The sequence below is a fragment of the Xenopus tropicalis genome, chromosome 6 (genome assembly GCF_000004195.4).
Source record: "Xenopus tropicalis strain Nigerian chromosome 6, UCB_Xtro_10.0, whole genome shotgun sequence".
In the NCBI taxonomy this organism is placed as follows: Eukaryota; Metazoa; Chordata; class Amphibia; order Anura; family Pipidae; genus Xenopus; species Xenopus tropicalis.
The window spans coordinates 45010429-45154607 of record NC_030682.2 but is presented as its reverse complement, the minus strand read 5'-3'; the positions used below and the strand labels follow the sequence as shown (position 1 = coordinate 45154607).

Sequence of the window (144179 nt, the reverse complement as noted above, 5' to 3'; positions counted from 1 at the left end):
TTATTTTGAAGTAAGCAAGGATACTCCTAGAGGTGCACATTTGTACCAAGTATAATGTCTTCCATGATAATTTACCCATTGGATAGTACTGTTTCATTAGGCACGAAGGATGATGTTCCATATGCCCTTCTTGGAGCAAGCAGTTCTAATATGAATAAATACAAACAACTGCTTAAATAATATCAACTGAAATTGTGATTATAAATAGACATATAATTATATAATGTATTGTTCTTTATCAAAGGCATAAATAATTAACCATACCTTTAAATAGTCTTTAGTATCATAGGGTTTTTTTTTATCACCTTTTTGTAGTTATTCATGCAAAAATGACAAGATAATCAAAAGCTTCATCCTATGATTAGAACAAGGACATCTACTTATCTCAGTAAATTACTTGATTTTATTTTTATGACTAATTATAAGTTAAATAATCACAACAATTATTGTGTTTGAATCAAGAACACGGGGCCTTAAACGTTACAACAAATATGCTAATTGAATCTGTCCATAAAATTACAACCTTCTTTAATGGACTGGGCTTAATATTTGTGATTATCCATTATCCGGACAAAGAAATGAGCAAAATATTAGATTACATATAACAAACTTGACTTGAGTTCTTTCACACATATATCTATACTCAAAAGAAATTATTTTAAAGTGACCTGACTCATCGTAAGGGGATGCTCACGGTTTAAACATTAAAAATCAGTAAAGTTTATAAATATGAAGATGTACTTCATTAAAGGAATACTGTCATGTGAAAACATGTTTTTTTCAATACACGCCAGTTATTAGAGTTTCTCCAGCAGAATCCTGCATTGAAATCCGGTTTTCAAAAGTACAAACAGATTTTTTTTTTTATTTAATTTTGAAAAATCACATGGGGCTAGCCATATTCTTCATTGCCCAGAGTGCTACAGCCATGTGACCTGTGCTCTGATAAACTTCAGTCACACTTTACTGCTGCGCTGCAAGTTGGAGTGATTATCTCCCGCCCTCCCAGCAGCTGATCAGCAGAACAATGGGAGCAAGATAGCAGCTCCCAGTAGATATCAGAATAGAACTCAATAGTAAGAAATCCAAGTCCGGCTTGGGACTCCTCCAGTTACATGGGCGTAGGAGAAACAATAGGTTACCTGAAAGCAGTTCTAATGTGTAGCTCTGGCTCCTTCTAAAAGCTCAGACTTAGGCAAAATGCACTGAGATGGCTGGCAGGCACATCCGGATTGCCAAAAAAGTTCTTTACTTTTTTGGTAATCCAGATGTGCCTGCAGTATCATTTTCATGTGACATTCCACATTGACTCCTTAAGCTGAAGGTCTGGGGCATGAGCACCCAGACCCACCATAACTAAGGCTAAGATTTTTGCCTTAATTACTATAGCTGTGATCCTAAAGTAGAGTTGTAGAGTGGGAGAGTGAATTTGCTATGTAAACAGTTTAATTTAGAAATAAAAAGTACACCATAAAAATCATGACCATATCCCTTTAAGAACCTGGTGCAGCTGAAAAACTGTATGGATTTGTTGGTTTGTCACTGTAAATGTGGGGAGCCTTTTAGACAAGAGAAATCAGTGGCCCAAAGGAAAACCAAGGACAAACAAGAAAAGAGCTTAGAATAGGACAGACTGGCACAAGACAAAGTGGGCAAAAAATAGGACAGACGTGGGCAGGACTAAGCTAGCATAGAACAGGACAGAGTAGAGCAGGATACAAAAATACACTAGCAAGGTAGGACAAACTAGGATTCACAGTCATAGTAATATACTCATGGCAAGGCAAGGCTGAAAAGACAAGGCTTCTCAAGGCCAAATTCCACATACAGCTGCACAGCTTAGGCAAGGTAAGGTAAGGAAGAAAAAAAGAAAGAAAGCTAGGAACAAGTCATAAGCTACACAGAAATGGAGCTTGGGGTTGAGCATCATTGCTCTTTCCAGGAAGAGAGGAAAGGGAAGAGAAGGCAGCTGATAGGCCCAAATTCAATTGGAGCCTCCCAGTTGCCATATTGCTCTTTGTCAAAGAAAAAGCAGTCACAAGTTCCCGTTGCAAATCCCCATTGCACATCACCAGACTATGAAATATCTTCTAGTTTTTATATATTGGCACTTAGGCAGTCCTTTAGCAGACTTTCCCTATCACTGGATTTTAAAACAATTTATTTTATAGTTTTACTTCCTTTAGCACAACTTTCACACTAAGGAAAAGTATTACTGTATTTCAGGGTAAGTGTGATAGATTGATGCATTTCAAATGTTTGGTTTCCTGCTACATAAAGGAAATATTATCATAAATATCTTGCCTTTGTAGATAGATCAGAGATAAAATGCATTATCTTCTGTTGGTGGTATCTTCAAATCAATGGAGCTGTAATAATAATGTCCATTCCAAAACAGCTGTCTATCAGTATGATTTAATTGATCTTTAAAGATGACAGGTATTGGGTGCTGAAACCTTCCGATTTACACAAGCTAATGGCTCTTATACATAATCCCTGTTAATACTATCTGAAGTAGAACCTGTCTAGAAATAAAGCAGGATCAGAGAGCAGTATTATGTAGTGGCTCAAAAAGTAAGTAAAAAACAAAAATAAACCGTTGCCCAATGAAAGAAAATGTAATTCTCAGAATGGATCCTAAAAGATTATTGTCCAACATTTGCTTTTAGGCACGTTAATCTCATAATAAGGTTATTAATGTATGAATCTGTAGATAGGCTACTGGCACACAAAGCCAATCCAAAGGGGATTAGCCACTAACTTGCTATTATGCCAAAATATCACCTGATGAAAACGCTATGTGGTTTTGACATAACAAAACGTTAGGGGCTAGTACCCTATGGATCAAATTTGTGCACCAGTAGCCTTTCTTTTCATAAATATTTTGAAGATGTTACCTGGAATACTGAACACCAAGCCTTAAGTACAAAGGCCTGTGTGTTCAAGTGGTCTCCCTATCTGGGTATTAATCTATGAAGACATGTAGAATACCACACTGAATATTAAGGATACAAAAAAGTGTTCTCCATAACTGACCTTTATCTTGGTCTTTCTGTAAAATGTAGAAAACCAAATTAACATTTACCTAAAATCTTACCCTAAGTAACCCAGCATTCCACTGTTTTAAATCACTCCTGGGCAGAAGGCAACATAGCAAAAAAATCACAAAAAAATATTGGACCACTAATAAAGGCCACAAGTCCTATGGTGAAGAAATAAAATCAGAAAAACTGTCATGATGAGTGTACAAGAGACTTTAAAGCAGCGGTTCTCAACCTGTGGGTCGGGACCCCTTTGGGGCAGAACGACCCTTTCACAGGGGTTGCCTAAGACCATCGGAAAACACATGTTTCCGATGGTCTTAGAAATAATTTTATGGTTGGGGGTCACCACAACATGAGGAACTGTATTAAAGGGTCACGGAATTAGGAAGGTTGAGAACCACTGCTTTAAAGTAAGCAAAGCATGTAAAGAAGAGCAGGAATGGGTAATATGTATCCTATAGGTACCAAGAGCCATGGTGCATTGCACAAATGTATCCCCACCTGCATTAGCAAAGCCCAATGCACATCCCCCACCAATGCCTTTGATGTCATATATTTGATCTGATCTCTGCAGCTGTACTAAATGTTTCATAAGATTATACAAATGACATACACTAGAAATGCATAGTGTTTTAACTTATTTATGTGCTGACTAGATGAGCAGCTGTCCTCTAAAAGTAAATATATATCTTTTCAAGAGTTCTTGTACCTTTATAGTACCATCTTTATTGAGGTTAAAAGGATGGGAACCTGATTTATATAATAAAGTAGATTATATATTAATAAGTTACCATCTATAAATATCTTGTACCTGCAATTGACTTGGATTAAACGTAAAAAGTTAATGCAGGACCCATTCTGTTCATAACTTATACATGGGGGTATGTATGTTCTTTTATCAATCCCCATGCAAGACAGCCATCTATGGGTAAAAGTGCTACAACTAAATCTATATCTCTCTGTGCCCGTCAACAACAACATTTCCGTATTTAAATATATCATGGGTGTTTCCATATTGAAAAGTAGAGTAAAAAGTAGGTATTTAATTATACTCTTGACCCCATGAATCACAAAAAAGCACTGTGCAGTTTATTGGGCCTAAACTTATATAAAAAGTAAACCAGTATACTCTTTAAAATCAAGTTAATTTGTGTCTCAGTGCTATGCTGCAATAAGCATTAACTATGGGGATAATAATGCTTATTTGTGAATATACAGCTATGCCCGATGCAGCATAAAATCCAAGGCAAGTATGAAATTTATAAAAAAAAAAATGATACAGAACAGCAACAACCTAACGTATGTGCAGATTTTATTTATTAGAAATTTGGTTATACATGATCCAGCACAAAACTCACGGTATGTAATAATGCTATTTTTAATTAGTACGATTATAAATGATAAAGTTCAAAACACACACAGCATGTTAACATTTTATTTAGCTATAATTAAGTTATACAAGATGGAATATACAGCACAGCATAGAAAACTATTAGAGGAGGAGCAGAGTTGATAAAACAGAACACGCAGAGGGTGATTATATCTATTTAATGAAGTTATAATATATAGAGCATGCACTGTATACAATGCAGCAGATACATACCCCAAATAACACCAAGGTATGTTTATGAAAAGCAGCTTCTTTATGGACCCTGATATCTCCTTACCATATGCTTCATTCTTTAATTTTTCTGGTGCAAGGTACCAATTTTCCCTACCATTTCAGGTGGTTTAGCTCAGAATCTCTGACAACTGAATCCCCCCTGAACCATCAATGCATGCTGCATACCAAGCTCCCATTTGCTGTGTCCCTTGGGGCTAACCCACCTAAGGCTTTTGCTTTCTATACTCTTTAAGCAATGACGCCCTGCTTTAGAATTTAAATCTGCCTGACATTGTTCATACATTATATTTAATTCAAATGCTTCTAATATAAGAATACTATAAAGAAGTGTAAGCATTTTTGCCATTTTTCTTTTTTAAAGGCCTACGATGAATGTCTGAGCTCGTTCATACTGCTGCCTTTATAGTTTGTTCATAATAGGTCATAAAACACTCAATTCTGATGGAAAATATTGCTCTTTGAGTTCAGTATACCAGACTGTGACTATGACTGTGACAATGAAAACATTGCTCAGGGAGCAGCTGCAAATGAACTTACTTTTGACAGGAGAGGGTGGGTATTTTGTCCAAATGTAAATCATATAGTGAATGGTTACATCAAAGTGAAAAACAATCATTGCAGGGGAAATAAAGCTTTCACAAACTGTTCCCTGTACCTGCTAGCTCTCCCAAAATATACGTTCCAACCTTAGTTGTAGGTGCAAGAGGATGTGCAAGTGTAGAACCTACCACCCCTATATCAGTCATCCCAATATTATCTAATATAATGAGATTACCATGCATAGTGCAATTTAGGTGTTCAGAGGATTTGTTTAAGAGGGTGGTTCACCTACAGATAATGTATGTTATTGAACGACCTATTCTAAGCAAATTTTCAATTAATTGGTCTTCATTTTTTATTTTTTGTAGTTTTTTCTTTTAAAGGAATTATGTCAAGGTAAAACATGTTCTTTTCAAAACACATCAGCTAATAGAGCTTTTCCAGCAGAATCCTACATTGAAATCTATTTTTCAAAAACACTAGCCATATTCTTCATTGCCCAGGGTGCCACAGCCATGTGACCTGTGCGCTAATAAACTTCAGTCACACTTTACTGCTGAGCTGCAAGTTGGAGTTTTATCACCCCCTCCCAGCAGCCGATCAGCAGAACAATGGGAAGGTACAAGATAGCAGCTCCCAGTAGATATCAGAATAGCGCTCGATAGTAAGAAATCCAAGTCCGGCTGGGGATTCCTCCAGTTAAATAGGAGTAGGAGAAACAATAGGTTACCTGAAAGCAGTTCTAATGTGTAGCGCTGGCTCCCTCTGAAAGCTCCGACTCAGGCACAATGCACTGAGATGGCGCCTACACACCAATAGTACGGCTAAAACAAATTCACTTGTTGGTTAAAGAATAAAATTATAAACGACATAGTGAATTATTTGCTACGTAAACAGTTTAATTTAGAAATAAAAAGAACACCATAAATATCTAGAGATTATACCTTTAATTATATGCATTACTCTTCAGACTCTCTCCAGCTTTCAAATGCCTGGCGAAACCTTTTGCTCATCACTACTTCAAAGTAGCCACCCAAAACTTCATTACAGAAGGGGATTCTCCAGTAAAAAAAAATGGTTTATAGCCCATATTGCCTGCACTACTTCTGCTCTCCTTTTGGGGTGTGCACATTAGTGAGTTCTTATACTGTAGCGTCTCTCTAGCCGAGAACTGCAAGAATTTTATAAAATTACACTGCATAATGCATTATATTTAACTTGTACAGATGTCTGAAACAAAGAGAATAATAAACTGATGATTCTGATTGTCAGCAGTAGTAAAATCAATATGCAGAAAGAACAGAGACAGGCTTCTATCTTCAGGTTGGAAATATTAAAAGTGCTATAAAAGCAGAAAGGCTGTGACTGAACTAGGACTGTCCATGAACTTGCAATTTATTGTGCCCATTTTTATTTTAAAATACCTTGACTAACAGTTGTCCGACCCATAATTGTCTATATTTTTTAAGGTTGTGCTCCTTTAATTTTGTTTCCCAACAGTGATTAAGCAATAGAGTCTCAAACATAACCAACTGATGAGATGTGAATGAAATCAATTAAACTGTTAACTGAACTGTATAGTTGGATGTGTAGCTGACATACCCATGTGCCCATCATTAGCCAGCTGCCTGACACTTCGCCTCCGGTCCCCAGATTTTCCATAATTATTTTCTATATTTTGGTCAAAGTTAATGAACTGATTATATTACGGCCAAGTATAACTTTGTAGAAAAGAGTTTTTCTCTGTTGGTTGCAACTGTTTCATATGTGAATGTAACCCTCGATCAACCTTCATATCAGGGCCTTTATATTTTGAAGACCGACTTGCAGATGTTCAAAAGGATTATTTTACAACAGAATTATTAATGCTACCTCCCTTGGAATTCTGGGTATTTCTAATTTATTCTGAAGTTGCACTTCTGGCACATAAAGGTTTTTTTATTTACTAACCAAATTCCTGATGTCTTCTTTACATATGCACAGTACATGTTTTTATAGAACCTGAAAGTCTTGTACAGTATTATAAGGGAATGTTGCCAATCAGCCCGTCAATTGAAGTGATTTCTAGGTACATCAAAGAAAAAGCCATGGATGAGTATAGCAAGCAGTGTGCTCTGTAGAAGGTGAGAAGCACATCATGGTATAACCTGCTATATTTCCCGAAGTTTGAATAGTAGCTCAGTTTACAGCTTTAGCCTTGCCTAAGTAGTCACAGGGTCATTTACAAATACTGGGCAAATTTGCACCTGAGCAGTAACCCATGGCAACCAATCAGATGTTTACTTTCATTGATCTACCAGCACCTGGCTAGAAAAATCTAATCACAGATTGGTTGCTATGGGTTACTGCCCAGAGTTTATAAATAAGCCATACTCTCTCTTACAGGCTTCACTATCACCTCTCAAATATATAATTCCATTAGTAGCCAGATCTGGGGCAAGGGAGATGAAAGTTGATCGCTCGTTCGCTGCAACCCTGGTATGGTTTTCTCCTTACAGGAGCACCAACCTGGGGTATAAGGAAACCGATTACATAACTGGGGGGGGGGGGGGGGTAACATTTTGGCACCCCCCAGTGATTTTACCTTCCTTCTTCTTTAAAATGTCCTTAGCATGATTTCACAGAAAAATGTGAAGGCCCTTTAAAAAAAGGACATACTTTCCATATAGTAGACTGCGGTAATACTTTATATGGTTGCCAGGCTATTACACTGATTTGTAAGTCTAGATGTTACAAAGGAGATATTATCCAAAGGTTTCTGGAAGCAGAACGACAACATTAGACATAATTATGTCAGCTAAATGGATCGTTCCGTACAGTTCTTTGATGGCTTGCTTGCAAATGACTTTACATTCCAGTATTATTTCAGTATCCAAACTTATGAAGTTTAGGTTAGTGGTGTGCTACTTGTTAGAATTTGAGAGGGAAAAAGGAATTCATAGTAAATAAGTTTGGCCAGGAGCAGTAACCCATAACAACCAATAAGATGTTTGCTTTTAAACAGGTGATCAGTAAATTCTTCCTGCTGATTGGTTGCTATGGGTTACTGCTCCTGCTCAAACTTAGGGGTATAGTTATCATGCTGTGTAAAAAGTGGAGTGAAGCATTCCCAGTGATGTGGCTCAGGGCAACCAATCAGCATTTAGATTTCAACAGTTAGAAAACCAAAGCAAAGCATCTGATTGGCTGCTATGAGCAAAATCACCAGTAACGTTTTACTCAACTTTTTACACAGCATGATTAATATACTCCTTAGTGTCTTTTATTACATAACCCCATTAAAGTTTTCTATACTATGTGCATTTGTCTTTAACCTAAAATGATTCTCTGGTTCTCTATCTAACTTTATTATGCAACCAGAATATCATTTTCTCGATTTAAATAATGAGACATTTTTAACAATGACCTATTGTTGCAGCTCTCATTATTTTCCTAGCAATTTATTGTACTGATAAACAATCAGTTCCTAATTCTGGCTATATAAAGCATGTTAATCAAGAAACATCAGTGGGACAGTTTTGTTTTTTTTTTAATTTACACTAGAATTTTCTTTATTTCTAGTTTTGGTAACAATAACTAAAATGTTGTGTAATCATAACTCGAATGATTTTTTAGCGGTTTAACCTGCCCACAATAGATGCCTACACAGAATTTTTTAATTCAGCACAGATTTGAAATGCAATGCTCCAATTGTGTATATATTTAGATTAATTAGTGGGATCTCTCCACACAAAAACAGCTTATAATGCCAAATATCATAAAGCAAAATCCCAATGCAACAATGAATTCTTTAGCGATGATGGTTTATTGTGTACAGGTGCTTTTGCAGTTTGAAGTGTACAGCGCCCAACAGCGATACAATGGATAGCCGATAAGGTTGCTTAAAAACACGGCAATACTTGTATTCATGTTTTAAACGCTGTTTACCTTGATTAAATAAATATAGACTTACATTGTACTGTGTGAAATTCAAAATATCATATTTGTTTAAAGAAGCAATGTTGCTTTTCAAGTTCTTAATCAAAAGAATATTAATACTAAGCAATAGTTACAAGTCTTGTCTGGTAACAAAAAGCACTTTAGTGCTTGGCATACATGCCACAGTAGATAGATCCAAACAACATGTATATGGGCACAGTGCCATACACACAGATGGTCATATGAGCAAGCAGCCAAGACATCATGTTTGTGCATAAAGATCAAGGGTGGCTGCTGGGCGTATGACTTTGAGCAATGAAAACACTTCATGCCCACTCACTTGCAATACAAAATGTGCACCAATATACCCTTAAAATTATTTATAAATCAGGCATTTGTTATTTTCATGCATAAAATCAATTGGCTCTAAAGTTCTTAGGGCTTATTTACCTCAATAAGTACAGTTGCAGTTCCCACAATTTCCCCGCAGTCAGCTGCAAATAAAGACACTTTCATTAAAGGTACTTGCATCAAAATGTGCTTCTTGCACTTCCAGTGCTTTAGTTGAGTTTGGTGTCACTCAGTCCTTCCTCCTGTTTTGAATTGAGCGCTTCTGTGCCTAGTAATGTAGGAGAACCCTGGTGCTACCCCCACCTCTAGAGCAGGCGATATTTCCAGGGTTCCCTCCCACCTGCACCAATTGCTGCAGTTCAGGTGCAAAAGAATAGGGTGCACCTGTCACTAAACACAAAGAACACTGGAAATTATGCCAGAGAATAAAGCACCAGGCCTCGTCCCCAACATAAGTGCCAAACCTTACTAATGCTCTTTGTTGTATATAGATAAAAGCCAATCCCACCAGCAATTTTCCAACATATAGGGGCACATTTACTAATCCTCGAATCCGAATCCTGAATGGGAAAAAATCGGATTGGAAACGAACATTTGCGATTTTTCCGCGAATTGTTGCGATTGTTGCGACTTTTTCGTATTGAGCGCTCGTAAAAGGCGGGCAAACCTTTGTGACTTTGCATGATTTTGGAAGCCTCCCATAGGACTCAATGGCACTCTGCAGCTCCAACCTGGCCCAAGGAAAATCTCCCATAGGGCTCAATGGCACTCTGCAGCTCCAACCTGGCCCAAGGAAAGTCTCCCATAGGGCTCAATGGCACTCTGCAGCTCCAACCTGGCCCAAGGAAAGTCTCCCATAGGGCTCAATGGCACTCTGCAGCTCCAACCTGGCCCAAGGAAAGTCTCCCATAGGGCTCAATGGCACTCTGCAGCTCCAACCTGGCCCAAGGAAAGCCTCCCATAGGGCTCAATGGCACTCTGCAACTCCAACCTGGCCCAAGGAAAGTCTCCCATAGGGCTCAATGACACTCTGCAGCTCCAACCTGGCCCAAGGAAAGCCTCCCATAGGGCTCAATGGCACTCTGCAACTCCAACCTGGCCCAAGGAAAGTCTCCCATAGGGCTCAATGACACTCTGCAACTCCAACCTGGCCCAAGGAAAGTCTCCCATAGGGCTCAATGGCACTCTGCAGCTCCAACCCGGCCCAAGGAAAGTCTCCCATAGGGCTCAATGTCACTCTGCAGCTCCAACCTGGCCCAAGGAAAGCCTCCCATAGGGCTCAATGGCACTCTGCAGCTCCAACCTGGCCCAAGGAAAGTCTCCCATAGGGCTCAATGGCACTCTGCAGCTCCAACCTGGCCCAAGGAAAGTCTCCCATAGGGCTCAATGGCACTCTGCAGCTCCAACCCGGCCCAAGGAAAGTCTCCCATAGGGCTCAATGGCACTCTGCAGCTCCAACCCGGCCCAAGGAAAGTCTCCCATAGGACTCAATGGCACTCTGCAGCTCCAACCTGGCCCAAGGAAAGTCTCCCATAGGGCTCAATGTCACTCTGCAGCTCCAACCTGGCCCAAGGAAAGCCTCCCATAGGGCTCAATGGCACTCTGCAGCTCCAACCCGGCCCAAGGAAAGTCTCCCATAGGACTCAATGGCACTCTGCAGCTCCAACCTGGCCCAAGGAAAGTCTCCCATAGGAATCAATGGCGCTCTGCAGCTCCAACCTGGCCCAAGGAAAGTCACGATACTGAAGCTTGAATGAATCTGAAACTTTCGTACTCGGCGCGACAGTACGATTATTTTGCAACGGCAACGAAAAAGTCATGACGGCTGCATGACATTCGTGAAAAAGTCATGACGGCAACGAAAAAGTAGCAACAATTCGCGAAAAAGTCGCGATGGTGACGAAAAAAAATCACAAAATACCGATCATAACGAAAAAAACGCATTCGGACGCTTTTCGGACGTTCGTGGATTAGTAAATGTGCCCCATAGTGAACAGCTATTCCAGATGGGTAGAGGTTATTAAAGAATGAAAGGGGAACTATTATGAAAATCAAAATTTAAAATAAGAATTAAAATGGAAATAAGAAAATTTCTACTGTTATACTGTTTTTGAAATAATCAAGTCACTCTTCACTTTAATCCTCTCAGCAACCTGTCTTTCTTCATTGTCTCTTCATGCAGACGATTTTGTTTTGACATGTTGACCTAATACAACTTTTGGGGGCTCCTTTTCCTGGCAGGTGCATTAGAGCTAACTCAAATACTTGATTCTAGCACAAAAGAAATCAAACAAAATAACTGACTCCAGTACAAATCTTCCATGTTGAGAGAGAGTATTTTTTGTCAGATCCAGTTATTTTGAATAATACATCTTTTAGGCAAGGGTGTATTAGACTTAAGTGCTACAACTGTTTAGAACTTCAATTAACCCCCGTGCAAGGCAGTCTCCTATGAATACAATTACTGCATGGGTTTGTATCTCTCTGTGCCTCTGAACAACTATATTTACATATTTAAATATATCATGGGTGTTTACATATTTGAAATTAGAGGGAAAAGTGGGTGTTTGATTAGACCCCTGGCCCCATAAATCACAAACACGCACTGTGCAAGTCACAACGGCACTTTGTTTGGTCTAAACGTATATAAAAAGTAAACCAGTATATTATACACTTTAAACTCCAGTTAATTTGCATCTCAGTGCTATGCTGCACTAAGTATTAACAAGGGGGATAATAATGCTTATTTATGAATATACAGCTATGCCCGATGCAGCATAAAATCCAAGGCAAGTATAAACTTCATTTATCAAAAGAAAAATGATACAGAACAACAGCAAAATTCAGTATGTGCACATTTTATTTATTAGAAATTTGGTTATACATGATCCAGCACAAAACTCACAGTGTGTAATAATGTTATTTTTAATTAGTAAGATTATAAATGATACAGTTCAAAACACACACAGCATGTTAACATTTTATTTAGCTATAATTAAGTTATACAAGATGGAATATACAGGCACAGCATAGAAAACTATTAAAGGAGGAGCAGAGTTTATAAAACAGAGCACACAGGGGGTGATAAGTATTTCTATTTAATGAAGTTATAATATATACTGCATGCACTGTATACAATACAGCCGATACATACACTGTATAACACTAAGGCATGAAAAGCAGCTTCACTCTTTGTGCAAAAAGTCACGACTCATGCAGTTTTTGATTGACAGGTAGGTCCAATACACCTTTTGGCGGTTCCTTTTCCTAGCAGGTATATTAGAGCTAACTCAAATACCCGATTCCAGCACAAACAAAATAAATGACTCCAGTACAATTCCTGCATGTAGAGAGAAAGTATTTTCCTCAGATCTAGTTATTATGAAAGACTGAGCTCTAATACATCTTCTAGGCAAGGGTGTGTTAGACCTAACTGTCAATCAAATCTGACTTCAACTCCTGCATGAAGTGAGAATGAAGAGAGAGATGCTGTTCACAACTTCTACACAAACACTGAACTTATTGGAGGCATATAAGATTTTTTTAATAGATAGTAAAGAGTAACTTGATAAATTCAAGAACAGTACAGGATGTTTAATTGGTTATGTTCAGAAAGCTTCTTCTTTCAGTGAGCTGTAGCTTATATTACATTTTAATGTTCACAATAGTCCTCCTTTAAAGAGAGATTCATTTCATATTCATACGCTTGGTTTGGAATGAGATGTTATACAGTCAAGTTTCTACATTTAGCTTTATAGTGCAAATTACCATTCACTGAACAGTAGATGAGTTAGCAGCCTTTTCTGGTCTGGTGTCACTCCATAACCTGTACTCTTAACCCCATACCTTCTCACTACTTCAACCCCATTTGCAACAAACTTTGCCTTGCCTTTGTACTTTCCATCCCTATTCAAGTAACTCCCATTTTCAACCTAGCCTTAATTCAAGCTCTTCTACCAACTACTACCAGGTTTCTCTACTTCATTTATCCTCCAAAATGCTGTAAAGACTTATTAATAACCACATGGTCCAGTATCTAACCTACAACCCCATACTTGAGCTCCTACAATCTGGCTACAACTCAAAGCTAAAGAGAATCTTTCCTCCCAAAGTAAAGAAAGTGGGGTCGCTATTTCCTACCCATCCTTTTATATCTCTCTGTAACCTCTGACACAAATGATCCCTTTCTCCTAGATATTATGTGCTTGTGACAATGCTCTGTTAAGGTTTGAAAACTGTTTCTTTACAAATAAACTCTTATATGTACTAACCCATCTATCTCACCATTATATATCAGTTATTCCACTCTGCAAATCCTTTCTCTGGATCCTAATTTTCTCTCAAAGTATTAAAAATGATATTTAAGGACCTTTTAAATGATACCCCACCAAACATCAGCTTTTATATTTTACATACATTTCTTCACACACCCTGCATTCCGCTTCTAACATTTTCCTCTATTCACTTCTTATCACCTCAGCCCATTTCTGACCGTAAAATTTCTTCTGTACTTCTGCCTGTCTATGGGATTCTCAACCACAGCCCATCAGACTTTCTCATTTTCTTCAACTTTCAAAGATCCATATAAGTCTTGTGTGTTTATAATAAAGACTATCTGAAGAAACCTCAGTTATTAGAAGTAAATAACACATAGAAAACATCCCAAATTCTTTTTAATAACATTATAGACTTCATTTATTAATGTCCTGGATGCAATCCCTAGAGCACTATGGTGCACAAAGGCACACCCCTTACTGCTTATTCAGAAAGAAATTGGGACCTAGAGCTCCCTTGAATGCCATGGTCATGATTAAAAGAAGCCAAAAGCAAAGAATCGAGGGTAACCAAAACCCTTTGGAGGACTTTAAAATCTATCTCTTTGCTAAAGAGCATAGTTTATTTTTTTTAGCACATGCATATCTGCCCTATGGTTGTTCAAACAGTCATCCAAAAAAAACTGTGCATTAAATTCCCTATAATATATAACAGAAAGCTTCAATAATAGTAGATAAGATTCGCAATGGCTCTGCTCATGATTTTCTAATTAAAGAAAAGAGAGCCATATAAAAAGAGTTAAGGCAGGATTCTAATTTTAGGATACTCATGTATTAATTGGGGCTCCAGAAAATAAATTCTCAAGCACTGTTTACTCAAGAATCCAGACCAAATATTACTGGATTACAGCACTCAGCATGCTTTAACCCTTAACAATATGCTAAAGCATAGTGGTTGGTGGAATCCAGCAATACGTTTATTGTTGCTACACTGCTCTGAAAGATTTATATACAATAGACCCCAGTTTGCATCTAAATATGGGTCTGTGCTTGATTGGATATTATCCATTCCAGTCATACATTTAAATATCTATTGGCCAAGGTGACCAGTCATAACAATGCTCACTGTAATACTTTGTTTATATAGAGCTCCCTAAACACAACTAATTTACACAACTTATAGAATGTATTTAATTCTGATAACTTGACATAACTATTGATAAATAATTTTGCACACTAGATAGCTAAACATGCCAATATAAATAATGTGGTGGAACACAAATGTTCATTTTACCATGTTCTTATACAGCAGCCTCAGTTACTTACTTTACTAGTCTGATTCCACCCTCTGTTATACAATGGAACATAATGTGTTTAAACAAACAGACCCTAATTACAGTATGTAGAAAAAAGAGATTATACAGTTTCTTACTGTAAGGCAAGGAAATAAACTGTGTCCTACAAAATAAAACGAAAACCATAACCAGGTGCACAGGACTAAACAATAAAGAATTTCACCTGCATCCTGTCTGTACTGACTGACCCATTTACCTATATTTTAATTCTTTCCATTTCATTTATCCTTTTAATGTAGCAGGTACCACAACAGCATTAACCTGAAGCTGTTATATGACATCGGTGCTACCTTTACTTGAATTATTTATTATTTTTTTTTAGAGATAATCAGCAATTTTGAATTTGGTGAAAAATAGGGACCTACTGTATGTGCCACCTCCATTCTGCCCCAGGACTGCCGAATGCCAGCAATGCTGTGTTCACTGTGGGGAGAGGAGGTCATTGTGACCCCATCTAAAATGCCATGCATAATGCGGATAAGTGTGTAAAAAAACATTTATTTGTGCCCCTTTTCTGCAACTACACTACAAATGTTTTAGCGCCTTCAAACATAACACACTGGCTACTATTATGTGTTGTATAATCCAAGTAAATCAATCGTTATGAAACTGTAGGCTCATGTACACTTTAAGTGCAATTACCATGTTTTTTCTCACAATGAAGTCTTTGTTCCCATCATTGTGGTCGCAAAGGGGAAATGCAATTGATGCAGTTGTGCTGCGCCTACAGCGTGTCCAATTCATCAAAATTACTGCAACCATGCATTTTTGCCACAAATCAGGAGTAATATAACAGAAGTATTTCTGCCATGATTTCAGGTGTTCTGGTGTAAGTGACATCTGTAGCTGCCCCTATCAACACAGGGCATAAAATGAACTATGGAGCTACTGGCTGGTCAGGAGGTGGCAGTAGCTCTAGGGTTTCCCTGTGACAATAGCCACAGCAGTGCACAACTCTGAACGAGAGGCAGGAAGGACTGAGCGGCATAGAGCACAACTATACGGAAGTGCAAGGACCACATTGTTATGCTAGTACCTTTAACGAAAGTGGTGGTATGCACAACTGAGTGCAGGGAAATTGTGGCGACTGCAACTGCATTATGTTTAAGCTACACATTGTGAAAAGTTCAGAATAAATAAATATGCCTTTGTACACAAATGAACCAAACTATAACATTTGCTAAAAATGAATGTTCCCACAAACCAAGAACAGGTCAGTAGAGCAAGCAGGCTTCTCATTGTTTTTATTGTAGAATATCTTCTCTGTAATGTAACAGAAACGGTAAGTGGCCTTTTTCTACACATACACACACATTTACACACACATACATGCATTTACACATACACAATATACCTTTTACCTTAGCTTTTTTTTCTAGTTTTCCATCTTTTTTTCTTTTTTGCTTTTGCTCACTTTTGTACATATTTACACACTCACATACACATATGCACACATTCACACACTTTTAGAAGTGTACACACATCCATACACAAACACACACATAAATCAGTTATTTTGCTACTTCATTGATTTGGCTAGTTGTATTTGATTTTTGTGGCTTTATTGCATTTTTATGTTTGCGTTGTTGCTTGTTATGTTTTGTAGCGTAGCTTTTTTGTTTGGTAGTTTGGTGCAGAAAGATGGCTTTACCTATTTTTAATTTGTTAGAATGTGTATTTTCCAAAAATATATGGTTTTCAGGGGTCGCCTTACTTTTTTGCCACACATAAAACTGCCCGCGTGTTAATAACTGGTACAGTATATTTTGGGGTCTCTACGTGCCATATACTTTGATAACCCTAAGTACAGAGGGGCATCAAACTGTTCAGTGGACCCTTGGCATTCATATTTAGGGAGTTTTATCTTGGCACCTTATAGTATGTGGTAGATAAGATGCTGCAAAGTGGAAGCTTTGGTGATTTTCAATATCGCCAATTTTAGAAAAGCTTTGCGGCTTGGTACATTAGAGTAGAAAACATGGACTTAGGGAAACATGTACTTTCCGAAAATATATGGTTTTCTGGGATGAGCATACTTTTTTGTAGCTTTATTCCACATAAAATTATGTATGTGTTGATTTTGCAGGAGCTCAAGTAACAGAAATGATAGATCATATGGGGGTATGTTCACATTGGGGCCCCTACATGCCACATACTTAGGTAAACCTATACATATTGGGCATCAAACTGTTCAGTGGACCCCTGGCGTTCATATTTAGGGTGTTTTATCTGGTTACTTTATGACGTAGGAGAGAGGATGCTATAGACTGGAAGCTTTGAAGCGATTTTTCAAAATTTCAAGAATTTTTATAAAAACCGATAACTTTAGGAAAGCATTGCAACTTGGTAATTTAGAGTAGACAGACAGTTTTACCTGTTCTGGATTTGTCAGAATCTGTTCTTTCCAGAAATGTATAGTTTTCTAGTGTAAACCTTCTGTTAGTGGAATTTTTGGCCTTGAAATCTAAAGTATGCAGCTTTGTGAAGCAGTGCTTTGGAGATTTGGTAGTGTACTGCTGGGAGTTTTTGACCTATACAAGTGAGAAAGCTCCATAAAACTATATATATTTGGTATTGGTGCATTCAGGACACATGGAACTTTCCAAATCAGTTATATGTTTATATTATGGAATGTATCATTTTTTTCTCATTTTTTAGACATTTAGAAGCCTATATCTTGTTACAGAATTGGAATTACACAAAAATTCTACCATATTTTGAAAGCTTAGGTTGTCCTGAAAAAACAGTATATTGTTTCCCTGGGTAAACTAAAAGTGCCTCCAAGGAAAGGTCCCAGTGAAAGAGCGCAAAATGTTCAAAAACTGGCAATAAAAGTTCCAAAAGTGACAAATTGGCTGGCAATGAAAAGGTTAAGTGAGAAGTAAAAGCATGTCCTCTAAATCAACACATGCAACCTGGGGGAGACCAATTACTGGTGTTTATAAAAATGTTGAGAGAATATTGAATTCTGCAGCCATACTTTACTGCCCTCTACAACAGATCTGACATTCTATTTCAATACATTTAGCTTACATTATATCTGTATTCTTATAGAGAAAATACATTAAAAAACAAAAAATCTACAGCAAAAGGAAGGGGATTTATTTGAGGCAAGAGTTTAAAGAGAGGGGATAGCTAAACACTTATAAGCTCAAGCACTTGGATCTTGATGTGAAAGGAAAGAGTGGAGCTATGCTCTGCAGGAAGTATTTAAGTGAAGTAGAGAAAATATTATTATACATTAGTGGAAGCCAAGTAGATGTGGTATCAGGGGTGCATAAACAGCAGAAGTGTGAAGAGGTTTCATGCTGTGTTGCTCACATGTTCTCCTTCTGTTGAGGAAAATTAAAGCAATGTTGGTCTTTTTCTCTGTAAAAGTATTTATTCGTATGCCTAAGGTCTACTACTTTTTCTGTTCATACCCTAATTATCATATTTACAAGATTTAGATATATAAATAATTCATGAAAAAAATGCAGAGATCTGAATAAATAACAAAAATACTATCATACTTATACTATAAATTTACAAATAACACATAAATACAGCCAGATAAATGCATTTACAGTTATTAAACACTTACAGAAACATGTTTTATGACAAATCAGGTCACTCATGTGACACTTGAATTCTATACAACAGAAAGGCAGGTATTGCCATTAATGTGCACATAACTTGTACTTACTGGTTGTGATGTAGGCTTGGACAGGATGAAGAATTTTATTGTAAGCCACTTCCTGACCCTTCTGTTCCTGCAGGGCTACATTGCAAGTGTCTGCATTTTTGAGCAACCATGGTTGGAATGTTGAATATCTGAGCAGGAAGCATCCCTTTGTGATTCATAACTTATTTTTTCATTTCTTTACATGGGAAAAGCAGCAGCCACGCCATTATCTGCTTCAACAACTGCTTTACAGTACTATCTACCCACTTAAGTACAAATTGTACAGCAATCCCTACTGTAGTTTAGGTAGCAGCCAGCTGATTTATGCCAGTAGTAAGCAGAATTCTTAGTATCTGTAGGTAAGTTTGGGACACAAGTGTTTTCGCCAGTCAGTGGATTACATTGTCAATAGAATATATAATTATTCATGACTGTCTGTCCCACACATGGAATGGAAACCATTAGGGAGACACCATTTCCCTCTGAGACTGAGCTGGGAAACAGGTAAGTAGGCAGGCAGGTGCCTTGGATACAGGAAACACATTTATTAACACACCCAAGGTAGGCACTAGGATTGAATTAGCCAGTAAAACACCTGCCAAGGCCAGGGATAGTATTTTACCGGCAATGTAGTTACTGGTAAATTTGCAATACTCTTCATTTTAGCCCCTGGCCCACCATTAATCCCTCCAATCTTACCCTATTTGTTTTCCGATCTGCTCCATAACAAACCCTCTTTCCATCTACACATCATCACCTTCTCCCTTTTACATAATAACATTGCGCCTATTATGTTACAACCTGTCCTCTTTCCTGCAAGGGCAGTAAAAAATAGTGACCCAAAATGTACTGCCTTGACTTTATATTCTTTAAAGGGAACATAAGCTTTCCATTGCATTGTTGCTTGACCCAAATATTGCTGAATTGCAACATTATTATACCTATTATCTACAAAGCATAGTGAAAGCTGAAGGCCAGTAACACTGGGGCTGTATTTTTGTATGTTTAAAGCAACACTGTTCAATAATACATTCCCCTACTCTCCAGGACAAGAGTCACAATGAATGCAGGTAGATCCTATAGTAAAGACTCAGCCTCCTATATGGTCACCCACCTCCATGTTCTTTATACCTATGATCGCTGGAGCCATGAAATATATCTTCTATATCCTTCTATGCTATTTTCTTCTTCTGTCCTGTGTGACCCCGCTCTCATCCATGATTCTCCAAATCACTTGTGAGACCATGCTCAGTCAGTTCTGTGGCCCCAGCACACTTGCCTGTATTGTTTTTCTGTGCTTGACTTATCCCTGACTCTGTTCTCTGTTATGTTTTGTACACTGTACTGACCTGGTTACTGACCTCAGAACGTGTTTTATGACACTTCATCATTTTGTCAGGTCTGCTGCCTGACTGATTCTGAATCCTTCTGCTTTCATTTAAACCAACCATGTTTCGTGTAGTTAAAATAAAGCGCTTATTCCTACTGCAATACAATGCATGTCCAATACAGCACTAAGCATACAGTTGTAAATGGGCATGAATAAGGTAATATCTCCATTGCCAATCATGTCCCCTCGCAAGCGCCTTTTTCCACAGAAAACTACTGCAACTTTGACAGTCCAACCTCATAATTTATAGCATTTATTAACATTCATAAAAGACACAACTGTTAATATAAGCACCTGTTTTTTAAAGCTATGACACAAATGCACATCATTCCAGTTTTACAGTTATGATACATATGATTTATGTATCAGTAATTAGATGTGTAAAATAAATTGTCATAAATAGCAAAATGTATTAATCTCTGCTGTTGTCCTTACTTGTGAATTAATGCCAAAGCATTGAATGAAACAGCAATAGAAGTCTAATTTGTAGCGAGCTTTAAAAGCTAACATCTTTATTGTGACAGTATGTAACACTTTACACATTTGCAGATATTAATAACACAGCTTAATGAATAGGAGTGTATCTTACATGGCTTACCAATAATGGACCAGATTCAATTCAATGTGAAAAAGTTATCTCATGGTTTATCACTAAAACTCTCATGGACGAGATTCAATTCAATGAAAAAAAAAAACGTTTCCAGTTTTTTCCTATAGACGTCAATAGAGTTTTCACGTGATAAACCGTGAGATAGATTTTTCTGAATTTAATCTTGTCCATGGGTTTATAGTTGATAAACCTTTTCTTAACTGAACTAAATCTGAGCCCAATGTTTGTTGTATTTCATTCAGTATTGTTTCTTTACACACCTAAATATAAATATAGCTGTTAAAATACTTGAAGTTCCCTTGTAACATGCCTAATATAGTTTAATGCACCCCCTATATGTAATTAAAGGAACTATTTTGCCCAGGTGCAGTAACCATCAGCAACCAATAAGATGTTTGCTTTTAAATAGGTGACTAGAAAATACTACCTGCTGATTGGTTGCTATTGGTTTAAATACCTGGGAACGTTGTGGTGACTTTTGTTACATATTGCCTTTAATTGACGGGTTACAGAAAACTGAAAATCTAGTAAACCATAGCAACCAGTATCGTTTACTGGTCTGCTTCTTAAAAACAAACACTTGATTGGTTGCTATTAAAGGACATGGAAACCTTAAATTTTCCAATATGTACATAAGTTGGACACATCTCCGCCACCCTCACTGCATCATTTGTATTGCATATATCCCCTTTGTTTGCCATCATCATCACATTTTCCTAAAACAAATAACAGCTTTCACCAGGCGGCCATTTTCCCTCTGACAGCATCAGTGACATTTACATCTACAAATAGCATAAGTGTGCAAAGTGTAAAGTTTATGCAATGAAGAATGCAGGCTTACACAGGCAGAACTTACTTTGATTAAAAAGCCCTGCTTGGATTGTGTCCTGTATTGGTTAAGCTGAGCTCTGAAAAGGGTGTTAGGAGAAAAAACATGTTTCTCCTGCAAAGTGCATAGCTAGAGCAGAGTTTCTATGGAAACCATTGTTGCCATCTCTTCATTGGCTGCTGGACTGGAGGGCGTATTTAGTAACCTGGGTTGAGAAGAACTGAGCATGGTTAGCCAACAGCCACAGCAAATTCCTAAGGGAGGTGGTCAAGTGAGTTAGAGGAGGAAATAACCTAATAACCTTTGACCAACCAGAGAGGCAGGTATTTAAAGATTTCAAAGAGGCTGGTTACTGATCTTTCACTGACCTTTAAATGAGATTTAACCTGTTATTTCATTACCCTCTGACTTTGGGGTAAAAACAGCTGCACTTTCAAAGGCAATGGCACATGAAATCAGTCTGGGCTTTTGATGCTTGACTACTTTGTGGCTCTCCTGGAGACTTTCTCAGTGCTAATTGCCCTGATTTACAATTGCCACTAAAGTGAAGGGGAATAGATTCTGAGTGTTTTGCTGCCTGCAAATGGAGCATCAAAATGCTCAGAAGGCAAAACACCCAGAATTAGTGATGAGCAAAATGTTTCACCAGGCATGGATTTGTGGCAAATTTCCGCGTTTCGGATTATTTTTCGTGAAACGTGCGCAAAAAAAGCTGACACGCAGTTAACCCCAGGCTTAGGTCTTTAGGTGTTATACAAAAGCTTGGGAAGCTTGGGATGCAAAAATACTACTTTTATATATTCACCTATTAACATTTAGATAAATAAAATGTAACATTAAAGAAGTTGTTTTCTGGTTGTTTAACAATCCATTCTGATTTGTAGATCATTGATTATCTGTTAATTTAACATATTTTGCTTTGTAATTTCCCCAAAAGGGAAAAAGGAGATGGGAAGTGGGACTGAAAGTAACCAGATACGTAAATAAATAAATCATGCAGATTATTTCTTTATAATTTTAGACCCAAGGGGGCTGATTCACAAAAGGTTGTTAACACTTAACACATAGTTAAAAAGTGTTCTTTAATTAAGTAACGATTCATCAAAGTAATTTCACATATGTTACTACTCATATCACATGTGCAAAAATCCAGATAATCGCAAAGCATTATTTCCATCGCATTGCGATAATTATCTAATAGAAATAATACTAACGAATAATTCACAGACATATTTTACGCGTTGAAGCATGTCGTTTGCAGTCTAATTTTTTCTTGAATGTGAAGGGATCAAGTATGTGACCGTCCTAGAAAGATGCATCCTGGAGTTTTCAGGGAAAGATTAACTCTAGAGGGATTATCAGAGGAGGAAATAGTGAGACACTACAGGTTAAATAGAGCAGCAATCTATGGCCTGTATGAGGTACTGGAACCTTATCTGCAGCCACTAACACACAGAAGCCATGCTGTTCCTGGCATAGTCAAACTTCTGTGCTCCCTTCATTTTTTCAGAAATGGAAGTTTTCAGAAAGTTGGAGGGATATATGGGGGAGTGTCACAGCTCACATTTTCACATTGCCTTGGGAAGGTCCTGGATGCAATACGTTCAGTGTCTGGGAATTATATAAAGTTTCCCATCAATAGAAATGCCTGGAACACTGTAAAAAGAGAGTTCTATTGTGTCAGTGGCATCCCAAATGTCTTAGGTGCTATGAAATAACGCATAAACATATTGCATGCTTTAAAGTCATTGCAAAAGATGTCATTGCAAGATAAATACAACAATAAAATTGCTTCTTAATTCAGACAAGTGTCCTTTTTGTGAATCAGTCGTTAATTCTCCAATATAAGAAGTGATAATATTTTTAACGCATGCTAAAAATAACACTCGCCTTCAGTGAATCAGCCCCAAGATCTATGCAACATTAAAATCTTTGCCTTAAATAAAGTAATAGGGCAAATTATAGAAATCAGTGCTCCAGTGGAAGAGCACCCAAGGATGGCCTCACAACAGCACTGTTTACAAAGAGATAAAATAGTAAAGAGTACCTCCACTCATTTGAGACAATTAGCGTTCCTAAAACATTACCTTTATTAGACATATCAAAAAAGGGGTTCCTACTATTTAAAATATATCTGGCAGGGAACAGTCTACACATAACAAAGTGGAGGGGGTATAGGTAAATTCCAACTATTTGCTCACCAAAAAAGCAGACTGTGTTACTACAACACTGAGAAATCCCTTCTCATCATCCACCAATGACTTTGTTACTACACATTCTTGTGAGTTCCAGCACCCTACCTAGCTGTATTTCTTCAGTTTGTGCTCCTCAGGAATCCCTTGCAGTCAGTTAACAAGTAAATGGTTATTTCATTATTGTAAGTTCGGTTGCCCAGCCTGAGTACAAAAAGTAGTGCGCCTGTCATGAGTCCCACTCAACATGATGCTTGTCTTTGACAAAGCTCATATGTTTTAAGCGAAAGGAGCATTAGGGCTGCACTTGATTTAGAAAGAGTAAGACCAGCATGTGAGTGGCTGCAGAAAACAAGTATGGGTATTATTCTTTATTTAAGGCAGTCTGCAGTTACAGGGTCTCTTAAGTAGCTTTTAAAGGAACATAAAAACTCAACCATAAAGCGGTGCCACTTTGCACCCTAGTTCTCTATAGAAGTTGATAATAAAATTAATTACACATGGAAGACAATTCACCAATGAAAATTCTACTGACCAGAAATGTAATTACAGATACAAGAGAATTCACCAATAAGAATGCTGATTACAAGCACTATGACAGGCATCTTGCTGTTATCTTACATATGGTGATTATTATGTAACATTTTCCCTTCATTATATGACACAGAAATCAGACATAGGGACAAAGGACAGTCTGGTTTAGTGCTGGGAAACTGTGCTTAAAGCTTCAGTTCCTCCAGTTGCAGGAACAGAGAATATGGGGCAAGGTTTACACAGATCAGGTGCGATTCTCATTGGTGGACAATTTTGCATGCTAATGTATCTGTGGGCCCTAGAAAACTGGGCAAAAGTTTTACTGAGCTATATTGCCTTAGAAATACAACCCTGGTGTTGCTGGACTACAGCTCCCAGCATGCCTTAAGTTTAATAATATGTTAAACTAATGTGTGGATGTGTAGTGCAGAACAGCGGTGTTTGGTGTTTCTTTAACTTAAAGCAACTAATTAAAGCATGTCCAAATGGTCACTTTCCTGCAACAAATTAGGATGGAAATATGCAGCAGCTTTTTAATGCTTTTTTGTGCAGTTATAAGCTGTTTATTTTCAATACGCCATAGCTGCTTAAAAACCCTTAGGGAATATATGCATTCTATAAATGCAAGTTTACATAAAAACAAAATAATTTTTTTTAAAAATGTACCATTATACTTTACACAATGGTTCCTGAAACAGTTTTACCCTTAAACATTTCATGCCTAGTTAGATAACCTACTGACAGCAGAAGGGTTTTACATCAATATAAACCAAACCACATTAGTAGATGTGTTTCCAAAATCCTACTTACGTGCAAGATTACACAAATAAAAAAACTGTGACGTGTAGGTAACAGGATAGAAATTAAAGAGCTAGTTTCATTATGGCTAATAAACTCTATCTGGAAAGCAAAAGATGATGTGGGTGTTTACTTGAAATCTTTGTTTTTAATTTAAGGGAGGTGATTGCTGAATCAGGTTCAGATGGATTTACTGAGAATTGCGGAGAGTGAGAGCTCAGTTCTTATCACTGGCAATCTTCTTGGCATCGCTGCAGGAAGCTGAAAGAGGAGCATGGATCTTCACCGTTCAGAGATCACACACCTGTGCAAGTGATTTGGCTTATTTGTTTAAGATTTGGGCACTTTTGCCAAGCTCCTTAGTGCGGCAGAGAAAGAATAAAGGGAGCGGATTGTGTTTGTTTGCCTATATTAGCACATGCAGTTATTTTCCAGGAAAAGAGTTACCTGTTGTAAATAGAGCCACTTTCACTTTCCAGGAACCTCACTGCAAATACATAATGATCATGTATGAGTACAACTAATATTGGATGTATACCTTGGGATACTACATACATCCCTGGTTATTTGTTTTCTGTAAAATAAAAAAAAGAATAAATTAAAAAGCTGTTTTAATGGTCACACAATATTGCTTTACAATATGGTCCTGCTGTTTAATAGTTTTGTTAATGTTTTAATATGCATACTCACATAGGTACCACTTTGCACCACAGCAGCTGTACAAGATCCACTTATCTTCCGAGGTCTCAAAAAAGAAACTGTATATGGCCAGTTTACCCCATTTCCACTCACTGGCAATATAATATTGCTTTACAATATGGTCTTGCTATTTAATAGCTTTGTTAATTGCCTTCAGTATATTCACACAGGTGCCACTTTGCACAACTGCCATACAAGCAGGCTCAATAAGGATCAATTGGTAAGCTGTTTCAAATCAAACATTTGACTCGTTGCTCCATTTTTTTAGACCAGGGGTTGGATATTAATAAATATATTTTGCTACCTTCGCTGTTTCATAAGGTTTAGTTATGACTAGCGTCAGAATTCTGCCAAGTAAAAACAAAATGGTCACCAATTTCTATCACCACCTGTACCTCATGTGACAAAAAAGCAGAAAGTGTGTGTTAGAGAAAGATATTATTTTACATTTTTTAACATGAGCAGGAAAACATTGTGACCCCACTGGGGTAGAATGAAGAATGATCCTTAAAAATGTATTATAGGTATGGGTTGCCTTATCCTGAAACCCATTATCCCGAAAGCTCAGCTGGATATTGCAATTTTAAGTGTTTTAAGTGTGCCTAGAACCACTATCCCTTAAAGGAGAACTATACCCCCATGTGCAAAAAGCCCCCTTAACTATCATTGCATAGCCCCCCTCTCCTCTCCCTTATCGTATAGTTTTTACTATTATACTCTGTCCCTATTGCTTACCACTAGCTAAAAATGCGGAGAAGCGCAGTAGCATACCTCACCGACATCTTCTTACCAACTTATGACACTTAGGGGCTGATTTACTAATCCACGAATCCGAATGGGAAAAATTCGGATTGGAAAACGAACATTTTGCGACTTTTTCGTAGCCGTTACGACTTGTGCAAATTGTCGCGACTTTTTCATAGCCATTACAAATTTCATGAATTGTCGCAACTTTTTCATAGCCATTACGACTTTCATGAATTGTCGCAACTTTTTCATAGCCATTACGCATTCGGACGCTTTTCGAATGTTCGTGGATTAGTAAATTAGGTCTCTATGCTGATACAAACCTGCTTGCACATGTGCAGTTGGAGGTAGGAGGAAATCCACTTCAACTGCGGATGCGCAAGCAGGTTAGGTGTTGGCGGTGAGACCGGAAGAGTCTTCAGTCGGTAAGAAGATGTCGGCCAGATACGCGGCTGTGCTTTAATGCATTTTTAGCTAGCGGTTAGCGATAGGGACAGAGTGTAAATGTAAAAATTATGCGATAAGGGAGAGGTGAGGGGGGTCTAGGCAATGATAGTTTTGCACCCGGGGGTATAGTTCTTCTTTAAGGTGGCCATCCACCATTGGTCGCAGGAATGATCGTTTGCACCCTCCACTGACATTCACCTGATCAAAACCTTTGTCCTGCCTGATCAACGAGACGTCCAATAAGGTGGTCCCTTAAGGTGGCCATACACGTAACAAATACGATCTTTCGATTTTTACCATCTTCTCTCTTCATCATCCTCTTTCCCCATTCTGATTTATCTCCTCCCCTTTTCCCCCACCTCTCTTTTATTTTGTTTTTAAGCCTAGAACCATTTGTTGCACTATTCCACTTTTCTTTAAGGTGGCCATACACGCAACAATTATCATCTTCATACTCTTCATTGATGTTGAGGGCTGAATCGTCAGGTAATGTTAGCGTATTTGAGAGTTGTTTTCAACCACTATGTAAAGCCTACTGGTCAGTAAGAAATGAATTGTCTTTTTGACAAAATGAGTTGTTTTTTTTATAGTTTAGGTGATATTATTCTTTGTCCAAGCTATAAGAATCTCATGAAAACAATGCTATGTGCTTAGGGCAATAGAACTGGAATATATTTAACCCCATTTTGAAATTCAGCTATAAATATTTTACCCACCAAATTTAAACTAACCGTTAAGTGAATTCTCCCCCTAGTGGCAATCACACCATTTGTAGCCTCAGTGTTTTCTGTAAGATTGAACTTCATGGCACTCTCACAGATACCTGATCATCAAACACAAAATCAAAGAAGATATTAATCTGCTCTAGGCTGAGCAATGAAATGTTTGTTTCATGTAAAATAATTGTATTATTTCTGTGAAATAATTAACTGTTGGTATCAGACACAGGTCTGTGTCATAATATTGCTGTTAAGACACAAAAATTGCTTGTCGTGAAGTGATTTTCTGAATAATCATGATTGTGGCCAGCATAAACCCTCTTTGCTGCTGGACACAGAGAATGACAGTAATGGACTATTGCATAACCCTAATTACAACCATTATAACAAAATAAAGGTGGAAAAGCAAGAGATCAGAATTTATTCTGCAATTAGACTCCCTAATGAAATTACAAATACTAAGTAGATCAAGTTAAGGGAAGTGGTTCTCTACAAATATCACTGCTTTCTCACCCTGTCTCAAAATTTGAGATTAGATTAAAGTACTTCATTGTGTCTCACTTTGACCACAGGTTACATACAGTTCACACTTCCCCTTCCATCTGTGCACTATGACACATGAGGATGTCAGTGCAGTAACCTATGGCCCCTGGGGGGTCACAGGGAAACATTACAGCCTGCCGCACTGGAGGTGCCATTGGTCAGGAGAAAACCAGGAAGATAAAGTTGACCTGGAAAACAAGGCAGGAAGGGATATCGGTGTGAAATCCTTTGGTTATTACATATATTCCCTTAATGTGTCTTAAATTAAACTCTCAGCTTCTTTGAACTACATAAAATATTGTTTCATTTAATTTATTTAATTAAAATCGCTCTAAATGTGCCTTTAAATTGCAAGAAGTCGCTATAATGTGTCTGTTATAAAGATTCCTTTTTGCTCCTGGGCCAAATTACAGACCCGCACTGCTGTCACCAGTTACAGTTTTGCAAATACAGTTTGTTGTAGTGAAAAGTTTTAGCCCTTCAGAACATTACAGCATCCCATTCCCCTCCATTACACTGTATAGTGGCCCTTTTGGTTTAGCAGCCCAGATGCAAAGCCCACAGTTTACCTGAAAACCAAAACTATCATAACAGTGCAAGTGTCGTCCCACATGTCATGAAACCTACTTAAACAGGGTACATGGGCATTCACAGAAATGTTTTCATGGGGGGCAAGTCAGTAAAATGTACCACACGTAATACTTCTACAAATATTCTAGAGACTGGGAGGGTTAATACACATGAAAGGGAGAAGTTTGGGACAACTGCATTGGTTATGGGGTTAAATAGCCTGATGGGGAAAAGAAATGGTGTGCAGAGGAAATTCCATAATAGTGTGTGTGTGGTGGTGGTAGGGGGGGTTATAAACTACACTGACTTATAACTCTGAGCCAAAGCAGCCATGTTTATCCACTTTGCAAGCAAATCCATGCAAATCCACACATGTATTAGTAGATGAGCAGTCCATCAAATACAATGGGCATTAACATCGACATTGTTTTACCCATACTCATGCACCAACTCAAGCACATGCACACTTGGATTCGCACTCTGAGGGGAGTATTTATTAACACTCAAGATCAACCATAATCAGTGATGTTGTCCATAGCCAATCAGAGCTTTGCTTTTGTGTTGTAACTTGTAGCGGAATGTTCAAATCTAATCGCTGGTTGTTTGCGACATCACTGGTGATGTTTGTCTCCAATGTTAATAAATACTCCCCTAGGGGGTATATTTATAATGTTGTGTAAAAAGAGTGAAGCATTACCTGTGATGTTGCACAGGGCAACCAATAAGCAATTCCATTTCAACAGTTAGAAAATCAAAGCAAAGTATCTGATTGGCTGCTATGAGCAACATCCATGGTAATGTTTTACTCCATATTTTACACAGCATGATAAATATACCCCTACGTGTAGTGAGAAACAGTCAATCTGCTGGTATCCAGTTGCTTGTGTCTCTGCACTGACAGACACTGCGTCGGCCGGGGTGTGCACACACTGAATAGATTTTGGAGCAAAAACATGCATTTTCTTACTGAAATCTAATCTGTGTTTCTGTACATGAGCAAGTGGGTGGAGGCTGAGAAAAAGCCATATATGCATTAGCGAAGGAAAAAACTGCATTATTTGAAGGAGAGATTAATTTCATTTCTCATTTTGTAGTGGTTCTGGGAGCTCCAGTGGTGGTGCAGGCATAGGTGAAATTGTAATTTTTTGGTTTGGGGAGCTTATTTACAGCTATATAATCAACTGTTTGTTTTATAACAAGAATTCATGCAAGCACAATGTTGTGTCATCCTGATACATGATAGTTACATAGGGTTGAAAAAAGACCAGAGTCCATCAAGTTCAACCCTTCCAAGTAAACCCAGCACACACAACCTATACTTACCAGTATCTTTACTATCACATACATAAACTATATATACAACTCTTATTTTAGTATCACAATTGCCTTGGATACTATGCTTGCTCAAGAACTCATCCAGCCCCCTCTTAAAGGCATTGCCTGATAGCTCTTTTGCATGCTTTATTTGCTTCCTTGTACCTGCTAAAAGTTTCTGCTTTCCCAACTAACTTGAATGTTTTAAAAGCATGTTTTTTTCTTACCAACCTCGACACTAACACTTTTATTCAGCCATAAAGGTTTTGCCTTGCGATGCCTCTCCTTGCTTACAAGGGGAATATACTGTTCTATATACTTGCTAAGAAATGTTTTAAAGATATTTCATTTACCTTCTGTGTTTTCCCCTGTGAAAAGCCTTTCCCAGCTGACACATTGCAGAGATGCCCTTATACTGGCAAAGTCTGCACGTCTAAAATTGAGCGTTTTAGTTACTCCCTTATAGAGCTGTCTCTGCAGCATTATCTCAAAGGAGACCATGTTGTGATCACTATTGCCTAAATGCTCACCCACACAAATATTAGAGATAAGGTTAGTAGGTCAGTTCCTATATAGCATATAGCATATTTAAAAACCTACTAGCTTTTTCTGACTTGGCCACCCCATTACTCCAGTCAATGTCTGGATAATTAAAGTCCCCCATAATAACAACTTGACCCAGTTGTGAAGCCTCTTCCATCTATAATAGTAGCTGGGTCTCATCCTCCTCACTTATATGGGGTGGGTTATAGCATACACCAATGATAATTTTCTTTGTAACCTTTAGCCCTGCTGAAATCTCTACCCAAAGGGATTCCACGTTGTCCCTGATAATTTCTTTAGCACGTGGCTTTAAATCAGACTTGACATAAAGGCACCCTTTTTAGTCCCTCTGTCCCTCCTAAAAAGCGTGTAAACATTTACATTTACAGCCCAGTCGCATGTTTCATCCAACCAGGTCTCGGTGATACCAATTCAACCATAATTTTCAGTACATGTAATGGCCTCCAGCTCCCCTAATTTACCTGACAAGCTCAGTGCATTAGCCAACATGCAGCAGAGATTACTACTTTTCCCTCTAATATTTACATTAGGTAACGGAGTGTAAGATCTAAGGTTAATATTAGGCTGTTTCCTTTGTAACAGTGAATGCCCCAGAATAGAGTTTCGATGCAGTGCCAATGTCATGTAAATTGTCTTTATGTGGTAACTACAAAAGATAAGAGTAGCTGCGTGTATTATAGCCCAGAATACCTGCCAGTGTAAACATGGTCCCAATTCAATTCAAAGATTACCCCAAAACACATGGAATAATTATAAAATGTAATTTCCCTTTTATAACACTACAGAAAACATGACTGAATAATCAGTCGCAATAATAATGATGCCAGTTCCATAATTAATGTCCCTAGAACCCATGGCTGGATAGATACAGTGACACTTCTAATGATTATACCTCAGAACACACAGGAGAATAAATAGAGTGCAGGTCCTGGCAGTATGCATGGGCTGTACTCAATCAGGGACTCAGGCAGGCACACAGACAGACTCAGGCATACTGGGGCATAGGGGCATATGAAGGCACTCCCACTATAACAGACATACACACAGGTGCACACCTTCTGACACACTTAGCAAGCACACTAATACAGAATGCTAAGTGAGACACAAATGCTTTGGCAGACACACACATACACCAGACATTAGAATAATACAAATTAGGAGCTTAAACTAATAATTACCTTAACCCAAAGTTATTATCTTAACCCAAGCCTGCTGCCTGCAAATTTCTCCCCTCCAGCTGTACAGGGATAGGATAGGTTGCTAGGTGAATCCCTCTAGCCCAGTGCTGTCCAACTTATATATTCTCAAAACAGAGTTCTCCTGCAAGGGGTTATTCTGGGTCATGCTGAGAGCTTGTGTTAATGCTCTCTCTCCCCTAAAACTGGTCCTGTGTTGCTTCTTTAACAGACCGAGCTAAGCATTGTATCCCTTCGTGATTGCTCTGCGCTCATAATCTGTCACTAAATGAGACCAGGCCTAAAGGTGGCCATACACGCACCGATATTATCGTACGAAACCTCGTTTCGTACGATAATCGGTGCGTGTATGGCATGTCAGCGAGCCGACCGATATCGCAGGAAGCTGCTGAAATCGGTCGGCTCGCCGATCGGCCAAGTTAGAAAATTTTGATCGGGCGCCATAGAAGGCGCCTGACCAAAATTCTCCCTTCAGAGCTGAATCGGCAGAAGGAGGTAGAAATCCTATTGTTTCTACCTCCTTACCTGCCGATTCAGCCCTGAATGGTGTGTGGCGGATCTGACGATGTTTCGTGCGACCGACGGTCGTACGAAACATCGTGAGATCGCCACGTGTATGGCCAGCTTAAGTGCCTGAACTCACACTGGAACTTTGTTTGCATTATAAAGAATGTTCTTAAGCAGTGGCTTTTCCTAAATAATGGTATTTAGTTGTCCATAATATACCTGAGGGAGAGGTAAGTGATAGTTACACAGGCAAAAGGAAGACAGAAGTAGATGCAGACAGAAGTAGAGACAGCACTGAATAAGAACAGTGGTGCTGAATGGGTTAAATTACTTTTGGACACTTATTTAAAACTATAAATTTGCAGGTAAGGATACCCCACATTTTATTAATTTAATTCCGAAATGGCCCAAAATGATTCTGGGCAGGTAAAATTGCATCAAAGTGGGCAGTTCAGCCTTGCTAAAGGAGCTAAATGACTGGGCCACTGATTGAAACCTATATATTTATAGTCTAGGAAGCAACCTGGCCCAACATGATTCTGTGCAGGAAAAGTGGCCCAAAGTCATTTAACCCCTTCACTGTTACTTATTCAAAAAGCCAGAATGGCAAAGATGCCAACTTTTATGCCACTTGTCCTGCCTGTAATCTTTTCCGGCTAGGTTGTAACAAGATGTATCTAATGCAAGGTATATTTTCCTGCAAATATATAGGTTTCAATCAGTGGCCCAAAGTCATTTAACCCTTTCAGCACCCCTGTTACTTATTCAAAAAGCCAGAATGGCAACAATGCCCACTTTCATGCCACTTGTCCTGCCTGGAACTTTTTCAGGCTAGGCTGTAACAAGATTTATCTAATGCAAGGCATATCTTCCTGTAAACCTATACAGTATATTTGTAGGAAGATATGCAAGGCATATATTCCTGCAAATATATAGGTTTACATCAGTGCCCTAAAGTCATATAACCCCAATAAGCCCCCTGTTACTTATTCATAAAGGCAGAATTGCAAAGATGTCCACTTTGATGCCAATTTCCAGGACCAAGCTGGAATAAAATATCTAATGCAGGACATCATTGCCTGCTGATATAAAGGTTTAAATTAGTGCCCTAAAGTCATTTAACCCCTTCCACACTCCTTTTACTTGTTCAAAAAAGCAGAATTGCAAACATGCCCACTTTAATGCAACTTTTCTTGCACAGAACCTTTTCGGGCAGGCTGGAATGAAATGTATCTAATACAGGGCATCCCTGGCTGCATATATATAGGTTTAAAGCTATTTAATTCCTTCAGAGCCCCTGTAACTTGTTTTACAAGGCTGAATTGCAAAGCTGCCCACTTTGATGCCACATTTCCTGCCCAGATCCGTGTCTGGATAGGCTGAAATAGAGTGCCTAGAATGCAGAGCATCCCTGCCTGCAAATATATAGGTGTTAATCAGTGGTCCAAAATCATTTGACCCCTTCAGTACCCCTATTACTAATTCAAAAAGTCAGAATTGCAATGATGCCACTTTTTCTTCGCATAACCATGTTAAGCTGGGCTGAAATAGGGTGCATACTATACGGGGCATCCTTTCATGCAAATATATGGGTTTCAGTCAGTGGCCTGTAATTTTACTCCTTCATTACCCCTGTTATTTATGCAACTTATCCTGCTCAGAATTATGTTGGGCCTAGCTGGAAAGGTGGGCATACAATGCAGAGCATCCCTATTTGCAAATATATAGGTTTCAATCAGTGGCTCAAATTCATTGAACCCCTTTAGTACCCCTGTTACTGAATACTAGTGATGAGCGAATTATTTCGCTAGGCATGGATTCGCAGCGAATTTCCACATTGGTGAATTGTTTTTCAAAACTGCAGTGAAAATTAGCCGCAGAAAAATTTGTAAAGCAGAATTTAGAACCACGCGTTAAAAAGGCATGGTCGCGTCAAAAAGGCGCAGGTGACAAAAAATGCCCACAGACGACAAAAAAAAGAGCGACAAATGTTTTTTATGAATTTTTCGCCGTTTTGCAAATTTTCGCAAAAACGGGACAGATTCTCTCATCACTACTGAATGCCCACTTTGATGCAACTTTTCCTTCCAAGAACCATGATGAGCAAGGCTAGAATGGAGGAATACAATACGGGGTATCCCTGTCTGTAAATTTATATGTTTTAATCAATGGCCCAAAGTCATTTAACCCCTTTAGCACACCTGATACTAATTCAAAAAAGGCAGAATTGCAAAGTTGACCACTTTGATGCCACATTTCCTACCCAGAAAGTGTTGGGCCAGACTAGAAAGAGATGTATATAGTGCAGGATATCCCTGCCTGTAAATATAGGTTTAAATCAGTGGGCCAAAGTAATTTAACCCTTTTAGCACCCCTGCCAATTATTCAGAAAAGCTGAATTGCAAGATGCCCACTTTGATGCCACTTTTCCTGCCCAGAAATCTTTCGGGCCAGGCCAGAACTGGATAAATACAATGCAGGGCATTTCCTGCCCAGAAAGTGTTGGACCAGAGTAGATAGAGATGTATATAGTGCAGGATATCCCTGCCTGTAAATATAGGTTTAAATCAGTGGGCCAGAGTAATTTAAGCCTTTTAGCACCCCTGCCATTTATTCAGAAAGCTGAATTGCAAGATGCCACTTCCTGCCTAGACCCATTTTGGGCCAGTCTAGAACTGGATGAATACAATGCGGGGCATCCCTGCCTATATATATATATATATATATATATATATATATAGGCAGGGATGCCCCGCATTGTATTCATCCAGTGGCCCAAGGTCACTGAATTCTTTAAAACAGCAGTTACTTATTCAGTGGCTGAAAAAGAAACCAACTTCAAGGCACGGATAAAAAACTGGCCGAATAAGAAACCAACTTCAATGCCGTGAAGTAGAGCAGGGGGCGGGGGTGTTGGTGCAGGTGCAGGTGTCGGTGTGAGGAGTAAAGTGACAGCAGCCGGTCTGTCCCTGGCGTGTTGTGTGTGTGTGTCAGGCACAGGCAGAGAGCATGAGACTGGGAGGTACATGGGCGGTGCAGTGAGAGAGGTGCGAGCAGGCTGACACCTCTCATTTTTCACATAACAGATATCTATGTATATATCAACATCACACACTCAGCCACCACTTTCAGCCGCCCGCGGAGGCGACATAAGGCAAAGTGAAGGCTGACAGAGAGAGAGGGAGATAAGCATCAGCCTTTCGCTGTGTCTGACTCCTTCACTAGGAACAGCTTCTTTCCAGGAAACTCCTGCCACAGTCACTGAGAAAGTGCAGCACGAGGGACACGGCTCTCCCTTGTCTTATCATTTCCAGTTTATGCGGGGGAGACATTTTTGATGGAGAAAGAAGAGAGAAAGTGAAGTTAAGGAGAAAGAAGCGAGTGGTGGTGCCCAAAGGTACAGTAGAACCCAAGAACTACAGGCAGAGGGAGCCTTACACAGTATAGCAATTATACCTTATTATAGTATATAAGAATAAGCCTGTACACTCTGCACTAAATATTGATATATGATTGAATCATAAGGGGTCCTAACAGAGAACCACAAGTTTACTGTATAATATTATATATGACTGACATTGAACCTGAACTACTGTCTATATAACTGAACCCTCACACAGTACCACAATCCCGCTGTATAAATGTGTATATGAATGTGAAATTAAACCTTTATACTGTACTACTGTGTATATAACTGAACCACGGAGGCATCCTCGCACAGTACCACAATCACATCGTATAACAGTATATATGACTGTGAGAATGAACCTGTACTTTATACTAATGTATATATGATTGAATCATATCAGGAGCATTACACAGTACCACAATCACACGGTATGACACTATATATTAGTGTCAGATTAAACCTGTACAGTGTACTGCTTTGCAATAGTCTCAATTCTTCAATCTCTAGGTTTATATATATATATATTTATAAAGAGAGAGAGAGAGAGAGAGAGAGGAAACCACTCAATTTACAGTACATGTGACAATAGCAAAGAGTAAGTCTTGCCCTGTGGCCCAGGCACTTGTTGCTGCTGTATATACCACACAATCTCTCCATGATGTGTGGTGATTCCTGGCTGAGCAAACCACTGCACACACTTTGTAACCCACTGAGCCCAGACTGGGCTGGCCACTAAGCCAGTGTGTGTCAGAGTTGCAAGGTATCCTCATTTTCACTGTTTATTCCATGCCTGCTTTATCCACCTGAAATATTTCCACTGACTACAGCAGGGGGGCTAAAGTTCTTTAAATCCAGGACCCTGTTTTGATTTAAGCCACCATAGCTGTTAACTTCTTAAACACAGCATCTCAGTGTGCTATAGCTGCGAGGGTCTCTTTAGTGACTGTGTTAGTGAGTTGTAACTGGTTTTGAAGTTCAACAGCAGCATCATCACTAGCACATGGAACGTAATCTGCCACATTTAATGTTACCAGACAATTGTTATAGCACCTTATTTAAATGATGCAAGGAATATACCGAATGTTTTCATATAACATGCAATAGATTTGTGCTCTGCAGAGAATGAAGCATGACAGACTTGTACCTGGGGGTAGCACTGGATATAAATACCCCTTTCCCCATCATTTGGGCTTTAAAATATAATACAAATAATTACTTTCTTTACTGCTTGGTCTTTGGCTCCTTTAACAGTTCTCAGGTGATACAAGTTAGTAGCGACACAATTTGTATAAACATTTCTATTCAAGCAAATTATATGTATTTCATACCCAGAGTCGTGTAAAGGGGGGCTCTGTTAATTCAGCTCTTTGTTTCAGATCACCTGGGTGGGTGCTTGCTATATATACACATAGACAGAGTTGCTGCAAGGGTGCTTATCTCTTTAGTTAGGGTCAGTAACAGTTGCATTGTGAGGGGCTGGTACTGACCTCTTTGGGTATAGCACTGCCAGAGTATTGATCTCATTTGTTTCATGATGATCTCTCAAGGTCTGTGGTCTGTAACATTAAAACCGTGAATTATCCTTCAGATGGTTTACATATATTTGACAGTAGTATTTTCTTGTGGCACCATCATGCAAGTTCATAAACTCCTGGTTATAGTAAGAATGGCTAGGACACTCCTTTGCAAGCTTGCAGGACCTTTACACTACTTTAAACAACAGTAAGGGTATTATTGATTAGGCACTTTACCAAAATATGTGAAAAATGTAAATATGAGTTGTGTCCCTTTATAAAGCTTCACATACGAGTGCCAGAGATGCATTCTGCCTGTTCCAGACACCCAGCGCTTGAATAGTTAACGTAACTGATTGTGTTTGACTACAAGGCTTGCTGTATGGAAAATAAAGCAAGGATGGCTTAATGTCATGTAAATTAGGCAGACAGCATTGACTATGGATATAAATTCATAATTAAACAAAGAATCTCTAACAGCCGTACGCCATGGGAATGAATTTGGTTAAGATGGGTGTGTAGCCTGAATAATTGTTTAATTAGGCATTATCTCTGTAGGGTTAATCAATATTACAGTTTAATGGCGTGACACCATAGTTTAAAACAGAGGGAAAGATAGCTTAATCTAGAGTTATCCATGGTTTCCAAAACTTTTATTTTGATCTTTTTATGTTCATTGTAGCTGTTGTCACTCTTGCAGTAAATCAATTATCCTAGTATTCATTTGTTGAGATCTCTCTGCATGCTTCCAGTGTATAAATATATTTGGAATTCTCATTATAAGTCTATAGATGAAATGTGTATTTATTCATATTTATTAGATATTTATTCAGCTTATATGTTCAAATGGCATACTGATTTTTCAAACAAATTCCAGCAAGTTTGGTAGGGATACAGGTATGGCATCCGTTATCCAGAAACCAGTTATCCAGAAAGCTCAGAATTATGGGAAGGCCATCTCCCATTGAGTCCATTTTTAAGCAATTAACCCACATTTTTTAAAAAATTATGTCCTTTTTCTCTGTAATAATAAAACAGTACCTTGCACTTGATCCCAACTAAGATATAATTAATCATATTGGGGTTAATTAGTGTTTAAATGAGATCCAAATCATGTAAAAAACCCTTATATGGAAAACCTCAGGTTCCGAGCATTGTGAGTAACATGTCCCATACCTGTACTTAAACACTGTGTATCTATGGTCCTTCCTTATAACAACTAAAGATGATTCAGTCGGTCACTTTTAGTCAATTATTTTCTTAGAGTTGATTAAGGAAGTCCTTACATTTCCAGTGTAGTTTATCATAAGCTGCATGGCCTAATAAATGTACAGTATGTGGGCGCATCTTTACCAGGAAATTAAATAATGAATAGTCTGATCACTTTCAGTAACAGCAGTTGAGAAATGTTAAGTCTGTACTGATCTGTTAAGGAAGTAGTTATCTAGCTAACCAGCTAACATTCACATTAGAGAGCACAACTCTGATGCCACCAGTGCATTCCAGCAAGGCAATTTGAGGCTCACTGAGCTTATGGGGCATTTTTAGTAATCTTTCATTATACATGAAGTAAAGTGAAATTGGTTATCGGTATCAACTAGCAAGTCTTCATTATTAAATGGAGTCACCTTGTCTTGCATGTATCTTTTGCTGTAAATGTCTTTGATAGTCTTTTGCGTGATGATCACATTTCCATTTGGCTGACGTACTGTTTACCTCTTACGGTTTCTCTTTATGATCCTGCATTCATATCTAAGGTCTGTTTAACGGCCCCTGGAAAATGTTAATAGTCATGTGTATATTTCACATCACTTTGTTGCTGACACTCTAGTTCATGCTAAAGATGTTTAGGGCACAAAAGAGCATTGGCATGTGTTTCATATAAAAGGGTTTAAATACCAGCACAGGTTGGACTGTAGCTTGTTTATAAAAGTAATACCACTTTACAAGGGATAGCAGTCACATTCAAGGCAAACTAAACAGCCCTTAGTTAAACAAGCTGTAAAAAGTGTAATCATTGTGGTTTATAACATACATTTTTGATGTGTGTGATTAATAAGACAGACAGAAAAATAGTTTTATGGCTTTTTACATTTTAAATGCATTCATGTTTTTAATCTATAGGTGTTCTAAATTTGGTTTTGAATACAGATATGCTGAGTTTTCATATTGTTAGTGTTTGGGAGAAAATGGTTGGAAAATTCTCTGTTATGTCAAACAGAAATTGTTGTTGTTTTTAAAATAAACCCCAAGTAGTTGAGCTAAAGGGTGTTGAAAGCCTACTTAAGTTATTTCTAGCACAATGTCATTCCTAAATTGTCCTACTGATACAAGTATGTATTAAATAATAGTTCTTTGTATACAAAACTGCACTAGTAGTGCATGGGCAGTTAAATGGAATGTAGTTATTTGTGTGCTGATACATAGCAGGGCATATTGTCCTGTAAAGCAGCTGTCACTTAACCATTTCCATGTCCCAACGCAGTGCATTGCTCATCTGTGTATAGTGTCATTTTACCCCCTCTGTTTAACTTATCAGACATTTTGCAGCAAATTCACTTAATGTTTATGCTATTTTTCTTCTAATTTTTCTAATGTTCAAAAAAAGAGAAATTATTATTTTATCAATTCATGATTTTTAAATAAAGTGAGGTAGACTTTGTAAAAAGGTGTTGTGTGGCATTTCAGTTCTAGAAGTCAGTTTGTGCTTAGCAGACAATTCTTCCCTCCGCAGATTTTTGGCTTTGTAATTGGTAACGCATTGCTGAATGTTGAAAAGACATAAATCAGCAAGGGTTCTGCTCAAAGAAAAACAATTCTAAAGAATGTAGGTTGAAACAACAAATGTAAAGATCACAAAAATTATGCTCTGTGGTTTCATAAGTGTTTATAAAAAAGAAACATGCAGATTAGTTAGACTTATGGACTTGAAAAACACCCAAGTAGTCACTTAGAAACCCTATTCAGCAATGCACTGGGGGCTATATTCACATACTTGAGCTCTTATTCAATGTGAGTGATGAAAGCAGGCACACTTATTTAGCCTACAGTAGTCTCTTCCTCACTTTAAAGGAGAAAGAAAGGTCAAATCACTGGGGGGTGTCAAAAATGTTAGGCACCTCCCAGTGATTGTATTCACTTACCTGATACCCTGGCCTGTTGCCCTTTCAAAAAAAAAAAAAAAAAAAAAAAACGGCCCGGGTTACATGCAGGCAACTGATCCTCTTCCATTTGAATTCTTTGTACCAGATACACATGCACTGTGGAGTGAAAAGTGGTACTCTGACAAAAAAGTCGGCTTTTTGACTCTACTGTGCATGCGTGGGCCCCAGGACTGCAGCAAAATGAAGGAAGGAGGATCACTCAACTGCATGTACCCCGGGCTGGTGTGATTTTCTGCTAATAGGAGCACCACCCTGGGCTATCAGGTAAGCAATCTTAACCACTGGGGGTGCCTAACATTTGGAACCCCACAGTGATTTTAACTGTCCTTCTTCTTTACTATTTACATTCACAGACATAGTCAATATCATATGCATATTACTGCATCAATGTACAGTATATAAGTTACCTGTTTAATTAATTTGCAAAAAACAAGGTTACATAGTTAATTTGGGTAAAATTCCATCAAGTTCACCCCTACAAAGGATTCCCGAGAGCATAAATACACATACCTATACAGACCCATCAATACACTCACACGTGTATATATTTCCCTGCTTTGGATAATTTTTCCAAAGTTCACTGGAAAATACTTCATATTATTGAAACCAAATTAATTGAATACTTTGTAGAATATTTTTTTACCCTTAAAAACATTGATTGTAATGAATAAGTTTCAAATTACATTATTCCAAAGAATAACGAAGCTCTTATAGCTAAAATGTAAATTTATGATCAGTAATTAGTTTAGAGTCCCTACATTTCATGTTAATGAGCCAAATTTAAAACAGGGCTTTTATAATAAATATGTAAATATTGAGGTTCTTAGCCGCTGCATGCCACAGATCCTACAGTGCCTAATTAAAATGGAATATATATGTATACTTATTTTCCCATGCACAGGCATGTTTAACTATGTATAGAGAAGATTATCATATCTGTATATATACAAATGGAAACCTGCCATATAGTTTGCCCCTGATGGGGTATTTAGCATGGATAGAAATCGTAATAGCTCTGTCACTTATGATCAGTAGATTGTGCTGTTGTCTTGATGTCAAGGTACAATATCTTAGCTGACACATTTTCATTTATTCTGTGTATTTATATAGGGAAGGACTGTTTGGAGCTATACCTGCCTATTTTCACGTAGAATAGAATGAAAGGTCTTTTTTTAACATGTAGCATATTTTCTTTATAAAGGATATATTTCTGCAGGTGACTTTATTATTCTACAAACAATATATGTGCATGGCTTCTACAGCTGATCCAAATAGTGGTTATGTATCTATTTCAAACACTATGATAAAGAATGTACTTCAGACAATGTAGTGTGGTCTCTACTTGCACTTGTAATGGTTCAGGTCAAATGACTGTGTATGATCTGGGACAATGCAAATTATGCCAAGTCAGCCAGTTTAACAATATTCATTTAAGGGAAGTCACAGAAAAGAAAGACAGAAAACATGCCATACATTGAATTATTTTTAGGTTTGTTCCCCAGTACTAATGTAGGAGATCTATAGTCCAGTTCTCTGTCCAATCAAACAGTAAGGTTTTGTAGTAAAGATGATATCAGCCAGAATGGTTTCTGTTTATGTGTGCCCACTGTATTAAATTTAAAGAATTTTGTAATATTCCACATTTTGTGACAATCTTTTGATGGCCCATAGTATGCAACTTGTAATAAAACTTCAATGTAAAATGAAAAAAATATAGATAAAAATAAATGTAACCCTTTGACACTTGTGTAAGCTATGTGCAGTTTCATGTAAAGCAGTTGCACTTCTGTACATATTCTGTTACATCACTTATTGTTACATATCTTCTACTGATACCATGATAGCTTGTAGTTGACCAACATATAACAAAACAAGGTTTTCAACTGCATAAGCTTTAGAGATTGCACATAATACTCTTTAGAGATTAACTCTTTATGCAGCACTTAAGTCCTTTGCAATGAGAATCTTACTTTTTTTCTAATGTTTGTATGGTATATCTAATATTTTTTTATTCCATGAGACCAACAGTGATAGACACTACAGTGCGATGGAGTTTCCTCCAGGGAGAAACTGCTCTATTTCTTAATGGATTTGTATATGGAACACACAGACATACTTATGGGTTGAATTTATGCAGAAAAATAAAGCACTTAGGCAACCATTTTGGCAGACTAGGAGCAATAAGCACAATGGAGCTGATTTATGAACATAGGTGCTTAATTGCACAAGTGCAATCTGGTCTTTGGTTCGGTCCAGTTTGTAATAAACTGTTAAAAAAATTATTGCTGATTGCTATTGCCAACCATCAATATCAGACCCAGTACCTTGTATAAAACTGTACAATCAGAGTTTTTTTTAATAAAGGACTAGGCAGAAATGCAGGAGCATTAAGAGCCACAAAGGGCCAATGCTCTTAGAACTTCAGACACAAATAATTTCTCCTAGTCCTTGCATCTTGTCATCTGTGCCATGTGCTGAATTTAAAAATCGTGAGCAATTTGCAGACAACAGCGCTGACAGACAAAAGGGAAGCCTTTAATTGATACCAGCAAGGGGTAAGTTTGGGCTTCCTAGTATCTTGCATTTCCCATTCTTCTGTCTTGCATGCATTCAATGATGGCATTTTGCCAGGGACTGCCAGTGTGCTGCTTACTATAAATGCAGTGGAGGCTAAGCTCTTTCTTCTGAAACACAAGGAGCAACTACATGGTGACAAGGTGCATTTTGGGAAAATATTCTATGTTTTTACACATTCTTTCTACACCTTTCCACATCTTACATAATATCAACTCTGCCATACCTGCCTACATTATTGGGGCGAGGGAGGAGCAAAATAATGAAGGCTGGATGGCACCCTGGACATTTTAATCAGCAATGCTCTCTCTCTCTCTGAGAAACTGTAGTAATAAAAATGGCCAAGTCATTTCACTTTCATTTAAATGGGAAATGTGTTGCTTATAATTGATGCTAGCTCAGGTGGGAATTGTATGGAAGTGTGAGTATTCCTGACCAGTGTGTCCCTTATAAAGTGCATATTTCTCATTTAAATAGTAGTTGTGATTGCCACTATTTTCCCTAAGAGGACTTGACGATTAAAATGACCAGTTAGTTCCAATAAACAAAACCTAGCAGCCACCTTTAGCAATAAATAAACATTTTCTTTAAGGCTGATCACTAGTGGTGAATACAAGGCTTTGTTTTGTACCTGTAAGTGCTGATGGCTCGCCTTTATATATATAAATAGGAATGCATTTTAAACATAGAATTCCTTCAGGTATTTGCCTTGCTTTCTGCCTAGAGCCCCAGAGACAAGTATAGCATGATGCACAACCGTTGTGTTGGACTCACAGGGTCAAAGCATCCTGATATCTTGGTAAACAATTTGAGGCAGATTTACTAAAAATAACATGAGTTTCTAGAGGGATTCCCAGCAGTTTCTGAGCTATTAACACTTTCCTGACTGTCAACAAATGTTCCTGTATGTTTAAAGAATTGACACATTTATTAGAGCATTTATTGTTTTGTGTCAATTTATCAGAATATGTTATGTATGTATGTATGTATATATATCTTTATTTATAAAGCGCTACTTATGTACGCAGCGCTGTACAGTAGAATTCATTAATACAGACAGGGGGGTTAAAGATAATGGATAAATACAAAGTACAACAATAAATACAAATAAATACAAGGTACAGTTGCAATAAGAGTCAGAAACACAAGATGAAGGAGGTCCCTGCCCCGTAGAGCTTACAATCTATATGGGAGGGTAACTAACAGACACAAATAGGCAAATATAAGTGCTATAGGTCACAGTGGGTGACATTACAGTATAAGTGCCAGTTTCCAGATCAGGTGTCAGATGTTATGCTGCTTTCAGCAATCATCCCCCTCCAAACCATTAGGAGGTTTCAGTTTAACAGCTTTGTTTGAAGGCCCAGAGTGTGAGTGACCCTAATTGTTCATTTACTTTAGTTAATCCTGCAGATTCTCTGTTGGGCCAAAAGGCCAGTATTAGAAGTCTAAACTGCAAATACATGTATCTTGGAAACAGCTAAAATAGAAAGTGTATGTAAAAACTAATTTTTGGGTTTAGATCTTCTTTAACACAAATGCGAGTCCATGGGGGACTTAATACATGTAAAGGTATTGTTTTTTTTATTAAGCAGTAACAGTCATGTATGTAGGCACATGGTGTGCATTGCAACCTGCCTCCTGCCATTCTCTTTGACTTGAATGAGATATGTTATGTGCTGAAGTGCAGATGTGAGTGCTTATTTGCCAAGAAATTGCGGTGGTAAGCATTTTCAGTCTGAAAAGCACTCACACATGCAGGGTCGGACTGGGCCACCGAGACACTGGGAAAAATCCCAGTAGGCCCCGGCTCTAGTGGGCCCCGGCGGTCCCCCATGCCCAACCGCACACTCGGGGGAGGATGTTGTGTGGGGGACCCTGCAAGGGGGGCGCAACAGCAGGAGCCCCGGTGGGCCCTGCACCCCCCAGTCCGACCCTGCACACATGTACTTCTGAGCGTATACTATTCAAGTCGTTGGGAGCGCCATAGGCAATCACAGCTGAATGAAATACAGCTACAACATGCCAGCTATGGCACACATGGTGTTTTTCAGGCTAATGTTTTTGACCAACTCCCTGTAACAGGAAATGTAAAAATCCTCTGGTACACTTGCTGTTTTATCTGAAAAATGTTCTATTGACATTATACTTTTATGAGCAATTTGTTTTATTTTACATTTTTAAAAAAGACTGAAAATACAGTTTGTCCTACTCAACCAATCCTGATTTAAAAAATGGGCAGAAAATACTATATTTGTGCATTTTATGACTGAAATCTGCACCCTGTGCACAGTGATAAGCAGATTCCTTTCAGTGACTGCGCACTAGTGTGACAGCCTTAGAGCTAAGAAATCGCCCCCCTCAGGCCAATGTATATATAAATCATTGGGACCCTTAGCTAGTGTAGACTTAGCTAAACTTCTTTCACATGTACCCAGCACAGGCCTTAGATTTCTCATTGCCAGTGTTGCTTAGCTAAAATCCCCAGCCTGGTTGCCACTTAGTACATATCATAGGACCTTGAGATTTGCACTTTGAAAAACTGTTGGGGGCACCAATTTTCAAGTCACTGTTGGAAAAAATGACATCAAACTGCAGTGTAGTTCATAAATTTGTCTAAAAAAAATACATTTTTTTGCAGCTGCAAACAACATATTCATAATGTGAGTCACTTATAAAGTTCACCTGGTCTAAAGGCACATTCCAGCATGAGTCAGCTATTTGCAATTTTTAACTGGCAACCTGCATGGTTGTGTTGTTTTCGGTAAGAAAAGAATTTGGGTCGAAGAAGCACACTAATAAAATAACTATTTATATTTAAAATGATAAGAAAATACAATAAATCTTTTTTAAAATAGATTTTGCTACAATTTGGTGCATGTTACCCTTTAAATATTTGTTTAAAAGCAAAACAACACAATTACTGAAGTTAACACCTGTCATTCACATAATGTGGCCAAATCTGCTCCGTTCTCATCCCTTACTTAATCTGACACCATCAGCTTTAGCATCCTGTGTTCCACAAAAAAGCTGCTATGAACATGCACAGTGTTTTGCTTCTTTCTTGTCTTGATTCTGTGGTCTTATATACAGGACCAACAGTGCTGACTTTGTGTCTCTTTCATTGGCAATTTTTAGGAGTAAAAGCATAAATTCTCTATACAGTTCTTTATAACTCCCAAAAAAAACTAATTTATTAGTACAAATCCTTTTAAAATAAATTCTTGAGAAATTTGAGAAGAGACTTTTTTTTTCTGCTCATTTTGATAACTTATAAACTCGCTGCATTGATTTATTTTAATGCTTGTTTTTATTTTGCAACAAAGGAAATGGCTTTTGTGAATATAAGTCAATATAAATGAATGAGCAGCTATCAAAAGACAGTGTTTTATAAAAATCTGGAAAAGACATTGTAAACCACAAAATTCAGACACATTAAGTAGGACTAAATAAAATCTATAAATGCTAAAATGCTCTTGTGAGTTTCTTTTGTGAAAAAAATAAAATACAATTAGGGAAGGCTAAATAACAGATAAATATTAAATAAAGTGAGTCTGTTTTTTCTTTTTTTTTTTTTCTTTCTTTAACAAATATTTTACATCAATATCAAAATCAGAATAATACAATATATGTAAAGTGTCTACCATATTCCTCATCTCTGATCAGTTTTGTTGCTATTTGTATTTTTCAAAGAAACACTTTTATTGTAGAACCTCATTATTTGCCTTTTCAAACAATCACTTCTACCATAAAATTAATTGTTGTTTAGTCTGTTAAACACAGACTAAACTGTTAGACTGCTTTCTTGCCCTTTGTGCATTTAACATGAAGCAAACAGCTTTCAGAGCAAAAGCTTCAGGTATTCTCTTCATTATATTTTTAAAAATGAAATGCATCATTTAACAGCCCAAGAAAATTGTGATTACTAATTATGCAATTACACTCTCTTGTCCTTGTGTCTATAGGAGTATTAAAAATAAAAAAAAAATCATTGCTTTCTGATATGCCAAGGGTGGGTTACATGTGTCACAAGAAACAGTAAAAGCAAACAGAATAGTGTCAAGTTAATTGAATACAAAATGGAGTTCTTTTTTAATGCATATCCCTGTTATTGCACATCTTAATCACCCTTGGATCTGATTAACTAAAACAGGCACTGATGTACTGTTAATAAGTAGGATGTATACTTATATAGAACATACTGCAGAGGAAATCTTATTGACCAGTTTATTCACGAGTGGGCTGCCACACAGGTTTATAAGCATAAAAGCACATTCACAGACTGTAATGGTCATATTATTAAAGAAAATGGTAGAATTAAAGAACCTTTAAAACATGGAAGTAACCACAAAACCATACAAGTATGCATTGTGCCGTAAATTCATAATGTCCATTTAAAGCCCCAACGTCACTGCTATAAATATGGTTAGGGCAAACTAGCAAGCTATTCAACTGGAAAAAAAAAAGAGCTAACAAAGCAATTTATTTCATACCGGAGGTAAGCAAAAAGGCAGCTGCAGTGAAAATGGCAGAATTTGTTTCAGGTGGTATATCCTCTTGCATGTTCTGCCCATGCCTCCGTGGAACAGATCTGCATTGCACTCAGTGCTATTGTTTGCAGTAATGGGTGCAAAACAATGTTAGTGATAGCTGATTCTGACAGCTGAAGGGCGTATGTATTTGTAAAACTTCATATTTTCTGCCTATTCTTTTATAAACTGCTAAACACCTTAGCAGCCCTAAAAGAAAACAAATAAACCCAGTGCACGCACAGGATTTTTACTGCAAGGTAAGGTTTAAAAAAAGAAAAAATATTTTTTGCCAAGATTTTTATGAGGGAAATATTGTATATGGAAGTAATTGCAATACCTTGAGCATAGACATGTATAGAACATTATACAGAATTTCACATACATCTAATTTAAATGCATGATCTGGTAGACCTCCTACTTGTATTGCTATTGCCAAGGTATAAGGTATTTAACATCCTTATTAGTTTAATTGCCATGATGATTACTATAAACATTGACTCATTTCACTTTTGATTCCATATTTAAATGGTTCTATAAAATCATAAGCACTTGTGTGGGGTTTGGTAAAGTTCTGCACCCCAGATTAGGGCTGATATATTCCCTGATACCTTACCTTAAACATTAGCATTATGTAGACAGCAGAATTTTAAACTAAACATTAATCTAAATTTATTTTTGTGCTTTGAAATAATTTACGTCTTTTGTTTGCAGTTTTTAGAACTGCAACTGTTATTTATAACCCTAGCTACCAGGCAACCGTGCAGAAGTCACATTGGAAGATCAATGACAGACTACATAAAAATAAAGTTAATTTTATTTTTAATTTGAATTAGTGACCACAAAAAAAACAAATAGAATAGAAATTCTAATAACTCAGACTTTACTCAGAAGGTCTCTATAGTATGCTGAAAGTTAACTGAAAGGTTGCAATAAAAAATGCAGCATAACTTATTGGAGGTGCAGATCATTCCTTCATTGGAAGATCCCAAATATATGAAAATGTAAGACCACTGTCCAGATAGGAATTAATTCCTTACAAGTTTCCCTAATGCAAACATTCCAAGGCCTTTGCACAAACCTGAAGAAGACTGGAACACTTGAATACAAACAGTCTCATCTAGACAATGGTTCTCCTGCCTTTGAACCTTCTTTATAAACTATAAAGGAACACACTAGCCTCAAACCTAAGTCTGTGTCATACTTCCCTTTTAGATATAAATCATTCAGAATGTTATAGCCAAGAATAACTCCTTCAGGCTCCAGCTGTCTCCCCTCTGGCTACTGGTGAACCATTTATTGCGGATTAGAACCCCCCGTGGTAGCACTGCCCATGTGACACACTTCGGTGACAATGCAAATAGCTGCGTTTTAGTAATGGGAATAGTTAATGATATACACCATTATGAGCTTAATATGCAGATGCCAAATATTTTTCAGTAATATTTTATCCTGATTAATACATTCACTGCAGTTACCATTGTCTTTAATAGAAACTGATCTGCACTAAAAAATCTATTGCTATACTGTAGCCTTTGTGGAAAAGCCATAGGAAGGACTGTAAAAGGCAGTCAGTTTTAACTTTTGTAAAGTTAAATGTAGCAACAAGACAAGAAGATAGCTATGGTATGCAATATGAAATATGATACCCAGTACATACCTGTCGGCAGGTCGCTGTGAGCAGGACTGGAAATTTCCACTTGTCCACTAGTTTGTGTCAATAAAAAGAACAAAAATCATAGATTTTTCCATGTTATTAAAAGAATTCTCCCCACCATGAAAACAAATACTAGCATATGTGTTTGCAGCTAGATTATCTAACAGTATGTTCCTGATCAGATTTTATTAAATTGATGATTTGGTACTAAGGTTTCTTAGGAGCCAACGAGCAATCTATGGGTCATACAAATAATTTGGGTCAACAGGCTTTCCAATGGACAACCTTGATCAAAATCCAGCTTTCAATATTAACCAACAACAGAAATATTTCTGATCATGGGATTTTAACAAAACATGAATGACAGAGCAATCTTAAATAATAATAAAAGGGGAAAAAACCCTATAAATCCTATAAATGTTACATATGGCAGCAGAGCAGTACCTGGAGTGCTGGCTAACCTTCTTCTATAATTATTTTAAACACATGGGTGAAGGAAAGATCATAGCCTAGATCATACCAGCCACAAAACCTTTAATAAAAGAAGCTGCTTTATATGACACAGCTACTATTTACTGCATGCGAGCTGTCTCTAGGTGTAAGCTTAACAGTTTCCTGAAATAAACACTATTTTGTGGGTTAGTGCAAACATACACATATTCTTTACACCACTAAATAATGGCTTTGTCTGCATTTTAATATTTACTTGTGGTGAAATCTACAAAACCTGTCTCTTCCTAGTTAAAAGATTGTTATTATTCCAAACAGCAAGGCCTTCTATTTCAGAGGCATGCAGATACCAGACTATGAAAACATTGCATAGTTTTATACTTGCATTGCTAAACTGCAAGCTAAAAAGGGGAATTATACTTCTCAGAAATCATAATTACTCTGCCATTAACATTTCACGTATGCACGGTATGAGAACAAGAGCACTGTATGCAGGTACATTTTAAATATAAAGCGTAGTTGGTATTCTCCAAAAACAGGTGGAAAGCAGTTGCAGAAGAGATGGATTATTGACATAGATGCACCGCAGGGTATAATGTTTAATGAAAGATAGGGGATTCTATTTAGCTTTACACAAAATATATCCTCACCTACAGTAGCTATAAAACCATGAAAGCTTTCTCCTATTTCATGACAATATGGAGTCTATGGATGGTACAGTATATATTTTCAGAGGTTATGATATTTTTACATGCATGATAGTTCCCATACATATAAACTAAGGGAAACAAGTCACTGAATTATGTTTTTTTTTGGCAAAATAATGTGAAGACATGTTATAAGTACAAAGTAAAGGGAAAGCATGCTCTACTTAAAATAGTGTACATTTTTAGGGATGCACCCAATAGATAATTTTTGGCCAAATACCCAATCCTACATGAATTAATGACTCCTAAACCAATTCCAAGCCCTATTTGCAAATTTAAATTCGAACAAAAATATATTGCATCAGTTGTAAACACAATAAAATAATAATTTCTTTCTTAGTTTTCCAAAACCTCAAAGTCTCATGCCCTCAAGCTTCCCTTTTGGTTTAGCCAATCCAAATCCTGCAAAAAGAGCCCTGAATCAAATTCGGAATCTTTTTCTATTAATGCTAAAGGGGCAATCTGAACCACCTTCCTACATAATAACAATTAAATGCTTTAGAAGGACAACAAAATAAAAGTGAAAAGGACTTTCAAGGTTTAGTAAGATCAGATTGACTATTTTAGATTATATTAGTAGTATGTCCAGGGCTGTCACTGTGTACAGGAATATTTAAATGCCATTTCAAATATATTTTTACTTCAATTTAACTTTTTGAAACCTCTCTCAGCCCTACCCATAACAATTGCGGAAATCCTGAATGTTTCCATTTTTAGTGTGACTTGAATGTCACTTAAAAAAATGTCACCGTCAGAAACAGAAAAAAAACATCTGGTTTGTCTCTGTTTTTGGAATATGAAACTTGACTCTCAGCTGTTAAGGTCAGAAAGAAGTTTATATACACGTTTTTTCATTATGACTTTTCCTGACATCTGACAGATAGCTGTATATTCCTTGGTCTAGCAGCTGAAGTCTGCTGCACCCACATTTGACTTACCATGTCTCACCATACTGTTTAAATCATGAATCAAATACTATTTTTACAGGGTATAAAATGTAATTTTAAGCAACTTTCAATGTTTTAAGAGTTATTTGTAAATGTAATCAAAAGCAGTCTCTGTCTGGCGGTTCTCTGCGCTTCTGGCTTTGACTCCTTTAAAAGCCAATCAAATGCTATTTCTTTTGAAAGTAGTAATTTACAAATTACTTGAAACCCACTGAAATAAATGTATTAATGCATATTGGAAACTTGCTTATAATTGTATTTTCTTTCAATATGCAAAAAAAAATATTTTAGGTGAAGGAATCCTCTAAGTTTACTACATCTATATAAGCACATGATTATATTTAGTGGTTTACTGTACATAAATACACTCTGGTCATTCTATCCCTATAAAGAAATTCACAACCACACTCTCCCCACAATAAAAGGCCCTCCTAATCTTTGCTGTACAAAAGACATACTGCACACAAAGACAAGAGACAAAAAACTGTTTTAAAAAATACCTTGTGAGGGGTGGTAGCTTGTCAGTGTAGGATATATCCTTTTGTATATGCTGTTGCATAAGCTTAGTGGCAAATATGCCCACATACACATTACAGAACATAAAGCACACTGTGCAAGTTGAAATGTAAGAACGGGGTTGGTTTAAATATTTTTAAATACTATTTAGATATCATGAATGCAAAGTGCAATTAGTTTAGAAGTGTCAGTATTACTATTACGTGTACAGTATCACTTTACATTAAAAGGGGAATTTGTTTTATTTCCAGAATTCTGAAGATGCCCTTTATGTTAGAGGAAAGGCATTAGCCATTTATTTTAAAGCTATAGAGCAGTGGTACCCAACTAGTGGCTCACAAGCAACATGTTTCTCACCACCCCCTTTGATGTTGCTCCCAGTGGCCTCAAAGTAGTTGCCCATTTTTAAATATCTGGTTTGGAGACACAGTTTTACTCTAAGCAGAACCCCCTGCAGGCAAACAGGCCACATGGGGCTACCAAATAGCCAATCACAGTCGTTATTTGGTATCCCCAAATGACTTTTTTCATGCTCGCGTGGCTTATCAACACTTTTTACATCTGAGTGTGGCTCACAAGTAAAAAAAGGTTGGGGATCCCTGATAGAGTTCATAATTCATGCTGAACATTAAAAAGAAATATTATTAAACACCATTTCTAAAATACCTATTGTTATTTACTATTATCTGCAAACAAACTGCTTGATAATATGCAAGTAAATAGATAACCTGCAGCCCTAAAGAAAGCTGTAGATAAGAAATGGAGTGTTCTATATTTTGCTTATAACCAAGTGTATTTTACAAATCTTGAAAGACATTGCTGACCATCGATATACGTTTCACTGTAACCCACCCTTCCCATTTTCTAGGTATGTACAGGATGTGGTGTTGCAGGGGTGACTTGCATGACTTCTTTTGTTGAACATTTTCTTTGTGAAACAGAAAGCATCGTGTCAAATAGGGTTTGCTTTTGTCACTGGACAAATTTACCTTTGTTTTGTGTTTGGTCCTGTCATATGATGTGTAATATTTGTCGAAGCATACATCATTAAATGTGTGTGTGTGTGTGTGTGTGTATATAGGTTTTTACTCTATTAAATACCCTTTTCTTCGTTTTGAAAAGACAACAAATAACACTTAATTTAAATGAACTTTCCCATTTATCATTCTATCGTATGCCTTACCACACTTTTTTGTAAGGGCACATGCAAGAATAACATGATTTACTGCACTTTCAAGTTGAAATTGCTTTTATTATAAAAATAATTATTTATTTAGAGCTTAGTGCAACAGAACCTCACCACATGAATATGAATCTGTAATTCATCATTTTCAGTATACAATACAAGGCAAACAGCACCCCCCATGCACATATAAAAGATATTCCCAAATAAATGAGGACATACCATGTAGGGAGGTGAAGTAACTTGTACTGCCCCATGTTTTTTCATTTTAAATTGTCTTTGTTTAAAGATATCTTTTATCCTTAATTATAGATTTAAATGTTCATATTCAGTGCCTTCATACCTGCTAATGCCCTAAAACAACCTTCCCAATGCTACCCCCTACCCCCTGCACTTATCTTTTCTGCGCTCTGATGGAGGAGGTGATTAAAAAACTTCTTTAAAATTCTGGCTTCTTTTTTTTCTGGATTATGCCATTTTTCTGCCCTTGGTAACAGGCCTGGACTGGAATTTAAAATAGGCCCTGGTATTTCAACAACATAGAGGCCCAAATAACACCCACATCCACAGGACCATTATACACTGTCTGTGGTATCTTACAGCAGCGCCTTTGGCATTTGCCAGAATCCACAGATTGCCAGTCCAGGTCTGCTTGGTAACCTGCTGCACTCTACTGCCCAGGGCATGCACTTACCTTGCCTTATTGCAGAAGAGGCCCTGTTTATGATGCTAGTAGCATGTAGTATATAGTCAGCTAAAAGAAGTAAGGATGGAAAGTAGATAATTTTGGAGTTGAGTCCCAAGATAAATATGAAAGAAATGGTAGGTAGTTTGAGGGGAGAGCCATTTTTGCATTTTGTGGGAATCAATTATCAAAAATGAAGAAAGAAAGGTTTATTTATGACCACACATGTATTGCATAAAGGGCAAATTCAGATGCAAATCAACATGTTTTTTACCTTTAATGCAGAAGTTTTTCCCATACTGTGGCTGCAAGAAAGTTGCTAATGCAGCTGTTGTGCCTGATGTGTGAAAAGAAGCACAACTGGAAGCAAATCTGATGCAAGTTCTTTCGGATTTCAGAGTTGTAAAATGAAGTTGGAGTGTGATTCTTTTTGCACAAGTCTACTGCACTTATTGACACAACCCACTTTGAGAGCACTTGAATTACTACCAAGTTTAGGATGGTGGTAGCCCCAGGCATCTCCAGTGTCACAAAACACACAATCCAGAAGAAGGGGCACAACAGATGCCATGGTGTGTGGCACAGCTATATGGATGTAGAAGGAGCATACTTGGATGCAAGTAGCTCTAAAGAATGGTCTTAATAAGAGCAACATTTGTGTCCATTTTTTGTATGACTGCACTTGCAGCTGTGTTTGTAAATTACCCTATATATACCAAAAACTGTAAGTGGTTGCATATTATTTAGTATTTAGAACAGAATGACTCACATGTTATAGTAAATCACATATTCATCTGAATACCTCAACCCACCATATAAAAATGCAGTTCTACAAGTTGTTTTGGATTATTCTAAACATAATACAGCACCATGCTATTTTATGGCATTCACATAAAACCAATACATTTCGTTTAAAGAATTGTCTCAAATATCTACTGTAGACTTGTGTCTATGTAGTCTATGTTACCTCCGTGGTGGAACGTAGGGGAATGCCGCCACAAGGGAGCGCAGATCAAAACACTCCTCAGTAGGAGCCCTAACTCTTGCTGAACAGCAACTGTCATAAATCAAATGTGCAAATGGGCAGTAACCCATAGCAATCAATTGGCAAGCAGCTTTTCAATGTGATTGATTGCCGTGGGTAACAGCTCAGTTGCTAAATTGCCCACTGTTAGTAAGTGAGCCATAGTGCTGATTTAGCCACTGCTACACATCCCTGATATAACATCTACCACTTATAGTAAAGTTGTTTTGCATTATTTGTTCCCTGAAGGTGTAACTGGTTGTCCTTTGGGACCAGTGTGTACTGCTGCCATCTGCTAGTTTAGATGTTAACACCTGCTAGATAAGGTTCCTCCTTTCCTTCACATGGAGCATGTTATCCCTTCTATTCCACTGGATTGCCTAAATATATACTGTGGTAAATATTACCTATATTCATTTTTGTTACAGCAAGATCTAAATGCTCCCTGTTCCAGTTACCTAATATTTTTGTTAATTGTCTTTCAAGAAAAAGAGGTGCAGAAGATACATACAGTACAGTATATGGCTTCTTTCACCTGCAATATTATGCAAATAACTGTTGAAGTTAGTGTTACCACTTCATCCCATTTAGTAAATAGCGCTCATAAAATGCTTATGCTGTGGGGCTTATAAATAATTTCATTCTTTTTGCCTGAAACCACTATGGGAACAGGGTTAAATCTAAGGCACTCATTTTATAAAAGATCCAAAGTTTGCTGATGGTCCGATCAGCACATAGCATTTACATGTTACCCGTATGGGTTACTAGACTTGAAAAATGTGTGCCTTTTATTACACTACCAGAAAGATTAATAATAAGGACATTCTGTTTCCTAAATAACTGCTTGGGATATTAATACAGTTTCTTGAGCAGAGATCTCAATAAAATCTGTTTACAAAATATTCAGAATTTTTTTCAAGTTATTAGTTGTTTCTAAACCTAACATTTTTTTATAAAATTCAGGCAGCAAACAAAACACTCTGCTCTGAGTCACTGACGCATTTTACCTGATCCAAGTGGATGAAATTAACATTAGGGCGGCAATTTGCACTACACTTTGCTTGGCAAATACAGTATGTCAGGTTTATTAAGCACAAACCAGAATTAATTTTATGAGAAAAACGTGTCTCCTAATTCAATTGTAAATTTCCCCATAGACTTCTATTATATATATCTATATATACATATATATATATATATATCTACACACGCATACATTTTATACAGAATTGAACTGCCCCAATATCTCAAAACTATAAGAAAACATGACAAAACTTTTCTGTCAAAAAGAAATAAGCATACTCTATAATTTGAGTTTATTTTTATATTGACAATTCCCCTTTAAACACAGTTGCAAGACCAAACAACTATAACCTAATGAACAAGGCACAGGAGTAATGGCTCAACTCCACTGGAGATTTTGATCACATTTTGTGGGTCAGGTTTTGTCTGATCTTGTCACAACAGCACAAGATTTTGTAGGATGCTACAAAATCTAATCCCCACAGTTGTAATGTAAAGTCAGATTAGGTAAAGTTGGATGGTGGGGTTTGTTCCTGCATGTACATCCAACAGTCAATGTATTTCAATGAGAAAAAAAAAGTCTGTCAGACACCATCAGATTTTATCTTGTCGGTTGAAGACGCAGATCAGATTCAACATTTTGTTCCAAGATGCGTGTCGTGTTAGATGGCAAAGCTTCCATGTAGTTTACACATCAGATTTTTCTATCAGTCCATTATATTTTGTCGATCTGACATCATCTGACCATCCTGCGTGGAGTCTAGCCCTAAGTGTCAGCAGTGACTCTCCTTTTCAATGGTTTTGAGAGAGATCTTCATGGTGATACTGAACTGTCCCCTGAAAGTTGCAGCCAGTGAATGGAGGTTGGTGATCACTACACATATAGTAGTTCACACACATCCAATACATGCAAAAAATAAAAAAAAGTGTGTTACTAGCATGTATCAATAATGGCACTGATGTGCTTATTATAAACATAATTGCAAAGTGATACAGAATATATTCATATGATTCTGCATAATTATTTATGATTGGGTAAAAACATTAAGTATAATACATTTTATTAAAGCTACAGTTATAGGGTATAGCATTAATGATCTTCTGTACAGATTTAAAAACATTTCAGTTATTAAACTAAATAGTATGATGCATGCTGATATCTCTCTGCTTTGACATTCTCTAATCCTTAATGTGATTCTGTTTCTTTAAAACTGCAGTCTCCTCTATTTGCCCTATTAATTGTTGATATGTTGCCATCCACAAGACAAAAATTAGAGCTGTAATTAAATAATCATGTGATGCTCCTTAGTGCCAGTGAGAGCAAACTCATTTTTCCAGGCACTGATGGTCACTGATTATTGCAATATAACTGGCTCATTTTATGTGTTTTTTACAGCCCTCCACATTACGTACCTACAAAAAAGTGAGTTAAACTGTACCAGCAATATGGAATTTAGATTCACATAAACACACGGTAGACCTGCCCTTTTCCTGTCATTTGTTACCAATCGGTTCATTTTGGAGAAACATATAACAGTGGTGTAGTTGTTTACCATGTAATTTACACTGGTGTTTTGGCTGGTACGAATGCATAAGACGGTTGCCAGGAGAATTACAAAAGAAGAAGGGTATTAAAATGCAGAAATGATTAAATTGAAATAAAAGGATGCCGCCGCTATGCCAATACTCTGGCAGTCACGATACACAGATCTGTTTCCACCTCCATCTTTTTTTCTGTTCAGTTTCTTGTTTTTCTCGTCTGTTGCAGGGTGTCTTCCTCGTATATTCAAAACAATTTGATAAAACACAGAGCAGGAAGCCATGTATGTAAAATGCAACAAAAAACAACCTATGACAGTTTATGCATATGCTAATAGAGAGATGGGATGTATATAAAGTATATCTCAGCAAATGAGTGTCTCATACTGACTGGCCACTTTCCCTCTCTGCATCCCTGAATGCCAGCCAGAGTCCCACACCTCCTGCTGTGGACAGTTTTGTTTTATTCGGACATTCATCCCGATTAAAATGCTCCATTACATATCATTACAGGACACATTTTACATTATTATTGGAGCAAATCTCAAGTTGTGAATTTTTACACAGTTAGATTTGTTTCCTAAAATAGGGCAAGGTGTTAAGTGTCCTGTTCTTGCCCTGTGCCATTTGCATGTTGCCTTCTAATGTACAGCTGTTTGCATTCCTATGACAGAGCTCATTCTCCAGAACTGCATACAGCAGGGGCAGGATGACACAAGGCACTGGGGCCCCCTGCATTAACTTCAAGGCTTCCTTGCATCTCTAGGGACCTAGATTTTGCAGCCTCGCATCTGCTGCAGTTTTGCCCATACCTTTGTAAATAGGCCCTGCTGACTGACTGAGCTGGAGAATAGTTTGATGGTATCTGGATTCAGAATCCGGAGTCTACACACTCTAAGGGGTATATTTATGTAGCTATGTAAATGCTGCATAGCTAAAAAAATTGATTACAATGGTGTAATACACATATATCAGGGATTCCCAGCCTTTTAAACCAATGAGTCACACTCAAATGTAAAAGGTTGGAGGGAGCAACACAAGCATAACAAAAACTTCCTAGGGTGCCAAATTAGGGCTGTTGTTGGTTATTTGGTAGCCCCTATGTGGACTAGCAGCCTACAGAAGGATCTGTTTGGCATTACAATTGTTTTTAATGCAAAACTTGCCTCTAAGCCAGAATTCAAAACACAAGCACAAGCTTTGAGGCCACTGGAAGCAACATCCAAGGTGGTGGTGAACAACATGTTGCCCGCAAGCCACTGGTTGGGGAACACTGGTATATATATATATATAAGGTTACATGGTTATTCTTGCACTGATTTTGTAAACATGTCACAGGCAACTGGAAGTACAGTAGCATCACTAACAATCCTTGTCTTTGCATTATTGATAGGCTATCTTTGACACTGACTATACTTTACTTTCTATAAAAGTGTGGCATACCTGAATATTATTATTATTAACATTTATTTGTAAAGCGCCAACATATTCCGCAGCACTGTACAATAAGTGGGTTTCATACATTGGACATACAGAGTAACATATAAAGCAATCAATAACCGATACAAGAGGTGAAGAGAGCCCTGCCTAAAAGAGCTAGTATGTTGCATGGAAGAGCAGATCCATTGGCCTGCAGTGCATCAGCAGAGCTAGCGATCATTGGATTAGTGCAAACCACCACCACCACAGAAGGCAATCATTCTTTATTTATACAGTGCCAACATGTTACACATCACTGAATGCATCTTGTTTGCATTAAACTGCCTATAAAAACCAATACCTTGCAATTTAGTGCCGTCAGCGACCTCCCTAGCACCTCACACAGTCTTTTGGAGAATGTCACATTCCATAATGACCTTAAAATAAATATTTGCCATACATTACTGTTGCTATATTTTAAAAAAAAGTAAGAAGGAATAGAGTAGGTGATTAAGAAAACCATTTCTCAGTTCAAAAGGGTAACTAATAAAATAAAACAGGAATAATGGAACCTATGTCATTTTCCCCACCCTTCTTTCAGATTCTTTGATCTGTATACCAAACATTGGCTTCTTTTAACATATTTTAAAAGTGGTTGTACAACTTTTTATGCATTAGAGGTATGTACATATTGGTTTGGAATTTATTATGTTTCTGTAGAGGAAGAATGTCATTATGCAAATCTTTAGAAACATTTTTGGGTGGAGTTGTAAATGTACAGCTGGTAATATAGATTCATGTCATTTTTCAACACAATTGCTAAGGCACCAACTTTCAGTATAAAAAAATAAAAATAATAATGCCTTTATATAATAGAAAAAAAAAATCTGTTTCATCAGTAATTACAAAGGAAACATCAGGGGTCATTTACAAAGTCCCAAGATGCAAGTGGTTGTGCCCTTTAGGGCAATGGCACACGGGGAGATTAGTCGCTCCATGACAATTCTTCGTTAACGTGGACAACTAATCTCCCCACAATGCCATCACACCGACAACAATGTAAATCGCCGGTGGGATGGCATGCGCCTGCCTCTCAAGGAAACTTTGGGAGACTTCGGGATATGTTATAATCAAAACTTTATCTAAAGTAAAATATAGTATAAAGTAATATAAAGTGGGCATGGCAACAAGCAGAAAAACCTTAATTGGCATTTCCATATAACATGTTATGCTATAAAACGTATTATCTATCACTGATAGATTTAAGGTCAAACTAAGTTTTATTACAACTATTAACCTTTGCTGTTTGATTATTTTTAAACTTCTCTCAGTCTCACAGACAGAAATATATATTGCAGACAGTGCTGCCATATGGAGAGGACTGCAGAATTAGTATCTAAATAATAAACCTGCAGAGGAGTACCACTGACTGTATGCTGAAATTGTTTTCCTCGTGCCTTTTTGGCATACGAAAATGCAGTACATGAAAATGACTGTCATGATCACATCAAAGTAGGAGTATAACCCAAAGTCTTCAAAGAGCGACTGTCATTTTACTTTCCTTATCTTGCCAATTCAGTCAGAACAGTCAGCAGCAATGGGGAGGCCAAAGCTTTTGATGTGGCAGGCTTAGGATACCACCCAATAAACCTCAGGGTATGTTGCATTTGTCCAAGCCAATTCAGAAGTGTTCATCAGATTTGGGGTTTTACACCAAGCAGATGTGAATTCCTGTTTTATTTATTTCCCGGAATCCAATATCCAGTCTAAATAATGCCTCGGCTACATGTTTAAGTGTTTGTGCAAACATAACCTAAAGTCCAAATACATTTGTGCCTGTATATTTTATTTATCAAGTGCCGTTAGCAGCATATTTTCACCAAAACAATGCCCTATTTCATCTTTTTAACAAAGGGATTAAATCATTCCAAAATTGTCCCACTGTACAACCAGGGCCGCCATCAGAAATCACGGGGCCCCTCACAACAAAATTTCCTGGGCCCCCCTCCCACCAGTACAAAGGACTCACAGACATGAGACATTGGTAGCCAACAGTGCCCCCCTAGTACATTTATAGCCAGCAGTGCCCACCCTAGTACATTGATAGCCAGCAGTGCCCCAACCCTAGTACATTGGTAGCCAGCAGTGCCCCCCCCCTAGTACTTGGGTAGCCAGCAGTGCCCCCCGCCAAGTACATTGGAAGTCAGAAGTGCCTCCCCCCTAGTACTTGGGTAGCCAGCAGTGCCCCCCGCCAAGTACATTGGAAGTCAGCAGTGCCCCCCCAGTACATTGTAAGCCAGCAGTGCCCCCCCTTGTACACTGGTAGCCAGCAGGGCCCCCCTAGTACATTGGTAGCCAGCAGGGCCCCCTTAGTACATTAGTAGCCAGCAGGGCCCCCCTAGTACATTGGTAGCCAGCACAGCCCCCCCTGTTTGTTCGGCTCCTCCGGCGAGGTACTTCGTTCACGACAGCACTGCACTTCTGAGTGCTGAACGACGCCAGGCCCTTTTATAAGGTTGCGCACCATGTGTGCTGACGTGCATGAATGCACAGGGCGCGACCAATAGGATCACTCGCTGACCACCAATGACAGGACCCGGAATTGATTAAAGGGGGCCCGAGCTACTAAGAAAACTGTAGCACAGCCAGGCCCCCTTTTAAAGTTGAAATCGTCCGGGCCCGGGACGACTGTACCCCCTGTGCCCCCCTGATGGCGGCCCTGTGTACAACAGAAGTAAAAATACATACTGTATATACTGTACCTACAGATTACACATAACACTGATACAAGAGTTACATAGGGTACTGCTCATATATTCCATACATAGTTTACATATTACATTCTATAATTAACTTCACCACCATAAAAAATGTAAAAATAAAAACCTTAAACCAGAAACACTGGGTGGGAGTGTCCCTAACGCATTTACAGGTGTTCAGTTGGGGTTAATTTACTAACATAAGTGCAAAAACGAATCAGTGCAGTTACCCTTAGTAACAAACTTCTAATTTTAACTTGTAGTAAGTGTCGATTGGTTGTGATGGTTGAACCTGTGCTTAACCCATGAATATAGCTCTGCCTGGCAAAGTGCAGGGCAGGATACTTTTTTGTTGTGTTTAGTCCTATTTTAAAAAGTACACCACAAAAATGTGTTTTCTGTTATTTTTTTCTCCCTCTCATTTTCTAGCAGCAGCTCAGTAATCAGTAATTTAATAAAAGAGCAACTGTTACATTAGTTGCATTAGCTGTTGGAATGTTTCTAAAGTTGATGTTAAATATATCAATTAATGTATCAATTCTAACATAAAACAGTCCAACAGAATCAACAGTGTAGCCCAGAGGTTCTCAAACTTTTTAAACAGGGGGCCAGTTCATGGTCCCTCAAACATTTTGGGGGGACGCACTATTGTCCTCAAACTACCCCCCTCCCTCCAGCTCCGTCCTGCCTCTCCCAGCTACCCCACTCCCCAATGCCAGGGGTGAGGACACAGCGGGGGGCCGGGTAAATTACCTTGGGGGGCCAGATATGGCCTGCGGGCCACAGTTTGAGGATACCTGGTATAGCCTCTGTTGGTTTCCTAGCCATGGCACCTATTCTCATCACTGAAATTGTGACTACTAAAGTTGGCCAAAGAAATGGATCTTTGCCTGATATGGCCACCTATGTGCCGGACCACAATGGGCTAATCAGATTATTTGGCTCTTGGTTCCCAGATCTTAATTCCAATGAACTGGCAAGGCGATGGGGTCCTGGTCTAAACAAGATTTTGAAACCTTCCCAATAGATATCTGACCAATTTCAAACAGATAACCTGTCAACTAGGTCTTAAGTGACTGAATCAGCATCTTAAATCTGCTTGTGCATGGCCTTCTTAAAATATAATCCATAGAGTGCATGCCAGGCACGCTGCATGACATTCGTAATAAAAACTTCTTTCTAAGGAGACTTATCTAAATTCCAGGTGTGCATGACAGTTTTGTCACGTTTGAGGTAATTTCCATCAGGTTAAAGATAGTGACAATATACACCTGTGTTCAACATGAAAGACTTGTATTGGAAGTGGGATCTGCCTATTTTCTTTATTAAAATAAACAAAAATGATAGTTTTTGCACATGCCCTATTTTTCTGGCTCATGTTTAACACAGGTGTATAATGCCTATTTATGGTATATTCTGAATACCAGCTTTGGTGAGTACACCCAAATCTAAATACTGCTCTACATAAATAAAACCATAAATTGTAAAGTAGACAGCAAGCCTTTGACTTGAACGAGAGAGAAAGCAGAAATGAATGAACCATTTAGACAGACATGGGACTTGCTTATACTGAGCACATTGATGTGGCTGTTAAATTTCACATACACTACTGTTAACTAAAACCTTTGTACTGTTAACAAAGCCTCATATTTCCAAAACACTGTGACACCCAATGAAGAAAATGCTATTGTAATCCATACAAAGGTTTGTACATCTATGCACAAAAGGTATCACGGATTGCATATACATATATATTTTATGCTTTCCCTAATCTCGTGTTAGATGAATGTCCTGTAATATTCTACGCCTCAATATTCTACTAGTTCTTATTAAATGTTATGTCATTTGATATACATACCACATAAAGGTGTTTGGAAGCCATATTTTTATAAAATACTGAGTAGTGCCCTAATTAAGCACAAGTGAATAAGGTCTGACAATCAACCTTGCATGTACTGTAAACAGGGCTTGCCATCAGATGGATCCAAGAGACCCAAAAGTAAAAATTTCATATGACATGAAGGGAGGCATAGCATGGTAGGTAGGTGAGGTTTGGGTGGATCATAGGGGGAGGTTTAGAATAATTGGGTGTGATTGGGAAGATCAGGGGTTCAACACTTCAGCTGACTGGTGCAGAAGTCTTCAGCATATAAACTCTTCCACTAGTCCAATCACAGTGGTGCATTGGTAATCCTATCACAGTAACCTTACAGCAGTCAGCATAACATTACAGCAGTGAGCATAATAAATGACTTTTTCCTTCTTTACATGTTATGTTACAATTTGCACCCAGACAATTTATCCTGCAATGAGTTCAACAATTTTTCATTTTATATATATATTTTGATATTTATATGATATCCCGTGCACAGGGGCAGCTGCAGAGCAGCAGATTTTGGAGTGTGGTGCTGTCGTGTGGACTGTTTTATATTTTATATATATATATATATGAAAATAATAATAGACAGAAACCATTGCACACAACAGGACTTGTGCAAAAAAATCAAAAAGGCCCATATACTAAACAATTTTGAGATAATTTCATATTTTTTTAACTTATTTCTAACTTATAGAAAATTTCTGAATGTATACGAAAGGTTTGTTAAAATTCCACTAAAAAATCGTACTTTGGCAAAGAAAACGAACATTTTGGAATTCGTTAACGCTTTGGTTACATTTTCCTCGGGACTATCTTTTGGCCAGGTTTGATCTGTCGAGTACAATTGAGTCCTATGGAAGGCTTCCAAAGCTAGAAAGGTTTTCGTGGCTTAACAAACTTTTCAGCACAAAAATATTGTGACTTTCGGAACTCAATTCGTATGAACGATAAAAGCATTTTCGTGACATTTTAGAACTTCAGAAATTATTGTGGTTACTCCAAATTTTTACCATATAGTGTTTTAAGCCCAGAAAAGTAAAACATACAATAAAGTTTCCCTTGAGAAAGTGTGACCGAAACACTGGTACTTGACAAAGGTCTCAAAAAAGGCCAAAATGTTGGTACTATAGTAAAACTATATTATACTCAATTTTTAATTCCTGTTAGTGTATTGCCTTTTTCCTTCTGTGCATGTTCTGTTGCAGTTTGCACCCAGGTAATTTATACTGCAAGGAGAGTGTAACTATTTTTCATGTTTTTTTTTTTTTTTTATTTGCATAAGTCCTGTTGTGTGCAATGCTTTCTATCTTTATTATTATTTTCATTTCACCCAGGCAGCTGCTTTATTATATGTGAGTGCTCCTCTCAGTGTTTTTATCTATCTATCGATCTATTTATCCACACATACATTCAGGTATGGGATCCCTTATTCAGAAAGCTCTGAATTACAGAATAGTCATCTCCCACAGACTCTATTTTAATCAAACAATTCACGTTTAAAATGGTTTTCTTTTTCTCTGTAATAATAGAACAGTACCTTGTACTTGATCCCAACTAAGATATAATTAATCCTAAACAATACTGTTTAATTAATGTCTAAATTATTTTTTAGTAGACTTAAAGAATGATGATCCAAATTACAAAATGATCCCTTATCGGGAAAACCCTAGATCTTAAACTTTATGGATAATGGGTCCCATAACTGTATATTGTTATTGGGCATCTATTTTTATTTAATATTTCTGTGTTTATCACACCTCCACAACATGAAATATGTGTAACAAATACCCACACCCCTGCTTCCGTTCTTAGTGAAAATATCTGAAGTACTTTTCATTTTCCGTTCTCTAATCTTGTGGTCAGGGTTTGTACACTTGCCAAGTTTGATTGCTTAATACCCTGTTTATTAAGAAATAAGGTAGAAATAAACACCTTTTGCTGGGAAAACAAAGTTGCTCATAAAGAACCTGTGTATAGATATATATTTATGCATAAATGATGTAATTGCATTTTTGTGCAAGGGTGTTTCATGTTAAAAGCATAAACACAAGAATACATAGGTGAGCAATTCCCAAAGGGTCAGAAGCCTTTAAAAATTGACAACATCTCTCTGCAATACATTTTGATTTACACTTTTAGGCAACAAGCATATAGTAATTTCCATATAAAGAATATATATTCAGAGTTTGCTAGAGCATTAAGGACCCCAAATTGCACCTTGCATTGCACCTGTTAACATGGCAGGTCAAAGCTGTGCTCTGTGCCTTAACATTTTAAAGGAGATGTTCACCTTCAGATAATAGTCTGAATTTGAAGAGCCTCTGGCCGAAAAACATTTTTGTAATTCGTCTTTATTATTTTAAATGTTTAGTTTTAAAGCTAAAGACCATAATCAGAGCTGCTACAGCTCTCTCACCTCTACGCTCTAATTGGAAGAGATTGCCAACACCAACTTGCATTCTCTCCTGCTTCACCAATGGTATCAAAGATTTGCAAATGTAACAGGACATGAAGGCATGCGCAGAACCAGTTCAGTATGAACTTTTTTATTTGGCTGACTTCCAAGTTCTGGTCTGGTAAATCCACTACAGAGAGAGCAGAGAGCAGATTGCTGAGAGTTTTCTAACCACTTATTCTGGTCTATAGCTTCAAAACTAAACATTTTAAATAATAAACATGATTTCCAAAAATGTTTTTTTTTCTGATGGGTTGTTCAAATTCAGACTATTTTTAAAACCAAATGTTAGCATAATGTGACTGTTAGGAAAGGATAGGCTCTCTACAGTGCTGCCTAACATGACAGTGCTGTATAAAAGAAGAAAGGGGCTTGTGCATTAAACTTCATGTCTGTTGGGGCACTTTGATTTTCTTACATGTTGCCAGTGAACAAGCAGCATGGTATAGATCAAAGTGTAGCCTGGGCACCAAACAGTTAAGATCTACAGCAGGCAAGGGATGAAATGGCTATTGGTGATATTTTGGACACCATTACTGCTTCTGTGACTGCTTATAAGGTTTCAGCTTGCCTACCTTAGATAAGTAGTACAATGCAGAAATACTTCACATTCAGTTAAATAATGCATTACCTTTGATACAGCTCACTACAACATTGTGCACACAATATTCCATAATACATGTATCTGTAATATGTTTTATGTGAATGTTCATTTGTAATTTTTCCATTTCTTGTTGGTCCCCTACCTTCAGATAAATATTTTACCACCTTTCATCTATTCACTTGGTCTGTGTATAACAGGTATTGTGCCTGATTTTATAAACTGTTGCTTATGAATATTTCATCACCAATCTCTATTTTTGTCTAGATTGTAATGCCCTCTGCTTTTTATCGAGTATGATTAATATTTCATTGTCATATCTTTGCTGCAGGTTGGTTTGCTTTGTACCTGCATTCTTTCCTTTTAAAGTATTTAAAACCTGAAGCTTAATAAAATTGACTTTCAATTGGGAAAAAAAACATATTAATTTAAATGTAGGAAACAGCCCTTCCACTCTCCAACTTACCCTCACTTACATCTAAGGGCTAATTTTGCTGGTGCTAGAGCAAAGCCATTTTACGAATACACTGGAAGTAATGTGAAACATATAGTTAACTATCACTGTGGGAGGATTGTGGGTGATAAAGATAGTGTTGATATCCACATAAAATGATAATAAATGGTATGTTCATGTTAGCAGACTTCCATCACGTATTATAAATACAGAATTTTATATACAGAATTATTTGCAAGCAGTAAGTATTTAACTGCTAAATTGCCACAAAGTGTAAGTTCTGCAGCAAGGATTTGACTGGAAATGCCATTAAAATTACTTTTTTTTTTGTTTGAACTTACTTCATGTTTACTGCCAAAATATTGTGTGGTAAGATATACAGGACCCCCTGGCATTTAAAAGGTTTAAAATACCTTTCAATATCAATGTTTAGATTTTTATAAAATGGCTCAAAAGGGACACTAATCCAAACTGTACTGCACTGCTCAACCACACTTTCCTCAGCTGTTGCTGGACTACAGATCCCAGCATACTTTAATATATTATCCAGGTTCAGGTATGTTGGAAGCTGTAGTCCAGCAACATCAGGGTTCTATTCTTAAAGCAATATTTCTTAATAAAACATTTCCCCCAGATTGTCAGGGTTTGTTGCTGCATTAAAATGCAAAATAATCCTCCAATGAGAATCCCACCTAATCTGTGTAAATCTGGTTAAATGTTCTTACTCCTACAACAGGTGTTGGAAACATTTAGCACTTGCCCTATACCCATGTCTGATTACAGTGTAATATAATGAAACCAAAATGCCATAATAATTCTGTATGTAAGATAAAAGCAATATGCCTGGCAAAGTGTGGGAAATCATCATTCTCATTGGTGAATTTACTTGCATCTATAATGAGTTTTTGGTCAGTAGAATTCTCATTGCTAAATGTTTTTCATGTGTAATAGATTTTTTCTCAAATTCTATAGAGAACTAGGAAACAGGGTGTGGGGTTTCCTTAGTGCTTATAGGCTTAAACCCTGGTCAAGACAGATGTTCAGTAAATGGCTCTAATGGTCAAGGCAGATGTTCAGTAAATGGCTTTCACTGCACTTACCACCTTATAAGCCAAAATAGCTTTAACTGGGAAATTGAAGCTTGATGTTGTGCCAGTTGAATATCACTTAATTTAAGGGCGTGTACGTGCACAGCCACATCCTGCCTTAGTGTCACCTCTTACATTGCATGTGCAATTTGTGCCCCATTGCGCAAAGACAGATCTTTGTGCCTCCCATAATATAAAATGTTTTTCCAGTTTGCAGGGAAAGAAATTACAGTATGAAATAAAACTATCGATAAAAGTATGAATGCACTGAATCCAGGATTTAGTTCGGAATTAGTATAAACTTATATTTATCATGCCGTGTACAATTATTTATGACAGAAAATTGGTTTAAAAGTGATGTAAAATTCAAGTCAATGGAAAAAATTTAAAAGTCAAATATATTCCCACAGTTTAAGAAGACAAGTGTACCAGGGGATTGATGGGTCTATCAACTCTAAGGACTTGTACTCACTAGCTTTTTTTCCTGCGCTCCCCTGCAGTGGCACTCTCCTGCGTTCCACCACAGGGGAGCAGAGGAAGAAAGGCATTCCATTCTTCCATATGTGGCTGTACAGTACTCGCACAGACACGAGTAAGCGCTGAACACAGGTAGAATGTAACATGCTATGTTTCACCTGCGTTTAGAGCTTACATGCTTCTGTGTGAGTACAGCCACATTAAGGAGAATGGAATGCATTTTTATCTGTCCTCGTCTGCATTAAAATGCAGGACAACACCATCGCAGGGGAGTGCAGATAAAAATGCTTGTCAGTTCAGCCCTTAATCTAAAAGAATATGTTGGGTTCTTGTCACTTATTGTCTGTAGAATTAGGCTTTTTAAACCAAATAGGTCAAATACTTTCTCAAATAGGTCTCATTAATCTGTTCTAATTGCTTACCAGTGCTTAGCTAGGACAGGTGTTTAGTGTGAACTTACTCTGCACACTGTGAATTATTTATGGATTGTTTTTTAGTGAATGTTGCATCAACCACGCCAAACTAAAAACAAGGAAAACAGAGCACATATTGGTAAAAGAACGTTAAAAGCACAGGTCTTCTAATTTGGAAGGTGCAATATAGTATATTTTCTCTCTAACTGTTGTGAAATGAAATGAATCATGTTTGTTACAAATAGACCAATTGTGGCTTTGTTCATCACAGAGACAATAAGAGACACACATTGAAAGTATCACTGATAATGAGCAAATGTATTTATACAAGTGAGGAATGTCAGAATATGTATTTATGGTAATAAAATACATCAGAAGTTTAGTACAGTGCAGTTTTCAGCCAGTTAAAATCTGTTGTATGAGATCATGAGACTTAACAGTAGGAAGTCAGGATCAGGGAGTGACCTACTGTAGGTTCCTGGCTTTTGTCTGAATGGGACCTTCTTTGGAGGATATAAACTGGTTATAACATTAACAGAGAGTGAAAGTGCTCTTTCTGAAAACTGTCACAGTTCTACTTTATAAAGATTTGTACATGTGAGCTGTGTGAGATGATAATAATAGTACACTAGTGGGATGTAGAAGGAAACCAGGTGAAATGGAAAAGTAGTGAGGATTGCAGCAAAGCAAGACTTGAAGATCAGAGTGATTATCTATGTGAGTAGGGAAGACAGTCCATTGGAAGAAGTTGGATTAGATAAAAAGAGGCCAAAGCATTGCTTGCATTAGCAATGCTAAAATCCCCATAATTTCGAACAGTTGTTTTATGGGTGCCAAGCATGAAAGTGGTCAATAAATACAGAAAAAGGAATCGGTGGAATTATAACTGCAAAAAAAGAGAAAAGAGGCATACAATTTTATCCAATTTTAGCTAATAGAGATAAGCACCTTTTTACCATACACACATACACCACTTGTGTTCTAGCTCAAAAATACTCCTTAAGAACTGCTCACACTTTGGGTTACTCCCTGTTGTATCTAGCTGGCCAAAAACACTAGCCACTATTGCCAGCCAATATAATTATTTCCATCTTAAATGGTATGACTTCTGTGTATTCACCCAAAATTACACACTATTGTCTGAGAAAAAAAATGATTTGGATAAGATGTCTGAATATGACATTTGTCATAATTAACTAAATATAGCTTGTCAGCTCCACTATCCCCATTCAAGCAATCCAACTAATTTCAACAAATCAACAACAAATCAGTGCATGTAAAGGCAAATTTAGCCTTCACGTGTGTCCACTTGTCTGAATTCCTGATCATGTAGAGATGACAAAAGGATCTGCCACTCATATTGGTTAAGATGGCTATACAAGGGCCAAGAGGTGCTGACTGGTGTTTCAAACCAAGTTGGTAGTTTGTTGGACTGTGTATGGGGCCCTTCCAACAACATGCCCAAACAATATTTGGTCGTAAATCAGTCAGATATCTGTTTGCAAATCCTGTCAGGGAGAAGCATCAGCATGTTGTTTCCCAATGCCAACGGGTCACCATAGACCCCCTTTATCATCTGATTGGATCACGCCGTTTGGCCCATCCTGTGGCTGGCAAACTCACCAAACAAGTGGCTCTTCAACATATTCTAAACTTTAGTAAATGATATAATGTCCCAGTGACCTCAGATGTGTCACTAATAATAATTTTTCAACCATCCAAAAAATTCCAAAAAGCACACATCATTTTTTATATTTTATCTAATAAATGTGGCATGGCAGGTTTATTTTTTATTTTAAAACTAATGGTCAATGGATGGACTGCACAGTATTTCAAATTTGAGTCCTGTTTTTTCCATAATTTGTTTTCACTTTAATCTGGATTTATGATGATACCAATACTGTGAAATACAGCATGAATATTTATAAGAATCAGTTGTTTCTGGATCTGTTATCACTTATCCCAGCTGTAAATGGATTTATTAGGTTTAACAAACAATTGGCTTAATATTACATTATTTCTTTGAACCAAAAACATACACACATAAAAACAATCCTGTAAATTAAATTCAAGTCCCTAAACACTGTGCAAGTGTTTTACTGGCTAATCACTGCATTCAGCAACTGTATTGCGCACACTTATAGGCCTTATTTATAATTTATGGGTGAGTTTGAAGGTGCAAAAATTGACCACATAGCACTCTGCCACATGTACATAATGTATATTGCACCTTAAGAGTGCAAAGATTTGCAGTGCTTACTGGTACTGCATATTTATGGGTGGGCGGCAGGGGGGATGTAGACCTCCTCTGTCAAGTCCCTTATTTGCACGTCATTCATATGTGAAAATAAAAGGAGTCCCTGTAGGTACAACAGAGGCCTGTTTTTTTCACATACCCACAGCAGGTATCCAACAAGCACACCTTCTGCCAAACTGGTAATGTGATTTATAACATTGTCTACCATCAACATCATCAAGTCACATTAAATGTGGTGAGGAATTTCATATGTTCATATCCTGAAATAAAAGTTGCTTAAATTTTAATTAAACTTAAAAGAAGACCTGTGCCTTTTGCATAGAGGCGGGGCTGACAATAACTTTAACTTTCCATTCAGCACAACCTAGATGTCACTACCCTCCACATATTCCAACTCCATCCTCACCATCTAATTGTGTAGCCTGTGCATGGCATGTGCATCAGATCCCCCATTCTATCACATAAACAGGATTTTGCCTTGCTAATAGTGTCCACAAAATGGCAGCTGTCTGCTTGCTGTAATTGTGTAATTCAAAGACTGAATGAAACAAGATTTAAATTAATTTATAGTATAGCAAAGTTTATTTTGTTCAACTAACAAGAGAGATATAAATTTGGAATTGTTTTTAAAAGTGACGTCTCCCTTAAACATCTGTATGACAGAAATTGTTTCACATCTCAAAGAGAGTTAAAAACAACATATTTTCAAATGTATTCATTTTCAAATGAATTTTTAATACTAAATAGATTTTTAACCTTTTCTTCATTTGTTTCATAGCCCACTGATGCAGTCAATTTCTAAATTTTCATTATTTTTACACAGCCTAGAGTGATATAAACCAGTAAAAGGACAACTAGTTCTTGTTTTTTCCCCTGCACTTAGAATAGTATGATTATATATACCCGTTAGATATCTGTCTACTCAATAACTTCTTAGTATTGTCCTCCTTCCTTGGGAGAAGCAAAGGTTAATTATAGATAGCGAATAATGGTGAATTACACAAAGGGGCACATTTACTAATCCACGAATGTCCGAAAAGCATCCAAATGCGTTTTTTTCGTAATGATCTGTATTTTCCGACTTTTTCGAGCACTCAATATGAAAAAGTTGCGACAATTCGCGAAAGTCGTAATGGCTATGAAAAAGTTGCGACAATTCACGAAAGTCATAATGGCTATGAAAAAGTCGCGACAATTCGCGAAATTTGTAATGGCTATGAAAAAGTCGCAAAAATTTGCGCAAGGCGTAACGGCTGCGAAAAAGTCGCAAAATGTTCGTTTTCCAATCCGAATTTTTCCCATTTGGATTCGGATTCGTGGATTAGTAAATCAGCCCCAAAGTGTACAATTGCAAGCTGAGGCAGAGAAAGCTGAAGCTAAAGAAAATAATATATATAGCTATTTTCAGAAATTTGCAGTACAACCAGACTCCAATTTCACCACAAAGGAAATATTTTTCATAAGCTACAACAGAACACCAACACAGGCCAGTAAACATGCTGCAAAACACGCATCTAATGTTTGAAATGAAATAACTTTAAAACTGAAACTGGGGGGCATACAGAGAAAGGTCTGGTCATGGCAAAATTGCCAATTGCCTGATATGATCACTGTAACTGTTGGCCAAATTGGGCTGATCCAATAGTTTGAGCACCATACCAACAATTAGATAACAATAAAGGCCCACTGGTAGAAAATGGAATCCAAGGCTTGATGTGGTTCTTTCTCAATGGGATTTTTGGGCCTTCCTGGTCAATATATAACTTTGCACTTATCAGGTATTATCATACTAAGCTGTTAAAAAGCTGAATGTAGCCAGCCTAAGGATCTTCCACAAATGGCAGATCCTTTGTTTTGGATCAGTGTCAGGCCAGTTCCAAGCATTTTATTGCTGGAGAATTTTGCAGATGGAAAAAATGCTCAGAACTGTCCTTTCATTTACTGGACTGGTAGTTGCCTGGACTTACACAGTGCACTCACAGACCAGTCAATTGACACTAGAAAATGAGGATGTTAACAAGTTTTGTGATCCCTATTAAATATAGTTTGGCAGTCTGAAAATGTCATCTGCTTATGCCTCTTGCTTGATTACTGGTCAGACAAAGAGGTCAATGTATTTAGCCACTCATGTGGATGGTCAAATATAACATAGTTACATGGTTACATAGGGTTGAAAAAAGACCAGTGTCCATCAAGTTCAACCCATCCAAGTAAACCCAGCACACCTAACCCACACCTACCAATCTATACACTCACATACATAAACTATAAATACAACCACTAGTACTAACTGTAGATATTAGTATCACAATAGCCTTGGATATTCTGATTGATCAAGAACTCATCCAGGCCCCTCTTAAAGGCATTAACAGAATCTGCCATTACCACATCACTAGGAAGGGCATTCCACAACCTCACTGCCCTCACCGTGAAAAACCACCTACGCTGCTTCAAATGGAAGCTCCGTTCCTCTAATCTAAAGGGGTGACCTCTGGTGCGTTGATTGTTTTTATGGGAAAAAAGAACATCCCCCAACTGCCTATAATCCCCTCTAATGTACTTGTACAGAGTAAACCTCAACCTCGACAGTCTCACCTCATAGTTTAAATCTTCCATCCCCTTAACCAGTTTAGTTGCAGTCTCTGCACTTTCTCCAGCTCATTAATATCCTTCTTAAGGACTGGAGCCCAAAACTGCACTGCATACTCAAGGTGAGGCCTTACCAGGGACCTATAAAGGGGTAAAATTATGTTCTCATCCCTTGAGTCAATGCCCTTTTTTATACAAGACAGCACTTTATTTGCTTTAGTAGCCACAGAATGACACTGCCTGGCATTAGACAACTTGTTATCAACAAAAACCCCTAGATCCTTCTCCATTAAGGATACCCCCAACACACTACCATTCAGTACAACAATTACAATACAATAACAATTTTAACAACAGCACATTACAAAACTATAAAAACAGATTATTCCTATTGTGAAATAGGAAGCATTTGTTGTCCTTGGTACCTTGTACTGGATGAGGGCATATAGGTACTATAGGTCACAAAATATAGTGGACTGTAACAAAGATCAAAATATTTCAGCAGCATTTCAACAACTCTAATGAAATTACTAATAGGTGGTGAAACATCAGTGCAATCCTCTTTCGTTTTGCTATGAAGATCGACATCATCCCATAAGAAATAACAGGATTTCACAAAGTCTGGTTTGGAGAACATATTTAGTCTTTGTCAAAGTTGAGTAAAAGATGCATCAGATTAAAAACACAAAATTGCAAAAGTTGTCAGATTAGAAAAAAATAATGCACCTGTTTGTATATAAGCGTACACACTATAACACAGATCACCCACTAGGCAGGCAGAGTTCTCACAGGTTATTCTGCAAAATAATAACTCACCTGTAGCTATTAGTCGAAGTAGAATACTTTTGTTTTAAAGCAAGCAATGCAGCGGCTCTTTTACATCTCTATACATATTATTATTAAATGATTATATCAATATGTAGAGAATGTATGTTCTGTGAAAACATTAATCATGTTCTGGGTGCAAACAGTAGCTATGCCAACCTACATTACCATCAGTTTAAAGACAAAGAAATAATACAAAATACCCCAAGTTTTTAAGCTAGAGCTGTGGCTAAATGCCTCTATTGTGTGTTTTTAAATATTTCAAATATTACATATTAAAGGTATGTTTTAGTACCCAACACTTGGTCCAAAATATCTATTTTCTTTAATGTTTTCATTTTGCTATAAAGAATCAGTAATAGTGACATCATTAATTATCTACAGAAATGTAAAATCCATACAATTATCTACTGTAATTAGTGTAAATAGAACAACATTCGATTGCTTTAAAGAGCACCTTGCACTATAAATTATGTTTCCTTCTTTTTTTCCTATTTTATGATCTAAATCAAATGATTTCCTTGTCTACGGGCCAGTTTGAATGCTGATGTACCAGTTCATGTACTGTTTGGAAGTAAATGATTGCCAAACGAATAGGCGCTTATAGTGATGGACAAGGATTTTATGTAGTAAATCGTAGGGATAGACCGAAACCAGGATTCAGTTCGGGATTCGGCCAATATTCACCTTTTTCAGCAGGGTTCGGATTTGGCCGAAAATTTTTCACGACGCGCTGAGCGGGAGGTTCTTTTGGAACCCTTGGGTAACTTGATTTGCATATGCAAATTAGAAATCGGCAGAATATTTCATGAAGGGTTTGGGGTTCGGCCAAATCCCAAAATAATGGATTTGGTGCATCCCTAGTACACAGGGATACTGGTACTTTCTGCAGTTTACTGTAGCGGTCAGTTATGCTACAGTGTTGGAGGGCATAAGCAATATAGTACATTTAGGCACACATCCTTGGACACCTGTTATTCCTTTAGAAGGGGAAAAGATTTCTCAGTAGATTCCCAGCAGTAAGCATAGGAAATAGGGGGAAATATGGCAAATACAGCACTCCCAGTACATCAGCAGTGGAACCAGCACACTTGGAGAGGCATTCATGTGATTACGCTGTGTACCACATGGAGGGCAGGGTGAGAGAAATAAATGTAACGCACCTAAAGTGTGGCGCCCAGATCTCCTATAGGGGGCCCCATATATCCTATTTTCTATGGCCCCACTAACCCGGGCCTGAATGACTAACGCAGAGAGATGGAATTGTCCGCAATAACCAAACTCAGGCACACACGTGTCCCGCCTGGGGACTGCAGCACCTGCTCCCCTCGCCCTCACTGACAAGGGGTTAATGTGCGCAAGGTTTCCCAGTTGCTGTGGCTTTGCCTTACTCCGCCCCCTCCTCCCTATGTGCTCCTGTATGTGTGTGTCACTGTGTGAGCTCAGCCTGCCTCCCTGGCCGTGCCTTTCCGCCTCCCTGCAGCCGCCCTTCCCCTCACACTGCTCCCACTTATTCTGGCTATTGTGTATAATCTCCGCGCAGCCGACTCACTCTAATCAAGAAGATTAGAGATTCTTGCGCGTCCGGAAATCCCAATTCCCACCCCCCGCCGACCCGGCCCCCCCTCATCCATCTCATCTCACATCCAGCAAACTCTTTCCTGTCTTTTAAAACTTACTATTGCGCCCTCCTGCTTTTCCTATTCTCCCCCATATATGACCCCCCCCCCATTTGTGTACCCATTATCCAGCCTTGCTTACTGCTCTCCTCCCCCCCAACTCTCATCATGTCTCTCCTCCTCCTCCTCTGTCTCTCTCCCAGGACGTCGGCTGATCCGGGGCCGCCAGGGAAGGGCTTGGGGGGCTGATGGAAGGGAGATGGAGCTCCGGCCGTGGCCTGGCTGGTGCTACTTTGTATTAAAATGAGAAGGAGGAAGAAGAAACAGCAGCAGCAGCAGCATCGCTAATAGCAGGAGCAATAATAGAGCAGGGAACGGCGGCAGCACCAGCAGGAGGAGGAGGAGTGATGAGTCAATACAACTAATAATTTAATGGGGACACAGAATCGCAGAGAGAGAGAGACGCAAGGCAGCTCCGGACAAACAAACATACACAACACACACTCACTGATACAGCAACCTGCCAGCCTGGGAAGAACACAACCAACAACCTAACAACAACTCCTGATTGTTATCATCACCACCATCATCCTCATCCTCATCCTGCCTATTGTTAAATAATGCAAGAACCCGAGACAGGAGAACTGAATAAACCCAGGACTGAGGAGAGACATTTTGCCTCCAGCACTTTGTTGTGACCTTCCCCTTTATTTTCATTTTTTTTATTTAGCATTTCTGGGGATCTCACTTTTTTTTCTGCCTTCGAGTTTCCTCTCCTTCGTTTCTTTATCCATCATTCCTCTTTTCTGTTATTTTATTTTACTGTGGGAGGGGGGAGTTGATGAAGAAGGCTGCAACCTTTACTGAATTTTATTGCCATAGAAGTGGAAGCCTGAAACCCCACTTGGGTCTCTCCACTTTCTTCTCCTGAGATGTTTCAATTTAGTAACTGAATCTTCTCTGCTAGAAACTTTGTTGCAATTAGTGTTCCATTGTGAAAGTGACTGCACTACTGGATGTCACTGCTAGCAACTCTCTCTGCGGTGCGGCCACTTCTTCACACCTATCAGTGCACCTATTTGTTCCTCCAATGTGAAGCTAGCTCCAACTATCTGGTAGGTGACAAAACTGGGTGCTCTTTTGGCATTATACCTTCTGCCTTATGCTCAGTACAGTGCAGTAGTGTTCTAGTTCACTGTATAATTATCCTTTTGCATAAAACATTGTGCAGGTGTCTGAGCATTTGCCTGGAAAGCAGGCCTGTCTAACCCAAAAGCTTGCAATGGCCACTTTCTTCAGCTTGCCATTATTTCCAGCCTCTGGAGAATGTTAAACTACAACTGCCATCATCTATTGACAAGTATATAGGTGTTGTCAGTGGATACTGGGAATTGTTATTCGACAACAAATAGAGGACCACGGATAGGTACCATTTGTGTACTACAAGATCAGCTTTACTGTCACTAAGGGCATATTGCAAGCTTCCTGGGCACTTTCATATAGGACACAGTTGCTGCTGCTTGATCAGTTCTATCAGATGTATTATTATTATTAGTGTTCATTTGGATATAATCACAATCTTTCTGCCTTCACTTCCCCTTTTAGCTGCTGTTTTTGTCTATACTATTCTTAGTTCTAGGTGTTCATTTTATGCCCACCTATGCACAAACAAAGCACATAAAGGAAAAAAAATACTTAAGCCAAACTCCAGTTTAGGTCTATTGGCAAAAAAAGGCCAAAGAAGTTCTACACTGAAGGTTCACTTCCTGAACAAAATTGCTGGGGAGCTTGTACTTTTCCTTGTCTACTCAGCACTTCAGAAGTGACAGGCATCGTTTATTGCAATAGGCTGTATTCTCATTTCCTAGTTCTAAAGACTTTGGTAAAGTGCCCACTGTATGTGTTTTGAGGTAGCACTTTGCTTCTTTGTCTCTTTAAAAAGGTTGAGGAAAAACCCTGGCTAGGAATATGGCTGTTCTATGGAATGGAGATCGTACCAGACTCTAGTATGGGCTTTGCAACTTTTACTACTGTCTTCCTGTGCCTACTGGGACATTTCCTGATTTGTCGCACTTGTGCCTTTTCATCTTATGTGTTCAAAAAGGGGTTAGAAGGTTATCATTATCAGTATTGTATATTTATATAGTGCCAGGATATCTTTATCGGCACACTTGTTTTCTCACAACTATTTCCTTATGCTTGCTGTTACTGCTGCTTATTATTGTGTATTTCTGGATATACTGTGTCTCCTGGTTTGGTAATTTCTAATAAACTGTAAAAGGTGCCTTTTGTTCTGAATTAAATGCTCTACATTTTAATATAAATATAAATGTTCTTTATTGTATAAAGAATTTGTTTATGCTGTAGTTGTTTAGTCTATATATCTTTATCACCAAATAATAAAATTACAGCCAATGTTTCCTGTTAGCAGAACTTGACTTCTCCCACTACCCATATTAGATTATCTTAGATTGTTATCTTATATGGCAGAAGTTGTCATTTCAGAATGGTAAGGTTTGCTAGTTCTTTAATGTGGAGTCGATTGTACAGATTGTACAGAGTTTATCTTGGGGGGGGGGGGGGTGAGTAGGTGGAATATCCATATCTATAATTAATACATGCCATAGTAATAGATTGTTTTATGTAAACGTATGAGTTACTAAATTATTTGCCCCACCCCCCTTTGCAGTGAAAGGGTTAAATTAAGAGAAAATTGCTCTCAACCTGCCAGAGATAGTTGAAGCTTTGTGCTGTGTTTGCGAGCAAGCTGCGCTCGCTCATAGTCGCTCATCATTGTTTGGTAACTGAGATCTTTGTGAACTTTAGCCTTGGGCACAGGACTTAAACAAGTCCCTTGCTGTTGTGCACATTTTAGATGGCTTTCTCCAGGACAATGTAGTGCTGTAGTTCCTGTATGTAAATGTCTGCTAAAGGCTGCTGAGTTGTAGCAGAAAATGTATTTATTGTACTTGCTGAAATTGGCAGTTATAGCCATTAATTGACCAGATTTATTGTCTGACATGCAGACAGCAGTCACATCTTCTCTCAATTTCATATGTCTTCAGAGTTGGTAGTATTAGTTTAATGCCATTCCCATGAGCAAAAACAATAAGTTTTGTCACCATGTGTTATAAAAGTTGGAGTTTAATCTTTGATCTCTAATTTATTTGTTTTATATATATGAGAACAGTCATAAAAAAGAATTTATAAGTCTGGCTTCATAAATAGCTATAATGCACTATTATCAGTTTCCATTTTTATATATATGCGTGTGTATAATGCATTTGTGTAACAGATACAAAAGCAAACAAATTGAACAATAAATATATTTTTGTTATTTATGCATCCTTAATTATATATATTCATTTTCACATGTCAAAAATGTTTTTCTATATATACAGCATGTGTATAATTTGTATATATTGTCAATACATAATATTTATTATAATACTTTAAGGAATGAAGTTGTTTGGCTAACAGGTCCTCTAGAATAAAACCCTGAAGTTCAGAGGGCCTTCTTTGAATAACTTTTGGGATGTTGTGGTTTGCAGTTCATGCTTGTGTAATGTAATCCTTGTAGTACAGTACTCCCTCGTAATAGGATGTTGGTCCCATTTTCATTGGTGTTGCTTTACATCAGCGTCAGGTTTTAAAGAAAGCACAAAGTATCTGAAATATAATTCTGTCAGGAGGCAGCATTGCCCCCCCTTTTGTGGTATAAAACTGGTCACACTTTATAGTATCACATCTTTTTGAAATTTAATAAGAGCTCCTTAAGAGTGCACTTTCTTCTCTGGTTGTCTTTTTTTTTTTTTTTTTTTCTCCCAATGATCCAATTATAGAAGTATCTCTTTCCGCAGTGTATTCCAAGTAGAAACAAAAGCTGGGTTTGACACCTTTGCTACGAAAATGTCCTGTAGTTGGAAAGGTAATAGAGACAGCCTGTGAATAAGACTGACATTACTTATCCACTGCTTAACTTTTCTACCCCAAATTATCTTGTTGCGCTCAGGTTGGCAAAATATTTCCATAATCTGATTGTTTTCATTTCTTTATTTTTTTTAATTGGGGCTAACAAAGCACCTTGTAGAGCTTATTGGCAAATGGTGCTTTCTGTTTAAATAAATTACTTTGTGTTTTAATCTTAATGAGGACCTCATATGTATATTTATGCATCTGTTTACACAACTGAAATCTGTAATCATTTGCATTGCTGCTACAAAAGACAAGTAACACATCATAGATTTATAAATACTTGTGTGTGTGTTTTTTTTTTTTTTTTTAATTGTGCCAGGTGATCCTTAGAGGCGGGACTGAGCATGGATCATTCGAACGAGACAACTCAGGGGATAGAACATTCAGAAATGTCTAACAATGTAAACGATCCAAAGGGTCCACCAGCCAAAATAGCCCGCCTTGAGCAGAATGGCAGTCCTCTAGGTGGAAGAGGAAGACTTGGAAGCACAGGAAGCAAAATGCATGGAGTGCCACTTAGACATTCTTCACAACTGATAAGGACAAATATTCGGAAAGGTAATATTCTTCAAATGCTTCATATCACATCCTCAGTTTTTAAGGGATTCAGATTTCTTTCCAGTAATAAGCATAGGCTGTTAACCCATCTTCATTACTGCTATTTGCAAGCAGTCTTGAAACACTGGTATAATTTCCCTATGCAAACAGATAAGTTGTGAAATTATTATTTTTGTTTAATTTTGTCATTTACAACTGGGTAACAATTTTATAAGCATAATATGATGAATATAAATGTGATAACCATACTGCATTTATTTGAATGTAATTTCTCAGTTTAGTGTAGAAGCAGGTTTTCTTTTTTCAGTTTTGCATTATTTCAGTTAGAGATTATTTTTCGGCACCTATAATAAATTTTCACCACCCATATCCTGACCTACACCAGAGAAGAAAGTATTTCTAGAACAGTTTTATTTAGACAATTTCTAGACAGTCACACTTGGATAGAAATGACACTGGTAGGGAAGTTTCACTCCCCTGGTTTGGAATGCAGTGAGCATTATTTCCAGACAACTGATAATTTCAAGTACAAAGTTGAAGGCAGTGGAATTTCATTGTATTCAGTGTGTAACATTTATCATACAATCATTCATTTTGCATTCACTTTGGCGAAAACAAAGCATATATTGATCCTAAAATGAACAGACACAGCAGTTGGTATTGTTAGATCTTTATCTATTAAAATGGAAAAACAGCACTTCAGCAAATTCTTTGGCCTCTGTTCATGATTACCCTATTTATTGATTGTTTGCCAAGAATGTATGCATCTTAAGAAAGCAGGGATAGGAGCATTAAAAATATAATTTATTATGCCTTTTTAAACCCAGTGCATTAATATTGTACCGAGAAGCTGAACTGAAGGACTTTCTGACGCCTACAAACATATAAGTTTCTATAAATTCCTAAATAGGAGATTTCAGCTGTCTCTGGTATTATGTGATATTTGCCCAGCAAACTTTAATGCCAGGACAGTTTTAGACAAGGATTCTACAGACTTGGGCTGCTCCTTATGGCAGACGTGTTGTTTACATAGACTCGTAAACCACCCAGCTAATGCTCTAACATTGCCTTCAAGTTAGAATCATGTTGTATTTTTAGCAGTAAGCGCTGACCAGTTCTCTCCCCTCCTAATGCTCTTGGCCAGTTATAAAGTTGCTGCTCTCAGTGGGCTGGCCATGTATTAGGTCAGTAGAGATCAGCAACCTGAGAGTGCTGCTGTCTAATCATTGAAGTAGCACAACACGTGTCTACGATACTCAGATGCACTACTACCTTTCTTTTTTCTTTTGTTGCATTTTGATGTGTTACCTTTGTATTGACACAAGAATCAGACAAGCTCACTGTGACATCTTAAATCATTTAAAATTGGCTAATTAAAATGCGTACAATCGGTAATCGTTTTACTGGCAAGAGGGTATGACATTTTCACTTTTACAGTGTCACCGGCTTGCCTAAGGTTAGAAGGAAAGCCCATACAAGGATTGAACTTTCATCACCCATTTCAAAGACAGAAAACTGCTGCTGCTCGATAGGGAAATAGATGCATTCATCTTGCATGACTAGAGATCACTCCATGAGAAAAATCTGCGCTGCATTTCGCGTCTGCAGAGAGGGCTCTGCTTAGTTACTGGATTTACTGAATATGGCAAAATTCATTTTATCTCTCTCCTGTGTGTCAAACCCTTGAATTCAGCAGTAGAGTTGTATCTATTCATATTCACTTTTGAAATTGTTTAACATTGTACACAACAATAAACCGCTTCTTGCATGTGTACATTTAATAATCTCGCTAATAAATGGCTCCATCTGCACAGAACACTGCAGTTCAGTAGCCAGCGGGGAGAACATTTGAACCCCGTTTCAAAAATCTCAGTTATGGGATGATATCCCCCTCCAAAAAATATACTACTGATCATAAATACATAACATCAGCTGCATGATGAAATTTTATTAGTTGGCTGTATTAGACTAGAAAAAATAGTTTTAGTGACAAGAATTTTTCTTTTTACTATAAAAATTGTTTTTTTAGGGGTCAGTGCATTATTTAGCAGTTAGCAATGAGGTGAATGACTTAGAATCTGTAATGTAAATGACATTGGGGTCTTACATCCTGCAGCATAGGATAAGTTGGGCCCAGTGTGCATTCGCTTGCAGTTTAGAAGGGATAAGGATCACACAAAATTTAAATTATTTTCCCATACGTATCTGCAATGAAAATAATTTTTTGTAAAATCTAAATGTCATTTTAAGATAATAGTTCATCCACTTGAGCATCAATATTTTACTGCTTCATTGGATAAGCATATTGTTTTGCTGCTCCAGAAGCAACAAACATCATGATGTGCTGCATTATCATAGAACTTTATTGGGTCATATCACAAAGTTTTAGGCAGAACCATCTATTACAAAATATATTTTCTCCTATTTATCTGCATCATTTTACTATGATATATGTTTTGTTGTGCGAGAAAAATAGGGCAAAACTAAATAACGATCCCCCTGTTACTGCTTCACTTTTTCTGCTTCAGTGCACATTATAGCTATTCTTTTTGTGGTATTTTACATTCTTTTTACCCCTTAGTTTATATGTAATTCTCCACCTGCTTCCCAAGATTTCCTTTAGTGATACATATTTTTTTTCTTACCGTAGGGAATATGATTCCAGTGTTCTGTGTTGTAGAACATTATGAGAACTTCATTGAATATGACTGCAAAGAAGAACATGCTGAATTTGTATTGGTCAGGAAGGACATGCTGTTTAATCAGCTGATTGAAATGGCTTTGCTATCTCTTGGATATTCTCACAGTGCAGCTGCCCAGGCTAAAGGTAAGTAGTAAATATATGAAATGACCTGTGCATTTTTTTTTTTTTGAGGTTGTAGCAAATGTTGTTTTCTTGAAGAAAAGATAAATAGCTTCTTGCCAGCCACACTGTAGCTAAGGTGGCTAGTTGGGGACTTCTAAATGTTAGCGCTGGATCATTAGCTTGCCTATTGACCTTAATAATATGCTCCGCTGAGAATCCAGGAAGAAATGCTGAGCATGCCTGGGCAGATGGAATGCTGAGAGTGAATTTGCATTTATGACTGAATACTTAGACGCATTTAGTTTCCAGTTCACATTTTAGATGATTGTACATGCACTTTTATCAGTCTTCAAGAGCACGAGGAGCAGCGATAAATACACCTTAATTAGAAAGTGCAACAATGTTCTTGCTTTTACCTGTTTACTGAATGTTAATTCATATGTATTAAGTATGGGAATGTTTACAGTAAATTGTGCTTTGTGTGGGAAGTGTAAATATACGTGATGATGATTTTTTTGGAGGGGGTTGTGATAGAGCATTGAGGAAGTTTTATGATAGTGAAGTGTCTGCCATACACTGTTAAACTGCAACTCCCAGCATCCTTTCAGCTGTCTGGAGATGTGGTTCAACAGTGCCTGAAAGGGCCTGCTCTACCTCCCTGAATGTAAAACACCTCTCACTTCTTTGTGTTTTATTATTCCATTTTCTGAAATAGGGCTAATCCAAGTTGGCAAGTGGAATCCAGTTCCCCTCTCCTGCGTGACAGATGCCCCTGATGCCACAGTAGCAGACATGTTGCAAGATGTATTCCATGTGGTCACACTGAAAATACAGCTACACAGGTGAGTCAGAACTCAGTGCAAAGGAGCTACATTGCTGCTTGTGTACAACAGATTTTTTCTGCTTTTCCCACAAAATTTTTGAACAGTTCCAAGTTTATGACGTTTAACCCCACTTGTGCCATTGAAAGGCTTTAAGCACATCAACTTGCAGTTAAAGGCTTTAAGCACAGAAATGGCCACACACTGGGCACATTCTTTTTGTTCTGGATATACATTTTTCTTGCTATAGCTAATGAGTTGTATTTAGCCAATTAATTGCATATACATACATTACAAATGGGTACTTTACATAAAATGTACTTAACTGAAAAATATTTTTGCATATCCCACACCACACCATCTGGGTACATTCTGTAGAAGAATGACTTCATTCTTAATGTAATCTTGGATGTTAAATTCTTTTGTTTTAACATTTTACAATGCCGATCATAAAGAAAAAAATCTTAGAAAAAGGAAGAAAAAAAAATCAAAAAACAACAAAACATAAGCCTGCTACTCATGATCGGATGTGAGGAAGCATTGCACCTTAAATTGTTTTATCAAGCGCATCAGAGCAGGAAGGTAGAAGTAACATGAAAAAAATAGTCGCCACATGCAGCTGATGTATAATTCATGCATCAATACAGCAGATGTGTTGTATAAAGTAATTAACTAATCGGAACAATCAGGAGACCGAGAGCAATCTCCAGATGCATCTGCTTGATGCGCAAAATGAAATCTGTCTGTCTTGAAGGAATGTTCTGCAGCAGGATCCAATCTTGTAATAATCCCTTTTCTAATCTGTCTCTAATAGTTGTCCTAAACTAGAAGACTTGCCTCCAGAGCAGTGGTCCCACATAACAGTCAGAAATGCTCTAAAGGACTTACTGAAAGATATGAACCAGAGTTCGCTGGCTAAGGAATGTCCCCTTTCACAGGTATTTTACTTTGCACAGAAATGAAAAATAACATTGATGCATTGTTAGTAAGTCTCACAACCCCACATGATCTCGGCAGCATTGCTCTGGGCACCTCTAGGAATTTTAATTAACTGCTTACAATGACTAATGCAAAATGACCTCAGGTCCTGCAGGGTATTGCCACTTGTCTTTAGCTCTGTAATGCACTTGCTCTAAAGTATTGTGTAAAGGTTTATAATTCTGCCCATAAATATCGTACAATGTATACTGGGCAGTCCATGTTAGTATGAACGCTTACACTCAAGCGATGAATTATGCATGCAGTTAAAAAAAAAAAAAAAAAGGTGAGAAAAAGATTCCCCTTGGGAGTCAGAATAATTACACGCAACACAATTAGAATCCTGTCATATAATCTAATTAAAATATTCTAGTAATAAAATTAAACCATTGAAGTCTGGTCTTTAAATACTGATCCTGAATGACTGGGAGGAGGTTTTGATCAGGCTTAGAGTTCTCTTTTAGTTCTTTTTTCTAGTACAAGGCTTCTGGGCACTTTTGTCACAATCAGTGCTTTAGGTTGTATTTCATGTGTTTTTCTTTTTAAGTTGCTGGTCCCTTATTTATTCTAAATACAAGTTCTCTTTGATCAACCAATAATTTAATGTTGTTCTAGTAACCTGGCCCTGCTTAGGATGCCATGCTCCATTGGTTGTTATATAGGACACAATACTTTATTTTTGTTGACTGCACTTTCTTTCACATATGCATTATGAAGTTCATTTATCCTGATGCAGAACAGTAAAATAAGTCTATTATTGATGAAACCATGTACTGCACTTTATTTTAGTATATTTATATTTGTGACTATAGTCACAAATATCATATCAAATCTATATTGTGAGGAATGGCACTTAGTTGTAATAAAAGCAGCAACAGATTTTTCATTTTTTTGTGTCAGAAACAAATTGGCCGACATACTGTCCAAATTTTACGTGTATGTAAGATATAATAACTATCCATTCTTTTAGTAGTATTTATTAATATCACAGTATCCTAAAAAAATTACGTTGTACTGTGTATGTCATCCCAATAAGATGGACGTGTGTATATAATACACACTTATATATCCTTTATTATTTTGGTATGGCTCTTTCCTGCCTTCTGTCTTGTGGCTTCTGTTCAATAATTGTTGGATTGCAAACAATCAAAATTCTATTCACTGCTTGCAAACCATTCAAGTTGTGTGTTTACAGAGCTGCCACATTTGTATTTGCTGAACAGGCTTGTTCAACTGGCTTATGGAAGCCACAGATAGGATTTGTTCCATATTTTTTTTTTTTAAGAGAAATATACCTGGATTTTGTTCTTGGCTCTGTAAGTGTAGATACTACTAATTGTGTGCAGGTAAAATAAGGTTTGTTTACCAATTTAATGCAGAGCTGACAAAGACACACATTTATTAAAATGCTACTCTTGTGTAATAAACTGGATTTGTGGTACAGTATGCAAATGGTCGACTGTATGAAACCAAATTATTTCCTCTTTGAATCTGCTTTCGTTAATATTGTTCATAATTAGAGCTTGCTTTTGATCATATTTCTTACATGTACATGTGAAAGAATTAAGGTTATGTCCTATTTCCTTTAAAAGGTGGCAAAAGCAATATGCTTGATGTATCATCCCATGGGACAATAACAGGGGAGTGAAAAACAGCCTTTAAGCAAAATTAGGCATTTTAAGTGTAATACCTTAATATGGCTTACGGTTAAAAGTACTAAAATATTTTGTGTTTAATTAACTTGAGATATTTTGTAGAACTCAGGAATGTGATTATATGCATTGAAGGTATAGTGTTAGATACAACAGTAAATTACCCAACTATGACATTTAAAAGTTAAACATTATAGTTGCAATATGTTTCTTAATGTCTGAACTAAGTCAACCAATTGCTACTTTCTCACGTAGTCATCGAGCACTTTACTGCATGGTCACTGGGTTACTGCTTCTGGTGTACATGGCCTGTGCAGGAGTTGATATCTGTAGTTCAGTTTATTATTTATTGCATTGCTGTTGCAGCTTTCCTAAACAAGAATTTGAGAAAATGTTCTGAGAACTCTGTATTTATTTGATGTATATATGACATTGTGTCCTGCACCCAACCACTAGTGATTTTCACACGAGTAAACAAAGATATCTGATAAAAAGTTGAGTGGATACAGGTATAGGAGCCATTATCTGGAAACGTGTTATCCATAAAACTCTGAATTACGGGAAGGCAATTCCCATTTTAATCAAGTAATTTAAAAATGTTTAAATGTATTTTCTTTTTCTGTCTAATAGTACCTTGTGCTTGAACCTCCAATAACATATAATCGTTTTTGGAGGCAAAACAATTCTGTTGGATCTGGAAAACCCCAGGTCCCAAGCATAATGGATAACAGGTCCCATACCTGTATTACAAAATTATACAAATTTGCCCCTCTAATTTTTTTTCGGATACTTGTTTCTTATTATTATTTATCATTTTATTATACAGTTAAACTGACAAGGTAGTTCTATAAACAAAAATATAAATATTGATACCACTTTCTTAAAGCAAATATGTATTTCTGAATAAAATGTTTTTGAGCTGGCTTAATAGGCAAGTAACCTGTATCTACATTTAAAAAAAAACAAAAAAAAATGTTTTTTGATTTTTTTTTTTTTTTTTTTTTGTTTTAAAATGGGTTTGATTTTATTTCTCTGCTTTTAAATGCAATGTGTGTACTTGAACTTATTCTCAGACCAATGCTTAGTGCTACATCTGTGCGTAATAATCCTTTGTCTCTATTTGTTCATATACTAATCTATATGTTCACTAGACAACACATTAGTATTGTATTTCTTTTAACTGGAAAGCTGTAATGGAAGGAAAATTGCAGCACATTCTATAAAACAATAGGTCGATGAAATATTGCAGCGCTCCAGGTTATGACAGTAGCGGTAATGCTCGGGATAAAACTTTCCTATTGTTTAGTTAATTAAAATAGAAAATAAAAACTTGACTGACTACAGTTTGGATCCAAATGATTTTTCCATAGTGGCAGTCATAAGAAGTGTATAAATATTTAATCAGAACACCACATGTTGCTCTGTTTAGTATACCTGCGTGTTTAGGTGTGCAAAAGAGCCAGTGGTTTAGGTCCACTCTAATAAGAGAAACCGACAATTATTCAAGTACTAGGGGTTTGGACGAATACCTGTAATAGCTCTAATGGGCAAAATAGTGTAATGTGATTTTCCTTTTTCTCAATAAACAAAAGCTGGTAATCAAGAATCTTTGCACTCATCCTTGGCCAAGATTCAAGCACTCCTAACATTTAGAGAACATTAAGAGAAATGTTGGTGTAATAGGGAATGGTTTGAGTGTAATGCTTGCCCTTCTGTGCTTGTTTATTGCTCATTCAGATATATTTTATGTCATAATGAGGTATTATTGTAATTAAACAATCTGCCACTTTTCCCTTAGTGAAACTTTTAAGGCCACTAAATATGTACGAGTCTTTATGAGCACATGTATTCCCCCTCCCATTACACACATATATCATTGTATATGTGATTGTGATTAAACACTTTGCATATTATTTGCAACAGCATTTCAATCCAGTTCTTTACAACAATGATAAAGGCCATATAAAAGTATTAATATATTCACAATCATATGTAACCCTATTAGTGCCATAGACTCTACAGTACGCAACATAGTGCAAGCTTTAGAGATCAAAGAGCTGACCAAGGGGTTAACGTGATCATTTCTATGATAGAAAATTGATAGTTTTTGATATTTTTAACTGTAATATATATTACTAAAAAAACGGCGACAAAATTTACCACATGACGCCAAGCTTCGCCGTGTAAAAAACGGCATAAAACCAGTTTAATTTTTTTCACGTTTTTTTTCCGCCACAACTTAGTAAAATGGGGAACTTCTCCATTTATTTTACACAGCTTTTTTCAACAAATTTGATTTTACACAGCGTAATAAATAGGCCCCTTAGAATCATTGCCACAGAAAGAGAGATGGATAAAGTCACTTTTTGCTCTTCAGGCTTTGAAACCAGCCTTATATGGCACCACACTGGCTTTTATTTTTGCTGTTTGCTGCCTCAAAACAAAATCTGCATTGCTGGTTACTTCTAAAAGAAGATGTATCTAGTTAGCACATGCCTTAGCTGCGCATCAACAGTTTTTTTTTTTTATTCCTCTTGTTTATAACATTTTAACGAATGCGGAAACATTTATTACAAAGCGACTCCTGCAGAGGAGTATTTTGCTTATGCTATATATAACATACTAGTATACTACTGCCAGATTAAGACATGCCATTTACATGGATCTATAAACTATTGCCAGCAGAAATTTTGCATTACATAGTTAGCTGGATGATGCTCTAAACACTATATTTTTGTCTCCCTATACCCCCTATCTGGACTTGCTAGACTGTTACCACATCTTCCTCCTTGAGCATATTTTTCAGTTCACTATATGAGAATTACCTCTCTATTCAAGTCAGTTAAAATATCGCTATTTACTAAACCTTACGTATAACATTAATTAAGGTAATGTTTGCCTTAGTGTAGCCAGAGTTTGGCTCGCTACCATTTTATTGTCTACTTTTCTTCATCAGCTATATAATTAACAATGGTAGTTTTTTTTTTTTTTGTTTGTTTGTCAGGATGAGTTCATGTAAGGTACAGTTTACAGAACAGTTTACAGGTACAGTTTATAAAACAATGCGTCTTCTAGGGTTTTATATAGAGGTGGGTTTTTGTTTTTTTTTACTCTGTTGTTTCCATTAATGAGAATCCTAGTATAATTTAAAAATATTAATTTATTTCTGCATTTATTTCCTAGTTTTGTATACTGGAAGGGGATAATGCAGGCCCACTAAATCAAAGTGATACAAATTACATATGTTTTATTAAAATAATCAAAAAATAATTGGACTAAATATTATGCTTATGCTAGTTATATGTTTGATTTTGGCAGTCATGCGCACTTCTGTTCTACAATCAATAATGAGCCACTAAATTCGACCTGAAAACCGTGGGCCCTTTCTACAGAGATATAGTAATAAAGTGCAAACTATTAGAGCAGTGTTTTTCTTAATCTTTTTCACATGGTAAGTCAGGGAACCCATTTCTCATTCTGAAAAATGCACCCTATTTTAATTGCTGTTTTCTATTATAGGAAAATTTTTGCCACAACTTAGCAGAAACATGGAAAACCACCCTAAACAGCATGGGTACCCATATTTGGGTCCCAACCAATAGATTAGGAATCCCTGCATAAGACAGTGGTAACAAAGCTGATGCACAGTGTAGTTTTCAATTCATGAATATGAAAGCATGTTGCAAATAGAAAAGAAAAGAAAAGAATAGAGGTACCTTGAAAAATATTTAAATAACAGTATTCAAAAGAGAATCATTTTTGGAAGCAAAAAAAATGACTAGGGGTGGTTCACCTTTAGGTTAACTTTTAGTTGTTATAGAATGTCCTATTCCTAGCAACTTTGCATTTGATCTTCATTATTTATTTTATATTGTATTTAAATTATTTGCCTTCCTCTTCTGACTCTTTCCAGCTTTTAAATGGGGATCATTGACCCCAGCAGTCAGAAACCTATTGCTCTTAAGCTTATAATTGTATCATTGTTACTTATTATTCCTTATCTTTATATTCATATCCTGTCTTATTCATATTACTGTCTCTCATTCAAACCACTGCCTGACTGCTATGGTAAACAAGACCCTAGCAACCAGACAGCTGCTGAAGAAAAAAGCTAAATAACTGAAAAACCACAAAAAATGAAAACCATTTGCAAATTGTATCAGTTTCAGTGTCTGTGCCATACAAAATTTGAAGGTGAACAACACCTTTAAGGAAAAGGGTGGAAAACTAAAAGGTAGCACAAGAATAAATATATGGAATAAGCTTTCAGTAGGTATGCTGGTGACTAAATAAGGAGATTTTATAGGCTAAATATATCTCAAGGACAATAACCTTTGACATCTTTCAGTATTTAGTGAGTTTAAAGCTTGTTGTAATGTCATTGCCACTGAGATCAGTATTTGTCTATTATTTTGGTCTTCCCTAATCTGCTGGTCCTGACTACTTTCACTATTGAAACAGTGTAGCGGTACTTAACACCCCCACAAACAAGGCTTAAATTCCCCAGTGACATGCTCTGGTTTGTGGTTCTTCATCTGGTCTGTTAACCACAAGGTATTGTTGGAACTGGAATTTTGGCTGGAGTAGCACATGTAGTCAAGACAAGGGGTGATGAGTAGAGAAAGGGACTGGCAGATATTGCTTTCAGCAACAGTTACGTAAACAAATTACATTAATTACACATTTTCAATGATATTAACATATATTTGAAGGTTGCTTAGAATGAAAGATTGCTTTCATTGTGCAAAATTTGTTTTTCGGTTTATAACCCCTTTGTAGTGAAAAAACTTTAGCATTGCTGCCAGTAAAGTAATGCATTGCCTTGAGAAAAAAACAGAGCAACTGAAATGATTGTCTTTGTCACAGTAAAGAAGAAAAGGCAGCATTGTCATTTTAAAGTGTAATCAAAGACATACCATAATTTACATTTTTTGATAATATTCTAAAGTTCTATTGCGTGTTTTTAAGTAAGAAACTTTTGACTTTACATATAATTATTTTTTACAACAATTTATGTTAGGTATGTTGTAGATCTATGTAACCATGCAGATGGGCAAAGTATCTATGTCGGTGATACAAGAGAAACATTACATTTTTTTTTATGTCCAGATTATCCTTTTTAAACTCTTTTGACATCTGTCTTTACATTTTTTGGAAGGGAAGAAGACTTTGTTAAGAACCATTTTGCACACTGTTCTCCATTTCAGCCTTGCATTACCTGTATTATGAAAGCAGATGGTCTGCATGTCTCTTGAATATTTATAACTATCAAAAACAATCTCTTGCTATTCACCCCTTAGGCTTATGAGATGTCAGGACTGTTCTGGTTGGGAAAAAATCATCTTTGCTGTTTACAGAAAGAGGATTACATTAAGCTGAAATCACTATACATTTTCGAGTTTAATATTTGTCCATCAGCTGTTTAATCATATTTAGATAATTGTGTAAATAAGTTGTTTCAGCAGTTGCCTTTGACTTCATAGAACTCAGAATGTTTAAACACAAGTAAAACAGGTTTTTGTCTTCTTTCTTGACTACCAAGAAAATAGCAATATAAGTAGGACTTTATTTTTTTTTTTTTTTTAGGAAAATCGATGCATTTGCAGTACTCCAGAACTGATCAGGAAGTTTTCTTTTAGATAATTAACTAGCCATTTTAGAATGCAAGTGTCAGTAAGAGATTGAAAGTCACAGGTTTGACACAACCTGATATGGTCCTTGTGAAACCCCATACCTAGCCCTATATAAGTTGGAGATCATATTTAATCATCTTGTTCTTATATCTAATATTCTTAGATATCTAATCTTAGAGAAACATAGTTATAATTAAACTATTGTTTTAGCATCAAATATGCATCAAGGTGCATAAAGAGGGAGTAACTCCCCAACTCTCAATTCATTTGTATAAGTCTATTTATAAATGCGTGAAAATAAAACAAACTGCGTTTTTACCACAAATAATTTTTCTTAAATTTGCAAGTTGTTAACAGCGGGTGGCTGGAAAACTCCTATTGATGCTCATTTGATTGATTTTGATTTTAATTTAATCAACTCTTTCTGTGGCAATGATGCTTAGCATCAGTGACAGTCTAAGGGAATGGAATAATGTATATATGACATAAGTGTGCTGACAGTTACATGGCCAGTATTAAAAGCCACAGCTTGGCTAAAGCCAGACAAAGCAGTAGAGACAGCCTTTTGTATGTGTGAAATAACTTAAAAAGTGCTACAGTCTTCTTCTTTTTCTTTTCTTTGGTTTATTTTAATTAATAAGTTCTGTCTATGGTAAACTGTATTTAGGTTTATAACCAGCATTGCTTTTTCTGGCCTAATTTCCTTAGAAATTAGAACGTCTTATCTAATTGAAACGCATTATACAGGCATGGGATCTATTATCCGGAATGCTTGAGACCTGGGTTTATCCAGATAAGGGCCCTTTCTACAGTCTGCTTAAAGTCATTTAAACATTAAACTAACCCAATAATTTTGTTTTGCCACCAATATGGACTTATGCAGCTTAGTTAGGATCAAAAGGAAATAATTAAAAAAAAAATCAGAATTATTTTACATGGATGGAAGATAGCTTTCATGTAAATCAGAGCTTTCTTGATAGCAGACTTCCAGATAAGGAATCCCACACCTATATTGTATTTTAAATTGACTTTTTTTAAAAAAAAAAAATATTTGTACAACAAACAGTAAAGGTATAGGGTCCGTTTCACAACTCACTATCCAGAAAGCTTTGAATTACAGGATGACCATCTCCCATAGACTCCGTTTAAATCTAATAATTGACATTTTTAAAATGATTTCCTTTTTTTCTGTAATAATAATACAGCACCTGTATTTGATCCCAACTAAGATATAATTAATCTTTATTGGAGGCAAAACAATCCTATTGGGTTTATTTAACATTTAAATGTTTTTTGTCAGTAGACTTAGGGATAGATTTACAAAAATGTGAAATTAGAGCTCACTACAAAAAAAATTTTTTGGTGGCGAGCAATAATCTGACATTTTAGTAAATCTACAGATCCAAATAAAGGAAAGACTCCTTTTTCGGAAAACCCCAGGTCCCAAGCATTCTGGATGACAGGTCCCCCTACCTGTAATATCATGCAGAATAGAAGGCAATTTGTAGCAATATTGATTTATCTGTACTCAGTTTAAAGAGGTAAAAAGGTAGGATGGAATATAATTATATTCACGTTTTTTGCAAGAAATTATTAGTCGTTTACTTACTTAGTATTTGCACCGTATATATGTTTCGACGTGGGCTGCCATGATTACAAACAGACAGCCAACTTGTTAGTCATAAATTCTAGGCTGTTTCTCTATCTGTGATTGTAGCAACAACATAAGAACCTCTGCAGTGCTCCCTGTAAATATCTTTATGGGTTGGCGATGCTTGTATTCTTACTTAAGTTCACTAATACTAATGTATTTAAGATGTTTTACAATAATATCTTTAGTTTGCCAAAAATATTGCATTTGTGATTTCAAATTAATAAAATCTGTCTTGGGATTTCAAATTTCATCTTTACAACATTTAGATTTTACTGCAGGAAATGTTATTTTGGCATTTTTTTGCTAAAGTCAGCCTCTAATAAGTGATATTGTGTTACAGCGCTTGCTTTACATTGTTACAGATTGTTTGATATAATTTCTTTTTTCCTTTTCTTTTAGAGTATGATTTCTTCCATTGTGAACAGCACTTACTATGCAAATGTTTCAGCAGCAAAATGTCAAGAATTTGGAAGGTGGTATAAACATTTCAAGAAGACAAAAGAGATGATGGGTAAGCAATAGAAAACTTGCTGAAAGGATTGCTTCGCCATTACTTACAATATTGTCAATCACAGTTGAACGGTTAGGATTGCTTTTGTTGTCCAATTATAAACCGTTCTTGTCTTTCTTTTTACAAAATTGCCTTTAATGAAGATATTGATAGGTCATATAATCTTGCAAAAGATTTTTTGTCGAGTGTAGGTAGAACAAGCAAGTCATACCCGCCCCTTGTTTATATGAATAAATGAGAGAGAAAGAGACATATGATGAAAAATGTCATTTTAGGGTAACTCTTGTAAATGTATGAAGAAAATCTGCCAACTATATTTTTAAAAATGATGAGCAATATTATTTTTCATTCTTTGCGATCTAGTATGTATATAGCAATACAGGTATGGGATCCATTCTGCAGAAACCTGTTCTCAAAAAGCTACAAATTATGGGAAGGTTATCTCCCATAGACTCCGTTTTAAATAAATCACATTTTTAAAAATGATTTCCATTTTCCCTGTAATAATAAAACAGTACCTCATACTTGATTCCAACTAAGATACAATTAATCCTTATTGGAGGCAAAACAATGCTATTGGGGTTATTTAAATAATTTTATAGAATGAGGATCTAAATTAAAGAAAGACCCCTTATCTGTAAAACTCCATATTCCAAGTATTCTGGATAATACTGGTATTTTGCTCATCCTTTTCCATGTTGCATTGCATTTATAATGAAAGAAAATGTTTTACTAAGCACTCTTAAAATGTATTAAATATTTTAATGGTTTAAAAGGTAAATGTAATTGCAGTTGAAATCAGTGGGGTTTTTTTTTCCCTGTTCTCTGGGCCTGAATCTTAAACAGTGTAACCAAAGTCAGGGATTGTTTCAGGGGTTGTTGACGCCTGCTCTCAATCTACTTCACTTTTTCTTAAAGTGAAAGGGGGAAGTATTCTGTGGCAAACAGATGTAGGGGACCTTTCACTTACCTTTACTGTATAGTGGAGAGTTGCTTAGGATTACATTTTCTTTCACTGTGCAAAAAAAAACAAAAACATTTGGGTGGGAAAATATTTGTATTTCGGTATTGTATGTATTTCTATGCCTCTACTATATTTTGATATAAGTTGATATTTTGATACAAATTGAACAGTGTAACAGAGTGTCTTAGCTGACAGTGGTAATCTAGAACCAAAAAGCTACTATTTTAACATGAATTGAGTTATGTAATATAAGAAACAGTGGAGGTCATTTATAAACAGTGGGCAAATTTGCACCTTGTCAGAAACTCATGGCAATGAATCAGATGATTGCTTTTAGTGTTCAACGTACAGCTGCCTGGAAAAATCTAACCACTGTTGGTTGCTATGAGTTACTGCCCAGGTGCAAATTTGCCCAGTGTTTGGAAATGACCCCCCACTAAGTTTGCCCAGGAGCATTAACCAATACCTGTTTAAAACAACTATCAACAGTTGGTATGGGTTACTTCACATAAGTGGCATTTATTGCACATGTGGGTTAGCCTGTTAAAGGTAAAAATTGCACCCAACAACATTGAATCTGTTTTACAAAAATGTTTTAGTAAAGTTTTTAAAATATTATAGTGTTACCTCCTGCTGCCAACAACTTAAATGTGCTCTCCGAGTCTCACAGCATTAATGAGTTTGCAGCAGGAAAAAAAACTGAAAAGGCTGAGGGTTATAACATTAAAGAAATATGAAAGCGAGATAAAAAAATTATTTGTGAATCAGCATATTTAAACATTTGCTACCATTCAGTAAATTTTTCTTTTCGCTATTTTTTCAGACATTTTGGATTTTCCAGTTTTCATTTTTCAAATAGACCAGGAGCCCCCCCCCCCCTTGAGAATTTATTATTTACAGAATAGATGTTAAGCAAAATAAGCAACTGTTACCCCAGTGTGGAAGCGCTTTCATGCTGTGGTGATGGGGTGACTTTTTAGAACCCTGCTCCGGCAATGAAAATTTTAGTTTCACTGTCCAAAAAAGGAGGTCCAGGGTTGGAAGTGCTGTGTTATGTTCAGTCTTCTTCTCTTTAACAGATGTATTAGAACAGTAAAAAAAATAGTGGGTCTGGGGGGAAGGTGGAGATTTGTTTTTTCCTAAAATGTCTTTATAAAAAAAACAAATACTAAAGTATGCAGACCTTGTCAAAATATGGATGTTTTTGTAAAAAAATCTGCTCATAGTAATTAGGTTCAATAATGTAAGGGCAATAATGTAAACTTTTTTTCAAACCATATTAAGGCTCAGGCTCTTTATCTTGTTACATTACCAAAAAAACTTTAATTTAACTATTTTTTTAAAAACTTTTATATGAGTGAAAATGTTAATAAAACTCATCTTTGGTTTAGATTAAAATTCAGACAAAGGAGCTTGCAGATATAGTTGAAAAATGAGGTGTTTATATGTAAAGGGTACCTGGCCTGACAATTAGTCATGATTCTTTTATAGAATAGATCCACTAATTTCAGCTTGAAAGAACTCAAATAGTCTTGTATAAAATTATCCTTATCCCATAGGCCTGTAGAAATATACTGTTTCAACTTTTTTTTTCAACTTTATTATATGTATGATGAGGCATAATATATTGTCCTTGGTAATAAAGCACAATTGGCAAATAGTTTCTTATAATATTTAAACTAATACATGAAACTCATATGCCTTTACTAATAATTTTGTATTTTTGTATCTTGGTATAGAAACAGAATTCACTTTTTTATCTATCTAAACTTCCTTCTTTCCCCCACTTATGGTTAGTTTTAGTTTGAAGTATTTTATTTTCAATATAGGTTGAACTTTGTCCTTGCAAATATCCCACAGCAGAATTAATCAGATATACCACTTGATGCCAAATCTATTTTCAAACTGGCTCATCAGTTATCTGAACTTTTCAAATACAAGGTCAGTGCTGTATTAATGCAATGACCCTACAGCCATTTAAGAAAATTATTTCTCTTAATGTGCCAGATGCCAAAATTAAGTCAAATTTTGTGTCTAATAAAATCCTGCATAATTTGTTTATCATGTCTAAAGCAGCATTGCAGTAGTCTGGCTGGATAATAATTACCCAGTAGCTTTGGGATCAGTTTTGTGTTTTTCCATGTACCCCTTCTTTTTTAAACAGGAATTATTCAATGTACTTTTAAGATAATTGAAAATTAATTAACATTAACACAGCACTTTGTATTGCTAATATCTATAAAAAACAGTTATTTATTTCATTGGAATCTTCTTTTTTTAAAAAAATTTTTGTATTTATTAAAACATAACTTTTTTTTTTCTACTTCTATAGTGGATATTGAAGAATTATCAGAACGCTCTCAACAAAGTAGCAATCATGTAAACTATGGTCAGCAGCCTGGTTCTGTTGGTACTCCAGAAAACCCTTCATCCCCGGTTCAGATTTCTCACAGTAGTCAACCACCTGCGAGGACACCACTTCCCAATTTGCATCCAGGACTTGTTTCTACTCCCATCAGCCCTCAGTTAGTAAATCAGCAGCTGGTAATGGCTCAGTTACTGAACCAGCAATATGCTGTAAACAGACTACTCGCACAACAGTCCTTAAACCAACAGTACTTGAACCATCCTCCTCCTGTCAGTAGATCAATCAACAAGCCTTTAGAGCAACAGGTTTCGCCCAACACAGAAGTGTCTTCCGATATCTACCAGTGGGTACGTGATGAATTAAAACGAGCAGGAATCTCGCAAGCAGTATTTGCACGAGTGGCTTTCAACAGAACTCAGGTAATGATTAGCCACATAGTAACAGGATAGCGTATGTATTTTTTATAGGCAGTTTAGGAAATAGCATGATCTAAAGCAGTACTGTGCAGTTGTTTTCTCAGACTGGTCCACACATGCAGAGGCTGAAATGTATTCAAATGTAGATGGTTTACAAAAAATGGAGACCATGGGCAATTGGGTGGGGCCTGCCAGCCCTGAGGCTAAGCAGTCGAAAGAACTGCTCTGGTTGTAATTTGTGTTTTGCAGCAAGTTCATAGTATTTTTGGAATGTTGTTTTCCTTTTAAAAATTTTGATTTTCATTATATATTATTAGATATTGACTAGGATGTCCAGCATAATAGGCAGATTAATAACAAAATCAACCCCAGACTTTCAAGCCATTTCACAAACATTGATTGCTGAGCTACAGCTTATTTTCTTTGTTTCACTAAAATCAAACTTAAATAGCTTTACAACAAACTGTGATATATGTGCAGATTAATGTTCTTTCTTGCTATTAAGTGCATTTTCTAAACCAAGTTCATAGGAATTTAAGTAGCCATACCATTAACTCAAAATACTAATTATTATTCCATGATTATCGTCTTTAACTGCTTTATCAATGCATTTGACATTATGTATGTGTAGCCAGAGCATGCATTAACCTGGTTATTTAGAAATTTGTAGGCCAGAGCAGCTCAGGCATAATCCATGTAAGGCTAATGCCAGACGAGGCGTAGGGTGGATATTTTCGGCAAGCGGAAAAAAAGTTGCCAAAAACACCGCCCTACGCCTCCTACATGTGTCTGCACCCGAATTAATGGAATACGCCTGGGTGCAGGCACATGTAGCCAAAATACGCATAAAAACGCGACAGTTTGAAAGTCTCGTTTGAAAGTTTGAAAGTCTCTTTTTTTTTTTTTTTTTTTTTTTTTTTGCATATTCCGGCTACATGTGCCTGCACCAGAGTGTATTCCATTCATTCTGGTGCAGGCACAAGTAGGAGGCATAGGGCAGAATTTTCGGAGTTTATCCGCCCTGCGCCTCATCTGGCATTAGCCAAAGGGTTACTTCTACAAAAATTGTCCCAACACACTGCTTTCTCAGCTGCACTGCAAAATGCTGTCATGGAGAATTACAACACACACACACAACCGTACTTAGAGTTATAATTAAAAGGATTGCACCTACCCATCGAGTCACATTTATTAATCTGAATACTTTATGATATAATGGAATTCTTTGTAAGCAGGACAGTGATTTTGAAGTTTTCTGGTCACCAGTTCAAAATCTACCGGGCTCCATTGCTGTAGCAGGATTATTTTTTATATCTATTGTAGTATTGATGCCATGTATTTAGACACCTAGCAACTGGACTGACAACATGCAGTCATCAAACTTGCCTAGATGTAGCCATACTTGCCTGCATTTGGTCAGGCAGTTTGGCTGTTTTAAACTTCCTGCCTAACTGTGTATATAGCACCTTGTGGTGAACTTTTGACTGTGCTGTGTGTGTGTTCAAACTGAAAATTTCATCAAACTATGCCTTCATGATGTGTGGAAAAAACAATGCAGATTATATGTTGAAGTATGATGCTGGTGTATGCTGGAAGTTGCAGTCCAGCAACATGTTTAAAGAAACGGCAATCATTTCATGACTTCCAATAATATTATGTTTTATATAATTCTTGAATAGTGTTGGCTACATAACTGATATACTATGCTGTAAACAACCTCGGTTATCCATGTCCTTCATCAAAACACAATGTGCTAACTGTAGAGAATGTTAAGTGACTGGAAGTCATTGGTGTTTACTATGAGAATTCCCACGTGCAACCTGTCGAACTGTAGTTTACACGCGTAATAAGGTTTTCGAAAGTCACATGTTTTCATTTCTGTTACAGTAATGTCTATGTTTTAAAAATTTGCATACCAAGTTACTCACTCTAAAAAGGGCCATTGTGAACAAGTGGTTTATTTGCAATGTTTCTCCCTTCTTTTTGCCTTACATCCTACAGGACAGCATGAGGGCCAAAAGGATGGATCAAATCCTTTTATGTGCATATGTGAAGTATCCTTGGGTGATGGGATACTTATAAATTAGTAAAGTATAAATTTGAGGGTACAGAATCTAAGCTAACACCAGGACTACACATAGACAATAAGTGTTAAGGTAAACTTGTGTATGGTTAGAGTAATATTGGACTTTCAAGTTAGAGGCCTTCTGCTGTCATGATCTGTGTAACAATAATATTCATTTGTTTGTACAAGGAACAAAATATGGTCTTTTGCATTTAGACAGCAGCAAGTCATTTGCTGCTTCGGGGCAGACAGCTTCCAGATCAATTTGATGGTTATATATCTATTACGGGCCAGTGGTTTGGGCTTTCCTTGCAAACCTGTGAAAGTGATGAGCTAATACTGTACTGCGATTATTTCCTGGCAAACTGGCAAAGGATTCTTCTATAGCAGATCCTCAATCTTTTTCTCTGGGGACCCTGATTAAGGCTGGGAATCCGCTTCACGACCCAACAACTGGTTTATAATTCATTATGCACCTCATTAAAATTAGTTTTATAGGAAGAAAGTACACTATTAAAGGAGATCATTGAAACGCACCATAAACAGCATGAGAACGTATTTGGTCCTATTTTAAGAATGACTTATTGTAATATGATAAGTACAGTGGTATTTATTTAAATTAAATGTGGAAAGGCACAGAAATAGATCTATTATTGGCTACTTTAAGTTAAAAAATAGGGGATTAAAGCATTACAGATGGGAAGGTGCACCTCTCCTGCTAAAAATAGGTGTCTCTGTCATTTTGCACATAAATATTTAATTAGAGCATTCAATAGTAAGGGGCGTATTTATAAAGATGACATCTTTTACACAACCTTTTTAGTTAGTCCTATTAATTTCAATGGGTTGTCCCAGGTCTAAGGTGGTTTAAAAACATGGCATAATTTTGGCGATAGTCTGACTGAGAAATATGCACACCTTTTTAAAACTGGCAAGATTAGTTCTTTGTAATGTATTATTCATTATTCCAGTAGTGGTGTGCCCATTGCGCCAAATTTTACAAGGTTTTTGACATAAAACCTTATACACAGTTTTATACTATATCCCTAAGTGTTTGAAATTCATATTAAATGTTTGAAACTAAAATACCATGTAAGTGACATGTAATTAGTAAAATAGAAAGAAGGCACAGTCCAACCCTACAATGCTTGTTCATTACACATAATCCTCATATTCTTTTATTTGTGCAGTAAGGGCATTTTTTTTTATTCTAAAGAGAAAAGGTACCTCCTTTGGTACATGGCAGACAAGAACAAAATCTGAATTTAAGGTTGTATAAAAAGATCTGTGTTTTAAATATAACTGCTTAATTGCTACTGTGCTCTGTGTAATTTTTGGTTGTATAATTTAGAAATAAACAGACCATCCCTTTCATTACCGAATAAAAGGTAAGAAAAATAGAGAGGGAAGTGTGCAATTACACCATTCCTACGTTTCCTCCAGTAGGAGCCATGGATAAAACATAATGCTTGTAACTATCTTGGCAGCAACTCAATGTGATGGCTAGAGCCTCATTTTAACTCTCCACTTTGACTGGATGTGATCTAGCACTCATTGTATTATCATTATATACATATTACTATAGAAATAGTAAAAGATTAATCTTGTGATGATTTATTTGTAATTTACTGGATTCTCTAGCATCATTGTGCTTATCCATGTCATCAAGCTCAGTTCCTATTGAGCAATAAGTTATTCTAAAGGCAGTTAGACAAACGTCCACATTTTTTATCAACTTTTATCACAGGAAAAAAAATAACAACCCTTTTAGATGTAACTGGAACCATTTCTCAAAACAGTGGACAATGGGAAATGAGAAAAGAATTATATTTTTGTTCACACTTCCATCCACAGAGGCAATACCCCAGTATAGCCACACCCCAGAACTGCCCTAATTACATCCCTTTTCATTTCAGCTGCTGGAATCTGCACGCTCGAGCAAAAATGCGACATTTGGGTGGGTATGCTAAATAACCATGAAGTAAATTTGTAAATTTGTTGATAATACTCTGTGTGAGAGTAGTGGTTCCACATGCATTACGTATTTGTAAACTCTTCTCTATAATGTTTGGTGTAGTATTTCATTTTTTTTACAACTTTTGCTGGAATATTGGTTTCGCAAAGATAATTTAAGGTCCTCTGGAGGAGAGGTGGTCTGCAACTTTTATTAATATGCATTAAATCCGTGCTTTCCAGATGAATGTTGGAATCGTGGATCATGGTGGTTTTCTTTTTTTTTCTGACAATGTATATTATATAAACATGTATTATCCACCCAATTATCTCTCTATTCAACTCTAAAGTTTGTAGCCCTTTAACAGTAAAAATGTTTATGACATTATTATCTTAATGATCCTGGGAGAGGCTTCTCCAGGAAATTCTCCAGAATGCCTAGATGGGGAAGCCTGTAACAGCCAATCAGATGTATGCTGATAAACATATGACCAGTAAATGGTACCTGCTGATTGGTTGCTATATGTGACTGACTGTAGCAAATTGTGCAACTTTTATTGCATATTGTCTAATACACTAAAAACTAATCATTAAGGTGTATGCCTTAATCTTTATAAATCACAAACTGAATAAAATTACATAATAGGGTTACGTATATGAGTCCAAGGGAATTCCCATGGTCAGTTACTGTTATTTTTCTTCTCAAAAGAAAGTGAAATTAATTGCTAAGTGATTGGGAATTGGGAGTCACTGCATCACAATTTATTGCTTCCTCAGATCATAAATGAGTTGCACAGTTCAGTTCCCTCCTGTTCTCTGATTGCACAGTAAATTACATGCCCAATTAATTGCCATGACCCCTTCAATAATTGTTGGGAGGTTATCTGTGCAGCAGTGATAAAGCAGAAGGTTGTGAGTTATTGTGCTCATTTGGGTGATACATGAGTAGTTAATAGTGGTTTATCTATGATATAGTGTAGTGTTTTGAAGAAATTATCACATCCAGCGAACTTGCTCAGCACACATTATTTCTGGCTGACTCTTAAATATGTTCCTCTGAATGGTGAACATCTTTAGCTTGTTGGATTTAAACCTAGGACCTGCTGCTTACCAATTATCTTCCTTGCCTTTAGTTTTGGAAGTTAGCCATAGCTCTCACCAAGCAATATTGGTTTTTTCTAGTTGTTTGATAACTCATTCAGTAATATTCATTTTTCAGGAGCCTTAATAAATTTTGTTAGGGCAGTGGTTCATTGCCATCTGCAGCTTGTTCTTGCTACAGTATCTGAGCTTGTATTGCTGTAGCTGAGTAATTCTTAACCTAAGGGGCCCATTCTTTAAACAATGATTTGTTTTGTGGTTAAAATCACGATAATTATTTGGAGTAACCTCGATCATTTCTGATGTTCGAAAAAGTAATGAAAATTCTTTTATCAGTCGCATGAACATATCATGGTTGTGTTCCGAAAGTCACAAATTTTTTGGATCCCAGCGTTCATAAATGGCACAAAAACTTTTCTGGCTTTGAAACCCTCAATGTATGATTTTGGAAGCCTTCCATAGGACTTAATGGCACTCTACAGCTCCAACCTGGCCAAAAGATAATCACAATACCAAAGCTTGAATGAATTCGGAAATGGTAGTAGTCTTTGTGAAAAATACGACTTTTTCATGGAAGTTAACGAAAACCACAAAAAAGTCGTGGAATTTTAACGGAATTATCGTGGACATTACAAAAAGTTCTGTAAGTTAGAAAAAATACGAATTTTTCTAAAAAAAAACTTAAACGTGGTTTAATGAATGGGCCCCTAAGTGTCAAGACCCTAAAATGCACCACAATGGTGATTAATGTCGGTTTCTGTGATCCCCTGTAATATAGCCTATTCTATTTCTATTTTTTTTCAAGATAATAATGAGGTTCCAAGATAATTATAAACAAATTTATAGGTCATGAACTCCAATTTTTATAAATGACTGATGTTTATTCTGCCTGTGTGTGCTTGGTCTCCCTTTCTCTGACTGTAGATGGATGCCATTTGCCTTCCTGAAAATTTCAAACAACTACTGGCACCTCCCTATAGTGGAATGGCTAGGCATAGACAAAATAGGGTTCCCTTGGTGTGTTGGGTGGTCATACATGACATACTGGTGGCTGAAAGCTTGTTGTAACATAACTGTTTTACCTCACTTAAGAACTGAATAACACTGAGTAAAGAACTTTCGATGATTACAAAGTACGATTAGTAGCCAACTCTGTGTATTTCCTAGATACCCCACTTTCAGTGCATCTATCAAAGAGAATTCATGTTATTGGACAAACAAGAAATACTGCAGCACGTTGAAAGCATATTCTCTGCCATTGTTGTCCACTATTTATCCCCATATACCAAACAGATTGTTCACATTAAAACTTATTTGAGGGTTTGGGTAGGAGAGCTTTGTTGTAGGGCCTCATCCAGTCAAGATGCTTCCAGTAAGGGTGGAGACACCCTTGGAGCTACTAGTAGCAGCTACTTGTCACAGCTACAAAAATAGAGAATACTGATCATTTACTGAGAATTGAATCAATGTGTATTTTAGCAGAGGCAGTTGTCAGTATTGACTAGGGAAGGGAATTTTCTGGCATTTAGTAGCTGTGACAAGTAGCTGCTACTAAGTAGCCCTGTGTGTCTTCAACCTAAGACAGCCCTTTTCTTTAAAAACAAAAATTAGCAAAAAACAAAATCAACATTTATCAGTACTGAGTAGCACTTTTAGTTAGCCTTGCTTCGCTGAGATTTACTGAATTTCTAACACCCGTGTAATGTACAATTTTGCTTATGTCCAAACATATAGTTCTGCCTTCTTGTTGTTACTTTTATCTCATGCTTTAGATAAGGCTAACTCCTTATGGGCTATTTTTTGGATTCAGGTTCACGGATTCTTTAAAGGACAGATTGAACCACAAAATGAAAAAGCACTGTTAAAAATACCTTTCTCCACTGCCAGCTGCTTCCTATTGACTTTCAATGGGAAAGGTTCAGTCTATAACAGACAGTTTTGCTCATTAGAGGACTTTAATTGCTTTTGTTCTCCTTAAAGAGTAATTAATAAAACACAATATGTTTTGTAGTGCAGTTTGATAAAAAAATAGACATCCAGTGTTCTCTAGAAAAAACATTGTGAGGCATTGCTAAGCAAAGAACTGTTGTTGTCCTAATTCAGGGGTGCTTACAAAGTATATTGTCCTCTGCCTTTATATCTTCAGCTTCTGAAGTGGTCTCAAGAGACATTTGGGTCTTTTTTTATTCTATTGCGAAATAGGCATTGTTGCTTTAAACCTAAAAGTATAGACATAAGTTTTCAAGAATTTGTAGAACTCTATAAACCCTGCTCCAATCACTAAACTTAGACCCTACACTAGTAGACTAAGGGCAGCTTATGGGATGGGTCTACATAATAGTTTTTGGCTGTTAAAACTCAATCTGAAAGTTATTGGCACTGGTTTTAATGGGGATGACTGTTAGGAAGCACCTTCTAACAGATTTAGACCCAAGTGGTTCAATGCACAAAGCAGTGTTTAAAATAACTAAAACTATCCAAACGTGAAGCATTCTGTCAGTTTCTGGATAATGGATCCTATACCTGCAGCTTATATTTCTTTTCAGGATTGATAAACTTTTATACTGCCTTGGATTGCTATTATTTGACCCTACCAAAACATTCTAAAATCATACCATACTACAAGTGCATTTTCTGTCAGTGGCTAAACTACCGGTGGGGAGTGTTTCTCACGACCCCCTTGGAGTCCCGAAGCTAAACATTAGAAACTGCAGGATGTTTAACAGTATACATAAGAGAGTTCCAGTGTGCGAGACAGACTGATTGTACCTTTGTGCAAGTGAGAGGCAGTCTCTCACACATACACATACTGGCACACAGCCTGTCCTTAACACTGGCCCACACACTGTCTATCTCTCTCCCCCGTGGGCTATAGCATTAAACAGTCTCTCACACACACACACACTGGCAAACACAGGCTTTTGCTCACAATTATCAGCACATACAATATCTATCTCTCGCAAAGGCTGCCGTTCTCTCACACAGGCAGGCATGGCACACACTTATCGTCACTCACTCATGCTGACAAATAAAAGATTTATGTGTAACAGTTATTAATCATATCATGTAATCAGTGCTATCCTATCATCTTAGAAGCAGTGGAACATGTGATATAAATGCATGTGTAATGACAGGCAGCAAGGCTGGTACTGGTTCTCCAGTCACAATCTGCTTGCTCTGCTGTTAGCCATATTTTTTCCCCACTCAGAGGGCATGCTGTGCCAACCCATAGCTCTGGTGCAGTAAACATTTCCCTAAAGAAATATTTTTCTTTGTATTTTTCTGGTGTGGGTAATATTGGGCTATATAAGCTGATCCTATCGGCTGATAATTAAAGTCTGAAAGCACTGGATTCAGAGCTGCCATGCAGTAGTCATCTGTCTTATATACTAATCAGCCTTATATTGTGGCTGTTATATTCTATATATACAGTATATTGTATGTGGGCCCCTAAGCTCAGTAAGTGACAGCAGCACAGAGCATGTGCAGGTGGGGAGCTACTGGGGCATCTTTGGGGGCACAGATCTTCCCTGCTAAAGGGCTGTGGTTGCCTTGGGCTGGTACAGAAGCCCAAAACATACAACATTTCTAGTCCACATCTTTAGTTAAGCTTTAGCTCTTCTTTAATAAGTCTTTTTGTTACTTATATCTAAAAGGTGCTACATTAAAAAGTACGACACTGTGTTGGTGTATGCTGTGGCAATATCTAGAGAATGCTTCTAGATATTGGGTCAGGGCACGCAATATAGATTCTATATTATCGACCTGTAAGAATGCAATATGGAAAAATTTACATATTTATATATACTCTCACTGTTTACAGTCTAAACATTTTAAGTCCATTTAGTTTATTCTCTAAGTGGTAATGCTCTTTCAAGAATAAATCTAACTTCAGAATTGGTTACTTTGTAAATTACAACTGTTTTACAACAGTGGTTTTTAGTTTTCCCTTTCTTTTACTGTATGAATGGGAAGGGCTGCCCCCATCCCTTCTGCGCTCTGCAGTGCTACCGAAGCAAATGGCCAGGATGAGATCTGATCTGCATTATGTAATGCATACCAAAATAACATGGATGAAATCTATTACTGGTGCCTGTAACTGTCTGTTTTTTAATTTAATCACTGTCCTTCCAGTCCAGCCTTCCGTGCATTCTAAAACAAGTACTATTCATAAAGGAGTAATTCTCCCTAAAATGAACTTTTTGTGTGATGCTAACAGTGGTATTTTAAGAGGAATTGCACTTGCATTTCACAGTTTAGGTTCATATTTTCCAAGTATATTCTAAATGCTTTTACTTTTCTTTCATCTCTTCTTATATTGTCCTCTTGTAAGTCTATGGGCATAGCCTTAAGCCCAAGAGGGCACAGTCTGACATTACTATGGTTGTAGAAAGGGAACAAATTATGCTCATGGTGGTTATCTAGTCCAGGGCTACCAGTTGTGCCATAACCCTTTGTGAACCCATACACAGAGCTGCAACAGGGGCAACCTCCTTATTTTGTTCTGAACTTTTAGAAAGAAAAATAGCATTCAGTCATGCCAACATAGTTATTCTCCTGTATTATGCACATTAAAATAGGAACATTTTAATAGCCCTTATTGACATGTTGTTTTGAAAACAATGTTTTACCTAGATTTGCATTTCTAATACAGTTATGGTACACCCATGTATGAAAATGTGATATTCACAATTTGGCACCATATGATGTTTTTTCTTTTATGTAGTTTGGAGCATCAAGTCTCTGTATACCCTTTGACCTGTAAAAGTACTTATTTAGAATTTGTCTTTTGTTTTAAAGGAGAAGATGTCATTTTGGAATTTTAATGCCAATAGATTCGCCACATTAGTGCCAACTAGAACACTATATTTATTCTGCAGAAATCATTACCATACTTGAGTAAAGAGCCCTAGAAGCTTTCTCTGTTTAAGACAGCAGCTGCCATTTTAAGTAGCTTTCTGCTTCAGCTCTAGCCCTTGGTATCTCAGATCACACATTCCTAAAGGAGGGGGAGTGAGTTTTATGAATTCTTATGGGAGGGGGGAGCAGGAGAGAGAAGAGAGCTGTGCAGACTCTGGCCCCAGGAAAAATGGATTTTTCTGACAGAGGAAGTCTGATACCCTAAGAACATGTTTACAACAAAGGAGACAAGAAATCCTGTGTTTCTTTTCATAGAGGACAGCTTTTCTGTGAGTGCTTATGGCTGTATTTACATAAGCCTTTATGATAAAGCTTACTTGTTTTAACCTTTCCTTCTCCTTTAACTTAAAACCAAATAAAGATAGTAACGGCAGTGCAGTGCTAACAGGAGAACTGACTTCTACTACATTGGTTTAATAGGCAGAAAGGGATATACAAATGCTGCTTCCAGTTGCATTTACTTTTACATTAGATTTGAAAATCACTTTTTATTGATGTATATTGGGAAGTTGATTATAATTACATTTTCTTTCATTGTGTAAGTTTTATGATGAAGATTCTTGGCCAGTTTCCCTTTGCTCAACTGTAATAGGACCCTGCCTCGTAATTGGTAATAAACAATATGCCATAAACCTGTGTTTAGAACATTTTTGGGATGCATCGGTATCACGTAATTATGACGTGTTACAATATCCTGCATGGTGTTCTATACCTACGGCAGACCTTTTCCCACAAACACTTGACTGCAGATTTTAACTGTTAAATGCTTCAATTCTTCTCTTTTTGAAACATCTAAGTGCTGTAATGAGCTTTTTACTAAACTATAAGAGAAAACTGTAATTAGAAGCAAATAATCTAAAAGATTAAAATTATATATAAGCATTTGATCCCTTATCTGGAACCAGAAGGCTCTCAATTACAGAAAGGCATCTCCCACGTTAATTCTAATTTTTAATTGTGATTTTATTTTTCTCTGTAATAACAAAACTGCACCTTGAGCTTGACGGTAACTAAGCTACATGGATCCATATTGAAGGCAAAGCAATCCTATTGGGTTTATTTCATGTTAAATGTATACTGTGTGTATATATATAATATATGTGTGTGTGTTTTTTATATATATATATATATATATATATATATATATATATAATATATGTGTGTAATATTAATAACAATATTGGATTGGAACAGTATTAGAATGGTAATAAACCATGCTAGTACACTAGTACATTACTTTTGTTTCATACAGAGTATAGAGAGATAGATTACATACTCTGCATGAAACAAAAAAATAATGCACTAGCATGGTTCATTATTATTATTATTATTATTATTAAAGTACATTTAATTTATTGGTGATGACCACATAATTGTTTCATCCAGTAATTATGCCCGAGACATCTTGCGAATAAAAAAATGCAATTATAAAATGTTTTTTGCACTAAATTGGTGTAAAACCCTACATCCAGGAATTGCTCTTTTTCTATACAAGAATCCTGTGTATATAGTTACATAGTTACATAGTTACATAGGGTTGAAAAAAGACCTGTGTCCATCAAGTTCAACCCATCCAAGTAAACCCAGCACACCTAACCCACACCTACCAATCTATACACTCACATACATAAACTATAAATACAACCACTAGTACTAACTGTAGATATTAGTATCACAATAGCCTTGGATATTCTGATTGATCAAGAACTCATCCAGGCCCCTCTTAAAGGCATTAACAGAATCTGCCATTACCACATCACTAGGAAGGGCATTCCATAACCTCACTGCCCTCACCGTGAAAAACCACCTACGCTGCTTCAAATGGAAACTCCTTTCCTCTAATCTAAAGGGGTGACCTCTGGTGCGTTGATTGTTTTTATGGGAAAAAAGAACATCCCCCAACTGCCTATAATCCCCTCTAATGTACTTGTACAGAGTAATCATGTCCCCTCGCAAGCGCCTCTTTTCCAGAGAAAACAACCCCAACCTCGACAGTCTCACCTCATAGTTTAAATCTTCCATCCCCTTAACCAGTTTAGTTGCACGTCTCTGCACTCTCTCCAGCTCATTAATATCCTTCTTAAGGACTGGAGCCCAAAACTGCACTGCATACTCAAGGTGAGGCCTTACCAGGGACCTATAAAGGGGCAAAATTATGTTCTCATCCCTTGAGTCAATGCCCTTTTTTATACAAGACAGCACTTTATTTGCTTTAGTAGCCACAGAATGACACTGCCTGGAATTAGACAACTTGTTATCAACAAAAACCCCTAGATCCTTCTCCATTAAGGATACCCCCAACACACTACCATTCAGTAGATAGTTTGCGTTTATATTATTTCTACCAAAGTGCATAACTTTGCACTTATCAACATATGAAATGTTTGACTTTCTAAATCCCATGCTAGAGATACAATCCCAGTTCATTCAGTAAGACTATAGGGAAAATTGCACCCCTCTATATGCAGATATGACTTTGCTGGTAAATTATCCAGTCAAACAAATAAAAAGGCACTCCTAAATAAATTTATATTTGTTTTTTTTTTTTGAGCAGTGTCTGTTTAATAGCGACATTGCCTGTGCCAAATAATGTATCCAAATTAACTTAGAATTCATTACTAAGCACAAGTTTAGCTGAGCTACATGTGCTGTGTATGTGTATCCTTGCAGGGTGATAAATACACTTGAACTTTCAGAATGTGTTAAATTATAGTTGTGCTACAAATGTAACACCCCATTGTCAGAGAAAATGTGTCAAACATTGAAACCGTTGTTTTGGGCTGGTTTTGGAGATCACAAACTGCTCTGCTTCAAAGAGGTTTTTTTTCTGTGCTGCTTCTGAATTGAAAACGTTGAATAATTGAATAAATGTTATCAGTGTTTATGATGTTCATAATTGAGGCCTCAGAAAATAAAAGTAATCTCATTTACAACCTTAGCAGCATTTCATAGCAGTTGTTATGTAGCAAATATGCTTTCCATTGAAAAGGTGACTTTCCCACTTCATGTTTATCTTTAACCCAATTTAAAGGAATTGGCTTAGATTGGAAACATTGGTCATATTATCTTCTATAATGTCCCTGGAGTGGGCTCTAGTAAAGAGCAATATACAGTCTCATATTGTTTGGAAAGATGCATTTCTAAAAAAGGACCACCTGGTGCTTGTGGTTAAACTGAAAGCGATCTTTGCTATGTCGCGATATCTGATCCATGGACAATACTGTTTCCAGCACTTCTGAAAAAGTCTGCCAGAAGCTTCTCGCACACCAGAGCTATACAGACAGATAAGGTTGCATGCTGAGTTTCCCCTGGTCAGATCCATTCAGTCTGTGGCCTCCCTCAAGTGCCAGTTGGAGACTCATTGGTCCATAATTTTTTAAAATTTTAAGCGACTGGCTTTGTATAGACTGGAGGTTGACCTAAGCTAGGTTGGTAAAGCAAAGCTGCTTGAATAGTTTCACACTGTGTGGTCATATTGCACAAACCGGCTTTTATCTTTGTTATCGACTCCCAAAAAAGTAAAAATGTTGCAATTTTCTGCTGTTACAGGGCTTGCTCTCTGAAATACTGCGAAAGGAAGAAGATCCCAAGACAGCATCACAATCCTTACTTGTAAATCTTAGAGCAATGCAGAATTTCCTTCAACTGCCTGAGGCTGAGCGTGACCGTATATACCAGGATGAAAGGGAAAGAAGCCTTAATGCAGCATCAACCATGGGTCCAACACCTTTGATAAGCACACCAACAAGTCGGCCATCACAGGTAATATAGCATAATTCAGCTTTTGAAAGTTCAGCGTTTAACCATTTTCACCAAAATCTCACATTGTTATTGAGTTTCTCAAAAATAAAACTTTTGTAAACAAAAGAGGCTGTTATTGATGCAAAGCAATAGGATCCAATTTTTAGTAGTGCTGCCTCATATCAAACATATTTTCTTCTAAATGTTTGTTGTGGAGCTTATAAAATGTAATTTCTTGAAACTCCTTCATTAAAACATTATTGACTGTGAGACCTTATTCCTTATAGTACACTTTCTCGCCAGATTCAATCTATGGACAATTTTTTACAGAACAGAAAAGTGTAATATTTTGCTGTTTTGAGATTTATTTTGATATTTATTTAACATGGTTTTGATATTTAGTTGTTTTGACCAGACCAAAAAGTTTCAGTGCTATAAACTTTTGCTTAAAGAAAAAACCTAATATGTTAGCCATCAGTCTACAGTGATTGTATGTAAAATGTAATTTTCCATTATATAATTTGTATAGCATACCTTGATCAAAGAATAAGTGGGCTCAGTTGCAAACTGCAGACCCCAAAAGGGGCGAGGTTCACAGGAACATGAGCAGGTTGTGAGTGTGACTGGGGCAATAGGGGCTAAATTGTTTTGGAAGGTAGAATTCCCTATTGGTAGCTACATATTGTAAATACTTGTATTAGTTAATGTTCCTTAAATACTAAAGACACCTTCAAGATAAACAAAGTATTTTCTGTGCTGAAACAAATTTTTCCAGTGTGTCTGAGATTGTTTTACAAACATATCATTTGCATCAGGGAGCAAGGGTTTGGAAGGGTGATAGTGCTCAGTGTTGCTGACATGTTGCAGTTACACACATTCTGCCAAACTTAAGGCCCCCATACACGGGCCGATAGAAGCTGCCAATATCGGTCCCTTGGACCGACTCTGCAGCTTATCGACCCATGTAGGGGCAGAAACGAGGGGCCTGGCCGACTGATATCTGGCCAGATATCGATCGGCCAGGTTAGAAAATCCAGTCGGATCGGGGACCGCATCGGCTCGTTGATGCGGTCCCCGAACCGACTGCCCCATGGCCGCAAATGTAATCGCCAAACGATCGGATTATTTTTTTTTTAAGATACTTGCTACCCGATATCGCCCACCCATAGGTGGGGATATCGGTGAAGAGCCGCTCGCTTGGCGACATCGCCAAGCGAGCGGATCTGCCCGTGTATGGCCAGGTAAATTGAGATAATATTGGACTTCTAGGAATCTTTATGGATTGTAGATTTCACACAGGGTGGAACACCCAGTAAGTAAACCTTAGTAGTTATAGGTACACCAACCACCATTTACAATCTCCTTTGGTTGTACTTTGATGGAGATGCTGAAAATAATGGTGCATATTTATACAGGTATAGGATCTGTTATCCAGAAACCCATTATCCAGATGACTCCAAATTACAGGAAGGCCATCTTCCGTAGACTCTATTTTAATCAAATAATTTACATTTTTTTTTAAAGATTTTCTGTTTTTCTGTAATAGAATAATATACTTGATTTGAAGATAATTCATCTTTATTGAGAGCCAAACAATCCTGTTGGGTTTAAATTATTTCTTAGAAGACTAAATTATGGAGATAATCATAGAAAAGCCCCGGAAAGCCCCAGGTCCCGAGCATTCTGGATGACAGGTCCCTTATATATATCATAATATACAACTCTTGTTGCTAGTGTTTTATTAAGGTGGCTCACAAGTCTTTTGTCCCTAAAGGTTTTATTGGCCTCCTTAATTAACACAAGCTTTCCCACTGGGCCCCTACTGTTTGGCTAACCTTGGAGAGAATCGATGGACCATGATTTATTTATTTGTTTTCATGCACTTGCCATGCATATAAAGCGTAAATATATGCTCATTTGTAAAATGTTAATAACAATGCTGTTATAATTTGTATATATAAGTATGCATTAAAGAAACTCTACTTGGAAACTAGCGCATACTTTGTAATACAGTATCTACTTTCAGTGTGCATTAAGAAACAAATGAGTTCATCAGAGACAAAAGCTTCTCCTCTTGACATGTGGTAGATTTTACTGCTAATGATTACCAAATGTCATCCAGGAGTCATAAATAACACAGGTCGGAGATGCTGGACAGGAGGAAGTTGCTACTTTTGTACACTAATGTATTGAAAGAAAGAGAGTGAATTTTCTTATTGAAAGGGAACAGCATGTGCTAATGGTCTAGTCTACTATTAATGGAGTTTAGCCTGAAGTCCAATGAAGATTTCTTTTAGTGATAAGGGGAAAGAAGTACTTATAAAAAAAAGTAGAACTATAGTGATTTAATAATTACTCCTGCCTCTGGCTTCACTGAATTTTTCTGCAGTGTTTCTGCAGGTCTTACTGGGTCAGAAGGTTACTAATATCATTTGAAATGTCTAATAATATTACTGAAGAGCAGTCTAATGTTCAGGGTTATAGTTTACAGTAACGATAATTCAACATGTGGTGATATTTGCTAAGTCAGTGATTGGTAATGCTTGTTTGGAAGGTTGTTTTTCTGTTCAGTCTTTGTCAGTGTTCACGCCAGCCAAATTACCCAAGATATCAGTGGATTTTTTTGTGAATTACTTGATGATTTTCTATATAGATATTCTGTCTGACTTTATCCTGTGCACTTATGTTCCTATAGTGGGTTTCATGAGTTGTCGCAATCACTACCAGAGTGCTAAATTGCTGAAATTTTTATGTCTAAAGAAACTGGATTTTCTGAGTTTTCTTGAAAACATTTTGCCACTCATCTAAGTGGCTTCATCGGTTCAACTAAATGGTAGGGTATTCCTTGCCATTTAAACCCTTTAGGGTTATACAGTCACCAACATCCAATCACAATGGTTTCATTGAGATTTTTTAGTTAGGTCATGGATGAATGAGAATCTTCATAGACATACGCTGAGAGTTGTCACAATTTCAAAGAAGGGTGATTTTGTCCTGGCCCCATCATTTCATTTGTTTCCCTGACCAACTCCACTGATGAAACCTGCACTTCTTACTGCTTCTCTTTGTAGGGAATATCATAGCCTGGTTGCTCATTATTCCATAATTAGCTGGACAGGTCACTATTAAATTTAAAGTCTTTTTACAGATCTGAACATGTTTTTGTACTACCTAAAGACTTGAATAGGACATGGCGCAGAACTCGCAATTTTGCAATAAACAGGTCAGCCAGCGTTTTACACATGTACATCCCATTCTCCAAGCAATTATGTCTACAGTTGAATATAAGTATTTCTCTTTACGTTTGAGTGACCTTTTTCAAGAATTATGTTTTTGAAACCTTAAGTTATTCCTCTAATCCATAGACACAATGATTGTGGAAGAGCATATAGTGAGTTTTCCACAGTCCATATCTGCCATGGGTCACAAGGCTTGCCCTATACAATAATAGGAACAGATGGACACAGTTCCAGTTTGTTTCCTGTGGTTTTACCTATGACAATTTTGCTAAACACAAAACCTTGTTTGATTATATCCCACATTAAAATTCTTTAGGTAGGTCTTATTTATCCATTTTATTTGCATCAAAAAGTTATTATTTGCAGTGATTTTGTATAAATGTATAAAAAAGAAAAATGGCTCAAGCCATACATGCTTCTCACTAGACAGGGCCCAGTACAATTACAGTTTAAATTAAGTGCTAGGCTATTTATAGCATTCTCCACTGCTTCCATAGAGTGAGAAAATGCTGGGTCACACAGTGTTTTTTAAATTCATGGGAGGAGGGCTAATGTGATACACTTATTACTTTTAAAGTGATACTGACACTAAAAACTACTTTTCTAAAATGTATATGAAAAGTTCCCTATAGGTCATGTCAATCATTTTTCACAGATAGGTCTGCATGACAAGTAATTTAAAGTTTAAACCAGCCTGTCAGTTATAGCCTCTAATGCTAACGGACTCCTGCTGCAAAAATATGGCAGCCCCCTCATGGAAGAACATGGGGGATCAGATAGTTAATGTAAAAGCACTGGGCAAATACTTTCAAGGCAAAATTATAAATAACATGCAAGACATGATAGATTTTAGAAAAAGGTTTTATTTTCGGTGTCAGTATCTCTTTAAAGTTGATGCAGCTGTCTAAATTGGGTTTAGTATTATACAGAGCTGAAATTTGTAAAATAAAAACTATGCAAACATTCTACTAGTAGAATAAAGCCCTCAAGTCACACAGAATTTTATCTTCAAGGTAATTCCTAGTGTCCAGTGACGTTTCTGCTCCAGGTTTTTAATACATTGTAAAAATATATCAGTCTGCTCTTTCTTAAATGTTATTAGAATCTTTAAAGGGGTCATTTAACTAACGCAAGTGCAGTGTGCAATAGCGTTCACAAAACAACATGTTTTGTTACCCATAATGCTGCTTTTTTTTTCCCACCATAATTGAGCCTGTGCTCCATCTTGCATTTCCCACAGTTGGGTCTGATATACCAAAACAAATGCGGCTGTGTTTTGATGCAAATTCAAAGTCTAGTGCACGCATTGACTGAACCCACTGTGGGAACCCTGGATACCCAGGTACCAGGTGCAGGATGGTGGTAGCTTTAGGGTTTCCCATTATCAATAGGTGCAGTTGCACACTATTCATGAGAAGAGGCAGGATGGACTAATTGATAACCATGTGGAAGTGCAGGATTGTGTTAGGACACATGTCGCTTAATGAATTGGGCCAATATGCAATCACCATTGGGTCCGTTTTTTTAAGCAACCCCAATATTTTAGATGTTTCACTGTATGTAAAATGAAAGCACTAATGTAAACCTGAATTTGAGAAAAAAAAATAAACGGCAGGTCTTTACCATTCTGCTGTTTATCATAGGCATAAATCATGGCTTGTGTTGCATAATCCCATCGCTCTTAGACTTATGGTTAAATTCTTTCACATTAATTGCAAAAAGCTTTCAGTCATAGATTTCCCTGGCTCTTTGCAAATATTTGGCAGGTTTCCACAAAACTTGTTTTATGACTTTGTAATTCTGTGTTGTCATTTAACAATGGTGATCATGTTATATTAACCTTTTTAGTAAAAAAATGAAATATTCCTAGCTCGACAGGTATCAAATGATCTATGATAATGCTTCATGTTAGGCCACTCATCTTATATTTTGAAAGACAGCTTCGTATAGTAAGTAATTTGCCCTGCAAATTTTCATTTATTTTGTCACCCAATTATATATTTGCTTATAAATAATACTGTCTAAATATATCTTCCAGGTGAAGACTACTACCATTGCAACAGAGCGGAATGGGAACCTGGAAAACTGCACGATGAATATTAATGCTTCCATTTATGATGAAATCCAGCAAGAAATGAAGAGAGCGAAAGTATCCCAGGCTCTGTTTGCAAAGGTTGCAGCTTCTAAAAGCCAGGTAAGTCATTTTAGTCTGAACAAAGCTACTAAACTATCATCATAAATGATAACATGGACTGAAAGTTACATTCGGTTGTTATTAACTGCTTTGTCAGTGGTTTCGCCAGTTACTCACATAATAGTAAGGAGATTTCAGTTTCTCAATCTGAATTTAAATAGCTTACAAAAGTGTTGCTTGAAGAATTCACGACTCACAGTCAAGATAAAACCTGATTTAGGGCTCTGGCACACGGGGAGATTAGTCACCCGCGGCAAAACTTCCTTTTCGCGGGCGACTAATCTCCCCAAGTTGCCTTCCCCCTGCCATCCCACCGGCGAACATGTAAGTCGCCGGTGGGATGACAGACGCGGCGGGGCGATTTCGGGAAAAAGACTCGCTAGCCTGCCATCCCGCCGGCGACTTACATGTTCGCCGGTGGGATGGCAGGGGGAAGGCAACTCGGGGAGATTAGTCGCCCGCCAACAGGGAGTTTTGCCGCGGGCGACTAATCTCCCCGTGTGCCAGAGCCCTTAAGGTTAGCTTTTATTTATATACATTAAAAATATGTGTCAAATTTTGGTTTTGATTATTTATCAGACCAAATGTCATGTTACTTTATACCTCTAGACATCTACTTGGTTCATGTTTGGTCTTTGCAAGGTAGATAATTTGATTACCAGTCCACAGATAATCCACCTGTACAGTGGACCCCTGCTGACAGCAATGGATGAAGCGAGAGGGTTGTATACTGGTAATCTAATTATCTACCTGGCAAGCCCTATTCATTACACTCATTTTGAACATGGGGGTATATAGCCCATTTAAACACATGCAGTTATTTAGCAACCCAGTTTTGGTTCCCCCTTTTTTCTATGTATAGTGCTAGCATGCTTGATTGTTTTAAGAGTATACACATATTCTGATTTAATCACTTCTGGAAAGTTGCCCAGTACGACAGACAAAACAGGAGCAGGCCCTTTAATCTGTTAGATCTTGTATTGTCTTTATTTAATAATGTACTGGTAGCTCCCCTTTATCCTTTTAATTCTCAAGGAATAGACAGGCAAAACATTACATTAGTGTTGCTGCAAAGTATTTGCTTTAAAACTAGTCTTTAATGCCTTTTAGATTTTACATGTGGAAATGTGTTATTATTTATTGTGTGGTCAGCCTATACACACAACTCTGGTTCATCCTAGTGAGCGTATATTGTATAATACTACCAGCATACTACTCGCCCCTTATTGCTGATATACCAAATGTCTCAGACATATGTCACATTAGAGGCAGCAAGCAGGCTAGTCAGTTGAGTGTGTATGTGGTGAAGCAGGCAGTGAACAAAGCATTGCCTCCACACAGCAGGCCACTCTCTTCTGAGATATAGACATTAGGCTAATCACTGCCCCAGCTTCAAACTGAAACAGAACAGTTTTTTGTTGATTTTTTCCTTACATTATAGGGTCCCTGTAGATGCCCCCGTTTTGCAACACACCATACATGTGATAAGGTCTACAGCAGACCTCAGATTCTGGGGCACCTTAGTCTGGTTGCCAGATTCACAGGTGCCACGTGGTAGCTATGTACAAAAAAATGGCACCATCTTTAGTCACAGAAATGCCTGATGGATTCTTGAGGTAATAGTTTATGCCAACATACCCTTTCCACAATTAAAATGATTCCTATAGTCTCCCAAGGGCAATCTTTTCTATTTCTTTGATTGTTAAAAAAATGCTGATTTCTAAAGTGTTTTTTTTTTCATTGTTATAATCAAAATTCAAATTGCTGTTTAAACATTCCACTGGGTTGTTTATGCTGGTTCAATGCGCAGCATATCATACAGCGGCCACTGTAATCTCTCATGTAATGTAAAATTCCACCATGAATCATGGCTTGTATATCAGAAATTACAGTAATTTTGATTGGAAATTATAGGGCTTTTGAAATGTTTCTAATTATGATAGAATGTTGTGTGCAACTAGAAACCTGAATCCCTTTGCCGATGTCTTTATTCACGTGTAAAAAATATATATTGAATATTGGTTCCACGGCTCCCTCGCCCGCCTCCTACACTCATTTTGAAACCACATTTCACATTTTTATTAATGCTTGCCCTGTTTTGTTTATGGAGTTGCTTGTTTTTTAAATAAAATTGCTATCGAGATTTTAGACTGGGTTTTTGAATGCTAGCAGCCTCTGTTTTAGTGAAAATGGATATGAGATCAGAACTTTTCTGGTGCTGAATTCTGCTTAGTTTGTCTTTATTATGGGGTGCTTTAGTGTAAGGCAAAGGTTACGCAAACCAAAGGTTGAGCTCATGTTTTTGCATATTTGTAAAGGCTGATTTCTGAATTGCTCCTAGTGAATAGACTTGTGCAGCTCTGATACATCATTACAGTAACTTGGGGCAAGAGTGAGTACGCATGTCATAAATTAAAAATACATTGTGTTGTAAATCTTATTTGAGATCCTGGTGCTCTGTTAAAGCTTCTGGGACGAAAGTCATTAATGTAGAATCAACAAGGTTTTTAATCCCTGAATAGGCCCTGAATAGTAAGCATCCATGTCTGTGTGTGATGACCTCTTGGGGTATTAAAGTTGAATGCAAGTCAAAATTTAAAAAGCATACTGCCCAATAGTCCTCCTATTGTTTAGTAAAAACGCCACACTTTTGGCTCACCTAATCAAATATTTACTCAGTCACACTTACTTCACATTTTCTAGAACAGGCAGCCATCTCTAAAAAGGTATTCTCCCTTCCTTTCCCTCCTTGCTTCATACTGCTCGTGTGTTTCATTCCCTCCCCCCCTCCCCTCTGCCAGATCCGCTTCTGATTGGCTGGTGGGCATGTGTAGCTCAGAACAGGAGACAGGATCAAGTTATGCACATGTGCATTGCTACTGAAGGCTACTGCCGCTGGCAGCATACAGGAAGGGGGGAGAGATTTCAGTGATGTCACTGTAGGCTTCACACTGCTGTAGGCTGCCAGCACCATATCTCAGAGAAGCAAGCAGGGATCTGGGAATTTAGATATGCAGTAAGTACTTAAAAAGAATGCCTTTAGACTTACTTTTAATTTATATTAACCTTTCCTTATCCTTTAATTGTAATGTCTTCATTCGGCTGTATTCTAAGGGCTCTTACACACAGACATTTCACCCTGCGTTCTCCTGTGGTGGATCTCTCTTGCATTCCACAACATGGTAACACAGGACAAATCTCAGCTCATTCTTCCCAACTGGGTTGTACACATTCAAAAGCATGCAAGTGTGGAATGCAGCTTGGTGCTGAACCTTTTCCAGACCACCTTAATTCAATATCAGATTAGTGTTTATGAGCCTATACACACCTGTAATACTTAGGCTGCCTTCTTCCCAATCTTTCAGCATCCGCTTGTTGGAGAAATATAACATGTGACACTAGCCTTAGTAGATAGCAAAATATACACTTTGGCTAGAATGCAGTAGTCAGAGTTGACAAAGATCTACTCATATGTTGACCTTGCCAGTATGGCAAGCAAAATTATACTAGGCTGTGTGTGTTTAGGTCAGTTTCAGACCAAACAGTACATGTCCATGGTTGGTGAACAGGATGGGTTCAAATTAGTGCAGTTTTTCATAATCGCTTGGTTGACTTTTATTTTTTGTTTTTTAATGCTTTTAATAAATTGTCTGAAGCTATTATATCTATAATGTATGTATTATTTTTGGAGGCACTATATTAAATCCAGCTTCGAGCATCAACATTGGTCCATTTAATATTAGATATAGAATTTGATTTTTAAACTGCAACAACTTTTGAAACAAATAGCAATAGTGGAACTGTCATTTAATTGCTCTACAAAATATTTGTTATTACAGAACTAGGGGCACATTTACTAATCCACGAATGTCCGAAAAGCGTCCGAATGCGTTTTTTTCGTAATGATCGATACTTTGCGACTTTTTCGCGAATTGTCGCGACTTTTTCGAGCTCTCAATACGAAAGTTGCGACAATTCGCGAAAGTCATAATGGCAATGAAAAAGTCGCGAGAATTCACGAAAGTCATAATGGCAATGAAAAAGTCGCGACAATTCACAAAATTTGTAATGGCTATGAAAAAGTCGCGACACTTTGCGCAAGTCGTAACGGTTACGAAAAAGTTGCGACAATTCGCGCAAGTCGTAACGGTTATGAAAAAGTCGCGACAATTTACGGAAAAGTCGTAACGGCGACGAAAAAATCGCAAAAAATACGAAAAAGTCGCAAAATGTTCGTTTTCCAATCCGAATTTTTCTCATTCGGATTCGTGGATTAGTAAATCAGCCCCCTAGTGTATTTCCATGTGTGATTTATTCTGTAAAAGATTGACAGCATCAAAGAATAAAGAGGAAATCATTATTTGCGCTGTCATGCCAGTTACTTCTACAAACACAGGGCAAGAGTGCTTCCCTTTTTAATTAGAATGTATCTCCTTATTTGCTCTTTTTTTCGTGAGCTTAGTTTTGTTGTATAAGGGCTCTGGTACACGAGGAGATTAGTCGCCCGCGAACAGGGAGTTTTGCCGCGGGCGACTAATCTCCCCGTGTACCAGAGCCCTAACAAAATCACACCCTTTCAACCAGAGTCAACATTTTCAGCTCTACTAATGAAAGTTCAAGAACCTACAAATTGAAAACAAATGTCTTGGCCCCTTTAGAAACTTATCTAATTAAAAAGTCCCCAGGGAATCCATTTCTAACCACATTTAGTAGCTGGTACAGGCTACATTTAACACGTTGGCTGTATTCAATTAATTTACTCAGCATTCTGCACTGTAGACTCTACTTGTTGGTGTAGATTTCTGCTTATGCTACTGGTAAAGCCTGTCTAATGCACCTCCGCGTTCACCATATCTAAAGAAAGCCACAGTTTGCCTGGGTGAGGTAAAAGGCGATAAGTAAATGGTACCTCCTGTTTGGTAGCAGACTTTGCACCTTTTATTACAAACCCCCCTAGGTAAGGAGAATATCAGCCTTATGCACTGATGTTTGTATAGAGTAAAGCTGGCCATACACTTAAAGATCAGCTCATTTTGCGAGGTCGCCAAACAAGGATCTTTCCCCGATATACCCACCTAGAGGTGCGCGATTAGATTGATACAATTGTTTTGTTCTGGGGTGGAACAGGATCACATTGACAGGATTTTTAAATCTGCCCAATTGACACCTGGACGATTTTCGCCAAGATATCTGTTGGGTAGGCCTGTCGGTGGGCCTCATACATGGGCTGATAAAAACTGCCGATGGACAGTGTCCGCAGCTCATCAGCCTGTGTATAGCACTCTTCATATGACATTCTCTCAATTAGAGACATGGAATCTGACATTTTAGCCAAGAAAATTTAAAGGAAAGAGCTACATTTTCAATTCAATATCAGTGACTTTATTTAGTTTGTGGAATATACCATGCCATGAGAAATAAACCTACATATTTATAGAACTGTGTGTTTACCTAATAAATATATTTGTTTTCTAAACACAGTTCCTTTTAAAAATCAAGTCTCAGCATTGCCTTTGCTTCTTTAATTTAGTAAATCAGATCATAGGCAGCGTGCTGTCATGTAATAAGGTGTCTGATCCTTATTACCAGTTTTGTTGATGCACAGACTCCTTCAAATTGACCATTGCAACACATGGTTTCCCCTGAAACTAGCTGTGATAATTAGCGTGGCTCTAATGAGACAGGATGTCACTGATCTTGTGCTGAACTGTCGACTATCCACGCTACGGATGGGAACTGTCAAAGCCTGCCATCTGTGACTGAGCGTGGTGCACACCGAACCGGAGCATGCTCAGTGCATTTGTTTTGTTTCAATTAAATTCCGCGTCCAAGTATTTTAGAGACACATTGTATATTGCTATAGACGTCTTTGTCCCTAGGCAGTTTTGGTCATTGTTGTGCTTGCTTTTATGGTATTTCTGATTACATCATGACACCATAAAATAGATGATTATGAATAGTGATATAACCAAAAAGTCAAACCAGGTAAAAGTGGTTTTTATTCAAAATGTAATAAATAAAAAAAAAATTCAGTACCACTTTTTATCACTCTCCCAGGATCATAGAAACGATATGCTGGCTCCTACTCACATAATAAATGAGAATAATGCAGAAAAATAAACGGTACAAGCTCATTTTTGTATAAAAAGTTAGTGAGGGCATTAAATGAAGGAGAAAAACATCAGCTTCTGGAACCCCAGCGACCGATCTGGTTCTGTGTAGATCTGAAAGCCTAGAACTGCTTATCATTCCAAAATTTGCTTTGTTGCTTTTTATTTCCTCCTCCTCTGGCAGACCACACAGGGCTTGTTCTGAAGAACATTTTCACTAATCTGATCAGGCAGCCAAATACGCCGGGAAAACTGCTTTAATGATCCCACTAATTACCTCAAGTCAATATGAACTGTATTATTAGACTGAGGGAAAATATTCCATTAGGTCTCCCCCTTGGGAGTTTCTCCGCTTTGTGATGTCACCGAAGCCTTCGCCCTCTCGCTTGTAATTAATTTTATTTACACACGCAGGCACGCACAAGGTCACACCTGCACAACCGGAGCTGGCCAGGGAGTTAGTGGCACTCAGGCTTAATCAGATCTGTCATAATTACCATTCTGCATGTTTCTGACACACGCTGAGAAATATTTCAATTTAACTGCTGCTACCGGCACAACCAGATGTAGTGTGAGAGCGGCTGCATTGGAAATATTATTCCTCAGGATAAACTCTCTCCTCCTTTTTTCCTCCCACCCCTCCCTTGTACATCTAATGTGGCATAGAGGCTGATGTATCCTGTAAATTTTCAATGCAGTGCTAGGTTGATAACAGACGATTAGACAGTTTAACCACAAACAGCTTGTTCATTTTTACAAATGAAAACCACATGTGGAGAAGCAAGCATTTTAACCTTTAACTTTTCATGCACTCTGACTGCAAACTGTACATCTAAACTGCGTATTATTATTAAACACAGATTAGAATCAGATTACCAATTTAGTACCGTCAAAAATAGTTAAGCAGTGTTGGCCGCCACCCCTTATAAGGCAATTAAAGTTAATGAGTAACATTAGGTTTTGTTTTGTGTAATATGGCAACACACATGGTTGGCTGAACTCCCTTCATCCCATATAATCAGTGTAGCTTCATTATACCTTGTATGTATGTTTTTAATTTATATGGGGCTACTTATGTACACAGTGCTGTACAACAGAACAATAAATAGAACAAACAGGGGTGTCATTATAATAATAGATACAAAGGACAGTTATTAAGCGTCAAGTATCAAAGAGACAAGAGGAAGGAGGCCCCTTACTGGGTTGTGCAGTAACACTCATATGCATTAATAGTGGTCATCATTTGGCCTAGTCTTCTGTTTTGGATAACTGGTGCTGGTTCTTGATCAAAAAACGGAATGAAGGAGCCTCGTATGGATCATTAGTTATGCAATTTAATGCTGTGGCCAAACTGATAATTATCCAGAAAGCTCAGAATTACAGCCACAGGGTTGCCACTTTCTGGCAGCTAGGGCAGGGGGTGGGTGCTGACATCAGGGGGCAGGGCTGGTAAACCACGAGTGAAGTCAGTGGGCAGGGCTATGAAGCCTCCTGAAAGCCAGGCTGTCCAGTTCAAAACTGGACAGATGGAACCCTAAGCAGTCAGGCCATCTTCCAGAGATTTTAATTAGATAGTTCTAGTTTTTAAAAGTGATTTCCTTTTTCTCAGTAATAATAAAAGAGTACCTTGCACTTGATCCCAACTAAACTTATAGTATGGAAAGATCCTTTCCTGGAAAACATCAGGTCAAACATAATTTTGTATCTTTATGTTTCTTTTTCAAATTCAGGTGACTGATACTATATTGTTATGACTGTATGGTTTTTGATTATTCAGTTATACCCCACACACTTGCATGGTATGTATAATGATGAATATATGTGCACCGATTTTTTTATGTGCTATAGTGCTTTCAACATAGAAGAAGGAAAACCAGAGTGACTTGCATGTGTTAGGAGCTCATTTTGGCCTGCACTTCTACCAAGCAATTTAACTGCAATTCTGACTCCTACATGTGTGTCTGTGGGGAGAGGAGGGTGATGGCGATTGGGCAGATATTTTGCAGCTTGCCCAATTTGAGAGTTTAAACAAAAAATAATATACTGAATCTCTGTCAAATGTGGAGGTGTGGGTTCCTTTCTTATCTAACACTTGCAAACAATTATAGGCACAAAGAAATGTTTGGCTAAAGTAGTATTTTATACATGTTCTCTCAGCATCCTGTGCCAACCTGTAAACCTGCAATTTATACATTTGCTTACTAGTGTTAAACACACTGCTTATAACCACAACAGTTTACTTACAGTAAGACACACGCATTCAGCAAGGTCTCTGAACTACAATGAATGGATACTAAAATTACAAAGAAGCAATATTTATTGTATTGTATCAGGATTCTGAGCAATAAATGCAGATAAAGAATGTCATTCACAGCATCGTGCTGCTTTTTCTCATTATCATTATGGCATATTTTATATTAAATTATGTTGTGATTGAAATGGATAAGGAAGGCAGTGCATCATTTTTGCCCTTAATGCTAATGCCTTTAATCAAATAATGACCTTCTGGAAATGGTTAATTTTAAGCATTTGAAAAGATCAATACCACTTTGCCACCAAAAAATGGCAGAGATTATGAAACCTGATGTATTTAAAATACCATTTTACCGTTTTAACCTAGTAAATAATATAAAATGCTTTCAATGCCTTATTGCCATCCTAATGTATTCTCTTACTGTTTTACTACATATGCAGTGTAGTACAGTTTTCCAAGAGGGTGCATTTTAATATTAATTTCCATTTTTTTGTATATAGAAAAATTAAGAAATTGAGCCTTTTTTGTTGAAACATACTATAAAAGTCTTATTTTTCTTTTGTCTTATAATTTGGAGAATGCACACATGTTTGTGTTAAACTTGAATATACACTGTATGACAAAGAATGCATTTTTAGGGAGATGTACCATTCTAGGTAGAAAGTTTAGAAGTTTGTAGTATATTATAATAGCTTCAGATGTCACCATCCCATATCCACCCCCTGTTGGGGATGGGATGGCTACATCTCCTGCAAATGCTTTTCCACCAGAAATAATGTAAATTGCTGTTGGAGAAATGTATGCGTCCCTTCAGCTTTACAAAGTATCCAAAAGTTGCTTATTTCAAGCAACAAAACGTCCCGGGTATCATTGCCCTTAATGTCAGATGGTCTCCCTTTAACCCAAGGTTAAGCACAGTGTTGGATTGCTTTGTGTTTTCTAGATATACAGTAACTTGCAAGATTGATAATTAGATCACCAGTATACAACCCCCTCCCTTCACCCATTGTTGAGATTGTTTTATTAGTCCACTATATGAGGGTGAGGGGTTACTGATGGAATATTCTAAGGATATGTCTCACAAGAATCATGAAGTATCTTCAGTTCCCATGTTTGCCCTGTTTAGCTCAAGACATAGTAAAAACTATAGATTTTTTTTGTGACTAATAACAAAACATGTTTAGCACAAGCCCAATTTGTTGCAATCATGTGAAAACATGGGTATTTTGCCCCTTTAAGAGAACAGCTAACCAAAATGGTCTGAAAACTACTGCTCCCAAACATTGTATCGGGCAAGATTCATTATCAAGATTGAACTTATTTCTTCTATGTTTAAATGCAAAAGTAGTGTGCTACCAAAGTGTGTACATTAGAGTATGTGGCTGCTCAGTCCATTGTAGTTTCAGGATTGAGACTGTACAGTTAACTGTTCAGCCTCATCAAGTACCATTCACTGAGCAGTTTCCATGTAACCTTTATATGCGCGAAAATAAAAGCAGCTCTAATTAAAGAGAAGAGCTTATTCATTTGCTCTTACCTTTTCTGCTTGTTGTTTATTGAAAAGAAGTCCCTAAAAAGATAATATACATTTATTTATTCTGACACACCTTTATTAACGCTCAAGCAAGTGCAGGTTCCACCCATTAACAAATCCCTATAATTTAAACAGGAGATTTAAAGAAGTTTATAGAAACAATGAAAAGAGGAAGCCATAGAATTTTAATGAGCTTATTAAACATAGCAACTCCACCCTTGGTGCCACAGGAAATGCAATATAAAAGAGTTACTGTGATGCTTTACCTGTTATATTCTGGGTGTGTCACCTAATCAAACTAGATAAGAAAAACTATACCCTGGCTCAAAATAAAGCATACATATGAGAAAAACAGAATGGAGTGGGGGGGAGGAGGTCTGTTTTTTTTTTTTTTTTTAAATATCACTAGAGATTTAGAAATATTTGCTTGACTTACTGTAGTGATGTATTTTAAATCAATCTTCCATCAAACTTGCATTTTATAGGCACAATTTAAGGGAAAGTAATTTCTCATATGTGTATTCTGTTAGAAATACTAACACCAGTGTTTTAGCAAAAAAATGTTGTCCTATTTATTTGAATAGAATTTAGATTCACAGATGCTGTAAAAATGCCCCTATATAAAAATTCCACAATTACACTTTAACTGCACTGACTCGCTGTGACTGAGGTTAATAACGGCTATGTTGTTCCTTAGGCATTTTTATTTGATGTGTTCGTTGAGATCTTGGGCCAGAAAATCAGTATGGGAGGTAGGGTTCCCACTTGTCCGATTTTGACCCAGACAGCTTGTTTTTCAGAAGGGCTTCAGATTTGGAAAATAGGTTTAAACAGAAAACAACTAAATTGCTGACATGTCAAAAAATAAGATTTATGTAGAATGACTAGGCAAAAGCATAAGGTATTCAGCTATTGAAGCCAGAGGTACACACAGTCTGTAGAGCAACCATTGTCATGGAAATACATTATAAAGACAAAGGGTATTAAGACATTTTGTGGATATTATCTACTAAAATGCCATATATTTAGCCATATATTACAATATGTTCATCTGGTCAGCTAGGATAAAGTCATCCCTTGTTCTGGTCAGTCCTATACTTACAATTCATAATTCATTAAGGCACTGCAACTTGCTTTCCAAGGTTACAACCCCCAAATTATTGCTCTTTTTATTGGCCACCACTGGAAGCACTTATAGAAGTTAGAAAGACGCCGGAGCTACACATAGGGGCACATTTACTAATCCACGAACGTCCGAAAAGCGTCCGAATGCGGTTTTTTTCGTAATGATCGTTATTTTGCGACTTTTTCGCGAATTGTCGCGAATTTTTTGAGCGCTCAATACGAAAAAGTCGCGACAATTCGCGAAAGTCGTAATGGCTATGCAAAAGTCGCAACAATTCACGAAAGTCATAATGGCTATGAAAAAGTCGCAACAATTCACGAAAGTCATAATGGCTATGAAAAAGTCGCGACAATTCACGAAATTTGTAATGGCTATGAAAAAGTCGCAACAATTCGCACAAGTCGTAATGGTTGCGAAAAAGTCGTAACGGCGACGAAAAAATCGCAAAAAATACAAAAACGTTGCAAAATGTTCGTTTTCCAATCCGAATTTTTCTCATTCGGATTCGTGGATTAGTAAATCAGCCCCCTAGACTGTAGAGCAACCATGGCCATAAAAACATATTATATACCCCATACTTATAATGACTCACCTGGTGTTTTGACTGTTGCAGTTCTATCGGGGACAGCTCTAGTAGTCAAGATGCCCCTCCAATTTGTAGCCACTTCCTTTTAACTGAATGGGAATAAAGCTGCCTCTGGCAGATACTTTTGCTGTGAGATCAGCTTGGCTTTTGCATTCTTTATACAGGTATGGGATCTGTTATCCAGAAAGCTCTGAAATATGGGAAGGCCCTCTCCTATAGACTTAATTTTAATCAAAAAATTGAAGAACAATTTCTTTGTCATAATAAAACAATACCTTGTACTTAATCCAAACTAAGATATAATTGGGATCCTATTGGGTTAATTTAACTTTTAAATAATTTTTTTTTAGTAGGCTTATGGTAAGGAGGTCTAAATTACAGAAAGATCCCTTATCCAGAAACCCCGAGGTCCTGACCATTCTGGATAACCAGAACCTGCGTGACAGGGCCAGCATTTGATATAATGCGTGTTTCCCAGTTACACAATTATTTTATGTATGATGGGAAATGTTTGTATACTATTGTTTATACTGTATTCTTTAGTATATATATATATATATATATATATTTTATTTATTTTTTTTAAACATTCAAGCCTTTTATTTTCACAGGCCAAACCTGAATTTTTATTCCGCATTTGTGGGCATTTGTGATTTTTATCTTTGAGTATCTTTTGCCTTCTATATATTAAATAAGAGAATTGAATTGTTAAGCATTTCCTTGCTTACTGTTGCAAGACATTTGCAGATGGCACTTGTTTCTAACGCAGTGCATAATAATAATTCTTGTGTGGCAGATGGATTTAAGACCTTTATTTCTCAATAAATTTCCCTTTACAATACATAACTTTACAGGATTTGTGTTGTATACAGCAGGTTTGAACACAGCCCAGCATTCATCTGCATGGCATTTTCAGTTTCTATGCATCTCATTCCACCAATTAAACTAAAGGGAGGGCAAGGTTACTGGCATGGACTAAAGGCAGAATTTTGAATAGCAACAGCATTTAGAACAGAAGGTGTCAAATAAAACTCTGACAGTTCAAAATCAGCAACATCCTGAAGTTCAAATAATTTACTTGGCTTTCGTGCCTTCTTATAGCAATTTTTGTTGTCTAAAAATAATGTAGACATTGCACCTTCACCATCTGCCATTTGTTACACGTATCAACAAGTATCAAAGTACATTGTTTCATTTGGACTGTCACCTTTTCATCTTTTAAATGGAGGATTAGCTGAATTCTCTAGATTTTTCCTAATACGCCCATTAAAAAATTAGTCTTAAAATTGGTTCTCTGACAGAGCAGACTCTATATTTGTTTCTATCATTGAAATAAGGGAAATCTGGCAGTTCTCAAACCGCTTGGCCAAATCCAAGTGATTGACATGCAGTTACTTGGCATTAATGTTAAAAAGACTCTCAAGTCAACAGTGTGTATGATAGATACAGTATGTACACAGTAGTAAACATTGCTGCCATGCAGTGTTGAGATGCTGGGTCAGATTGGGGTACCCAGTGCCCACCACTTGGGCACCGCCACCCCCTGTCTGCCCCACTCCAACTCCACTACTTGCTTACTTGGCTGCCAATCAGGGGAAAAATGGAAAGATGGTCAGGTATGGCCATTTCTAATGTTCATGAATCTTAACATATACATGTCAGGGCCGAAGAGGATTGGGCCACCAGGATTTTTCCTGGTCCCAGTGGGCCAGCCCGGCTCTGATGCTGAGCTTGAACCAGTAAGCTATCTATAAAGGGTTTGTATGCTTTGTAATGTTTATGTGGGACCTTCTATGATTACAAAATACACAGGACAACTACTGGGGGGGCTGGGAAGGGGTGCATTCGAATAATAAAATGTTCTCTGTAAAGTACAGGAATGGGACCCATTATTCAGAATGCTCAGGACCTGGGGTTTTCTGGATAATAGATCTTTGCGTAATTTGGATCGCCTACTTTGTTTACTAAAACAATTATTTTAACAGTAATTTGACCCAATGGCTCCAATAAGGATTAATTATATCTTAGTTGGGATTAAGTACAAGGGACTGTTTTATTATTACAGAGAAAAAGGAAACCATTTTTAAAAATGTGAATTATTTGATTAAAATGGAGTCTATGAGAGATGGCCTTTCTGTAATTTGGAACTTTCTGGATAATGGGTTTCTGGATAAGGGAACCGATACCTGTATATACCATTCATGGAGAAGAAATGAGAACGCCAGTGTGTGTGTGTGTTGAGAAACATAGAGTTAGATATATTTTAGCCGGTGTGAGACTTATAGTTGTTAAAATGCTGATACACTAAAAATATGTAACTTTGTTATGTGCTAGCTGAGGATGTTCTTTCAACAAAGGTTGGACCTCCAAGGGGGCTTGAACAGAAAACTCCTGCTGGGGAACTATATGGAGGGTAACCCAATCCGATGTAACATATATTTTCCTTTAATGTCTGTTACTATATAGAATGCTGTTTATGTAAAATTCAAATGCGTAGATGGTTCAAATATCTGGGTCACTGCTGAACAGCAGTACTGATAAATATATGTTGGCATATGATTACCAGTCATAGTAACATTCCTTTTTTATTTTTTTTATTTTTAGGGCTGGCTGTGTGAACTATTACGATGGAAAGAAGACCCTTCACCGGAAAACAGGACTCTGTGGGAGAACCTTTCAATGATTCGAAGGTTCCTAAGTCTTCCCCAAACAGAAAGAGATGTGATTTATGAGCAAGAGAGCAATGCGGTTCATCAGCACAGTGAAAGGCCATCTCATGTGATCCATGTTTCTGCAGAACAGATTCAGGTAGGTAAAACAGAAGTTTGAAATGGTTATGTTCTTATATTACATGGTTTTATTCTTAAACATTATTTGAACTTCCAGATATAAATTATAAGATATAATAAATATAAATGTATTTTATTTTTACAGACATACCCAATTCCACAGATTATAGGAAACCATAAAAGCTTGTGTCTGTGTGTTTTCCAGTTTCTCACCCCTCTCTGACTGTAATGCAAACCTCACCCTTATCTTGCTGAATTCTGGGGCCTAAAGTCGCTCTGCTTTCTAGAGAGTCTGTGCACCACCCACTATGGTAAGCAGAGAGACTTCCAGTCCCAGAATCTATCAGTTTACAATGGAACAAAGTGAGTGCATTACAATGTCAGTATTAAGGGATCTTGGGAAACAGCTCTATGGAGTTATCACTGTGTCCTTTAATCTGTGGAATCAGCTATGTTTCTGTAAATCAAAAATACATTTATATTTATATGTTTAAGTTTAGATTGAGCACTTTTTATACAGCCCAACTAAATGAGTTTAGTTATGCTAAGCTAATTCATATTTGTTACAGTACAGTATCCCATGTTATGAGTGCAGCTTCTATTCTGAGCATAGAATTTATATACTTTGCAGATATATAAGATACTTTGCAGTATAAGCTTTTCACCCCATTTGATACACTGTAGTAATCTCTTGATAGCACACCAAGAATTTGCTGTTGGCTTTTATTTTCTTTCATGCACACCCATTGAATGTGAATAGATCCTTATTACTTTGGTGATGCTGCACAGTCACAAAGGCATTTGTTTCGTTTTGTGTTAAAAAAGGAAAGAAAATCTATGCAACTGCTTTGGTTTTATCACTTTGCATCTTTATTAAGAAATGTAACATCATAACAGATTTTAGAAAACATGTGAGAACTGTTAAGCGTATTAATAGGTGTTGTGTGCATCTTGAGATGTATTGGGTTTTACACTCACATTGTGAGATTGCACCCAAGTTAATTTATGTAATATACGTATATTTTTTCTGTATATTAATCATTTATGGATACAAATAAGGGGGCATATTAGCAGTGTTTTATAAGCAGAGGAATATGAAAGTTAATAGGATAGTTGGAATAGTGGAATAGAAAAGTGATTCTACAATGTCTTTTCTGTAGTTGTAAGAGTAAAGGGCTCTGAATCTTGCTTAGTAGCATTTTTACATTAAAATGGCATTTAATATGAAGTCACTAGAGAAACTGTGATTAAATTGGGGCTGATAAAAAGATAAATACAAGATTTAAATTGGTGTGGGTTTGTCTTACAGCAGCAGCAACAACAGCAGCAGCAACAACAACCACAGCCTCTGGGACCCAGGTTACCACCTAGACAGCCCACAGTTGCATCTCCAGCTGAATCAGAGGAAGAAAATCGCCAGCAACCCCGGCCACGAACAAAGATCTCTGTTGAGGCCCTGGGTATTTTGCAGAGCTTCATACAAGATGTAGGGCTTTACCCTGATGAAGAAGCTATTCAAACACTGTCGGCACAGCTTGACCTACCCAAGTACACCATTATTAAGTTTTTCCAGAACCAGAGGTACTATCTTAAACACCATGGAAAGCTGAAAGACAATTCTGGCCTTGAAGTCGACGTAGCCGATTATGATGACGAGGAGTTGCCTAAAGATTCAGAAGAGATTGCACAGGACAAATGTACTAGTACACTGTTTCCAGTTAAACTTGAAGAGGATCTCACTGGGGAAGGAAATACAGATATCACTGCTGATATGAAAGACTTATAAAGTATTATTTTTATTCAGATATTCCACTGGTATTACCAATCACTATTTCATCCTATGTACTGTCAATAGCGTTTTTGAGTACATTTTTCAGACAAGACATCTTGACAAAAACTTGCACAAAAAAAAGGTTTAAAAAAAAAAATTAAAAAAAGACTAAATGAAACAGAAAATACATGTTTTACTCTGTCTATGAACTGTTCTGATTCCTTATATAAGAGATTGTTTGATAGTTATATTCACTGGATAAGCCACAATGAACTTGACGCGCATGATTCTAGTGCAGGTGAATCCTTCCCTGGAGCGTACAAACAAGCATATGAAGCTTTTCGTGTACCCTTTGTTTTCTGTTCTCCTGTTCGATCCCACATTCGATCTTCTGAAAGTTATAAATACGAGTGTATGTTTCTCTTGCACAGGTATAGAGTACAAAGAAACCCTATCCTGTGCGATGCAGTCACAAATGCTAACATGCCAACAATGCCTTGTGTTATATGGCACTGCCGTAATCTTTAGATTTCCTCTTTTCTTTTGGAAATAAAATGTCACTAATTTTTTTTTTCTTTTTAATTTGTTGTTAATAAGACGGAGTTTGGTCCCATTTAATTATCTGTAGATCCCGCATCTTGTTGTAATTATTTTATTTCTCCAGGATTTTTTTTTATAACAATACAAGTAAATAGTGGTTCTATTTGTTACCATTCAGATTTGATTTTTTTTTCTATTTATATATGTATTTTGATGGGCAGTAAAACAAAAGTGTCTTAAAAAGTTTTAAATAGAGAAAATGTGCTTTACAGAGTTGCCTATAAAAAGTGCTCTATGTTATTCAAGCAATTCATACTTATAAGCTTCACTCTTATTGTGGTATGCAATTTTTACTATCATGCAAACAAGCTTAGGTAAATCAAACAAATAGATCACCTTAGAAACTTATGCAATTAATGTGAAAAATAATTGATGTTTGCAATGTGTCTTCCCCTTGGTTTACAATCAATTTTCAAGCTACATCTGTACAAAGTTACTGTATAAAGGTGTATTTCTTTTTTATGAGTTTATTGCTATGAAAACACCAGTTATTTTGTTACAGCTGGCTGTTTTTATAAATGTACCACAATTTTCTTTATGCAAAGATGTTCTGACTAGGAGTGGTTATTGACTGTAACTACACAATTAAAATTGTTTGTTTGGTATAACATGGAAAAGGGTTGTCTCTGTGTATAGTATATGGAACTAAAACTGAACAGATTACTCTGATTTACAGATGCTTGTGGGTTGTGTTCTTGCAAGCAGTATGTGGGACGAGAGAAATAAAATGTCATACTTTGAGTTTATTATGGCTTTGGCCCCCTTGTGATTTTGATTTGTTGCTGACCCAGAAAGCCCCAGTTTAACTCTTATGTTCAACTCGCTGACGTAGGAATAAATGTTCAAATTCATTAAAGGGCAGCACTACCAACAACTGAAAATAACTTCACATTTATAGGCCATATCTGCCTATTCAGCAGATAAAATGTATATGGTTAGCACCTGGTCTTGTTTTAAAGTAAAGGGGTAGTATACCCCGTTGTTCAACCTGGGTTCAATGAATAGGGGCTTGTGCAGTTTATTTTAATCTCAAAAAAATCTATGGCTTCTTGTACTAAACAGGGAACTGAAGCTGCTCCATGTTTGGTCCTTATGAGGTAGATAATTAGATTACCAGTATACCGCTCCCCCCTTCATCCTCGAGGTAATCTGAGCTCCGGTAATCTAATTATCTACCTCGCAAGTAAACATGGAGAAAACAGATACTGACACTCAAGTATGTATTTTATGGCTAATATTTGCCCCATGGCAGAATAAGCAGTATTGTAATATTCTTATTTTTCTGATGTGAAGATAACAAAGTGTGTGCCATTAGATAGCAAGACCAGCGTGGGAGGGAAGTAATGCAGGTGGCGAGAAGGACATGGGGGCAGTGGGAGGACACAGGTCTGGACTAGGGGTAGATGAAAGAGATTATGTTACTAGCGCCCCCCCAGTCACGTACCTCCATCTGCCTACCCCTAATTCCAGCACTGAGAAAGACCCATGATCCAGGAAGCCCCAGGACCCAAACATTACAGAAAATTGTGTTCTTAGTAGCTTATCTGGTATCTGCTAAATGCCCCTGCAGCTTGTTTATATAACCTGTACAACAGCTTCTGAAGGAAATACTACATTTTTATCATTGCTGAGCAGTTCAGTGTATTAAAAATACATATTATGCCCTTTTGGGTTTTTTTTTTTTATTGATCTATAAGAAAGGTCTTTTAAGTCCACCTCAGATATATCATAAGCAACTTTAAAATGTAATAAATGTAAATAGTTTTAGTTATTAGTAAATGTAGTTGCAGTTAAAAGGCATTTGTTTCCTCCAGCCAAGACTCCAATACCCACAATGCCTTGTATATTTTGTGATTTACATACCAGAGAAGAACAGAAATATGCATAGCACTGTGGTTGCTAGGGTATCATTTACCTTAGTAACCAGGTAGTGCTTTGAATGTCAGACTGAAGGATGAATAGAGAGAAGTTATGACAGTGATCTACCTTCTGTCTTGTTTCTGGGCCAGTTGGACCAGGTAGATAGTATATTACATTTTAGGCTGGAGAGTGGGGGAAAAAAAAGATAAATGTGGCATTTAATAAATAAAATAAAAATAAAGACCTAGTATAAATTCTAGCACTAAAGTAAAACTTTGTCTCTTCTGCTTTGGTACTTGTTAATTCTAAGTATGAATAAATACATGTAATGTAATGTAATGTGTATATAATACTGTAAAGTTGTTCTAAACATGTGATCAGTAGCCCATAGAATAGTTACACAGTGATATCTTTGTCAGGGAATTCTCTCTCTGTCCCTGGTCTGCAGCTTTGCCCAGATGTCTTCTCATTTCCCAAATCGGCTCTTTCCTCATATGTTTTCGATCCAAGCTGTGCTCATTCTCTCTCTGTTCCTCTTCTATCCAGTCTTGCCCACGTGAAATCCTTCACTGTCTTTCTCCAGCATTCTCTGTTGTTTCCTAGCTATAGAAATCTAAATATATGTATTTGCAAAAATACCCCATACATGCACACATTAATGTCTGCTCCTGTCATTATGAAGAGCTGATAAATACAGGATTTCTCTTACTCAATTAATTTCAGTAACTTTAAGCCCCTCAATTGCTTGCCTGTCATGAATCAGCATATCCAGCATCGGCTGGGCATTTAAAGGAGTTGTTCACCTTTGAATAAACTTTTTATTTTGATGTAGAGAGAGTACTATTCTGAGACATTTTGCAATTGGCCTTCATTTCTTATTATTTGCCTAGGGGCACATATCTTGTAAATACGGGTATGGCTATGCAATTTAATTATCAAAAAGAAACAACTTCATCTTGTTTGAGGTTTGGGCAAGCAAGGAACTCTAGAAATTGATCTTTCACTTCTTGCTCATCAGCATGACAAATGTTTTATTAATGGCCATATATGATTTGGAAAGGGAGTTAGTTATCTTTATACTATGCCAACAATATTATCTCCTGATAATATGAGAATTAATGCAGGCAGTACTGAATGCTTATTCTGCTAAGGCCAATCAGTGCAAGCCCTGCAGTGTTCAGCAAATGTGCCAACCATCTTCTTAAGCATTTCATTTTTGGCATGAGCAGATTCACTGGACATTGCCTTTGTATTAGAATAGGGTACCTTGTTAATACAAGAAAACTTTTTTAAAGTTACAACCAATGCATATATATATATATATATATATATATATATATATATATATATATATATATATATATATATATATATATATATACACACACATACATACATTTGAAAAAGAAGCGGCACACGGATTGATTGCAAAACGTGTATTGAAAAAGGGAATCACATATACAACGTATATCTATATATGTATATATAAATAATAATTGTAATCAGTGGAAAAATTCTGTGTATTTGTTTTTATGTCCTTAACAGCATAATAGTGCCATGTGACCTAGGCATTGAGCAAACAGGTGCCTTTTTTTTTTTGCTTATGGGCTGCCTACAGTTGCATTATAGAGCATTGTTGTTTCATTCCAGGCTAAGTGGATGTGCCATAGCACCTATCAATAGGTGAGCCTCTTGTGTGTGTACATGGCAGGCCTACCAGGCTACCTGGCCAGAAGCCTCCAATGTGTTCAAGGCTGCAATGTATTTTTTCTGTACTGATATTTTTCCACTCCAGCAAAATCACTTAATTTGTTGACTTCTTAAGGACAACATTTGTAAGCAGTGACTGTTTTCCTTTCCACTGTTTTACAAATCCATCTGCTTGGCAATTGTTTTATCTTAAGCTGCCTATACATGGGCCAGTATTGATCACTGACTGGTGAGTTGGCAGCTTATTAATATATGTATGGGCTAAACTATGATTTTCTTAAGTGATATGTGATAAGAGCTCAGACAGATATCAGTCATTGGCCAGAAAAAACTATTGGATAAGGACCACTATGGATGTCCTCCCTCAAGGACTAGAGCAGATTGATCACAATGTTGCCACTAAATGGGGCCTTTCTACAACTGTTGTGCAAAAAGGCTGGCTAGAACCCGAAAACCCTAAAAACCTCTGCCTGTAGTTAGGTTTATCCTACTTAGTTTATGGATACAGATTGGGGTGGAGGGTTAGTTGGTAATTAGGATGCACCTGTTTACTCCTAGCTCTACACATATTACTGCAAGGGGCTATTGTAGGAAATATTGTTAATCTCATTTTAATGCAAATAATTAAAATGAATGCATAATTAATGCAAGCCAGCTGTGGCCTCTATTGGGTTGCTTATGTGTTAGCCATCAATTCCATATTGATTCAGCAAGTGCTATTAGCAGCACAGAATCCCATGAATCCTCATAGCAGATATCTAATCAGGTCTCTTACAGTTTGATATCATGTAGGTGCTAAAATAATGTTGCTGTGCATACTGACAGTGGTAATATGTAACACTCAGCTGTCAGAGGGTCCCTACAAGCAGCCCACTGATGTAGGGAGTGATCAGCTGTAACAGAAACCAATTTATATTGTTAGAACAGATATGTGATACATAAAGAAAAGAAAAACAAATAATAAGAACATCACATATGATGAATATCATCATTAGCTGAAATCACTGGTTGTAGGAGTTGCTAAGCCCCCAAACATTGTTTTTGGGGCTATCCTAAGCTGACTTGTCAAAACAGAGCTTTAATTACTACGTCACAACAGTAGCCAGAAGTTGTAACCAATACTGTGTGGAAGATAGGGATGCCACAGCCCCGCCCCATGACATCACTGTCCCTCCTTGCAACTTCACTGCCCCCCGGCCAGTTTTCGGCAGGGGGAAAGGTGGCAACCCTAGTGGAAGAGCTGCAAGTTGGGTTTATTTCCTAACCTTTCCACCATCAAATGCAAGAGGATTCTTCAGAGAAAATCATCTCTACTAGCCAATATAATATTATTCACACCCTCACAAATTTAGGAGCGGAATGCTGGCCAGCTGCATCGAGTCCTTAATTCCTACATATATTGGGTGACTGGGTGTGCAGGAGATTTTGACAATTGTTTAAATACATAAAATAAATGTTCAATACTTTCAGTGATGATCTATTAGGTTCTGATTGAAGGATGCTCTTTCATTTATTGGGCCATAAACCCAAAGCCCTGGGCTGTCAACAAAAATGGGTAGCCCTGTTTTCAATATACCTGCTGGTGCATAAGCATTGGATGAATGTAATCAACTCTTTATATCTGCTGGAGATATGTAGTCATGCTAACAAAGTGATATAGTAGGCAACCTTGCCCCATAGTCATAACTTATAGTGAATAGAAAAGTATACATATGTGGAGGCCAAGTCATTGCAATAGTGTCACCACTGGGGCATTCTCTTAAATTGCAGTAGTTTCACCTCAGGGACATTCTCTTGTGAATGTACTTCTGGTGCCCAGTCATAAAATTACCAATGGCATGACCATCTTCTTGCAGCTTAGAAGGTGCAACAGTAAAGACATCTCCATATTTGAAGGGATGAAACCAGATCTTTGTAATATGAAGGTATAAAGCAGTTTAAGCTAGAAGGGTATCCATCCCTTAAAAAATAGTTTTCCTAATTGTATTTTATTATTTATTTTATACTTAGAACAATAAAGATTGGAAATCTCCCTTTGACCCATATAATGCAGTACCAGCTGTCTAAAATGGGTTTGATACATTTTAACGTAATCCGAAAAATGATAGTTTTCTTGTGTTATTACATATTTCACATTGTAAATCCCACTAATAAATTATTTTGCAGTCAGAAATGTATTTCCCCTTCGAGGCACATTGGAGACTGCCTCAAATGTTTTTGGCCTACCTATAAAAACAGCTACAGGCTATACTGCAATTATATGAGTAAGGCATGAAGCTCTCAAGCTCTAGTTAACCTCAATAATAATGGCAATATTTTCTGTATATTTTTAACATCAGATATCTTATTTCTGAATAATTTCAAGCTGGAATATGTATGTTTCTTTTGCATACACTGTAGGTTATTGTGCAACCTGTATGCCATTAACGTATAAGGGAACGGCATTTTGTTTCTGTTGGGGACATATCATAACTTGCTAACAGAGAAGTGATTAAGGCTTATGCCCCACAAAGAAATTAGTCACCTGTGAAAAATCTCTGCTACCGTGGGCGACTAATCTCTCCTAAATGCCTGAATCACTGGTGGAAAGGCATACGTGTCGCTTTGTTTTTCCAAAGTTTCCTCTTGCAGGCAATTTGCACAACTTCAGAGATTAGTTGTCCTCAGAAGCAGAGATTTATTGCGGGCGACTAATCTCTACCTGGGGCATTAGCCTAATGACCTGGACAGTATTTTATTAAACCTGCTAATAGATTAATTAGAAGCAGGCACTAAAAGTTTCAGAGAGTACAGGGACAGAGAAGAAAATTAGGCATAAGGCTTGGGACTCAGATGTACCCTCTAATCATCTTGGGCTAATCAGCTCTGTCTGGTATTAGCCTTAAGTCTTGGGAACATATTTATAAATCAGTACAATGACTCTTTCCATTGAAACAGAAAGAATTTACCCAAGGAACCCAACTTTTAGCACATGCCATGAACCAATACTCAAGCTTGGATTGCATGAGACAATAGTGAAGTAGGGTATCAATAGGGAAAAGGAGAGAATAAAATGGAGAAATATAAAAGAAATGGAGAGACAAAATCTGAGAGGAAATATGCTTTTAAGTCTAAAGGTGGCCATACATCGTCCCCTTAGACTGATTTGGCAGCTTATCGGCCCGTGTATGGGCACTACCGACGGGCCTGCCTGACTGACATCTGGCCTGAAATTGGACAGATCTCGATTGGGAAGGTTTGAAAATTAGTCGGATCGGGGACCGCATCAGCCAGTTGTGGCCCCCAAACCGACGGATGCCTATACCCGTCGTTCTAATTCGATCTTTTGGCCCCAGGGCCAAACGACCAAATTAGCTCTATATCACCCACCCATAGGTGGGGATATCGGGAGAAGATCTTAGTGTGTATGGCCACCTTTAGACAGGAGATAACAGTTCTGAGATCAGGCTTGCGTTCTCGCATCTTTCAGTCTTTCCCAACTCAGCATGAAAGTGTGCAGGCCAGATATATATATATTTTAGTGGTTTTATGAACCTCATGATGAAGGGTTCACTACATGTCAGTTACACTCTTTGCCATTGTTATCTACAGAGCTGTATGTACTGAATGTGTGCATAATGCTTGATCATGCATAAGAAAGATCTTGTGTACATTCACTTTTACAGTGCCACAAAGCATAATTCAGCCTAAAAGCTTGCAAGACGTTCTAGATGAAGACTCTGAATCTGAAATAGATGCAGCTGGAATTATTTTACAAACATTACAAAAAGTAAACACGTAATTTGTTGACTTGGTTTGTGTAAGATCTTAGTAAATATACTGTAAATAGCCCCTGTTTTAAAGACATCCTTCAGCATGGTGAAAAAAAGAAATTGCAGAAAAAAAGCAACACCAAAATTAAAATAAATATTTTTATGAATATGTATTTATAAAGCACCAACATATTCTGCAGTTCTGCACAACAGAAGGATGTATATGTCAAACATACAGATTACATACAAAAATACAAGAGAATACAAGATGTCATTGCCTGCAATAGAATAATACATGGCTTGACAAGAGAAAATCATTTCTGTCTTTCCTGCTTCTGCAAGTAAATTATTTCTTAGCAGCAACAGCCTTATTTTGTTCTCATTCTATTGTCATAAATGACTTTAATACTAATTCTATTGTACCCCCACATATCCTATCCGTTATCTGAACCCTACAGTCCCAATGCAACTTAATGGCAGTTCCCATGTCTGCTTAGTAGCTTGTTTATATATTAGAGCTTCTGAAGCAAGCACACACATGTTTCTACTAGCTCAGGATAAGAGTATATTATATTTAAATACATACAAAAAAAGCTTTAATTTGCTGTTGGTGTTGCTATAGATTGGATGCCATTTTGGTTTCTGAATGCACCGCAGTGCAGAGCAGCGTCCCAACAGAACGCTAAATTCTCTAATAAAATACATTTATTTTGAGTGACAGTGATGCAGAAACAACACTATATTCAGGTGATAACATCATATTGTATCAAGCTAGATAAGAGGTTCCGTTAACACCTGAATTGTTACTGTTTTGCGAATGGAGTCAATTTAAATAAGGGCATTTTGATCCAAGAAAGAGTAATGTCCACTGGGAAACTGCTGTGGAAAATGCATGGGAATCCTCCTAGGAAATCTATGCAAATTCATGCCGTCTCTGAGTTTACCATTATCTAGCCCTCTAGCATTTTTTCCTAATAATTATTCATCATAATTCCTGCATATTCTTGATGTTTTGACACAAATTACCTAAATATAGTCAGCACGGATATGGAAAATATAGCACCACGTCCATCAATATTTTTATTATTTAATGTAATGATGGAAGGTTGAGAAAAGATTTGTGCCTTTTTCGTTTCAATTGAGAAACACAGTTCTACTAACCTGAAAATAAATCATTTGCCATCACATGCATTTTTGCTATTTAATTAGACATTCAACAAATGTTGAAATTTCCCGTTTTTTAAAATTTCCTTTAATTAAAAACTCTGCTCATTAGTGGGTCAAAATCTGCAGAATGATTGTTAATCTTCTTCCTAAACTGTCCCTGGAAAATTGGTTAGAGGTGTCAGGGGCACTTAAATTCCTACTAGTGACCAAGTCTTTTTAAAGGGGTGGATCGCCTTCGTATGTTATAGAATGGACTATTCTTTCCAGCTTTCAAACAGGGGTTACTGATCCCAGCAGCTAAAAAAACTATTGCTCTATGAGGCCACAACTTTATAGTTATTGTTACTTTTTATTACTTATCTTTCTATATGGGCCCTCCTTTATTTATATTCCTGTCTATCATTCAAACCACTGCCTGGCTGCTAGGTTAAATTGGGCCCTAGCCCAAATGAAACAAATGGCCAATGGCAAATCGGCTCAGAATAGAACTCTCTACCTCATACTAATGATAATTTAAAGGTTGCAACTTAAGGGGGGATTTAAAAAACAGGTGTGGTTTTAGTCAACCAAATAAATTAAGTACCACTAAATTCTGATGTGATGTGTTACTATGTTTTGTGAATTTTCCCATGCAAAAAAAATGGTAATTTTTTAAACTTTATTTATAAAACTTTTTTGCTCACTTTCCCTTTTTATAAAGCTCCTAAAAATATAAGCAGAAAGAGAAGAGTAAGTTAAATAAAAGACACCAGTTCTGCCCAGATGCAACACCCCATCGCAACTAGTCAGGTAATAAGTAGCCTATAGGGATGAGCAAATGTTTTCACCTGATACAGATTCAAAGGGAAATTAGTGTTTTCATGAATGGCCAATTTTTTTGGTGAATCTGCACAAGAATTATAGCATTATTTAGTTTTGAAAGAATGCTAAAAAATATTGCATTGAAAAAAAAATGTGAGAAAAATGGCCATTGACACCAATGTATTTAGCAAAATTTTGCCAAATTAGAAATTTTGATAAGTTGCTTGCTGCTGATTGGTATGTATAGGTCAGTGCTGTCCAACTGGCGGCACGTGGGCCCCCTCTGTGTGGCCCTCAACCTGTCTGGCTGCTGTGGCTGCTTAACTTTGTGCTTTAAGCCTGTGTGTGCCATACTCTGCCTGCCCTATGCTGCCTGTGTGTGCCA

At 37.1% G+C, this 144179-nt stretch overlaps 1 protein-coding gene across 5 annotated transcripts; it reads left to right on the top strand.

Moving 5' to 3' along the window:
• Positions 1 to 35571: 35571 nt before the first annotated feature.
• satb1 (SATB homeobox 1) lies at positions 35572 to 135255 on the top strand. Of its 5 annotated transcripts, none has more exons than XM_012964164.2 (11): positions 35572 to 35826; positions 80480 to 80718; positions 83369 to 83545; positions 84240 to 84366; positions 85160 to 85283; positions 94662 to 94773; positions 98070 to 98524; positions 112110 to 112322; positions 117579 to 117734; positions 131949 to 132152; positions 133443 to 135255. In XM_012964164.2, the coding sequence occupies exons 2-11, from the start codon at positions 80505 to 80507 to the stop codon at positions 133917 to 133919; spliced, it is 2259 nt and encodes a 752-aa protein (XP_012819618.1). In that variant the 5' UTR covers positions 35572 to 35826; positions 80480 to 80504; the 3' UTR covers positions 133920 to 135255.
• The last annotated feature ends 8924 nt before the right edge of the window (positions 135256 to 144179 follow it).

Bases quoted from the DNA above. Each gene is read 5' to 3' on its own strand.
- satb1 (XM_012964164.2), top strand. From the start codon at position 80,505: ATGGATCATTCGAACGAGACAACTCAGGGGATAGAACATTCAGAAATG. The intron at 83,546-84,239 runs GTAAGTAGTAAA...TTTCTGAAATAG, and splicing joins TGCAGCTGCCCAGGCTAAAG to GGCTAATCCAAGTTGGCAAG. The intron at 98,525-112,109 runs GTAATGATTAGC...CTGCTGTTACAG, and splicing joins TGGCTTTCAACAGAACTCAG to GGCTTGCTCTCTGAAATACT.